Source organism: Mus caroli, unplaced genomic scaffold, assembly GCF_978045245.1.
Source record: "Mus caroli unplaced genomic scaffold, Mus_caroli_1 scaffold_8, whole genome shotgun sequence".
NCBI classification, from domain to species: Eukaryota; Metazoa; Chordata; class Mammalia; order Rodentia; family Muridae; genus Mus; species Mus caroli.
In genome coordinates this window covers 77,065,898-77,210,076 of record NW_028227263.1, presented here as the reverse complement: position 1 = coordinate 77,210,076, position 144,179 = coordinate 77,065,898, and positions in this window count along the sequence as shown.

The window sequence follows — 144,179 nt, the reverse complement described above, 5'->3', positions numbered from 1 at the left end:
ATAGGCAGCTTTTGTTCCCATCATGGTCTATCTAACTGGACAAGGTAATGAAAAATACCTTCCTTTCTGCACCACTCTCTGAACATAAGAACACCTGTTCATGTCTTTGCTTATATAAGCTGTCCCAGCTCCCTGGAACCATCTCATTTCTTTTTATTATTTTTTAAATAAAATATATTTTAACCATGAGGAGTCAATTCTAATAGTGTCATGTTTGAAGGCTTGACCCACATATAGGGAGTGGCACTATTATGAGTTAGGAGGTGTGGCCTTGTTGGGGTAGATGTGGCCTAGTTAGAGGAAGTGTGTCACTGCCAGAGTGGGCTTTGAAGCCTAGGAAGCTCAAGTCTGGTCAATATGTCTCATTCTTCACTACTGTTACTTGTAGGTCAAAATGTAGAACTCTTAGCTCCTACCCCTCCACCATGTCTACCTGCATGCCACCATGCTTCTAGCTATGATAGTAATGGACTAAACCTCTAAAACTGTAAGCTAGTTCCAATTAGATGTTTTCCTTTATAAGAGTTGCCTTGGTCATGGCATCTCTTCCTAACAATGGAAACCCTAAGGCAGATGGGTTTTCATTTTGTTTTTGAATAAAGCTCTTTTTAATGTCTTGCAGTTTCATAAACCATCTTCTGCCATGATCTTCAGAACATGGATGGAGTGGGCCATGTTCCTTCCGGTCATTGTACCTGGAATTGAGCCTGATATACAAATATATCTAGTGATAAATTATGTTAAAATGTCACTGTATAAGCACAGGTGCTTAATTAATCTTCAGTTGACATAGAAGAAATTGGGTTTTTTTTCAAGATTACATACATTTCCAGAGATCTTATTTTTTTTCAACTAGTTTATGCTAGTGTATGAGTGTGTGTGTGTGTGTGTGTGTGTGTGTGTGTGTGTGTGTGTGTTGTCCTGGGGTCAATACTGAGCATCTTTCTCAATCATTCACCATCTTACTTTTTGAAAGAGCATTTCTCACAGACCCTGAAGCTCAACAATTTGTTTAGGCTGGCAAAGGAAAAGGCCCAGGGAGCCTCTTTTCTCTACTTCCCTAGGGATGGGATTACAAGGTTCCACCACTATGCCTAGCTTTTCACCTGGATGCTGGAGATCTGAAACCCATGTCCTCATTCTTGTATGGCAAGCACTTTACTACCATAGCCATTTGGTCATCCCTGTTCTTACTAAGTTTCTTTTTTTTTTTAATTTTTAATATTTTTATTACATATTTTCCTCAATTACATTTCCAATGTTATCCCAAAAGTCCCCCATAGCGCCCCCCACTTCCCTACCCACCCATTCCCATTCTTTTGGCCCTGGCATTTCCCTATATTGGGGCATATAAAGTTTGCAAGTCCAATGGGCCTCTCTTTCCATTGATGGCCGACTAGACCATCTTTTGATACATATGCAGCTAGAGACAAGAGCTCCGGGGTTCTGGTTAGTACATCATGTTGTTCCAACAATAGGGTTGCAGATCCCTTTAGCTCCTTGGGTACTTTCTCTAGCTTCTCCATTGGGAGCCCTGTGATACATCCATTAGCTGACTGTGAACATCCACTCCTGTGTTTGCTAGGCCCCAGCATCATCTCACAAGAGACAGCTATATTTGGGTCCTTTCAGCAAAATCTTGCTAGTGTATGCAATGGTGTCAGCGTTTAGAAGCTGCTTATGGGATGGATCCCTGGATACGGCAGTCTCTAAATGGTCCATCCTTTCATCACAGCTACGAACTTTGTCTCTGTAACTCCTTCCCTGGGTGTTTTGTTCCCAATTCTAAGAAGGGGCACAGTGTCCACACTTTGGTCTTCATTCTTCTTGAGTTTCATGCGTTTAGCAAATTGTATCTCATATCTTGGGTATCCTAAGTTTTGGGCTAATATCCACTTATCAGTGAATACATATTGTGTGAGTTCTTTTGTGATTGTGTTACTTCACTCAAGATGATGCCCTCCAGGTCCATCCATTTGGCTAGGAATTTCATAAATTCATTCTTTTTAATAGCTGAGTAGTACTCCATTGTGTAAATGTACCATAATTTCTGTATCCATTCCTCTGTTGAGGGACATCTGGGTTCTTTCCAGCTTCTGGCTATTATAAATAGGGCTGCTATGAACATAGTGGAGCATGTGTCCTTTTTACCGGTTGGGACATCTTCTGGATATATGCCCAGGAGAGGTATTGCTGGATCCTCCGGTAGTACTATGTCCAATTTTCTGAGGAACCGCCAAACTGATTTCCAGAGTGGTTGTACAAGCTTGCAATCCCACCAACAATGGAGGAGTGTTCCTCTTTCTCCACATCCTCGCCAGCATCTGCTGTCACCTGAATTTTTGATCTTAGCCATTCTGACTGGTGTGAGGTGGAATCTCAGGGTTGTTTTGATTTGCATTTCCCTGATGATTAAGGATGTTGAACATTTTTTCAGGTGCTTCTCTGCCATTCGGTATTCCTCAGGTGAGAATTCTTTGTTCAGTTCTGAGCCCCATTTTTTAATGGGGTTATTTGACTTTCTGGAGTCCACCTTCTTGAGTTCTTTATATATATTGGATATTAGTCCCTTATCTGATTTAGGATAGGTGAAGATCCTTTCCCAATCTGTTGGTGGTTTTTTTGTCTTATTGATGGTGTCTTTAGCCTTGCAGAAGCTTTGCAGTTTCATGAGGTCCCACTTGTCAATTCTCGATCTTACAGCACAAGCCATTACTGTTCTATTCAGGAATTTTTCCCCTGTGCCCATATCTTCAAGGCTTTTCCCCACTTTCTCCTCTATAAGTTTCAGTGTCTCTGGTTTTATGTGAAGTTCCGTGATCCACTTAGACTTGACCTTAGTACAAGGAGATAGGAATGGATCGATTCGCATTCTTCTACATGTTAACAACCAGTTGTGCCAGCACCATTTGTTGAAAATGCGGTCTTTCTTCCACTGGATGTTTTTAGCTCCCTTGTCGAAGATCAAGTGACAGTAGGTGTGTGGGTTCATTTCTGGGTCTTCAATTCTATTCCATTGGTCTATTTGTCTGTCACTATACCAGTACCATGCAGTTTTTATCACAATTGCTCTGTAGTAAAGCTTTAGGTCCGGCATGGTGATTCCACCAGAGGTTCTTTTATCCTTGAGAAGAGTTTTTGCTATCCTAGGTTTTTTGTTATTCCAGATGAATTTGCAGATTGCACTTTCTAATTCGTTGAAGAATTGATTTGGAATTTTGATGGGGATTGCATTGAATCTGTAGATTGCTTTTGGCAAGATAGCCATTTTTACAATGTTGATCCTGCCAATCCATGAGCATGGGAGATCTTTCCATCTTCTGAGATCTTCTATAATTTCTTTCTTCAGAGACTTGAAGTTTTTATTATACAGATCTTTCACTTCCTTAGTTAGAGTCACGCCAAGATATTTTATATTATTTGTGACTATTGAGAAGGGTGTTGTTTCCCTAATTTCTTTCTCAGCCTGTTTATTCTTTGTGTAGAGAAAGGCCATTGATTTGTTTGAGTTAATTTTATATCCAGCTACTTCACCGAAGCTGTTTATCAGGCTTAGGAGTTCTCTGGTGGAATTTTTAGGGTCACTTATATATACTATCATATCATCTGCAAAAAGTGATATTTTGACTTCATCTTTTCCAATTTGTATCCCTTTGATCTCCTTTTGTTGTCGAATTGCTCTGGCTAGGACTTCAAGTACAATGTTGAATAGGTATGGAGAAAGTGGACAGCCTTGTCTAGTCCCTGATTTTAGAGGGATTGCTTCAAGCTTCTGACCATTTACTTTGATGTTGGCTACTGGTTTGCTGTAGATTGCTTTTCTCATGTTTAGGTATGGGCCTTGAATTCCTGATCTTTCCAAGACTTTTATCATGAATGGGTGTTGGATCTTGTCAAATGCTTTTTCCGCATCTAACGAGATGACCATGTGGTTTTTGTCTTTGAGTTTGTTTATATACTGGATTACGTTGATGGATTTCCGTATATTGAACCATCCCTGCATCCCTGGGATGAAACCTACTTGGTCAGGATGGATGATTGTTTTGATGTGTTCTTGGATTCGGTTAGCAAGAACTTTATTGAGGATTTTTGCATCAATATTCATAAGGGATATTGGTCTGAAGTTTTCTATCTTTGTTGGGTCTTTTTGTGGTTTAGGTATCAGAGTAATTGTGGCTTCATAGAATGAGTTGGGTAGAGTACCTTCTGTTTCTATTTTGTGGAATAGTTTGTGAAGAACTGGGATTAGATCTTCTTTGAAGGTCTGATAGAAGTTTCTATGCAAGACCTACCAAAACAAGTGAATAAGCAAAAGCTTAAACACTAAGACAAATTTCAGTATGCAATAATGTGGTTTTTTTATATGAGATTACCTAATTGCATTGATGTACACAGTTCAGAATTGCATACACATACAATTATGCATATATATACACATATGTATACACACATATACATATATACACATGTATACACACATATATACATACACATATATGTTTGTAAAAACATATGTATATGTATGTATATGTATATATATTTATATATATATATATATTTATATATATATATATATATATATATACTTTAAATTACTAGTAAAGGATCTAGTGAACATGGGGCTTGTTTGCTGGGAGTTATTACTAAGTGCAAACTGTGGAAAGCTCTTCCAACTCCCTCTCAAGTCTTATCCGTACCCTCTCTCTGCTTCTACCTCCATCTACTGCTTCCCCCTTTTTTCCCTCCTTTTCTACTTTACACTCTGAAGCTCAGGCTGGCTTCAGACTCTTGCTCATGCAGCTTCCATTCTGGAATCCCAAACTTGGTGTACCACCACTTCTTAGCACTCTCTCAAACTTTCTTGCTGAGCATCTCAACACTTCTGCAAACTGAGAACCGCAGTCTTTTGCTGGGGGAGATGGGCAAGTTGTTAATTCTTTGACAGATTAATTTAGAAAACCATTTGCATATGCAAAATCAACCAGGTGCATCACACTAACAAGCTGCCAGTAGTGGCTCCTTCCTTCTAGCAAACAACAACAAAAATAACCCAGGATCAGTTTTTGCTGCCCTGCTGGGTTAAGGATCTTGGCAATTTGCCTGAGGTTTCTTTCAGAACTTTCTAGGATGGTCCTTCCCAGTGTGCACACTGGTTATATTCTCTGTACTATTAACAACCACTCCTCCCCAAGTTCTCTGAGGTCTCAGTAGATACCATTTATAAATACATGGCCTCTCAAAGGAAAAGCCTGTAAAGGTTCCAACCCCACAGCAGACTGCAGTGGCTTCCTTGTCCTCTGACACCATCTGAGGTGTTCATTACCAACAGACCGTTCATACTTTGTTTTATATTCCACACAATTATGTTCTATGGTTATTTCAGTTGCTTCAGAATTCACATCCAGCACTCCTGGGCCAGCTTCCTATGTCCTGGGATCAAGGACTTCAGTGTGACTATGTAGTCTCTATCTACCATGTCCTTAAAAGAGAGATCTCATATAGGAATGTGAAAGATAACTAAATTCTACATATTTAAGAAGTATATATGGTATTGATCTTTCTACAGTTTATAGATTTATATAATAATTCTTTTCAAAAAACATTTTGTAGACTACAGAAGTAACACTTTATTGTGCATGTTTTTATACAAGGTTTGCTTTATGAGTTAGCTGAACATTTAGATGTAGCAAACAGAACAGTTACACTTGCTGGGTATTCAGATATTTTATCTGTGTTTAGCTGTGTCCAATACCCATGTCCTTACCTGCTTGGAATATGGTTTTGTTATTTTTAATATTTTTGTTTAGTTGCTTGCAAAGTCAGAAAATTGAATTTTCTATTACAACTTTTCATTGATGACACATACTATTTTGCCAGTACAGAAAACATGCCATTTTAAAATTTAAACTATATAGTTATATATGAAAACACGTTATGAGTAACTTGGTTAAATATAAAAAATAATACTCTTTATCTAACTTTGTTTGAAAATATGTAATAATATGAAAATATGAAATAAGTTTACAAATATTCTTTTTGTGACTTTTTATTCTGATTGCATTTTTTATTTTTGTACAATTGTTCTATTTTCTGAAAGTAGAATATATCAAGGTAAATTTTCTCCCTTGGTGAACCTTGTATGTTAACCCAAATTTACCTCCTGAGAAATGGAGCTTCTCTGCTTTTCTCCAGTTTGGCAGAGAACAGAAATGTATCTGGCTATATAAAATTATTTCTTCAAATCAAGAATTTGATATCAAAACAATAGAAATTTTAAATTAAACTCTATACACTATTTAAGGTCATACATGCATAAACACATACAACATAATCTCTGTGAATCTGGGGCCAGCCCGGTCTATAAGTGAATTTGGGGACAGCCAGGGCTACAAAGAAAAACTGTTTCAAATAAACAAAAACAAACAAACAACAAACAAATTTATTGTGCATATTTAAGGCATATACCATACAGATTGTAAAATTGCCTGTTAATATGAATCAAGTTAAAATATTTATCATCTCACACATGTACTGTCTCTCAGTGTGTGTATGATCATGTCTGTGACAAGAAAAGCTAATACATTTGCTTAGATATAGGGTACCTGGACTAAGTAAATTGTTCTGAAATAAGAACAAAACAGATAATCATCTCTGGAGCCTCATTCTAGAATCTTCTGTTTGTAGTAGATGATCACTAACACAAAGACCCATAACTGCCCAACACTGAGCAAACAGAAGACCCAAAATGCTCAGCTATAAAGGGAAAACGTACACTGCACTGCCCTTCCTAGGCTCTGAGATCATTTGGAACATGAGGCAGAAAGAGTGAGAGTCGGAAGCAGCAAACAGACTACAAGGAAACATGGCCATGGCTGTGACAGTGAAAGCAGGAACAACACATGTGCAAATCCAAGCCAGACTAAACCCCAGCTTAGAGAGGGGAGCAGAGCATAGCATTCTAGTCCTAGCCATGGACCTATGAGCAGTTGATAGCTGCTGGCAAACAGAGTTGGTTCTCTGTAAATTAGCATCCCCTGGAAAGTCACACACATTCTAGTAGAAGACTACACATCCAAAAATACTTGGGCAGCACAAACTGGTTTTGAAGGATATTTTGAAGTTTAGAAACAAAGTTGTGTAGGAAAGGAAGGAAGAGTTAGGGATTCAAACGATCAAAACACTTTGAAGGAAACTCAAAACTCTAAAAGAACTCACAACAGTGGAATTGGGGAATAAAATAGTTGTTATCAATAGGACTGGTACTATGAAAACTTTATTTTGTCTTTAATGACTGCTGAATGCAAATGTACATAAAATAATTGTTTGAAATAATTTTTTATGTCTTATTGGTAAATTTTGTTATATCCACTTTTTCTCTCTGTACCTCCAAAGTCATATAAAATTTTCTCAGGCAATAACAAGTCACAATGGAAATCAGTTTAAGATGACCGGAGCTAGAAGGGACACATTAGCAGATATCCAGGATAAACAATTTTGAAGATTGAGTGTGCAACATGGGGATTATAATTAATTACTAAGATAGCAGCTTTATTAATAATCCCTCCTACTCTTGTTGGAGACCATTATGTATGAGGGTAATAATTGGTGGGTGAATAATAATAGGTGAGTAAATAAAGTTTAATAGACAATATATTTCAAGCAATAAGTTATTAGATCATAAAACATGTTTGGAAAATCCTCTATTTGCAGTAGATGATGACTAACACAGAGACCCACTGCTGGCAGAAATGAAGCTAATAAAAGACTGCAGAAAACTCAGCCCATACACTGCTCTGCCCTTCCTAGGCTCTGGGATCATTCTGATAGATAAGGGAGAAAGTTCTCTCCATTGACCTGAAAATTTCATGCTGTCTTTGTGTTTAATAGCTGAGTATTATTATATTGTGTAAACATACCACTTTTTCTTTATTCATTCTTTGATTGAGAGACATCTAGGTTGTTTCCAGTTTTTGGAATGAGCAACGAAATTGAAAACACAACTTACTCAAACTTTTGGGACACAATGAAAACAGTCCTAAGAGGAAGGTTCACAACACTATTCTTCAAAAAGAAATTGGGGAGATCTTATACTAGCAATTTAACAGCCTGCCTGAAAGCTGTAGAAGAAAAAAAAACAAACACACATAAGAGTAATAGATCCCAGATAATCAAACTTAGGGCAGAAATCAACCAAAAAGAACAATATAAAGAATCAACAAAACCAAGAACTCTTTTGTTGTTGAGAAAATCAACAACAAAACCCTTAGCCAAACTAACTAAAAGCCAGAGAGACAGTATACAAATTAAAAAATCAGAAATGAAAAAAGAGAAATAATATGAGACAGACACTGTGGAAATTAAAAAAATCAGTTGGTCTTACTTCAAAAAGCTGTACTCAACAAAATTGGAAAATCTAAATGAAATGGACAATTTTCTTGATAGATTTCACTTGCTAAAGTTAAATCAAGAACAGCTAAACAGTGTAAGTAGTCCTATAACAACAACAACATCAACAACATCAACAACCACCACCACCAGGGCCAGAATTCTACCAGACTTTCAAAGAAGAACTAATACTTTGGTAATTCTCAAACTACTCATAAAATAGAAACAGAAGGAACACTGTCAAATTCATTCTATGAGGTGAAAATCACCTTGACACCTAAACCACACAAAGGCCCCAACAAAGAGAGAATGTCACACCAATTTTCCTTATGAATATTAATGCAAGAATACATCAAAAACATCATCCATCTAGAACTAAAATATATCATCCACAATATGGTAACCAAGAACTAGAAAACATCATCCTGAATATGGTTAACTCAGATCCAAAAGGATGTGCAAGACAGGAGCCTAACCTGGCTGTTCTCCAAGGGACTTTACCAGCTGCTGACTGAGAAAGATTCAGGTACTCACAGTCAAGCATTAGACTAAGGTTGGAGACCACTATGAAAGAGTTAGAGGAAAGATTTAAAGGAGCTGAAGGGGATGGCAACCACATAGGAAAACTAACAGTGTCAACTAACCTGGACCCCTGGGAACTTCCAGGGAATATGGCACCAACCAAAGAACATACAAAAGTGGTCTGAGGCTCCAGGCACATATGTAGCAGAGAACTGCCTCAGTGGGAGAGGATGTGTTTAATCCTGTAGAGACTTGATACCCCAGAGATGGCGGGATGCCCAGGGAGGTAAGCTCTCAGAAGTGAAGAGACGGGAATATGGGAAAAAAATCTCTGTGAGGGGGGACCAGGACAAGGGGCAAAATTTGGATATAAATAAATAAAATAATTAATTTTAAAAAAGTAATAAAGAAAAGTGTTTCCATACTAAAGTAAAACAAAACAAACAAACAAACAAACAAATCATCCCATCATTATCAACTAGGCTTCATCTCAGGTATGCAAGGGTGATTCAATATACAAAAATCTACCATATAAACAAAAGAAAAGAAAAAACCCCACAGGATCATTCCCTTAAGTGATGAAACAAACATTTAACAAAATCCAACACCCCATTCATGTCAAAAGTCTAGGAGAGATCGGGAATACAAGGCACATAACTAAGTACAATAAAGGCAATATACAGCAAGCCAATAGCCAACATTGAATTAATTGAAAAGAAACTTACAACAATTCCATTAAAATCAGATACAAGGCAAGGCTATCCCTTTTTTCCAAATCTCTTCAATATAATACTTGAAGTTCTAGCTAAAGCAATAAGGCAGCTAAAGAGATCAATTGGATACAAATTGGGAAGGAAGAAGTTAAAGTATCACTATTCATAGATAATATGATAGTATACCTAAGTGACCCCAAAAATTTTACCAAAGAATTCATACAGCTGATAAACACTTTCAAAAAATGGTGCCATTAAACATTATAACTAAAAAACATTACTAACAATGGATAAATTGCCTGAGAAAGAAATCAGGGAAACACCACAGTTCACAATACCCACAAAAAATGTAAAAAATCTTGGTATAACTGTAAGCAAGTGAAATACCATTATGACAAAAACTTCAAGTCTCTAAAGAAACAAATGGAAGACTATATCAGAAGATGGAAAGATCTTCCAAGTTCATAGGTCTATAGGAATAACATAACAAAAATAACCATCTTAGCAAAAGCAATCTACAGATTCAATGCAATTCCTAACAAAATTCTGACACAATTCTTTTCAGACCTTGATAGAACAAGTCTCAGTTTCATATGGAAAACCAAAAAAAAAAAAAAAAAAATCCAGGATAGCGAAAAAGGTCCTGTATAATATCGGAATGTCTGAAGGCATCACCATCCATGATTTCACTGATTTCAAGCTATACCACAGAGAAATAGTGATTAAAACCTGCAAGGTATTCGTATAGAAATAGACTGGTTGATCAGTAGAAACTAACTGAAATAGAAATAAGCCCACACACCTATGGATACTTGATTTTTGACAGAAATGCCAAAAGGAGAAAAGAAAGCATCTTCAACAAATGGTGCTGTTCTGCCTGAATGTTTGTATGTAGAAGAATGCAAATAGATCCATATTTATCAACCTGCACAAACACAATTCAAAGTGGATCAAGGACCTCAACATAAACCCAGAGATACTAAATCTGATACAAGAGAAAGTAGAGAATAGACTTGAATGTGTTGTTCAGGAAGACTTCCTAAACAGAACACCAATAGCTCAGACTCTAAGATAAAAAAAATTAATAAATGAGATCTCAAGAAACTGAAAAGATTCTGTAAGACAAAGGACACTGACAATAGGACAAAATGGCACCCTACAGATTGGGGAAAGATTGTCACCAACAGATGCTAATATCCAAAGTATATATAAAAATCAATAAGTTAAATTAAGTCAAAATAACCCAATAATAAGTCCAAATAACCCAATTAAAATATGGGGTACAGAACTAAACAGAGAATTCTCCACAGAGGAATCTCAAATGACCCACAAGCACTTTTGTTATCCTTAGTCATCAGGAAAATGACTCTGAGATTCCACTTTATTCTCATTATTGTGGCTAAGATCAAAAGACCAAGTGATGGCACATGCTGTAGCAAGGGGAACACTCCTCCATTGCTAGTGGGATTGCAAATTTGTATGACTACTCTGGAAATCAATCCAGACATTCCTCAGAAAATTGGGAATAGTTCTACCTCAAGACCCAGCTATACCTCTTCTGGGCTTATACTCAAAAGATGTGTCACCATGTCACAAGGACACACATTCAACTATAGCCAAAAACTGGGAAAAAAAAATCCAGATATCCTTCAACCAAAGAATGGATTAAGAATTATCCCACTTACACAATGGAATATTACTCTGCTATTAAAAACAAGGATACCATGAAATTTGCAGGCAAACTAATGGAACTAAAAATATCACCCTGAGTGAAGGTAACCCAGAACCAAAAGGAAATCCATGGTATGCACTCACTTATAAGTGGATATTAGCCATAAAATACAGAATACCGATGCTACAATCCACACACCCAAAAAAGCTAAGTAACAAGGAAAGCCCAAGGGAGATGCTTGAATATTTCTCACAAGTGGAAATAAAATGCTTATCAGATGCAGATGGAGGGAAGAAATTGGGTGAGACAGGGGGTTGGGAGGGGAACAAGGGGGGATTAAGTGTGGGGAGAGCCAGGAGAGAGAGAAGGAGGAGGGAATGGAAATTGACAGCTAATATGTGTTTGGGGTGGGGGTAAGGCAGCATTTCTAGGATGTACTAGAGACCTGTGATGGGTTGAGGCTCCTGGGAGTTTATGCAGGAGACTGGGAGCAGTGGGGGATATGGAGACTGAAGTGGCCACCTCCTGTTTACAGGCAGAACTACCGGTGGAGGGATAAGGACACTAACACATTTACAAAACCTTCACCACAAAATGTGTCCTGCCTACAAGAATTGTAGGGACAAAGATAGAGCAGGGACTGAGGGAATTGTCAACCAATGATCGGGCCAACTTGAGATCCACTCCACGAGCAAGAACCAATCCCTAACACTATTAGTGGTACACTACTATGCTTACAGACAGGAGCCTAGCATAAATATCAGCTGAGAGACTTTATCTAGCACCTGACTGAAACAGACACAGAGACCCACAGCCACACATTGGACAGAGCTTGGGGAGTCTTGTGGAAGAATTGGGGGAAGAATTGAAGGACCTGATGGGATAAGAATTCCACAGGAAGACCAACCTTGTCAACTAACGTGAACCCTTTGAGGCTCCTAGAGACTGAACCACCGACCAAAGTCCATACACAGGCTGGATCTAGAACCCCAGCAAATATACAGCACATGTGAAGCTCTATACTCCTACAGGTCCCCCAACAACTGGAGCAGGTGCTATGGCATAGTCCGTTGCCTCTTCTTCTACCTGGACTTCCTGTCTGGTCTCAGTAGGAGAAGAGTTGCCAGGTCCAATAGTGACTTGATGTGCCAGGGTGGGTTGGTCTCCCCGGGTCAGGGTCAGGGGAACTCTTCCTTCCTGGAGGAGAAGGGGAGGGGAGGGGAGGAGCTGTGATGGAAAGGCAGGTGAATGGGAGGAGAAGGGAGGTTGCAATCAAGATGTAAAGTGAATATAAATAAATTAATGGAGGAAAACAAAGATATCAGAATAGTGGGTACACACTACAAATCAGTGGGAATTAGGGTCTTATAGGCCATATAATATAATTCATAGAATATTTTGATTCTTCTCAAACTTAGATCCAGATCAAGGTTACCTGGAGAATTTGAAATACATACAAGCCCAGTTTCTATTCTCCCTTTCTGGAATTCAGATCAAATGGATGTGCCCTGAATTCTGGATGGGAGATGGTCACACTTCCAAGGTTATTCTAATGAAGGTGCAAACTTGAAAGGTTCTACTTTAGAACCAAGCAGCAGGAGACAAGTCCTCAGTTTGGCAGTCTTTGACTCTGAAGATCACACCTTTCTTTCTTTCTTTCTTTCTTTCTTTCTTTCTTTCTTTCTTTCTTTCTTTCTTTCTTTCTTTCTTTCTTTCTTTCTCTCTCTTTCTTTCTTCTTTCTTTCTTTCTTTCTCTCTTTCTCTCTCTCTCTCTCTCTCTCTCTCTTTCTTTCTTTCTTTCTGTCTTTTTTTAAAAGACATTTATTTTATGTATATGAGTACACTGTTGCTCTCTTAGACAGGACAGAAGAGGGAAGGAATTGAATCCTATTACAGATGGTTGTGAGCCAACATGTGGTTGCAGGGATCTGAACTCAGGACCTTTGGAAAAGCAGTCAGTGCTCTTAACCCCTGAGCCATCTCTCCAGCTCAGAAGATCACATCTTCAGGACCATAAAATCCACCAGTTATCCCTTATGTGGGCACAGCTGCAGATGTGTCCTTATCTGTCCTCACACCAGTTCCCCTGAGCAGCACTCTGAGGAAGAATCAGTACCTAGTCCAAATAGTTTCTTTTACTTAATGTCAAAGGTTACAGAGTTCTTGTTTGGAGTTACTAGTACAAATGAGAGACCAGAGGCCTAAGAAGATAAAGCTGAACATAAGCATTTTGTGTAAATGAAAACTAGAACGAAGACTATCACATAGTGTTACATTAGGGTGTTTTTTTTTCCCCACTTTAGATGTCACTCCTGTCTATGCTACATTACTTGAAAAATGCAGCAAAGAGTCACTGTTGAACTGGGAAGTAACTAGCAATAAATTGTTAACGTCTTCTCAGTAGCCTTTATTTACATATATTTATCCTAACTTCCTTCTTAAGTATTTTATAATCTTCCACGTTCATTATTTTTACATAGCTGTGATGAAAAATACCTAGAAAGAAAATCAATGAAATGTAAGTGTATTTATTTAATTCCAGGTTTAAAATTCTTTAGCCCATAGGTGTGTGTTGCATTGATTCCTGGTCAAGAATAAGGCAGAACATCAAGGCAGTTGGGATGTGTGGTTCTGTGTAACTTCTTCACTTCATGAGGGACAAGAGGTAACAGGCTAGATAGAAATAGAAGATGTCCCAACCGGTAAGAAGGACACATGCTCCACTATGTTCATAGCAGCCTTATTTATAATAGCCAGAAGCTGAAAAGAACCCAGATGCCCCTCAACAGAGGAATGGATACAAAAAATGTGGTACATTTATACAATGGAGTACTACTCAGTTATTAAAAGGTATGAATTTATGAAATTCCTAGGCAAATGGTTAGACCTAGAGGGCATCATCCTGAGTGAGGTAACACAATCACAAAAGAACTCAAATGATATGTACTCACTGATAAGTGGATATTAGCCCAGAAACTTAGTATACCCGAGATATAAGATACAATTTGCAAAACACATGAAACTGAAGAAGAACAAAGACCAAGGTTTGGACACTTTGCCCCTTCTTAGAATTGGAAACAATTACCCATGGAAGAAGTTACAGAGACAAAGTTTGGAGCTGAGACAAAAGGATGGACCATCTAGAGACTGCCATATCCAGGGATCCATCCCATAATTAGCCTCCAAACGATGACACCATTGCATACACTAGCAAACATTTGCTGAAAGGACCCTGATATAGCTGTCTCTTGTGAGACTAGGCCGGGGCCTAGCAAACACATAAGTAGATGCTCACAGTCAGCTATTGGATGGATCACGGCCCCCAATGGAGGAGCTAGAGAAAGTATCCAAGGAGCTAAAGAGATCTGCAACCCTGTAGGTGCAACAACATTATTAACTAACCAGTACCCCGGAGCTCTTGACTCTAGCTGCATATGTATCAAAAGATGGCCTAGTCAGCCATCACTGGAAAGAGAGGCCCATTGGACTTGCAAACTTTATATGCCCCAGTACAGGGGAACGCCAGGGCCAAAAAGTGGGAGTGGGTTGGTAGGAGAGTGGGTGGGAGGGTATGGGGGACTTTTGGGATAGCATTGGAAATGTAATTGAGGAAAATACATAATAAAAATATCAAAAAAAAAAAGAAATAGAGATAAGGTAGGGTTTACAGGACATGCCCCAGTGACCTACTTCCTTTGGGTACGTTGTGGATAGCCCTGGGACTAGTTATATTTGATGTTAATTCTATTCTCCTGTAAGTGGCTGAGAAAAAGGAATGAGCCAGCACTCAGGTGATTTCTGTAAACCTGCTTTCCACCTTAATTTGTAAAATAAAGGTGAGCTGCTGATTGGGCAGATAAAAGGGATGGTAGAGTGCAGCAGAAGGTAGGAGAGTGAGAGAAGGAGAAAATGGAAGAGGGAGAGGACACAGAAGAGAAGGAAGAAAAAAGCCAGGCAGAAGCACATGGCCTGGAGAAACTGCAAGTTCTAAGGGGTCTCATAGATGGAGAAGATGGTAGTGTCGCAGTAGATCTGCTCAATCTAGGCACACATCATGTATTCATATCAACGGAGTCGTGTTTTCATTGCTGGGGCATATTGGGTGGAGATTTATCACAATACGGGTAGATTCTTTTCCTAAAGATTCTAGAACCTTCTCAAATAATACCTGTAGAATACATTCATCTTCAAATGGTATTTGCTTTTTTTTTCTTTTTTTTTCCTGTAGTGCTATTGATTAAGCATAGGCTTAATGAATGTTACACAAAAGCTCTAGCACTAAGCTATATCCCCAGCTACTTAAAGTACACTTTGGTGAAAGATGATTTCTAGAAATCTGTGGGTAATGACAGTTGGCTTCCAGTTAGAAAGTAGGAGAGGAGAGGCTTTGGTTCTCTCCAAAAGTCCCTGCTGAGGAAGAGTCACTTGCCATTCAGAGCTTGTATTGCCCATACCTGGTTCTTCTCTCACCAGCAGTCTGCCAGTGACAAGGTTAACCAGCAACAGCCCTACAATCTTCAGCTCCCTGAAGGCAGATGCTTGCTGAGTGCTCTTCTAGCTCACTGTTGCATTGCATCTCATCCTAGCCTCTGCCTGAAGGAGGTGGTCAGTACCCAAGGCTTGAAAAGAGCCATCCTTGAAACTTCAGGATCTGCCAGCATTCCAGTAAACATCCAAACAGCAAGGTGCCCTAGGCTGTGCTCCCTTGCAGTCAAATCAATAAGAAAGTGAAAGCAGACTCTGGTAAGAGGAGTGCAAGCGAAGAACCTGCTCACCAGCTCAGGCATTACTTCTGACTTAATTGGACCCATTTTCTCTTTCTAACTACTTAGCTATTCTGTGTAATGGAGTCCTGTGTTCTTTGGTTGAATGTCCTAGTAACTCGTGTGATTCTTTTTACTTGGAGTGAGATGCTTTCTTTCTTATTTTTAATTCATTGATTCCTGTTGCAATGTTTATTTTGTTTTATTTTTAATATTGTGTAAATTAAGAAATAGCTCCATGTATCATCGTCATTAATGAAGATTTGAAATTTAAAATTATATCAGGGTACATAGTTTTCTTAGATTCTGTAAGATTGTCACTGGGCTACATTGTGTTTTTATAGCCTTGGAAAGTTTATTAATAGGAGTTTTTGAGGCCATTTTAAATTTTAAAATCTTCTTATGAGATTATTTTTTAGTCAGTATTTATAATAAAAGTATATTCCATGTCTGTTTCTAATATTTTAATAAATGCTATCAAACCTTAATATTCATAAATATTTTTAATATACTATAAAATATACATTCTTATTTTGTAGATCTAGATTTAGGTAGGAGATGCTGCCTGCTCATCAGACTCCAAAGTAATCCATACTGTTGTTCATGAGATTATATTAAAAATATTTATTTATGTTATTCTTGTGTGTGTATGTGTATGTATGTATGTGTGTTTGTATGTCTGTGTGTGTGTGTATAACTGCCACATATGGGGGTGCTCATAGAAACAAGACTGAGGCATTAGGTTCCTTGAAGCTGGAATTAACAGGGTTGCTAAGCTACCTGATGTTGGTGCTGGGAACCAAACTAGGATCCTTTAGAAGAATAGTCAGTGTCATTTCAGCATTATCCAAGGAGGTTAGCAGAATCCAAATATATACATTTAAGAAATGAATCAAGATTGGTAGAAAGAGAAATATGTATAGCATTTAATTTTGTAAGAGAAGGAGTTCATTTTATATGCAATTTGGTATATTTCAAGAGCAATATTTGAAGGGCATTGTTGTAGTTGATCTGAAATATTCTCAGCAGGATCAGGTTTGAGCATGTGTTCCACAGCTTGCACTATTTTCTGAAGGCTATAGATAGAGCCTTTAGGAAGTCAAGCCTGACATTTGGATAGGAGGGCCAGAAGGGTGGACCTTTTAAACATATAAGAAGGGTTACAGTCATTATCTGCTTCTTGCCCTACAAGCTTGGAAATAGCCACCCCTTCCCCATTCCTGACACCATAGATTGAGTGATTCCAACCTGCCGTACCTGCAGTGATGTCTTGCAACATTTGAAAGCATCATCCATAAGAAACTCTGCTCTCATTAATGGTTTCTGCCAAGGGTTGTAGTACAACAGCCAAAAGTAGAACCAGAGAACGAATGTCATTGCTGAAACTTAACCTGGCTGTAGAAGGTCCTTGGAACTGGCTGGCTGGTAGGAAGAGGTTAGAAAAGTTTGCATACAAGAACTAGAGAAACTCTAGAATGTTATAAGTGGAGTTAAATGAGCTTTTCTAGTGGAAGTTCAAGAGACCAGAATATAAGTGGGAATGTAAAAAGTAAGGACCCTGTGTCTGTGGCATGGTTATTTCTCACCACTTTGAGACAGATTGATAGTGAGAACTCCCTTAAGATCAGGCTATAGGCAAGGCTATGGAGCATTTTCATAATGAGCGATTGATAGGAAAGGCCCAGTCTACTTTGGATGGTGCCACTCCTGGGCTGGTGATCCTAGACCTATAAGAAAGTAGGCTAAGTAAACTAGTAAGCAGCAGTCCACCATGACCTCTGAATAAGCTGCTATATAGTCCATCCCGGTTTGATTTCTTGCCTAATTTCTCTCGATGGACTATAATTTAGAAGTGTAAGCCAAATAAACCTGTCCTCCCCAAAGTTTCTTTTGATCTGAACCTTTGGCCATGTTTTCTTGTGGTAATAAAACTGGAACTCCACCAAAATATTCCAATGCCATGATCCAATGGGATCTGGATGCTTCTTTAAGATGGCAATTGATATCATTAGCTTTTTGCTAGTTTTGAAAATATGGAAAATGCAAGAGTTATGGGCTCATAACTCTTGGAGTTTTCACCAAGTTTCCAGATAAAAGAAGCCTACATTGCAACAGCAATCTCAGGACAGGAGGTATCAAGAAAATAGCCATTTTCCAAGTACAGTTTCAGAATGAGTAGCTTGCCCAGAAATGTGGTTTCATATGATCCAAAATGGCATGCTCTAAGGCAAGAGCTACTCAAGAGAATCTGAGCCCATATTATGATACCACATACCCCAGATGCTAGATATGTTTAAATAAGCTAGGGTTTGTCATGATACTGAGTACAGAAGTTGATGTTTGCCTTTCTGTGTTTCCATATTGCTTTAGTTCAATCATTTGTTAATATCCTCCTTTTTTCTCCCTCCATGATGGAAATGTTTACTTTACATCATTATATACTAGAAACATGTTATCTTCATTTTTTAATTTTGCCAAGTTATACAAATAGAATACAATTTTGAGTCTCCTGATTTTGTGCATATTTTCCATGCTTTATTTAGAATAGTTCTTGTACATATAGTATGTTTGAAAATATGTATCAGTTGTTGGGATTTGTTTATTTAAGATTAAATGCTAAAAACATAAAGCTTGTAGTGTTCTTTGTATTATGATTTTTGGTCAACATTATATTTCTTCCATATTGTTGCTTATACCCATTATTCATTCACTAATACTAGTGAAGATACTCTTTTTACCATGCCACAATTTACCTATTTTCCTATTGATGAGTATTCCTGTTATTTGCTACTGTTAAACAGGGTTTCTATGAAAACTCATATCATGTATTCTGAGGCAAATAAGCTTGGGGTCAGTGTAAATTTAACTTCATGAGATAATTTTCCACTGCTTGCCAAATCAGTTGTAAAAATGGAAACTTTTACCAGCAAAATATTGTATCTATATTCTTCGATTTTTCCCATGGTAGATGTACAATATGACTACCTTCTGGTGGTCCTCATTTACATTTATGTGTTTACTAATACAGCTCTAGATGAACAAATGTTCATACATTTTGTAGAAATTTCCACTTTTTTTTAGTTAGCTTTATTTATATTGTAGTTTTGCTTGTAATAACATTGTGTGTACTAATTAACTTTTGTACTATTATATTCATTTCAGATATATTTTGGTGTGCTTATGTCTCCCATTTTTCTGTCTTTAGTCATTAATTTTTTAATGATTTAAGTAGAAAGAAATTCCTAGTAATTTAATATCTAATATCTTGGGACTCATAGTTTATCTCTCCCAGGAAAGAGTTTCTCCTCTCTCAAGACGATCTCTAGCCCCTCGGTATGTCCTTTTATGTGGCTGTTCCTTCCAAATAGAAACTGCCCTGCCTGGAGGAGAGAGAGACATTTCTCAGATTCAGATTCTCCTGAAACCTGTGTTATTGCAGAAGCTCATGAAACACTATACTCAGGAAGCTCAGAATTTATGAAGTTCACAAAGCCACTCCCCCAAGGTTATATAATAAACTAAACTGCTGGCAAGATGAAAGGGGATTTTTGTTGTTGTTGGTGGTGGTGGTGATGGTGGTGGGTTTTTGTTTGTTTGTTTGTTTGTTTGATTATGGTTTGTTTTTTGATTTGTTTTGTTTTTTTGTTTGGTTTGGTTTGGGGTTTTTTGTTGTTTTTTGGTGAAGCTGCTTGCAAGTTAGTCATGGAATTCAATAATTAAGATTTTGGTTTGGATTGGTTTAGTTTGGTGGTTGGTTTGTAAATGCAGTTGCTTTTGAGTGACCCATAACTCAGGAAGTAATCCCTCATTCATGCTTTGGTAAGTAAACCTCATAGACCCATTGGTTCATAAAGCAGGTCTTGGGCAGAAGCATTTTCTTGGTTATGTCAGTGCCCTATACAGAGTGAAACAATACTTACGTCTTTCCAGGAAAAGTTATACAACAGTGCCTTCAGCCTCATCAAGGAACCATTTGAGTTCCTGCTCAAGTTCCTAACGACTTCCATAATGCTCATTTAATTAAAGGTTTCCTCAACCTCTCTGTGACAATTTTGATGGAACAATTCTCTTATTACTCATCTCTAATACTAGAATAAAAATTGCTCCCTTCTCTTAAGTTTGCCTTGAGGAGTCAGTGACTAATTTTCTATAGACAGATATTCCTAGCTTAGTTTTTAATGTTTATTCATTTCATCCATAATATAACACTCCAGTGGTGACTCCAGATTGGTCTTAGCATGGCAGAGGTAGCCAGAGATTATTGGTCCAAGATTTAGTTAACACATCATGGTCAAGGCACTTAGGCCTGATTTCATTGAACTGTTAAGAATAGCCTATGTTTGGAGGCTGATTATGGGATGGATCCCCGGGTATGGTAGTCTCTAGATGGTCCATCCTTTCTTGTGACGCTATGCCAGGGCCTGGCAAACACAGAAGTGGATGCTCATAGTCAGCTATTGGATGGAACTCAGGGCCCCCAATGGAGGAGCTAGAAAAAGTACCCAAGGAGCTGAAGGGGTCTGCAACCCTATAGGTGGAACAACAGTATGAACTAACCAGTACCCCCCCCCCCCCGGAGCTTGTGTCTCTAACTGCATATGTAGCAGAAGATGGCCTAGTCAGCCATCATTGAGAAGAGAGGCCCCTTGGTCTTGCAAACTTTATATGCCTCAGTACAGGGAAACACTAGGGCCAAGAAGTGGGAGTGGGTGGGTAGGGGAGTGGGGGGGGGAGGTATGGGGGACTTTTGGGATAGCATTTGAAATGTAAATGAAGAAAATACCTAATTAAAAAAATAGAATAGCCTATGTTAGGTGTTGCCTAAGTAATCCAGCTCTAGAGTACTGACATATGCATTTTAAATTTGAGGATAAAGAAAAGTGTCCTGGTCGGTTGAAGAAACCTGTGCATCTGTCTGCAAGCATGCCTTACTGCAGTCATTCTGCCCCTGTATCAGCCCCATCCATACCACTAGTGATCTGTGGCCAGTCCATTACAACTTCATGCTTACAAAATTGGCATTTTCCTTAGTTTCCCTTCTAATCTGAGTTTGATGCGTGAACCTAGTGGTGGGAGCAGGAGACGTCTGTGAACTTGGAACAAAACTCCTCCCTGGAATCTGTGGTAATTGAATTGCAGCTTCCAAGTCATTGGACCAAGAGAGGAAAATTGTTGCTATGGACACATGGAGCAGAGATGACAAGGTTGGGCCAAGTTTGAGGGAGGGGAGGTAGGGCAGGTGATCGAATTCAGATGCTTTCATGGGACTTTGAATAGTGGTGTGAGACTCTCCAGTGAAAATGTCTATTCAGAATTTTAAGTCTACACATCTGTTTCTCTGCTTCCCTTCTCTTTGTCACACATTATTTTATTTCCTTTAAGTTTGATTAAATACCCTGCTCTGTTCCCAGGACAAAATTAATGATTCAAGTGTGCAAGGAACTAAATTAATCTCTCTTGACCTTTCTAATATGACGTGTAATCTTTTGTGGCTATTATAAAAAAAAAAAAACTTTATACAAGCTGAGGTTAAGCATGGTTAAAGAATTCCTGTGTAACATGGAAATATCCCACACATTATTTAACTGGTTAGAGGCTTTAGAGATCTAGGTAATATTGATAGACATTTCTAAAGTCTTCTTAAAGATAGTATCGGTACTGTTGATATTTAGACAAGGAAAAAAAAAGTTAAAACTTTGGATCTAGAATTGAAGTTGATAGCTTCCTTTGAATTTCTTGTTAGGTACACATTTTTACCATAGGATTAATCTGTGAGCTGTGTCAGCTACAGGTTTTACATACTTAGTTAATTAGCAATTCTTACCAAACCGAGTGTATCATTTCTCTTTAGAAGCCTACATGGCCTCGATTAGACATATTTACGGGAAAAGTCAATGGATCAGACATTAGAGGCCAACCTCAAAGTCAGGAGAGAGCGACCATAGACCTCAGAGAAGTGCTGCATTTGCCAAGAACTGGTTGGTTATTGATCCTGGTCTGTGTCTCTGGTCACAGTAGCACTTACCCTAATTTTTCTAGTGTAAATATAAGTAAATTTGAATGGGTGTTGCTGAAAACAATCTGTAAATCTACATTTTGTGGTTTTGATTGTAATTGTAGTTACTGGAAGGTTCAATATCTGGGGCATGTCGAGGAGACAAGGCTGTGGCCTGGCACCCTGCTCTCTGCAAATACCTCCTGAAGCACTTTCTACGGAGCTATTAAGGCGACTCTGGCTCTCTCTGCTCAGAAGCACAGAAACCACACGGGTACTCAGCAGAGAGGAAACTGGAGGCAGGGGATGAGCATTGTCAGAAGATATGTTGTGCATTTAACTTGGACTTCGTTTTCCCCCTGAGGTCAACCAAGCAATTAAGGCGATACGATATGAACCGATTCCCTGCTTTCTGAGAGGTAAACAGCAGTGCATTCACGTTCCTTGCAACATTAGCGTTTTTCTTTCATTCTTTTATTCTTCCTTTGACAGTCCTTCCCCCACCCCACGTTTGATTTTAGAGACGGTCTAACAAACACTGTATTCTCAGCACAACCCAAGTCTTCATCTTACTGGGAAACCCCTCCCCTCGGCAGAAGACGCTTCGGGGTTAATGAGGGTTAATGGGTATTGTATTTCACCTGGATACTGCCAAGAAATTTTGAGCTGAGACAAAGTGGGGGTGGGGAAGGGAAATGGCTTCACTGGTGCTATGGCAAGAAGAAAGGAAGTACAGAAGAAATCTCATCACTGGAGCCCCACCCTGGGACTGTGAATCTCCCATGGTCAGACATCTTGGGGTGTCTCATACTGAGGGCCTCAACACTTTAGTTCTTTCCAAAGGATGCCTAACTACTGCCAGAGTTCGCATAAAGTTGTTTTCAGCCAAAAGGAAAAATAAATAAGGGAAAACAGGAGTGTATTAACATGCCTGACCAACACCTGCTTGCAGTAGCAAATTACAAGTTTTCAGTAGAGGCAAAAGAGCACAGGAGGTCACAGGCACCCGATAGCTGCTTTCTCATTGGAGAATGACTCCATTCTTACTCCTCTGTGTTTACTGTGCCTTGTGTAATGCCCACCATTTTTCCATGCAATGAGCAAGTCTTTTGTTACAGCTGTTGTCTATAACTTCAATTCCTCCCTTCCCATAGCCAGAGACTCATGGATTAATTACAAGCCTCAAACCTTGTGCTTTCAGTTGTGCAGCAATGCCTTTTTTCATCCTATTCCCTCCACCACTGTTCATGCCTTCTCTACCTGACAATTATTTTGTTTTCATCACTCCGATGAATTGTAGCCTCCTCTGGGCCACATGACCACCCCAACTCCCAAGTCAATATTCTTGTAGAGATGCATGTTAAATTCAAAGAGTATAATGTATCTATTGGTTTCTTCTAATTGCTGAACACCCAGGAAATTGTGTGTGTGTGTGTGTGTGAGCGTGTGAGCTCTATGTCTACAGAGAACCATTACCAAAGTGTTTCTTATAACATTATAATGAACAGATAGAAATGATATGTAAGTAAATGAATGAATGTGTGGATAAAGAAATTAATGAATGAATGAACTAATGTACTTTGCTATGACTGCACAAGATCACCTGAGGAGAATAAATTGGAAAATTTAATAATGCATATATTTCTTAATAAAACTGAACTTTATATATCAAAGGGCTTAGAAGAATGACTCTCTACATCCAGTGTCCCTATGTCTTCTTCTTTCCAACATAAATCAGAACTTTGGGTTTTTATTTGAAACTACCCATTCTTTTTACGTCAGAAATCTACCATTTCCCTTTGTGGTTTATACTCTGGCAAGTATAAACCTTGACTAGAAAATTTCATAGTAAGAACAATGTCCAGCTGATTTTATCTATGAAAGTAAAAATTCAAATCTACCTATAGGCAATGACATGGGCAAACCCAAAAGATTTCAAGACTGGAGAACTAAATTGACCTGTGACTTTGCAGGGTTGGTTGTATCCTGTAAATAACTTCTATTTCTTAAAGCAAAACAAAACAAAAAATGTAGAATTAAGAAAGCATATCACCTAATGGAAGTTAAAAGTAAATATTTTATTAGCGAAATCATGATGGGACTGAGAGGCCTAAAGAGACATGGAACCCAGAAACCCACACCATGTAGACCTCCAGGGTGTACCTAGTCCTCATCACTGCTGAGCTGCCTCTTCCATTCCTTACGTATTTTGCCGGTACTTGAGAGATGTGCAATTTCTACAGCTCATCATGAAAACAGAGATTTTTTTTGTAACTCCTCAAATATATGCATGTGAAATGGGTTAATGTGTGGATCAGAGAGACAAAAACTCGTAAACCAATATCAAAGTCCACAATTAAATCAACTACACTGTTCTAGTCCAGTCATTTACCATGAATATTAACACATGAGGCATATCTAATAAGTTTCAATTTCAAATTCTATGTTTATAAAATCAATCTTATTCTTTATTATATCTAGCATATATGCATATATTTAAATATACAGACATATATATACATGCATACAAACACACAGATGATCTTTTTGTTTTATATAAAATTTTCCTTTGCTCTATGTTTTGATCTCAATATCTCTAGCTCCTGGAACTATAAGTGAATTTTACTTCATCATTTTTCCCCTTTAAAGAGGTTCTTATGTAGCCAAGGATGGATGTGAACTCACTGAATAACTGAGGATGAGTTTGAGCTTCTGATATTCCTGTGTTCTACCTCCCTCATGATGGTTTTACAGGCTTGCAACGTACCATATCCAGTTTATGTGGTGCTAGGAGCTGAATCCAGGCTTCACCCATGGCAAACAAGTATTCTACCAGTTATATCTCTTTGTTTGGTCTAACGTACACATTTTTATTTATGAATTCATTGCAAAGAGCAGGAATTACTTTTATAATTATTCTGTCCACTTGGGCAAAAATACACTATTCACATTTTAACTTTGGCCTTGACTGTAAGCCAGAAAGTCTGTACTCAGGATGTGGGGAGAGAGAATGGATCCTTCCTGTATAACTGATAGTTATAGCCCTTGACCCTTTCTTTGATTAACAGTAAGGCTTGCTGACTGATTTAACGTGGTCCATTTCATGCAGATGGTTCCTACAGCCTTTTAAACCATCCTTTCAGGTGATCTATGGAAAGAGGAGCAATCTCCAGAACCAGCCTTTGCTCCACTTGTTAACAACTTGTTTTGCAGACACGATGCAGTTTGAAATAAATGAGTATTTAAAAAGTCATGGAAGGAGCTAGCTTGAATATTTAACAATTAATAATAATAATAATAATAATAATAGTAATAGTAATAGTAATAATAGAATTCTGAATGATGTTAATTTTCCATTTCCTAAGGCTTCCATGTAAAGTACCACAAACTAGATGAATAAAAATAACAAAAGTTTATGAGCACATTTCTGGAGTCTATAAAATACACACACACACATGTGTGAGGGCATGCACACACACTCAGGTAAATGTATGCGTACATGCAAGCATACACACATGCACATAAGTATAAAGACACACATTCAAAAATTGTGCCCATATTCTCACACTGAGTAAAACCAAAGATACATTTTCCTTTAGCACTATACATGCTTAAGGCCTACTTAAAGTTATAAGTCTTTAAAAATTATTTTGATGTGGCCTTCTTCTATCAGTATAGGTTTTGATGTGTGTGTGTGTGTGTGTGTGTGTGCTCGAGTGTGTGTGTGTGTGTGTGTGTGTAAACACACATGTACATATATCTCTATTGTCTTTTGTTTGTTCTGTTTTTCTCTCCCGTTAGAGAATGAACCATACCTGTACATTTTTTATTATTTATTGTGGCAGGCTTAGAACATGCCATGGCAGGCATGGTTGTTGTCAAAACCAGGTTGTAAGAGTCAGGCCTCTAATTTCATCATGTGGCTTCTAGGAATTGAACTTGAGATCAATTGGTGGCAAGCAACTGTACCCATCTCACAATGCTCTGTAGCTTTTTAGTAATTGCAATCTTAAACCATTCTTGACCATTTGTTCAAAGAATTGTGTATAGATGCATCTGGGGAAGGAAGGGCTCTTTTCTGATTCTTGATATCCCCCTAGTGACCATCATAAAATGCCTAGGCTATTGCTAATATTTGGAAATCCAAGGGATGAATAAATAAATTTAAGGTTATTCTTCCTGAAGATAGGCATCTGAAGTGGAAACTTAAGGGTTCTTTGGAAGTCAGTTGTGTTGGACGGTGTTTGGCTGCAGCAAACACATGAAGGAGTGTTTTCCTGAAGCATACACAAGTGAAAGAACATTTTGCTAAAGCAGACATTTAAATAAACGTTTCGCTGAAGCAGATAGAGATGAAAGGATGTTGTGTTAGAGGAAATCCATGACAGGACATTTGATGAAGGGTTCCTAACTAATGACATTTATGGATTGGTCTACCTTACATTGTGTAGTTCAGCTCCATTTGTTGGGACTCCATAGAGAGAAAAAGAACAAATTCTTCTGGTCATGTGTGTGGGTTCTTGTCACTTCTTTGGACTTGGCCTGATTGGCAGAGTAATGTCAGCTGAGATAAACTCATATGCTAAGGCAAGATCCATGGAGTGTATGTGACGTTTGGAGGGAGAGTAAAAAGGACTCCATGAACAGTGAAGAGAGTCAAGTTCGGCTTGTTGGTAGAACTAGCTGTACAATGTTTGTTGGTCTCAAGACTTTGCTGATCTTCACTTCACTGAGAGAAGCACAGCCATGAACTCTTCCTGGCATTCCTGTTGGCCCTGGTCCCTCTTACTGAGATGCTAAGCCTGAGTGAAGCCTGGCTGTCTCTGCAAGATAATGCCACTGGTGCTGATTTGGGTTTGCTATTTCAACTCAACCAAGATGGACTGTATATCTGTGAAGTGTTTGTGAGTGGATCGAGCTGCAGCTGCTGATCTGTGAACTGAATGGCAGATTTCCTCACAGCACAGATAGGAGTTGCTCCAAAGAACCATTTCTAAGCAGGTCCACTTCCCCTGTATCCTTTCTTTTCATCTGGTGGGTGGTGGGTTAGAAGAGAGGATCAAGTGTTTAAGAACCATCATTAAAAGGAGAATTTGAAAAAAAAAAAAACCAACATCACAGCTCAGTTTTAAAAAATCCATTAAATGCACTATAACCTGTAATAAGGAAAGAAGTTCACATCAAAATCATTTTGAGAGACCTCTAAGTTTAAGAATGTATTATTGTCGTGTCCAGTGCAAATGTAAAATAAACTTTCAGATTTGTTCAGTGTGAGCACATTATATGCCTTTTTTTTCTATTTTACAATATTGAAACAAGCAACAGTAACTGAAGTCCTTGCTAATTAGCAACCGTGACCAACAACTAGGTATAGTAACCATGCAGAGTTCTTAGTTTCAGTGTGGGCATGCATGCAAACACACACATGCATGTGTGTACAATTCTGCAGGTTTGTATTTTAAAAGTTGTAACATTAAAGGATAGGGGGCTTAATACCCTTAGAGATTCCTCTAATTAGGATCTGTTTCTCTTCCTAGATGAGTTTAGTACCCAAATAAATGAACTAATTAGTAGTCTGTTGTTGAATGAGGCTATGGTGCTTTATAAAACCTCCGGTCATCTTTGGGAGTTCCTACACAAAGCAGCAATCAAACAGTTCAGAGAGAAAAGTCTCCGAGTGTATTACCTATCCCCTCATCTATCCCATGTCTGACAGACTGCTTCTGCTACTCTCTTCCCAAGTGGACTTGGGCAAGACAGGCATCAGACAACCCAAATCTGGGCCACAATGTGGAGACAAAAAAACAAAGGTGATTCCTGGTAAACCAGTAGTCTCCTGAGTGACCCACAAGGTCTCTCTCTGCAAGCCTTTGAGTTTGCCTTTAAGGTTTAAATGAAGGGACACAGAAAATGTAAGAGCTAATTCTACTGAATGCTTTGGCTTAGAAATCTAGCATCAAAGCCATTTATAATTTAGAGGATATGTGTTCTGGCTAGTTTTATGTCAAGGTGACACATAAACTAGATATATCTGAAAGGAGAGAACCTCAGCTAACAAAATGCTTCCATAAGAGCTGACATTTTCTTAAATTACTGATGGATGGGGGATGACCCAGCCCATCGTGACTTGTTCCATCCCTGGGCTAGTAATTCTAGATTCTATAAGAAAGCAGGCTGAGCAAGCAATGGGAAGCAAGCCAGTAAGCAGCACCCCTCCATGGTCTCTGCATCAGCTCCTGGCTTCAGTTCTCTGCCTTATTTGAGTTCCTATGCTAACTTCTTTCAGTGATGATCAGTGATGTGAAATTGTAACCCAAATAAACCCTTTTCCCTCCAACGTGTTTTTAGTAACACTGTTTCACTGCAGTGATAGTAACCATTGTCATAAGTAAGGTAATATGTGACCTAAAAATACATCCAGTTCCATCTGGCTCAGGTGAGCTTTTTCTAATGTCCCCATAGATTCTTGTAACCCAATATATTGGAATTTAATTTGGGACACATTCATTAATAAACACATAAATCAACACCTATGTGACTCATATTTAGCACCTTCAGAAATGAAAACATGTGAAGAAAAAAATTAACTAACGATTAGGTTTTCCTTTCAGTTTCTTCAACAGGATCTCCAGAGTCATTATACTATAGTCACATTTCATTCTTAACATGAACTCCTGATCCTCACTCTGTCCTCACTCCTTCATGGGGATGGTGGTCTATTACTCTAGACCAATGGTTCCCAATCTTCCTAATGCTGCAACCCTTTAATAAAGTTCCAAATGTTGTGGTGAGCCCCAACCATAAATTTATTTCATTGCTACATTATAAATATAATTTTGTTACTGTTAATGCATTGTAATATAAATATTTTTAGAGATAAATATTTGCCAAAGGAGTTGCAACCCATGGGTTGAGAATGACTACTTTAGGGTTCCATTCACATAACAATAGAAGCTAAATCACCAGGTCCCTCTGTACTTCGGAGTAAATGCCTGGTACTTGTATCAAATGCTGTCATAAATATGAGGTTATGTAGCAATAGCACACAGCATAAGGCTGATGCTTCATACACTTTAAATTAGTTCTTACTGTGATATTTCCTAGAAAACTCCCCTACTGACATATCTTCAACTAACCCACTCTTCCAATCTCAAACTTCCCTATTTCATATCTTCTTTTAGAGTTAACAGTCTCTACTTTCCTATCAACATCTGAGTCCCATACTCTTGAGTTCTGCAATCCACTAGTTCTCAAAGCTTTTCTTCTCTGCTGGCTTTTACAATAAAGCAAAAGAAATGTGGGCCCTGGTGTCAGGGGCTAAGGATTGAACAGTATGGGAACTGGGGCTCAGGAGAGTGCTGTCCCCAATTCTCGGGAGGAGAAAAAGGCAGGGATCCAGAGGACGCTACTTCCATTTCTTAAAACATAAAATGAAGGGTATCTCTTACCACAGAGACATCAATTCCCATCTGTTCCAAGAAAGTCACACCACTCCCATCAGTTTCCATATGACTCCATTTTGAGAACTCACTCCCTGAGTTCCTTGACAAGTCATCTTTAAGTAATGGGACAGGAGGGAGCCTGAGAAACTCTTGCTGCCTCTATCCTGGGAGGAGAAAGATCCTTTCACCTCACTGTTTAGATAAGTTGCAACCCACCCAATCAAATTTTAATTAAAATAGGAATACCTAGTAGAGGTTTCATGTGTCTTCAAAGATATTATGCTAGGAAGTAATATTGAAAGAAGAAATAATTGGTGTACAGAATACTGCCTGTCATAACTAGGACAACACACTGGGAACCACCGGCGTTTGTCAAGTAGAAAGAAACTAGTGAAAATGCTTTATGTCCCCTGCAGCATTATTTCTGTCAGCGGAGCCCAGCCAACCTTAAAATAAAGTCAGAAAACTCCCAAGGACATGAGTTGAGGGAACAGTAAAAAGGATTACTTAAAGTGAATGGGAAATACGTCTGATATCCAGATGTTACTCATTATGCTATGATAGTTCATTTCCAATTTACAATTTTTTTTAAAATAAAGGTCAAGATCACTGAAGCAAGTATGGAAATGCAGCCAGTTACTCAAAGTCCCTATGACTACGATCATTGTCCTGCATGGCATTAGGGCTATATGAACAAGTGCAGAAGTGTCCCTCTCCTTACCTCACATGCCTCAGAGAACAACTGAAGCCTACTACATACTCCTAAAGACTCAGACTTGGTCCCATCACTTTTCACATGTCATCTCTTGTAAGGTGTTCTATAAAGACAGCCTATTATACACATAAAACACCATGACCAGCACACAGTGGGAGCAGAGCTAGGGTTAGGTGTTATCACTGCTAAATGATTTTCACAGTGCTGGCCATCTTCACAGACCTGGCAACCTAGCCTGAAAGATGCACTTCAGATTCTGTCAGTGTTCCAGGTTAGTCCATACTGAGTGTGTGGTCAGAGTAAAACATTTAGAGATGAATTTAATGAACTGCCACCCATCGGTTGACCCATGCTAAGTCTTTTAATAATCTTTTTGGGTGAAGGTCTCCAGAGTGCTGTCCTTGTTTCTTTGGTCTGGCATTCTGACAGAAAATGGTCTCTGGCATCATGTTTACAATTACACTGCAGTGCCCACAGCAGGCCTCATTAATGGCTCTAGTGAGTAGAGCACCTTGTAAATAAGGTAGTGTTGGCGTTTTCGCGTTGGTTTCCATTAAGTAAAAGTCTATGGTTGAAGAAATGGTATCCTGTTTACTTCAGCATTCCAATATCCCACTTATGGAGCACTGCTTTCTCCCTTTCTGGCAGTCATTCACCCATTGGGAAAATACTCAGCTCTTCTGACAGGAATAGTCCTGCACTTATTATGCACTACAAATGGAACACAGTCAGCACTCCTACCCATGTATTTTGCACAGCTATAGGGGTGCACAGTTGATCCCCAAGTAAAGGCAAGACTTTGCACTCCACAACATGAGAGAAATACAGGAGGCAGAAGGTACAGTGCATGGAACATGGATTAGTCTAATGGGAGGAGATTTCCAAGGCACTATTTCTAGATTGCACAAAGTGAGAGATAAGACGGCTTCAGTTAGATAACAGCACACCTGAGAGAGAATTCAGGCCCAGTGGGTATGGAAGCCTAGCAGAAAGAGTTAGAGTGGTTGGTGGGAAGTTAAGAGAGGCAGAGCCCCATCATGCTTCAACTGGTGTCTGTCAATACATGGAACAAGAGATAAGTGACTAACAGTTATAGAGCTATCTATTTGAAGAAGCCAATACTGCATGGGGCATCTGCACAGACAACAACAGAAACTGCGGACACTGTGTTTTCTTTTCTCTTGGGCTCTAGGTAGGTTGTAGCAAAAGTTAAATGGCTTATATACTTGTATTTCTGAAACAAAGAGGTGTATGTGGCCATACTTCTACAAATCTTACTCAATCTCATGGCCCAGCTTAAAACTCACCTTCCTTATCAGACCACCCTTTTATCTTACTTTTTATGCACAAGTATGTACAGCCATTTGTGTGGATAATATATTCCTGTGTGAATGTCTGTGTGTATGGATATGAATACATGTGTGTGGGTGTGCACATGAAGGTCAGAGGTCAACATCAGTGTCCTTCTTGATTGCTTTTCAGCTTATCTTCGAAGAGTCTTGGGGTTGAACTCACTGGTTAACTGCACTGCCTGTCTAAGCAGCTGCAGGGATTCTCTGGCCCCTACTCTTTTCACTGTAACAGTGCTCAGGTTACAGACATGCAAGGTCAATCCCAAGTTTTAGATGGGTCCTAGGGATCTAAACTTGCACCCTCATTACTGCACAGCAAGCACTTTACCAAATGAGCAAATTTCCTCAATCAAACATGCCACCCTGTATATGAGCAATATGATTTCTTCACATTCATGTATTCCACTATTTATATTTTTATTCATTAGTAGTACTGGGTAGCTAAGCGATTGCCTTGTATACCAGGAGCCTAATTCTCACACTGGAAGGTTTATAGAGAACTAAACTAGACTTTGAAAAATGTCTTTTGACTGATTCATACCTAATATTCACATAATTATTCCCTTGTGAAAAGAGTGTGGTTTTATAAATGAGTGACACTCTGGCAAATAAGGTGGATGGGCAAGGAATATTCTGGATTTGTGGGACTTACATTGTGGTATGGGATAGGTAAAATTAATAGAGAATCTTAAAATAGATATTGCACATGTAAGCACAGATAAGTATTCATATATATGCACATATTTATATACTGCATTTGCCCCTAGCTTATAATGGAGTGACTCTCAATAGATCAATCATAAATTGAAGAATCATAAGTTGCAGATGCATTGAATCTTTTTTTTTTTTAGTTTATGGAGCAGTACAGCTTAGATGCACATCACAGTGTATACTTCTGCTGGTTGGCCTTGTTTTCATGTGGTGAGCTAGCAGTTAAGGCTCACTGTTCTTGCTCAGGGATGTTTGGAGCACAGCTTGCCTCCGTAGGACAAGATCCACTTTAAACTTCACAGTGTAACTTCTTCCGAATCTACTGTATCACATTACCACAATTGCAAAGCCAAAAGCCACAGGTTCAAATGTGGCACACTGGAGATTGGCATTATCTACAACTCCTGTAGATATTTATTATCCATGTGAATGTCAAATAATGCTAGGGTCAATGGGGAAATAAATGTTTTTAGGTGATTCACGAGAAAGTGATCGACTGGAGTCAAGCTGCTTTGTGTTATATGGCAGAGAAAACTCAAGAAGCTGGTATTTAAGCTGGAATATGATTAATACAGAATCAGTCATGTGGACAACTGGGCTTGAGTAGTTCAAAGATATAAACACTTCTAAGATAGAAAATTCTCTCTATATCAAAGCAGGAGGAGGGCACAGGCAAAGCAGGAGGGAATGTGGCCAGAAGTAAAAACAGTAGGAAATCTTTGGTCTCATACGGTGGAGTTTGGATAGATTCTGGTATTATTGTTAGAAATCTTTGAAAGGTACTAAGAAGTATTTGAGCTTTAAATAGACTAGCAGCTTTTACAGTAATGGAGATATAGGAATGCTTAAAGGAGTAAAACGTATTCAAAACTATGTTCTAAATTTGAATTAATAAATACTCATCACTTACACTTGCCCTGACAACACTTTTCAGAATGGTCCTCACAGCAGATGTTCTCTGTCAAGCTTTCCTTCTGACATGTAAACTGTAAGTTTGCCTGAAAAAACACTCAGACTCCCATGTGTGTGTATGTGCATGTGTGAGCACACACACTCACCCCCACACCCCCACACACATGAGACTGACTGGAAAGCCTTGCTTTTCTCCTGGAGTGAGTGACACAAAGGACAAACTTCATACTCAAAGTCTTTATTGACAGTTGCTTAATCAGGAAAAAGGGGTAGGGGGAACTGAGTCTTGAAGTACTTTTCAAAGGAAGCCTTGTATATGTAAGCATGCTTAAGAAATGAAGCAGATGAAGTCAGGAACATAGAAGACACAGTTACTTAAACGGTTTACTCTTATTTCTCTCTCCCTCCCCCTCCCCCTCTCCCTCCCCCTACCCTTCCCCCTCCCCCTCTCCCTCTCCCTCCCCCTCCCTCTCTCCCTCTCTCTCCCTCTCCCCCTCCCTCTCTCCCTCTCTCTCCCCCTCCCCCTCTCCCTCCCCCTCTCCCTCTCCCCCTCCCTCTCCCTCCCCTCCTCCTCCCTCTCTCCCTCCCTCTCTCCCTCTCCCTCCCCCTCCCCCTCTGTGTGTGTGTGTGTGTGTGTGTGTGTGTGTACCTTCACTTCTTTCAGTCATTAGACTCAGGTCATCAAACTGGCTAGCAAGCACCTTTACCTGCTGAGCCATTTTCCTGGACTTGAGAAGACATGGATCTTAAGCAAGAGTTATTCAGCATCTCCCAGGAAAAGTGGCAACATCTCCATTTTTTATTGCCTCAGTTGCTTTCATTTGCATATTGCCATGGAATGGCTATGAGTAATATGGCCTTAAGCAATAATAATGAAATACATGCAATGTATCAATATTAATAACACATACAACACTCAATTGTCATAAGAACCTAGGAGATGTCATTAATAGGACTCCCTGCTGTGAAGAGTCATCATGACTTTGCCACCTCTTATAAAAGGAAGCATTGACTTGTGGCTGGCTTACCCTTTCAGAGGTTCAGTCTATTATCGTCATGGTGAGAAACATGGCAGTGTGCAGGCAGAAATGGTCCTGAAGGAGGAGCTGAGTTCCGCACCTTGATCCACAGATGGCAAAAGGAGACTGTGCCGCACTGGGTGGAGCTTGGGCATAGGAGACCTCAAAGCCCACCCCTACAGTGACACACTTCTTCCAACAAGGTCATACCTCTCAATAATGCCAATCCATATGGCCAGGCATTCAAACACATGAGTCTCTGGGGGCCATACCTATTCAAATTACCACAAAAGAGTTATAGTCTGTCGTATTCAACACCTTAATACGAATCAAGCAAGAGACCTTGGAAAGGCATTTTCTTTGCAGTTAAGAGAGATTGTCTGTCTGATAGTCTTCTTCCTATTACCCTAACAAAATACCTGAGAATAACACCCTATCATGAAGAAATATTTACTTTGGATCTCTTCCATAATCACTTGTTCTGTTTGTTTGGGTATGCTTGGTGAAGCAAGCAGGATGGCAGCATATAATAAAATAAAGAAGGTCTGTATATGGGGACAAAGAAGAAAACACAATAAAGAAGAGACTGGCATTCCATAATTCCTCTTCACTTACTTAACCTTCTTCCAATAGACCCATCATATCGTAAAGATCATATCACCTTACATAACACCACAAGGCAAGATTAAGCTTTCAATGCAGTAATCTTTGGGAAGTGTTCATGATAAAAACCTGTAGCATCAATGAATAATAGGCCAACATCACAGAACCTACTGACCCTCAACAAAGTATACATTTGTACAAAACATATTTATTTGATGTAGACTATATAGCAGTAAGTAGACTTATAGCTGGGAAGAAAACTCATTTTGTCATTTCAACAGTTATATTTTAGTTGGCTTTACACATAAGGAAAAGTGGAGGAAAAGAGGAAGTTAGTATAAAATACAGTTCAGTAAGTGTTAGAAAAGGGGAGGTAAGGACAAAGAGCTAGATTGGAGTGTGATGCTGGTTTTTCAGCTCATGTGCTTCTATAAAGCTTCTCATGACCATATTTTGTTTTAATGACATATTAAAAGAATTCAAGTAACACCTGAATGTGGGTCTAAGAGAGAGAGATTTATTGGGCATTAGGGAGAGAGTGGTGCTTACTTTAGGAGAAATCCTTAGGTACAGAGTCTGACATTACAGCTTCCAGGTGTGTAGAAAGTCATTTATGAAACCATGTTTCCCTAAATGTCTAGAGAATGTATCATAGAGCATGGTGTGTCTGTGCTATGTATTAGTGACATGGTGTTGACATCAGTGCAGTGGCTATGAATACTCCAAATGACTTTCAGTCAACTCTCTAATTCCCTTGACTTTATGAGATTAAAAAAAAATAGCACACTGATAAAATTGCCAAGGTAGAAGTTAGTTTTACTAATAGCAGAGCAACGTAGAGTTTCTTTTAAAGTACCAAATCCATTTTGCTATTGTAATTCATTAAAGGTGTCTAATTTTCAATCAATAGTAAATGATTATGGGCTAATTTCAGTTGATAAATCTTTCATTAAAATTAATGCCACCATAAGCTTCTAATTTGTGCCTATTAATAAAACTGTGAATTGATAATTATTCATAGCCAGTGCCCTTCTATAGACACTTCAGTATGGAACAGATGCTGTGCAGTGTTGACTTCTGGTTGCACACGGGAATACCATTTCATCTTCAGGGAAGGTTTATCTGGGTATAAATACCCCAAATCAAACCCCAGGCACAAAGGCGCTTGGCATTCGATTTAGACTTCCGGTGACATTCCTAACATACAGTACGGACCTCAGATGAAGCTGTTAGTGCCTAGGTCCCAAGGGTCACCGGCTATGAAAAGCCAATTGCTGCACTTAAAAGCTGGACCATCAGAAAGCTTGGTGTTCTAGACACCCTGGCTCCAGCTCCATCTATGAAACTTTTAGTGGCATTTGTTAAAAGTATGGGAAAACCATATCCTGTCTTCATCCACAAAGAGTATCATTGCACATCTTACACCATTGCATGAGATGAACAACTGGAACAGGGCAAGCAGCCAGTACTCTCTATTTAAATATTTCTAATTCATCAGAGAAAAGGAAATTACTTGAATCCTAAAAACACCAACCCCCATGCAAAGAGGAGGCCACAGGCTTGTAGTCTTTAGATGCAAAAGAAGAGGCGGATCTCCTAATGGTTGTTTAAAAAACATCCCTGAGGTTCAATGCTGACCTGTGGCTTTATGCATAACATTTCTGAGTGAGTGCATTAACTTAAAAGAATCTCCACATAGAAGAGGAAATATTTGCAAAATAATTCTACTGGGAAACCAAAAGCACCACCCTAAGAGAAATAAAATCCAAAGCAAAACCAAAATGATTCACCAGTTTTTTATTATTATTTTATCCAAACAAAACGCAAGCAAACTTTCCTCTTGCTGATAGATTTCCAAATAAACAAAGACTAGCCTAGTGGCTAAAGAGACCTCTGCATGGGCTGCTGACCTCTTTGCAAAGTTGGGGATGGAAATGGCTGTGATTAAAATCAGTACAAACACATTTCTAGAGGACTAGACTTTAATCTGTGTGGCTAGCAACTCTGGAGCCTGCAGAGGACCTTGGAGGGAATACCAAGAGGGAAGTTTCTCACCCTGTCCCTGTATTTCTATCGGAGCGTGCTAAGATGCAACACTCCAGTCAATTAAGGGAACTTAGGGAGAACTGTTTCAACCTCACTCTGTGTCAAAGGTACCCTGTGAGTGGACTTTGAGAGAAAGAGTCTAGAATTGCAGGGAATGTCCTCTGTCCCTAAAAACAAGGAAGCACCCCCTTCTCTCTCCTCTCTCTCTCTCTCTCTCCCCCCCCTCTCTCCTCTCCTCTGTGTGTGTGTGTGTGTGTGTGTATGTGTGTGTGTGTGTATCTTCCCTGCTTGCTAGATAACTGGACTTCACTCTTCTATTACTCCATCACACATTAGCCAATTGGCAGATGTCTATGGTTAGGGTTTGGGTACAGTCTAAGAAGTACTTTCCAGAAAAACTTGGAAACAGTAAAGTAAGTTTTACTGGGTTGGAAGCCTTGTCAAGGACAGTTCTATACTAACCTTGATTCAAACTTAGATCAATTTTTGTTTATGTAAAAAAAAAGTGTGTATATGTGATGCCCAAGCATGAATATGCACATGTGGATATATACGCATGAATGCAGGTGCCCACAGAGAACAGAAGAGGACATTGAGTATCTGGAGCTAGAGTTTCTACCTACTACTGAGTGATCCAGCTTATATTTGTGCTGGGAACATAATTCAGCTCCTATGAAAGAGCAGTACACACATTTAGCCACTGACACAACTCTCCAGTCTAACACTGTTATCCTATTAAGTTGCTAAAACCAATTCTTGTAGTTCCATTTTCTCTGTCCATGGAAGGTTCAATTTGTATAATGTATCAATTTTTTTTTTATCTTAAAGGTTGCATAGTTCCTTCACATTGTAAAGGCAATATCACATTAAATTAAAAAGAGGAAAATAAGGTTGTTCATAATTGGAGAATACTTTAAAACAAGCAGCTGGAAAGCATTTTTTCCCGCGCTTAGCTGTTTTGCTTCAATTTGAGGAAGCCATGTGTATTTTTCATAAGGCAAAAGATGCCTGCTGTTGAAAGTTTTCTAAGGTTTTCTTTACATAGTCCAACTTTCAGTTGACACCAAATAATTGCACATATTTATGAGGATACTGTGTGGTTTTGAAACCTGAATACAATGTGTCAGGCCAAAGAGCTTAGCATGTACATCAACTTAAATTTTTATTACTTTTCTATGGTGAGAATATTTCAAAATCCTCTTCTAGTTATTTTTAGGTATATAATATATAATTATTAAATATATAAACACATGCAACCCATGTATACACACATATATGTGCTAAACTCAAATAAATTTTGAAAATTTATATGCTGTTCTTTCTAAATCTTTCCCTTATTAATAGAGGAGATTCTGTCTGTCTGTCTGTCTGTCTGTCTGTCTCTCTCTGTCTCTCTGTTTCTCTCTGTCTGTCTCTTTGTCTCTGTCTCTGTCTGTCTCTCTGTCTCTCTCTCTGTCTCTCTGTTTCTCTATGTCTGTCTGTCTCTGTCTCTCTCTCTGTCTCTCTGTCTGTCTGTCTGTCTCTTTCTCTCTCTCTCTCTCTCTGTCTCTCTGTCTCTGTCTCTGTCTCTGTCTCTGTCTCTGTCTCTCTCTCTCTCTCTCTCTCTCTCTCTCTCTCGGCTTTTTATCAATTCTGGGGAGCTTCCACAGGACTTTTGCATTTGCTCCCCTCTCAAGTAGAGTTACTAGGTTCTGTTACTGTCCTTTCTTCACACACACAGAGCCCTGGACTTTAAGGCTTATGTGCTCATAGGCAATAAAAATTTGGACTTGTTGATTAGCTAATGACATAATAATGATTTTCTGGCCGTGACTCAGACTCCAGTTTACAATGTAAACCTATGTCTATAGCATTATGTTGTGGTTCTTGATGTGTCAGAACTGCACTGGTTTCCATACCTGTTGATGTTTACTCCCTTGCTCACTTTATGGGTATTTACCAAGCTTCTTCTGGGTACGAAAGGGTAAACCAAGGGAACCCTTGAATGTAGTAAGAATGATTGTTCATTCTTACTACAAATGAGTGTCCCTTGTCTAGATGTGAAAGAAAAGTGTGACATCAAATATTAGAGGGAAGAAAGTCAGGGGTGAATTTAAGCATTTGGTTTAGTCAGCTGTATCTGGGCCATTTCCTTCTTTCAAAGCATGCAAGATTCATCTAGCTAACACAAAACAGGATGAGAAGTACTTTCCAGACCCTTGCATAACCCAAGGAAGATCAAATAAGACACTGACATTATCTAACCCCCTTGCCAGGCACTGGAAAACTGCCCTGAGCATCCTTCTGTCATGGGCCTTTGTCTCATCTCACCCCTGAATCTGACACATGCTCTTCGATTGGTCCTGTCACACATGCTAGTTACCAGGTTCATGTCGCAGGCTGCCTCTTGACTCTTAGACCTAGCTCATAACTAATGGAGCACTCTAGAAAGAGAATCAGACACAGCACTTCCAACACCCACCACCCATAACGAGAAGAGGACAATTCATACCGCTTGTTCCCAAAAGTGTTGGATGAGAAGATAAATGAACTAGGACTCAGCAGTGTCTTTGAGGGAGGTGACTTAGAAGAGGAGACATAGTCAATGACCATACAGCAGCTATACCCAAAATAAAAGCCTGTTGTGAATATTTGAAAGTCGAATGCTAGCCTTGAAAGATGGATCAATTGGTAAAGTGATTGCCCCCCCCCCAAAAAAAAAATAAGACCCGAGTTTGGATCCCTAGTACCTACATAAGACTGGACTTGGTAGTACAGGTTTACAATCCCAGTACTGGGAAGATGAAGATGAAAGGATCACTGGGGCTTGCAGGCCAATACATATGGCAAAATTGGTGAGTCACGGGTACAATGGACAATTCTTTCTAAAAATATCAAGATGGAGTTCAATTGAAGAAGATACTCAGTATCAAACTCTGGCTCTATATGCACACACACATACACCAAACAGACAAATGTACACAAACTCCTGAGAAGTGGAGAAAGGGAGAGAAAGAAGGAGAAAGTAAAGTCCCATACTTATGTATTTTAAATACAAATACAAGCTTATTAGGGCACATTATATATAGCATAGAGTTCAGAATGGTGGAAACATTGTACATTTTTACCTTTGCTGAAGAGTGGTCAGTTCTGAGCCTCATGTTTTACTAGGTATATCAACTGAGTAGCATGTAAACAAAGACTGATGAAGAGGTAACTTCATACAAGTGCTGTACTAAAGGGGGTGTTAATATTCTCCCCCTTAAAACTTGTGGCTAAAGGAAAGCAAAGCCATAGGGGAAACAAAATGAGAACAATGAAAATATCGCCTAGGAGACAGTGGTTAACACAACCAAATTGGATAATGAATACTGCATAGAATCCTCATGATACAATTACTGCATTTACCTCCAAGTTTCAGTTTAAAAACAAATGAGATCAGAGATGTTTGGTCACTAGACCCAAATCACATTTAGGGAATGTCAGTACCTACACTGAAGCCCAAACTCACTTGTCCAACTATATATGCTATTGCTGTCTCTCATTGGCTTTAGGAAGAGGAGTGAGGATCATTATAGAAATTACAGGATTGCTCAAAACACCAGGAGCATGGTTCAGCAAGATGTCTCAGCAGATAAAAGGGTCTGTTCCCAAACCTAGTGACCTGAGTTCAGTTATCAGGGGAGATTTGGCTCCTGCAAGTTGTCCTGTGACATCATAAATGTTCTATAGCATGTCCACACACACATACAGAGAGAGTCAGAGAGAGACAGAGAGAAAGAGAGACAGAGACAGACAGAGACACAGTGACAGAGAAAGACAAACACACACAGGCATAGACACACAGACACAAAGAAAGAGACATACATTCACACACAGAGATACACATGCAGACACACACAGAGAGGGAGAAAGACACATACACACACAAAGAGAGACACACCACATACACACACAAAGAGAGACACACACAGGCACAGACACATACAGAGAGACATACTCCTTCACACATACAGATACACACAGAGAGAGAGAGAGAGAGAGAGAGAGAGAGAGAGAGAGAGAGAGAGAGAGAGAGAGAGAGATACATGAAAAAGAAACACATTATAACACAGAGACACACAAATACAAAAATACATGCACAGATACACAGAGAGGCACATAGATACACAGACACACAAAGAAACACACACATTCTCTCTCTCTCTCTCTCTCTCTCTCTCTCTCTCTCTCTCTCTCTCTCTCTGTCTCTGTCTCTCTGACTGTCTGTCTCTCTCAATAAATATGGAACACAAAAATAAGCTATGAATGAAGAAGAGTTTTAAGGAAAGGGAAGAGGTTAGGGGCTCGGATAAAGAAAAGAAGGGTGTTATGGACTATGCTTACGGAGGTCTCTTGATCCTCAGGCTAACCTGTATGGTCATCTGGGTATAAATTAAAGAACAGGAAGTAGCGAACACATACACAGCTTCATATTGGAAGATAGATTAGTATGGGAAGAAAAAATAGACCAGTGTATGAAGGCCACATGGCACAGCTTCTTATCAAGACCAAAAGAAAACAGAAGTTGAAACATTAGGGATTATACAACTATTATTTACTACTAATTTTCTATTCCGTTTTCCTTTGTTTTTTAAATTATCTTTATCTATTTTTACAGTCCAGTCGTTATCCCCAGTTGGCCCTCTGACAGTTCCTCATCACATTCCTCCTTCCCTACTTCTCCAAGAGAATGTCCCCATCCCCCACCCCCACCCCCACCCCACCCTGACAGGCCTCCACACTCCCTGGTTCCTCAAGTTCCTTGAGGGTTAGGTGCTTCTTCTCTCTTTGAGGTCAGACTAGTCAGTCCTCTGCTGTATATATGTCAGGGGCCTCATAAGTGCTAGTGAATGCTTCCTGACTGGTGACTCAGTGTCTGAGAGATCTCAGGGGTCCAGGTTAATTGAGACTGATGGTCTTCTTATGGAGTCATCACCCCTCCACACACACACACACACAACTTCTCCATTCTTTCCCTAATTCAACCACGGGGTCCCCATTTTCAGTCCATTGGTTGGCTGTAAGTATATGCATCTATTTCAGTCAGCTGCTTGTTGGGCCTCTCAGAGAGCAGTCATGCTAGGTTCCTGTTTATAAGCACACCATAGCATCTGTAATAGTGTCAAGCCTTGGGACCACTCCATGAGATGGATCCTAATTTGGGACTGTCACTGGACCATCTTTCCCTCAATCTCTTCTCCATTTTTGTCTTTGCAGGTCTTTTAGACAGGTATAATATATTCTAAGTATCTTTTCCTTTTTGTACAGTTTTAATTTTAATTAATTTTCCTACTGCCTGTACTACTTCCTAACCATTGAGAAAACAAATGGATGGGTTTGTAGGCGGATGGATGGATGGATGATGGTTGGGTGGATGGGTGGATTGATGGATGAATGGATAGATAGATAGATAGATAGATAGATGAATTGGTAGATGGATGGATGAATTTGTGGATGGATTGGTGAAAAGAAATCTTACATGAGTTCCTACGAATTTCTTTGGACTATCAACTCTAGTTCTTATTTTTCATGTTGTGTGACATTTGGTAAATTACAGATCTTGAAGCTCTGTCATATACACAGATAACTACTAATAGTCTGTGGTGACAAAGTCAGATAAAGAAAGATAATTTTTATCTTTTAATTATTTCATTTAATTTTTGAGATGATAGTAAAATTACACACTTATCTCTTCTTTTTCCTCCCTCCAAACCTTCCCACATACTCCTCAATGTTCTCTTTCAAAAGCATGGCTTGTATGTCTGTTAATTGTTTTACACACACACACACACAATTCAATACAAACTTCTGAGTCTGGATAATGTTACTTGTGTGTAGATTTTAAGCCTGGCCATTTGGTGTTAGAATTTAGAAATTGAAAAGTCACATGACAAAACAAGTACATGAAAGAGAAAAATGTTCATTATCACTGCCCATGGGAAAAAACACAAGTTAATAACCACATATCAACATCAGAATTTAGTTGTATGTCTCAGAAGGGCTAAAACTAAACTTGGTGAAACTGGTAAGTATTGATGAAGATGAAAACGAATTGTATCAGTGATGACCCCATTTTTCAGCGAATTGTGTCACTCACACATTGCTGGTAGGAATGTAAAGTCAGTTAAGAGAATCCATCCGTATACCTCCAGCATTCAGAAGTAGAGGCAAGAAGATATTGTCTCTATTTGGGATTAAAGATGTGTGGTAAGGGTTGTATTCCAACCAAAGCAATTAGAGGTGTGTCCTAAGGGCTTACTTAGGTTAGTCTAGGCTTCACAGTAAGACCCTGCCTCAAAAACTAAACGCAAAAGAGATGAAAGATGCAAAAATGATACAGCCACTCTGGAAAACATATTGAAAGCTTCCTCTTTAAAGCTAAACAGGAAAATGATTTTAGTACCTTAGACTACTCCTGAGTACTTATCTCAGAGAAATAAAAACATGTTAATATAAGGAACTGTGAAGAGAGCCTACGTTAGACCCATGCAGGCTTCCTGGTTGGTGGATTAGTCTCTGTGGGCTTCTATGAGCCCAGCTTAGCTGCCTCTGTGGGTTTTCTTATGTTGTGGATGCCTCTGATTCCTGTAATCCTTTTGCTCCTCTTTCATAGGGCTTCCTGAGCTCTGCCTAAGTCTATCTGTGGCTCTCTGCATCTATTTCCACTAGCGGTTGCATGAAGCCTCCTTGATGATAATTTTGGTTAGGCAAACAAACTATGAGTAAGGCAGAACATCATTTGGCATAATTTCATTGACATTTTCCCCTGGTCATGTTTGGTTCTTTCCCTAGGTCTCTGGGACATCCAGCCTCTGGGTCCTGGGCCTCCATACAGTGTCAGGGGTCGGCTCCCTTTCATGGCATGGGTCACAAGCTTGGCACCTCAGTAACTTTGTAGGCAGGACAAATTGTACAACAAAGGTTATGTTTGGTAATGTCCCAAGGGTGGCTGTGTTGGTGTCCCAATCCCTTCCCTGGAAATCTGTCTGTTGTGGTTATAGAAAATGACCAGTTAAGGCTCCTATTCCTGTGGAACTCCTAAAAGTAGGAACAGGTACTGTCTCCAACTCTTTTGCCAGCTGTTGGGACTCCTTTTCTCATGCTGAGTTGCCTTATCCTGCCTGAGTATAAGAGGAGATGCCCTGTCTTACTGCAACTTGATATGCCATGTTTGGTTGACATTCATGAAATGCTTACCCTTTTCTGAATAGAAATGGAAGAGCAGTGAATGGGGGGATAGAGGAAAATTGGGGGAGGATTATAATAATATTTAATAATGATAATTGTAAAGAAAAGGGAATTAGCAGGAATAAGAGAGACCAAAGAGAAAGTTACAAGGTATATGTGTGAATATGGTCAAATATGTTTATGTACAAATATAAAAATACCACAATAAAACACCTTATGCGTAATTAATATATGCTAATAAAACCTTTTTTAAATCTGTTATAAGAAGGAAAGAAACTGCAAAATATTTCTAGCATCTTATTCATATCATCTAAGAACCAAAATCACCCAATATCCTATGTGTGTAGCTACTGTAAGTCTAGTGTAAGGCTGTCACAGAATTCTACTCAGCAGTGACAATGAATAAGGATAGATACAAGAACTATATGACTTCAGAGGGAATGTTGCCAAAGGCAAGCATACACACTACATGATTATACTTACATGGCAATCCTGGAATGATAAAATTAAGTAGAAGATGTAGGTATGACTAGAAAATTAAAGGATTTAAATAAGGGATGAAAGCAGGAGAAAGTAGCTATGCTCATGAAAAATAAATATCATCAGGGATCTTTATCTAGATGGCAATGTTCTCACCTCTGGTTTTTAACAAGTTAAACAACTGCAGAAAAATAAAATATGGACATTGTGAACATATGATACACAGTCATAAGTAGGTGTAAATATGAAAGATTGTTTCTAGTTTCTGCATCTGGAATTCTAAAGTGCTGTGAAGGGTAGATAGTATTACCAAGCTTTGTTTCATACAACTACATGTACATTTACAATTTATTTAAAATAAATACTTTAATGAAAAATAAATAAAGTATCTGAAATAACAATGAACCTCCACATAAAAAATATTATAATTTTCTACTCTATTTCTGCTTTCTCATTCTGGACAGAGAACCACACGTGGTTTTGTGGGTGAAAGAAGATGCTCAGTGGGTGACACACAGTAGGACTCAGTGACTGTAAGTCATCAAGGAAAGCAAAGATGTTCTCACGCCTATGCAACATCTCAAATGTGAATGAGACCTTGATTTCTTAGTGCCTCTTCTGGGTTGAACAAATGAGCCTAAGGAGACCCTGCAATTCACAAGCTGCTCCTTGGTTTGGCTTGTTTGTTCGTTTGTTTGCTTTTGCTTGTGTTTTGTTTTAAGACTTCTAGTGTGTTGACTCCTGGAGAAAGATAGAGGTACACAACAGAAAAGCATGGGCTAACTGAGAGCAGGACGAAGAACACGCTCTGGAAGCTTCCAACTTTCCTCTACCCTACTCAGCCCTATGGCTTGACTCCTTGGTTAACTTGCTTGCCTACTTGTTGATTGATAAGAGAGGGAAACATATAAAGAAGAGAAATACTTATTATCGTGCCTTTATGCTTTGTTGATAATGAATGTGTGTTGTCTCACATGCCACATTTTTTAAGCTACATCCTCCGTGGACACATTTACATGGTCAAAGAGAATGAGAGGCCCCTGCTTGAGAGGGGAAGCACAGCTTGTTTGCATATCATTCTCTTCAATGCCTGTGGGCCTATGCAAATGATAAAAGGAGTCCATGCATCCATATGTTTCCAATTTTTTGCCCGTGTTGTCTTAAAAGCACCAAATTAGAGTCATTTCTCCTCTTTTGAAATGGCCCACCCTAAGAAGAATGAGAAAGAACAGAATAGAAAAATCTTAATAATGCAGGAGCAGAGCCAGCGCTTGGGTGCAAGCGAGCTATTGTGGCCAGTCTCTGTGGTACACACCCCACAGAAAGGCCTGCAGCCTGCCAAGCTGCTTCTCTAGGAGCAGATTGGCTAGAGAATGCTGGGGAGCCACTGGCACCAGGAAGGATCTCCGTTTCCTTTCTCTTCCTCTTGAGGTGACCATTTCCCCAAGGCCTGGCAACCAGGGAAATTTGCCATCTTGAAATAAAAAGCACCTAGACCTGGCTGATATTTTTACCAACCTGAATTTCCAAAATGAGTTCTTTGGGAAGATAAAGACCAAATAAAGCAGGCAGTCACCTTCGAAATTGCTTTCTTCGCTATGGTTTGTAAAGTAGGTTACAGAGAGCACCGGTGAAAGAGGCTGAGTTTAGTCTAACAACGCAGACTGCTTTGGGATTGGATCGGGTCCACACTGGAGCATGATATTTGCAACACCTGTCAGTAATTTAATCTCAGATCCTTTCTTTCCTCAGCATTCAGCTCAGGGACTCTGGCCGCTCACATGTCAGCCATGGTGAACACTGTCCTGGGTGCTGAAGTTTCATAGCCTCGGTTCTGTTTTTAAATGAACTGCTTGTCCTGGGGGCAGAAGCTTGGGGTAGAATTTTCTCTCCAAAAACACAGAGTGGGGTGCATACATTTTCCCAACTAAGATTTCCAGAGGAGGTTAAAAATTTCGTAGCTTAGACATGAAGAGTGTGAAGGCATTAGTGACAAGGATTTAAGGAGGGCAGAGGAGGAGATGAGAAGAGACCAACCAGAATAAAAAGAAGGACTTATTCCAGAGCAGTGTTGCTAAACTTAAGGTCACCGTGCATGTGTCCCTCAAATATATGGAAATTTGAGGAATGTTTTGGTTCTTTCAATAGGGGTAAATAGATGGGTTAGATGTTTCCAAAAATCAAACAACACGCAGGACTTTCTCACAACAGAGACTAAGTCTCGAAACTAAATTTTGAGAAGCCCTGGGTTAGAATTACGTCTTCAGGAAGGCTCTATTCACAGCCCTGACCATTTTTTTTTTTTTTTTTTACCAAGCATGTATTCTTAGGTTTTCAAAGGAGTTACAGTGTGACTTCCCTGTGACATGGTTAGGCACAGAGGTATTCATCTCACATTTTTTTTAGAAGCTAAAGAGGTAAAAAAGAGAGGGATATTAAAACAAATATTACTGACATGTCATCAAAATCCCATATGCTGGTGTCTTCACTATCTTGAATTGTTGGTCATTGTATCCTCTTACTTCTTCTCACTCCATGGGCTGCCTTGTTTTCAATCATTGCTTTCTGAGAAATACATCCAAGATATACTGGAGACTTTATAAAAAAAAAAAAAAACACCAACAAAAAATTTCAGATTACTAGAACTTATAAAAGCACAATTATCCAAATAAAGTGAATGGAGATAAAGATCCTTGGATTTTATTTGAAAGCTCTCATCACTTTGGTCATATTATCTGCATTCAGATATTGACAAATGGGTCCAGGTTTATACCTCCACTTATGTCCTATTACTATACAGAGGAAAGTGTGTCATAAGGATTCTGACTGCCATTAAGAACAGTATGTGGGAAGTGCTGATAGTGAAGCCCAGTGACTTGTCAGGTCTGGGTGTTACATGTGATGTAAAATCCTCCTTTCATATATGCTATCTTGACAATCCATACAAGCCTTAAACAAAAGAAAAAAATCAGTTTTGGAAAATCTTCTTACAAAGCGAGTATTTAATATCCTAGGCATATATTTGGTTAATGTAATCTAGTATATGCATAGGCATTTGCTAAATGCTGACAGCATTGGATAGCACTTAATTTAACTAGTGCATATTTATAAAATTAATGACATAACATTTACCATCCCTCCTAACTTTAAGAGTGGATGATGGTATTTGATCCTGTGGGACTGCATGGTTATTAAGCCCAGAATTAAATACAAAACTAATTTCAAATTTTACAGAAGTGACAAAGAGAGATGAATATAGGAGCCCAAACTGTACAGTAAATGTTGGAACTTAATGAGAATAAATTGAAACAAGCAAAAATGATCCAGGTCCTCTTCCTTACATATCAGTTTGGGTTTTATTTTTATATGGCCTCTGATTATTTTTATGACAATAAAAGGTTACAAAATTCTTAATTCTGCCATCTGTATGTGTGTTCCATCTCCAGATTAATATATTTACCAGAGGTGACATGTCTCATTCTAACTGGCTGGCATACAACATATATGGATCTTAGAAAGAGAAAACTGATTTTCTGTGTTTCCAGTGAGGGAGATGAATTTTAATATACCATTATTAAAAACATTATGATGGATTATAGATCACAACTCTTTGTTGTTGGTATTTGTAATGGTGTCAGCAACAATTATGTGTAGCAAGTGACTACCATGGCATTTCCCAAGTTTTATGTGACTTTCTTATTTTTAAAATTTAACCACAATTGCAGGTCAATGTGTTCCTGTCCCAGGACTAAGCCAAACGGTCCTTATATCCTTTGTACTGATTTTTTTTATTATGTATTTTCCTCAATTACATTTCCAATGCTATCCCAAAAGTCCCCCATACTCCCTCCCCCACTTCCCTACCCACCCATTCCCATTCTTTTGGCCCTGGCATTCCCCTGTATTGGGGCATATAAAGTTTGCAAGTCCAATGGGCCTCTCTTTCCAGTGATGGCCGACTAGGCCATCTTTCGATACATATGCAGCTAGAGACAAGAGCTTCGGGGTTCTGGTTAGTTCATCATGTTGTTCCCCCTATAGGGTTGCAGATCCCTTTGTTCTGAATTAATGGAGTTCTGAATATTCTCTAAGTGGACAACTAAATGAAAGTCAGACATGTCTACATCATCAGTTTGAGGCTGATATCCAGCCCTCTCATTATAGAAACAGTTGGAAAGAAATGTTTTATGTTCTAAGAATTGCTAAGAGACAATTTTAATAGTTTAAAATCACACCATAATCCCTGATTTTTGAACATATCAGTGATGGCCATAGAATTTGTCTGATGGAGATTCTTTGGCTTTCTAAGGAAGGGTTTGAGACCCTGTGTGGTCTTACTTTGACAAGTTTTTGTTGCCTTTGTTATGGATATAAGAATGCTGCAGCATCACACTCTAAACTAGCCTGGAACTCATGATGTAACCCAGCATGACCCTGAATTCACAGCACTACTCCTGCCTCAGTTTGCCAAGTGCGGGTGCACACAAGACAATTTCTACTGATTCAGGAGAGGTTGTGAAAAAGAGACTGTGTTTGTTCAGGTTTCTGGACTGGACAGAGGCTGGGCTATTTTTCTTGATGTTGGTAGATCTACAAGTTGTTTGCTCAGAAGGCCCCAAGAATTGTAAAGATTTCAATGGCAACCCTTTTGTTCACAGTTTTTCTTCTTGTTGTTGTTTTGTTTTGCTGTTTTATTTTACAAGTTTCTTTCCTTCCTCTCCAAAACACAGCACCATGTTGGAAATGTCTGGCTAATCACAGTGAAAGGCTTCAGAAGGAACAACATTTGCCACAGATGGGACTTTGCTCTAGATAATTAATGACATTGAAACTTGCCTTGGTCTTTTCTTTCAGGATTGGGCAAACTAAAATGTGTTAATAAAGTGTCTTTAGTAAAAATAAGAAACATTATCAATCCTGCTTTAGAAATATAGATAGGGAAGTCTCAAAGAAAGTACTGTTTTAGAAGAAAGGGGATAGAGGATGCAGGCTTCAAGCACCGAGTGCCACAAAAGAGACTTTGATCAAAATTAACTTGGCTTTTCTTTCCATCAAAATTTCCACTGAAGCCAGTGCCTCCGGCTTTAGCTCCAGCCCCCATGGGAGTTATTCCCATTGCCTGACTTTCAGAGAACTAGATGAAGCAAGAAAACCTGACAGAGGAGGGAGGATGAAGCTGTCTTCTGATCCTATGTGTTTTACAAACGGACAGTAGCCCTGAACCCCGTTAGCTCCGTGTCATTTTGTAGACTTCCTTCACCCATCTGTGCATATCAAGACCTCCAGATTCCATTCCCAGGTATCCATTTGAAAAGTCACCTGTCTTTATGTCTCAGTCTCCACTTTTTGTCATGCTTAAAACAAATACTTTTTAAAAGGTTTGTGTACAGATACTCACAAGCACAGGACTGGATGGGGTAGGGGTGGGGGGTGGCTTATGATATTCAGGCTGAATCTGCCCAGAATTTAGTAGGTAAACTGCCATGCTGAAGAAAGCTATACAATGTTTAAAATTGTTCATATGTTTTCTTATCCTGCTAATGTTTCTTTCGGGAGGTTGTGAAGAAAATGATACAGGAGTGCATTGTTTCTTTGTTTTTCCATACAGCTAGAATAGCAACTTTTTGTTTTGTTTGAAGGACTAATCTGGTTATTAAGGGGAGCTAGACATCCCTGGCTCCTAACAAGAACATAAAGTGAAATGATCAAGGTGGTGCCCGACTGGCTGATGACTTCATACACCGTGTCCCGGCTCACTGACCCACAAATCTCCTTTGATATGCCAGGCAGGAGAAAGAGCTTGAAAGGATCAGGAGGAGAAGGGCCGCGATGAAGCCATCATGTGACAAGAATCCCAAGCACGAGCTGGAGGAGAGCTGGAGCTTGGCAGCTGATAGAGACATCGTCAGAGCCACAGGAGTGACCTGCGCAGGCAGGCGGTGGGGACCACCGAGGATGCGTCCGGCGCGGGCCAGGCAGAGCCGGCAAGCAATCTTCGCTAAATTAAAGAAATCTCCATGGAAATTAGCATGAAACATTTTCTAATCTCCTGCTTTTCACTGTCGACAAGGGTCATTGGTTTACTTTCCCTCTTATTTTATTATTCCCCAGCCACTTCCTGGCATCTTCATACCTGTCACTGGCCTGGGCTAGGCAGCATGTCCACACTGCCGCCCGTCTTGGGTTCTTAACCCTCCTGGATCTTGCCACAGACCACAACAAAGGGTATTGTGATTATTGTCATTGTTCCTGCTGTAATCGAGAGCACTACGTTCTAGTAGAGATTTCCTCTATCACCTTCTTGCATGGTGCAAGCTTCCCTGATTCTCAGAAATGTTGCCATCGCCCTGCCGTTTCTACTCTACCAAATCCTGCGGCGGCCTGTCAGAGTGCTCTTTGTGGCTGAGGTAGTCAAGAGGATGGGGTGCCACCCACCCTGACTGCTGCTAACATGCCATTTACTGTATTGCTCACAACTGGGCAGGGAGGGGGCACAGAATGACACAGAGCTGAGGAGTCAGGGCGGGGGTAGGGGAAGCTAGAGATAGTGTATATGTGATTGCTTGTGTGCAGGCTTTGACTCAGTAGTCAAATGGAAACAGTATGTCTTTATGAGGCTGTGTTGAGTATTACAGTATTTTGAAGAAATGATATTTTATTCACAATAGATGTCCAGAAATAGATTGGCACATACTTTGCAATAATTAAAAACCAACTGATGTAAAATATTAAGATGTGAAAAATACTTATTTAAGTCCCTTTTTCATTAAAATCTCTGTATCATGACTCAATTTTTATAAAGTACACTAAATGCAGGGCAGGGGGTTAAATTAATATATTAAATACAAACACCTGCTAGATAACTGTATAGACACTATCTCAGTTTGTATGACATCTTATCTGTGGAGGATTGTCTGGTTTTTGGCATCTATTCATTTTGTGGCCAGCCTATCAGTTCATTACTTAGGAAAGAAGTCTTCTGTTGCCATCAAATGCCTCTGGGTTAGTTCAATTTTTGTTCTGCAAGCTTGGAATTGATCTTCTGAAGTCTGAGTTAAATACTGCTCTGTTTCATGAAAGGAAAGTTGCAGAGATTAAAGGAGCTTACCACACACTCACTGTACCTTCACTGGGAACTCCTGATGTGACATAGATGATGTTCATTCTGTGAATGAGAAAAAGGGACAGGAAGCATAAATAACTTTGCCAAGGTCCCAAAGATTCTCAAAATTATCATTGTGTTAGTTTGGATATTTATGAGCTGAAGTGTGAGAACTTAATGCATATGTGTGTAATGTGTGCTGAACGAATTAGAGAATGCTTCCGCTTCCTTCTCATTCTTTTGTGTTTCAAGCTTAAAGTTTCTCTCATCTACTTATCTACAGAATACATAATAACTGGTTTTGTTAACACATTGTAGAGCAAAGACCTAGAAGAGGTTAACACACCTTGGCATCTGTGTAGCACTGCCACAATGCTGGGAGGTAACTAACTGCCACTCCAAAGCTGTCAACATTGTCAGGCTGAGCTTGACATATGCAGACCTTGAGAGCATGATTTAGTAATATATATACATATATATATATATATGTATGTATAATTTGTGAAAATTTAAAGATCTTAGAACTCTTATAAGTGACTTGGAAAATATATACAGAAAATATAGTACATGTTGAAACAATATGTAAAATGAGAAATTGTGTGTGGACATGCATGACTTTGTATGTATGTTATGGTTGTAGACCCAGGTCCCCATACTTGCAGGAAATCTTTCCCAGTCCCACACCTAAAATTACCATTTCCCCCTTGAGAAAGGCAAATATTGCTGGTTGGAAGTACAGGTATCAAAGTACTTCCCATAGGAGAATATTTATCAAAACATATCCTTTGCAGTGACAGATCGTATATTTCTGGAGTGTGACCAGTTCACAGCTTGAGTGACATGTGCTTTGTGTTTATTTATTTGTTTCTTGTTACAAACCTGAGTATCAAACCCAAGGCCTTGTGTGCTAAGCAAGCACTGGGCTACATCCCTACATCCTATGTGTCTGTTTTATGTTAAGAATAACAAATAATTTTATCCTACCTTCTTTCAAGCGGAACAAAATTACAACAAAGCAAAAGCTCCAAGGTGAGAGACATTAGCCACAGTTAGCTAAAACCGAAGAAAATGAGTCTTTCAGAACAAACACTCAGAATATGTAAGGGGAATCTCAAGGAAAAATAAACAAACACAAATCTCCACAACACGTATACATTGTTTTAGAAGAGATTTCAAAGCAAAAACAAATCTCGACACCCAACACAGAGTTGCTCTCTGACCATGAGAAGTCATAGTGTTAACTAGTTACAGGCGAATCACTGGGAAATCTAGTGAGGGCATACAGGGGATAAATGCCAATGGGTTGATCTAAACAATCACCTGACTATTCGTTCTGATTATACTGATTTTAGTTCCTAGACAAGGCAATAACTCCATGGTATATGTGTGAATAGCTACTGATAGCAACTATGTATCTTCTAGTGTGCTAAAAAGTTCTGTATACCAGGATACTGCTTCCTGCTGAGATCAGCTGTATTGGCTGTAGTTGATGGTCCAGTCTCTATCACGATAAAAACACTTCGTGGGCACTCAATTGCCTAGATAATATTTTCCTGGTATATTATTTCTGAAGGACTCATATCCATTCCACTTTGGTTCATTTGGATACATAGATGAACCTCATATTTCTGGTTTCCAAGCATCACCTTGAAGGGGGGTTTTAACGAGGAAGCATTTACAAAGATAGATGGGCATTATTGAGTCACTTTCCAGACAGAAAAGGCAGGGATATCAAGAGACCATGAACCTTGACAATTCTGTTTTGCTGCAACCACCATTGTCCCTGTATGGAACAACACAATATTTAAATGTTCTAAGATTATTCAACTGGGAAGGATGAGATAGAAAGGTTAGTTTTACCAATATAATCTGGAAAACATTTGTTTAAACATATGAGTTATTTCTTTATTGAGGTTTTAAGAGAATTTTTAGTGCTCTCTGGGGTGCATGGTAGGGCAGCAACTGGATGATGATCTGGGGAGGGCAAAAGGAACTCTTGTTAAAGGAGAGAATGGAGGAGACTGGTAGATTCAGAGAGAATTCGAAGGGTGATATGGGAGCCTAGTGCACAGGAAACATCAAAAACATATGAAGGTGAACCTAATGAAGTCTTCTGGGCTGTTGCGAAAACAATGGGTTGCTCTCCATAAACAAGGTTTCATTCTGGCTAAAAAGGAAACATAAACACCAAACCAGCCACAAAAACCTTTGTTTTACAATCTGCCCTGCCTGCAAACCATCCTAAGGAGAGTGTGCCACAAAGCCTGAGGGAATGACCAACCGATGTCAGATTTGACTTAAGGACAACTCCATGATATGAAACTGATACCCAACCAAGAACCAGAGACTAGATAACACAGAGACCTAGGATAAACCAGACACTATTGTTATAAATATTTTTTAGAAAGTAAGAAAAAGTAACATAAAATGATTTCTACTGATTAAATGCTATACTCATAGATCAGCAACCGATTCAGCCATTATTAGAAAAGCATCCTTCTGCAGCAAATGGGAGCAAATACAAAGACCCACAGCTAGATACTATAGAGAAAGAGAACATCTTTGGAACACTCAGCTCTAAACTGGATATCTTTGTTAAATCCTCCCACTCAGAGCTCCGGGAACCTTGAAGAAGAGAAAACAAAAGAGTGTAACAGCAAAAAGGGATGGAAGATACAAGGAGAATAAGGTCATCTAAATCAACTGAGGCAAGCTCATATGATCTTATAGAGATTGAATCAGCATTCACTGGGCCTACGTGGGTCTATTCCAGGTCTTCTGCACCTACAATGTGGCTTTCAATTTAGCATTTTTATGGGACTCTAGAATGTGTGAATGAGTGAGTCTCTCATTCTGTGCATTATCCTGGTGTTGCTTTCCTCTGTTGCTTTTCTTATCCAGGCTCAGTGTGATGGCTTTTGTGTTATCTTATCTTGTCATGTTTGGTTACTAGCTCTTAGAGGCCTGTTCTTCTCTCATGAGAGACAGAAATGTAGTGGAATTGGATGAGAGGAGGTGGGGATGGGTTACAAGAAGTTGTAGGGGAAAAACATGAGAAAATCTGATTTTAATAAGAGGGGTGCTAGGATGTTTTCTGACCATAGTTATCTTCAAGTAACTGAGACAATACAAATGAAAACGCAGCACACATAAGTGTGGATGGAAGGAGAGGGTTGGTTGTCATATGACTGATGTACCTCCAAGTGTTGCATCCTCACACAAAAATCTAAACACTGCGAAAAAATAAACAGGGTAAGTGCAAGTTATCAGGAAGGTTCCCAAGTGAGTCCACTTAGGACTCTGCAAAAATAGCTCAGACAGAAGCTTGCTTCTCTTAACTTATTTTGTTTCTGTTTTGAAATAGGATGGTTTCATTATGGAACCCAGGGTAGCCTACCCTGTATGATCCTTCTGCGTCAACCTACAAAGTATATAACATAAAGAATTATATCTTGGATACAAGGGCGTGCCATCATGTCCAGTCCTGCAAGCTTACATCTGAGCCAATCCCAGCAACAGAGTCCCACTCTCTCCAGATCAACCAGTGTTTTCTTCCTTGCCTGGAAGTGGGGGGGGGGGTCCAGTTTCTCTTGAAGTATTTAGATCCAGAAAGAAAGCAAAGATGAGTAGGAATGTGCTCAGAATATGAACACTACTTTATGCAATAGAGATTATTTTTTAAAAACATGAAATGTTTGTCTAACTGAGATCCAACCTGATAAATGTGATATTTTTGTCAAAATTTTCAGAAAGTTTTAATGATTCAGCTTCCCTCAAGGCTGACACAATGCATCCAACTGATGATATTTGTGATGGCAATCATTGTCTAATATTCAGAGTTCAGAATATATCTATTAACTAAGAGCCCTTCCTCACTTCCTCTTTTCCCATACTTCTATTCCATTTTCCACTCATTATGACTTATGCTGACTAGTTTTATGTAAATGTGGGAAAAAAACTATAGTCATCTTCTAAGAAGGAACACACATTGAGGAAGTGTCCTATACTACCAGAATGCTGCTACCCCTGGGTTTCTGGTTTTGGGTTCCTTATGAAAGCAGGCTGATCAGGCCACAAGGATCAAGCCAATAAGCAGCACCCCTCCATGGCCCCTACATCTGTTTCTGCCTTTGAGTTTTTTGGCCTGCTTAAATTCCTGTCCTGATGGCCTTCGGTGACAGAATGCCATCTGAAAGTATAGTCAAAATAAACCCTTTAATCCTCAAGCTTCCTTTGGTTGTAGTGTCTCAGCACAGCAACAGAAATCCTAAGACAGCTACTTTTCACTCTTAAAAAATATAGAACTATTATTATATAGTTGTACAACACAGGTATACAAATCAATGATTTATTAATAATAAACTGTAAAGAAACCTATCTGAAAATTCTATAGAATAATATAACTTTACCACTTTTTAAAAATGGAAGCAAAGTTGCATACTAATGAGATGCATGGGATTGTTTATTTTAACAGAAAGAGTCAAATCTTGGCTGAATATTTACACTGCAAACAAAGAACATCATCAATAATTTTCAGAGTGGACGCATGTGTCATCCTGCAATCGTCAGTGCTGAGAAAGCTGTTTCACATACACCACAGCACAGAGAGCAGAAGTGTGGACATAGATACCTTTGAGAAGTTGAGGGACTCCTTCTTCATCCTTAACCAAAATTCTTTGAATGTTTTTGCTTTCTTATTTGTTTATTATTATGAGATCAAAGTCAGCAACCCAAGTGACCATTTCTTGAAGTCAAACATTGCAACCTAGTGTAATCCAGAGATAAACTCCTTATTTCGGGCTTATGTGCTGAGGAATGGCTCTGGAAGGATAACAACATTCTTGGTTCTCTGTAATTAAAAACACTATGTTGATGTAAGAGCAGAAAACATAATATGTACAGTAAAAGCACTCTAGGGTTGCCACTGAAAATAGCCAGGAATCTGAGCAGAATATGCCAGGTACCTTTGCCCCTGCCTATGTCCCCTGTGGCATGAGTGTGAAAGGAGAGAGTGTAGAGACATGGCTGTCAGGGACTCACACGATGCAGCTTGCCCATCATTCGCAGAAACACCTTAGATCCATTACATATTTAAGTTCAAATTCATTTTTAGTCATATTGTACATTCAGAAAAATCTACCGTTGCCATTTTTTTCCACAAACCACTCCTTCACTTACAATATCCTATAAGGTGTCATAATCCAGTTTGGGAAGCTAGGTATTAAATACTGTGAAAATAAGGACTGACAAAATAGCCCAGCTAATAAAGATGATTGCTAGCAGAAGATGTAAGACTGAAGATCTGAGTCCAATTTCATGTAAACGTGGAAAGAGAGCACTAAGTCCACAAAACTGATTTGTGATCTACACAGATAAAATGTGGCACACGTGTTGCCGCCTCCATCACACATATATGCCTATCAAATGAATAATGATGATAAATAAATGTTTAACGAAAAATGTGAATATGTGTAAAAGCAAATTCATGTGTGTGTGTGTGTGTGTGTGTGTGCTTGTGCAGTGCATGCACACGGTGCACATGCTCATATGCACACAGGACTGCTTGCCCAAGAGCTATTTCTCTGATTTTTTGTCTTAAAAGGAATAAAACAATTTATATGAAAGTGATCAATATGAAAAGACACATCCGGAGAATCAGAGTATAATGTGTCAGAGAGAATTAGTATGCCAGGAACTCAAATGCCATAAAGACAGAAGACCCAACTTCATGAGGGACTCATTAGCAGTCAGACATAGCACATTGTCCAGTCAGACATACGCTGTCTATGCCAGGCATTCTTGATGCTATCTTAATGAATAGAGGAAGAACTCATTTTGAATCTATAAAGTTTAGCACCAAGTTGAATAATTACACTGACAGTTGGAAAAAAAGGCTCTTGAATTTTCCATGTTCCTTTCTCATATAAAAGCATTATTTCTCTCCCAAATCTTCCTGCTGACACCCAACCATTGTACTCTATATCAAATACATAGATAAAAATATTAATTTCCCCCATGTCTGTGCTAGTCTATGAATGCTCATGTTTATTTATAGTTACACTGGTTCTTTTGGGCTGAAATCTGCCTTAGGAGGAGGTTCCAGTGTCTTCATCTTCAGGCTACGACAGACATAACATGGTGTCACATCCAGAAAGGTGCTTTGTGAGCTATATCAGAAATTTAATTATGAAAGGTAAATTCAGAATGAATTTCATATTTCTCTGTGTTAACTAAGAAGTGATGGACCAGTCAGAGAGAAAGACTGTTACAGAAAAAAAAATGGCATCTTATTATTGCTTTCTCATAGATACCAAGAGTAGATTTTAGTTTATAGACAAGAAAGAAAAGAAAAGAATATAAGAAAAATTGCACTATCATGACTAGGAGTACCTTGATGTTTCATTGCATACATGAGTTGTGGTTTTTGTAAGTAATATGCATTGTGCATTGGGTTTCTATTATTCAATTATTCAAAATTAAATTAAGCCCAAAATACATGATAAACAGTTGACAAGCAGTTTTTAATTTTTTGTTTTTTAATTTTTTTTTGCAAGTTTGAGGATCTGAGCTCTGATCTGCAGAATCCATGGAAATGCCAGACATCAAAGTCAGTGTGCCTGTGATTCCATCACTAGGAACAAGGAGTCTGGAGACTCCCAGGTATTCACTGGCCACCCAAGCTAGCTGAAACTGACAATATCAAGATCATTCAAAGAGACTGTCTGAAAAACTAAGGTGGCATGTGATAGAAAAAAAAAAAAAAACAAAATCAACTTTGACCTTCACACAAAAAGGAGAACACTGGTACATACACCACACACACACACACACACACACACACACACACACACACACACATAAACACACTCACACACATGCCAGAGAAAGACAGAGAGAGGAGAGAGGGAAAGAGAGGGAGAGAGAGAAGAGAGATTAAATAGAGATAGAGACAGAGAGACAGATAGCAAGAGCGTTTTGTAAAACAAAACAAAACATAAGATCTGATAGGCTAAATTAAATTGTCTTTGTCAAACTAATCACTATATATAATGGACATAAACCAATAAAGTTAAACTTAAAATATGATTAAGTAGTTGTTAACAAAATGTGCTGTGTTATCTGCATCAAGAAGGCAAACAAACCCATTCTATTTAACAGACCTTTGAGGACGTCTTTGAGCTTGCATCCTTTGCAAGATTGTAGAAAACAGCAAGGGATCAGGAAGCTGTGCCCAGATGATGAGTAAGAAGTAGACAAGGTTTTCAGCATAGAAAAAGTTTGTGTAGGAAATTATTCAGGACTCTTTGCCCAACGGCTCTGTGAGAACAGTTTCTAAAGCTGAGACATCTCAGAAACACTTCTGAAACCACAGTAACTTATTTCCAAAACGCCCCAGGGTCTTGATATCTGTCTGTCAGGTAGTGGAGCCCAGAACCAAACCTCCATTTTGATGGTCAAGAACTGAGAAGAAAGACATGATCCCATCTATTGTTGAAATGAATAAGAAAACAAAACACCACCAGCAGCAGCAGCAACACCAGCACCACCAGCACCACCAGCACCACCAGCACCACCAGCATCAGCAGCAGCACCAGCACCAGCATCAACACCACCACAGCACCACCACCACCAACAACAACACTGGCCTAATGATAAGCTTTCCCCAGGGACAAAGGGACAAACAGGTTTTGAAAACTGAGAAATTAAGACAAGGCCACCACTGCCTGTTATCTATTTAAATACTTTTTCCAACATTGAAAAACTTTGTAAACATTTTTATTAGTTATTTAAGAATTTCAAAAGGTGTATTTTGAAAGTACCCACCCCTGTCTTCCAGCTACTCCAAGATTCAGAACCCCTTCGATACCCACACACTTTTCTGTTTTCTTTAATTTTTGAAGTCCATCAAGTACAGTTCGCACTGCCCATCTACTCTTTACGGAGTGGCCTTCTGCTGTAGTGTGGGTAGTGTGGTCACCGTACGAGGGACAACATCCTTAACTAAAACTGGCTCTGTATCCCAGCAGCTACTAATTGCCAATAGCTATTCATCTAAGGGCAGAAATTCATGTCTAACTCCACCTATATGTTGGGATATTGTCTGGCTGGAGCTTGATCATGTTTTGTGCATGCTGTAATAGTCACTATGAGTTTCTATGTGCAAATGCACTGCTGTGTACATGAGTCATTCATCATCTCTGGCTCTTACAACTTCCTACCATCATCTTCTCTGATGATTTCTAACCCTTGAGATGGGAGGATTATGATATAAATGTCCTAGTTGGTACTGAAAATTTGAATCTTTTCTCTGTTATTTTACTAGTTGCTGCTCTTCATATTAATCACATCTATTAGTGCATTGCTTAATTCTCTAACAAGGATTAAGCAATGCACTAATCTATATAGTAAGATGCCATTAGGAGTCATTTTAATTCTTTTTAGGAGAATAATAGTAATAGGTTCTCCCCTAAGGTCTATGACCTATCAGGGCAAGATTCTTAACCCTAAAAATAGTGTGAGGTATGAGTTTTATCTCGTTTATCTGGCCTTATATCAAACCAGATGGTGGTTTGTTACTCTTATGGTTATTCCTGTCTCTGTTGCACTAGACATTACTCCTGGGTCACAACAAGGGAAGACACAGGACTACCTTTCTCCTGTAGTAGCATGCATCGCACCTTCTAGAACTGTGTAAGTTAATAAGTAGGGATAAAGTTTCCAGTTCTACATCAGTACTACCTTAACTTCTCCATGTTCTATGATTCAAGTATCTTCAACAATATGATCTTATCTACAAAGTCAGATGGCTATCCAAGAGATTTAGGAATAACCTTTAATATTTAGAGGTCTATGTGAGCTTAGTGGCCAAGAGCCCAAAAGGAGGTAATGTCTTTCCAAAGCTGAGCTCTTCATTTGTTAGCCTGTGGTGTTTAATATGGGCATTGTGGTGCACTATTGGATGTGTGTGTGTGTATGTGTGTGTGTGTACATATGGAATACATATATGAAATCTATGACTGTAGTAGACATTTGTATGAATTTTTAAAAGGTACTTAGTATTACTTATCTCTCCTTGTAATCCCTCTTCTACCCTTCAGTCACATTTTCCATATCAATTTAACTTTTCTTTACCACTTAAGCCCATTATGAACGTAGGCTCTCAGGACATAGGGATATTACTTAGCAGGATAGAGTAAACATAGTTGTTCTTCCTCTAAGGGAAGACAAAGCAAAAACTCCTCAATGGTTTCATCTAAAAAAATTGAAAATGATTGGATGCGTTCACGGCTCCTGTGTCACTACTTCCTAGATCTAAATTCTGCTTTAATAATGTTAGCAGCATATCCCAACCATAACATCAATGCAAAAAAAGAGTAAGTTTAAAAATAAGGGACATGAATATATATATATATTTTTTTTCTCCATCAAGCAATAACAAACAATAGAACATCACTACCCTCATGAAAGCTGTGTCCAAAAGCAAAACTGACCTTTCTATGAGAATCTGTCCTTTCTCTCCTCCCTTTATACTCTGTCTGCAGCTAGAAACTCCCAGGTTAGGTGGGAGTTTGTTTATAAGGTTGAGTCATCAAAACTTCTATTGTTGCTGAGTTCAAGGTTTTGGTAGTCTTCCTATGTTACAACTTTCTCCTACTTTATTGTTAAATGGTAGACTTAAGCAGGAATCTCAAGGAACCACAAAGCCTTCAATCATAAGCTTCCTTCTCCATTGTAATTAGCCTTGTAGATCATTGGCCATCCTGGTGGAAATGTTCCTCGTGTGTTATGTCTTCATACCTGTAACACACTTATGGATCACCAACTTAGGGAAATAAGTTGCAAAAACACACAGAAGTAGACTTATAGAACTAATTGAGGGTATGGGGAGATAGCTCAGTGGTTAAGGTCTTTGCTGAGCATGGAGACTGGATTTCAGTTCCCCGGCAATTTCATAAAATCAGGGCATGGCAGCTCATATATATATATATAACCATAGAACAGGGGGAAAGATTTAGACAAAAGGAAATCCCAGGTGCTTGAAGACCAATCAATCTAGCTGGAAAATGGTGAGCCTCAGACTTAGCAAATGACTGTGACTGAGAAAATAAAGCAGAGGTGATGAGGAAGACACCTGTGTTGACCTCTGATTTCTGCCTTCACACAAGAACTCACATGCATGCTTCACACACACACACACACACACACACACACACACACACACACACTCTTATTCATATACCCATGACTTCCATAGGTCATTGCTAACATTTTACAATGACAGATACTGCTTGGATATTGGAAATATGTTGATACTAATTAATCATAGTTCATCAATCCTTTGCTTGCTTGTGTTTTCTCTTTCATGCATGCTATCATAAGGGTAGTTTTATGTGGAAATCTATGCTAATATTTCAGCACATTCCCTCTAATTTTCTTGAGGAGCTCAAAAGGCAAAGACCCCAAATTCAAATCCATATTAAGTACATAAACTAGCTGGGAAGAAGTTGTAGCTTTCATCTTTGAAGATTTTTCACTATTATTATCTGCTAGTAAATGCCTTATTGGGGACCCCCAATGCAAAGTATATCTTAATTTTAATTTTACTTAGGGACGATAAGCTGAATATAAATTATTATGAGCAAACTGATTCAGAAATGAAAGTCCACACTTTCAAGCTGATCCTGACTATCTTAGCACAAAGCTAAGAGACTTCTAGAAATCTACTATCCACTGCAAAGAGCCTCCTCTGATATGGGATGGGATGATCAGAACTAAGCACGCCAACTATCTTTGAGAGAGGGACACGGTTCTCATCTAGTGGCTCCTTGTTACAGTCTTCCACCTTGTCCCTCCAATCTTATGACCACAAGCATAAACCACTACTAGTTGCAAACTGATATCGAGAGAAATCAAAATTCCTTACTGTATGTCACCATTTTATCTAGTTCCACTCTTCCAGGAAGGAGAACAAGATGTAGATCATAGTTTCTTCTCCATTTTCCTTGAAGACTTGTTTGACTGGTGCCAAGGTTTCATACAGACTCACAGAAAACTTTCTCAGAGAGAGATTAACAGAACATTTTTTCCCAGAGGAAAGCCACCTAAAAGTGCCGAGTTCTATTTGTGTGTGGCACACCCTTAGGTCCTTCTTGATTCCAGTTGTGCTTGCATCATTTCTACTTTGTGATAGAACACTGGCATGCTGGCCCCAGTTTGGAGGGGAAATTATATAGACCACTTGCATTATTGGAAGCCTTACTCAAGTGACATAGGCACATGATCAGAAAATCAATCACCATGGAAAAGCATAGCAAACCAAGAAGCATTCTTAAAAGTAGCAAGTTATTAGTTTAAGAGACATGACATTGTTCCATGGGCAATGAGCTCCGTCCTCAATAGGCACAAATGCATGCAGTGTCATAAAGGTAAGACAGTTGAATATATGTCATGAAATCTAGGTCATCAGGAAATATATGTTCATTGTAGAATCTACTCTTATTTGAAACTGCATATCTAAGGGAGAGTAGAATAGTCACTTATACTATATTTTGCCTCAACATTTAAAAAAAATCTTGCTCCACTTATAGGGTTGCAGATCCCTTTAGCTCCTTGGGTACTTTCTCTAGCTCCTCCATTGGGGACCCTGTGTTCCATCTAATAGCTGACTGTGAGCATCCACTTCTGTGTTTGCAAGGCCCAAGAATAGCCTCACAAGAGACAACTATATCAGGGTCCTTTCAGCAAAATCTTGCTAGTGTATGCAATGGTGTCAGCGTTTGGAGGCTGATTATGGGATGGATCCCCAGGTATGACAGTCTCTAGATGGTCCATCCTTTCGTCTCAGCTCCAAACTTTGCCTCTGTAACTCCTTCCATGGGTGTTTTGTTGCCAATTCTAAGAAGGGGCAAATTGTCCACACTTTGGTCTTCCTTCTTCTTGAGTTTCCTGTGTTTTACAAATTGTATCTTATATCTTGGGTATTCTAAGTTTCTGGGCTAATATCCACTTATCAGTGAGTACATAACATGTGAGTTCTTTTGTGATTGGGTTACCTCACTCAGGATGATGCCCTCCAGGTCCATCCATTTGCCTAGGAATTTCATAAATTCATTCTTTTTAATAGCTGAGTAGTATTCCATTGTGTAAATGTACCACATTTCTGTATCCATTCCTCTGTTGAGGGGCATCTGGGTTCTTTCCAGCTTCTGGCTATTTATAAATAAGGCTGCTATGAACATAGTGGAGCATGTGTCCTTCTTAACAACAATATGAACTAACCAGTACCCCCCGGAGCTCGTGTCTATAGCTGCATATAGCTGCATATGTATCAGAAGATGGCCTAGTCGGACATCAGTGGAAATAGAGGCCCATTGTTCTTGCAAACTTTATATGCCTACGTACAGGGGAATGCCAGGGCCAAGAAGTGGGGGGTGGGGGGAGAAGAGGGGGATGAGAGTGGGGGGGAGGGCATGAGGGACTTTTGGGATATCATTGGAAAAAATACCTAATTAAAAAAAAGGAAAAAATAAAAAAGTAAAAAATAAAATATTTATTAAAAAAATCTTGCTTCTGTGTTTATAAACAAAAATGACTTTTTAAAAGGTTGTCCTTTTAAAACAATACCCTTACATTTTTGTTTTCAGATTAATGGATCACTAGAAAATACACTAAGGTTGTAAGCCTTTGAATTTCAATAAAATCTATCTACAAATCTGTAGTCTGCATTTGTCTCACAGGAGTATTTGAAACGGCCCCTAACTCTTTTCCTCCAGACGCTGTCTATGGGATACTATCTACATAGCAGACTAGTAAAATATGCTTTGGTATTATGGGAAACTCAAGGACCCGACAAACTAATTAGTCACAGGTGAAATCATGAGGTGAGATGAAACTGGGTATACTATATCTCCTTTCTATTTTTAAAAGCTTTTTTTGCTAATACTTTTATTTATTGAGAGGGGAGAAGAAGGGAAGAATTCAAGTCCATAGCTGCCTTTCAGGTGCCCCTGAGAGTGATGGATTCGTTCAGCAGTGAAATCAAGTTGGGAGCAGCAGTTACAATTGGAATCAAATCTAGTTCTTTCTAAGGCAATTCACTGTCATTCCTGGGGCCCTAACTCTGCACTTGCACTGGCACAGAATAAGTGTAATTGCATATGGAATTGCGACTCATCATGTCTTTGACAAAAGCACTAATATCTCCCCAGAAAAAAAAATTCTTATATAAGAAGTATTGCTTTTAATTTACTATTTTATTTATGATGAGGAGCTTCACAGAACATATTTTGTTACCATGATAAACTTCAGATGTTTCATGAAAACTGGTAGGAATTTCCTAAGTGTCTATAGTGTGTTTATTTCAAAAATAGAATTTGAAATATTTGATTTATTTACTTTTATTTTTTGTGTAGGAATGTTTTGTATTGATGTGGGTGCCCTTCATATATTCCTGGTACCCATGAAAGTCAGAAGACAATGTCAGATCCCTTGGAAATGGGGTTATGAAGGATTATAAGCACCCATGTGAGTCCTGGGATATGAACCCATGTCCTCTGTAAGAGCAACAAGTGCTTTTGACCACTGAGTAATCTCTACAGGACCATTTAATATAGAGTTGTAAAATCCAAATAAATACTAAATAATTAGGAGGGTAAATAGAATGTATGATCTGTTGAGAAAAATATTTGTTATATGACATGCACAGGCTCCATGTTAACCAATGGTGACACAGTGATGTTCTGGATTTTATGACAATAGGGCAACACTGAGTTTAAATCCTTTGAACCATAAACAAAATGAGAATTCCCTCTTTATTTATGCCATACTATCCTATATATCTTTTAAAAATAGACTTGCATGACATCCTAACCCATGCTTAGCTATTGCCACAAAATCCATTCCCAGTGTCATTTCCTTCCATTTTTCTCTGGGGGATATTGAATCTAAGAACTGACTCAAGCATTGGAAATAAGTCAGAACAACAGTAATATACCATGGCGTTATGCTTTGTTCAAGTTCATGAAACACACGGCTGCCCCTCCTGCAACATACCTAATGCTGACAAGCAACCATACACACATTTTAGAAAAGCAGACCGAGAACATGTCTTGTGATAATTCACCAGGCAGACCAAAGACCTGGAGGTCTGAGTACCATGTTCAGCTTCTGCTTCTGTGGATGGAATGAACCTGTTTTGCTTTGTTTCTCTTCAGTTCTCACTGAAACTACCAAGCATCTTTCTCGTGAGCATCTTGAAAGCTAAGCAGACTCATTGCAGGCCATGCTTCGCAGACAAGGGTACTCATGTTGCATGTGCTCTTCTGAATCTTCGTGAAGTGTGTCTACTGGGACCTCTCAGGGGTGGGAGAAGAGTTAAGAACTGATCTGAAGGAGCTCATGATAAAGGCATCCAGCCTTCTCACCCCAAAGTCTTTGTGGCTTCCTGTATCTATTACCCTGAGAATTCTCTGGCAATTCTAAACTAACTTTCCTTCCTTTTAGTACAGGCCACCTTTGGATTCCAGGTTTAAAATTTTAAGCATCCATCCAAAAAAAAAATGATTATAAGCATTTCCAGGGACTCTTGCCAGCATACAGAAACTATATCAATTAAATCAGCCAAAGCAGAAGGAATGATCACAACTCACTTTACAAGTAAGTTCCGATATTTTCAGATACATAGATCTCAGGTTTGGGTCAAAAAAATTACTAAGACATGTACACATTAATGTTTTAATCATACCTATGTTTTAATTGTAAAATCATCCCCACTATTGTACCACGTATAATTTGCAATATACTGCTAGTTCTGTTCTTTGGGGGAGACTGTAAGGTTTTAGGAAAACTCCCAGGATATGAAAAGAGTGAAGATCACCTTTTAAGGGAAATTCTTCAAAGACCTGCCAAATGAGCTTTCAAACAAATCTGAAGGAATCTGACCTATAATAAAAGACCAGGTACTCCAGTTTGCAAGGGTATCACAAGACCTCCAGATCTCATTCCTAGAGCATCACTTAATTAAATTCTTTCTCCATCTTTGTCCTATTGGTCTACGCTATGGTGAAGCTTTGACATAATTAGTTTTATTATTAGTTGTTCTGAAATTCACATGCCAAGTGTAGACCACAATAAAACTACCTCCATAGTTATCACAGTATTAAATGGGAGAATAGGGTTGCTTCCATCATCCAAAATGTTAAGACTTCTGAAACTACAAATATTTCTTTCTGGAAATTTTATATTTTGCTTTGTTTTTGGAGATTACCGAAAAATCAAGGGCAGAGGTTTCAGACAATGTCGTAATTTTATTCTGATGTTCATCTGGTCTTTGTTTCCATACTGTGGAAGGGAGTGATGATGGCAAAGGAAGTATCTGGATTTCCCTTGACGTTTTGAATGACATTTTCAAAATGTTACTTCCTCATTCTCTTCTCGTATAACAACTGCCACGCTACCTTCTGTTGTGTATGCCAAGACACCATCCAAAACTGTCTGCAGAATTTCACTCAAGCCGAGCACATGCAATCACTGGTGTTTTCTGTTACACCTCACAGGCGGCTAGACTCCAAATATGAATACTATTTTTATGCCTAAGCTGTTAAGACAACCTATCCTAATCAGCAGCAATTGCCATTTTATAGTTATATTGCTTCTACCCCGTCTCTACTTGTCCCCTGCCCTCACTTTCCACCTCATATATTTGAGTGGCTCTTCTGCTGTGCTCTTCTGGTTTTAAGGATGTGTTTGATTACAAAGAACCTGTTCAGATAAAACTCAATGGTTTCCATTCTTTAGGGTCAGGTGATTAAGAACCCTAATGCTTTCTGTAAAATCCTTCACTGAAGTAAAGAGAGAGCGCATGTTTGATTGAAGAACCAATGAATATAAATCTTGGAGGACACTTAAAATTCTGCTGTTCACCCCTCCATATAATGTAAACACCAAACCAGATGTACAAACAAAATAAAATGGCACAGGTTTTACCTCAGTTCCAGCAAAGACAAAGTAAGCAAATCTAGTACTTGAATCTCTAGAGTCTGAGAAGGGTTCTTTTAAAACTATATATTGAATAATAATTATAATGGGATTGTCAATCAAAGGAGAACAGAGATTCTGATACTAAAGGACCCTGTTTCTGTTCACTGTTATAAGCAAAACTCTTGTTTGTGGTTGTATGTGCATGTCCATGAGTACATGCATGTGCCTGTGCATGTGTGTGATTGAGATCATGGGCATACAGAGATCTGAGCAGTACATCTTGTATTGCTTCTTGTATTATTTGTATATATTCTTATATTACTCTCTGTTGATTGCTTTGAGACAAGGTTTCTCTCTATGAAAACTCATTGTTTGGTATAGGTTTGTTGGCCAGTGAGCTTTTGAGAACATCTGTCTCCTTCTTCCAATGCTGAGGTTATAGGCACAGGCAACCACACCTGGCTTATTACATGGGTGCTGAAGACTCACCCTCAGGTCTTTGTGACTGCAATAGCACTCTTGCCTACTGAATTATCTCTTAGCCTCCTCTTTTGTTTTTGTGACTTAACTCATTTATTACTTTGTGAATCATTGTGAAATTAAATTGTTAAATTTATATCATTCAAATCTATTTTTATAAATGACAACCAACTAACCTAGGGGTCTTTAACAAAGAATTTTGATTCTTGTCTAGCTTCCCCAAACCCATCTTAAGCAAACAATGTATTAGTTCAGTGTAATCTAATGATAAATACACTCTAAGTCTAGAGATTTGGTGGTTTTTCAATACTAAACTTGACTTCATGACCATATACATACAATACAGTTGTATGGCTTTCTGGGAAATCAACTAATAATATATTACAAATGAATTACTAAAAATTCACTCACTTAAACAGGTATATTCATAGCATTAAAATAATGTGAAACAAACATGCAATGTTTTATTTAATATATTTGTATGGAGTACTTGATGTCAAATCAAAGTTCTGTAGTTAGTTTATGCTTACTTCTGAAGACTTAGCGGTAAGTTATCTTGAATGCTTCACATAAGTTTTTTATAAGAAGCTTAGCAATGTCTGCTGCTATCGAGATGTGCCTTCAAACTGTTTCAAAAACTGGACAATGTTAGAATAATTTATAACTTACTCAATGTAGGTATTATAATAATACATAATATATAGTAAGAAAAATCTATTTTCCAATACCTACTATAACTATAGATACAAATTTTCCTCAGCAAATACCAATGAAGCAGATCTAATATTTTGTTAAAATGACCTCCACCATAACCACAGACTATTTGCACAATAGTGGCTGGCTATGCTGGAAAAGAATGTAGTAGATGATATCAATAAAACACAGGAAATAGAACATATGATCATTTTACCTGATACATAAAGAATATTTTGTCTGAAACGATAGAAGTAGAAAATGAATAGAACTTCTTCAACTTGCTGATGAGCGTCTAAAAACAGAATTGTAGTTAAGAGTGTACTTATTGCTGAAGTAACTACGTTTTCCCACACAGAATCAGGAACTGAAAATAACTTGCTATTGTTTCTATACTATATGCTGCTACAAGGAAGTGCCTAGAAGTTAGGCTAGAAAAAGAAAAGGCATTCAATGTTTTAAAGAAATCAGACCTATATATTCACATGACATCATCTTTTATAGAGGAAATAGGTAACTGAAATGGACAAATATATTCAGCAATTTAAGGCTGCAAGATCAACACACAAAAACCAGTTGCTATATTTTCATACCATCATTGAAAGTCTGAAACAGAAATTAACAAAACAGTATCATTCATAAATGCATTCAAGAAAATAAAATATATACAAATTTTAGCGAAATGAAGAAAAAGACTTTGAAATTATAATCACACATATTTCTTAAAGAAATTATGACATAAATAAACAACATGACATTTCTCATATACTGAGAGATATAGTATTAACAGGAAGACAACATTCCCCCACAATGTGATACCCAGATTCAATGAAATATCTATCAAGCTTCATACTTTCTTTCTAAAAACAGACACAGTAAACTTAAACTTCAAGTGGCATTTCAAGAGGCCCCAAATTAATTTTCAATAAATATTGGTGTTGGGTGGTTTAGCTCAGCAATTTTGCTTGTTTAATCTATAAGATACCCTGGGTTCAATCGCTATCACTGAGAAATAGTCTTGAATAAGAGGATAATCTGGAAGGAACCACATGTCCTATTTGAAGGCAATATGAAGTCATGGTGATCAGAGCAATATGACATTGTCTTCAGTATGGACACACTGATTGATGGAACAGGACTAATGAAGAAGTGAGCATCTGCTTCCATGCTCAGTTCATCCCCACCGAAACATTCAAGTCTGTTCAGGCAAAAATAATGGACATTTTCAACAAAGTGTTTTTCCAACTAGATATACACACATTAACCTACACTGTATATAAAAAGTAACTCAAAATGATTTGCAGATCTAATTAACAGTGGTTGTGTTTCTAAAAACGACATTGTTTTGCATTCATCAGAATAAACCATGACATATTTGATATGCAAATATTGTAATCACTTTATTAGTTTATTGACAAACTTTAATTTTTGCTATTTTAAATTTTAATAGTGTTTTTGACATGAAAATGTTAAAATTTTAAAGTATAATGAATATTTTTTGGTCACGTGTGCTACCGAGGTCATAGAGAAAAAAAATATTAGTATTAACTAACTCTGTACTTCTCATATTTCTTTCCTAATGCTGAAACTCCTGACTACAGTTCCTCATGTTGTGGTGACTCACTCAACCATAAATTATTTCATTTCTACTTAATAACTGTAATGCTGCTATTGTTGTGAACTGTAATGTAAATACATGCAGGGTACCTGATAAGTAACCCCAAGCAGTTACAACCTAAGGTTGAGAACCACTGCCCTATGCTGTTAATCAGCTATCATGGTTTCCAAGTTCACGTTCAGTTAACGCTGGAGTTTTCTTCTACATTCCAATGTCTAAACTGAACTCAGTTTTCAAGCACCAAATTGCTTTACTCCTGTCATTCAGTCATATAGCTGTGTGTTCTTGAATATCACTTCAGGGTGTATTGCCAGCCTCTTTAGGCTGTTGGAGGTTTTGCTTGTGTCTTCTGTATGCTCCCTGATTTTTTTTTTAAAGTTTAAGATTGTTCCTTTAAATTCTGTCCCCTGATGTTCAGGTAGGTAATTGTCAGCAGAGAACATCTCTATTGGCCTAGGGGTAAGAGAATCATACTCTCTTGGCCTTTTGTTATTTGTGGGTTTTGCAATGTTCTCTGTCTCTATGTCTTAAACACTACATAGTTAGCATTGACTCTTGTTTATCATTACTATAGTGCATGGGAAGGCTTAGTGATCACAAGATTTCACGCCATGCATCAGGTTCTTCCTTGGCCAATCATAGATGAGTTCTAACCACAGAAGAGAAGCTCTTACTCAAAGTCTCACTCATGGTCTTCTTTCTCTTTGATGGGTTGTAGTGAGACCATGGAATACTGTGGTTGGTTAAGGTTGGAATACTGTGAATAGGTCGTCACCCTGAGAAGCAATGCCACAGCTCTCTCTCTCTCTCTCTCTCTCTCTCTCTCTCTCTATATATATATATATATATATATATATATATATATATAAAACAAACCAAAAACTTAATAGATATGAACTAGTTATTCTGAAGATAATATTCACCAACTAACCCTTCATTTTCTCAAGGTTTAAAGGACAATTACGCCTTCTTGTATCTCTGGGCCACAATAAGCTGTGAAGTTGATACAGTTTTCCAGTACTCATTGTCTGCTAGTGGTCTGATCACTCACTGAATGTCATCCAGTTTCTATCAGATGCTAAATAATCAAACAGCTTAACTGATAATAGTACAATTAACTGTTTAAACCTCTTCCATATAAAAATGAAAAATACTGTTATCAATAACTATTGACACTTAAAATCTACTTTGAGTACAGAATTTCATTTCTAATGACTAAAGAAGCATGGATTGAGGACATATTCTCTGGAAATCATTGTCCTAGGCATGCCATGGAATACAGAGATGCTATGGAAATGAATTTTCCTCAGAACATTTATTTTGTGATGAGGAAATCACAAATCAATAACTAGTAAAATAAAAGTTTTTAAAAGTCTGTGTCAAAAAGGCCACTCATCTGTAGCAGAAGTGGAATGAGAACTTTTATTATGCCCACAGCATCTAAAAGGTTCCATGCTCAGCAGCACCTGTATGTGGAGGTCTAGACCTAGACCTGTCCTAGGGAAAAGCTCGTGGAGATGAATGTGTGTATCATGCAATGGGAAGGGTACATACAAAGCCGAGGCTCACAAAACTCTGCAGCTATCTCAGAAATCTTGAATGTCCACCCCTCACCTTTTTTTTTTCTTTTCAATGCAGTTCTCCAGGATGAAGTGAAGGAGTCAAGAAATGTCCTCTGCTATATGTTTCAGATGGCTAACTAGGATAGTCACATGAATGGCAGTTTCAAAGGTCTGACTAATGAGACAAGAGTGAGATACTTACAGAACCCATTTTTATTCATATGATGGACTAGGTAAGAAGTCATCATGAAAAGCCTCTTAAATACCTTTGTCATTTCTTTTCCCAGTTTTCACTTTTGCTCAGATGCTTATTTCTACTACCCTACGACTGAGGTTTTGTCAAATATTATGATGGTATCTTCAGATTCAGAAATACATCTCTACGGGAACTCTGAGAATGATATTAAATGAACGATAGAATCTGGTCCCTTAAAATATGCTTCCCTGTGATGAAAATTCACAATGTAAAAATATTTGATTTTTGAACAGGGGAAGCTGGTTTCAAAGAGCATGAACTACAAGGCTGTGGTGAAAAATATCGAAAGAAACACGGTGAAGGGGGGCTCTTTGGGGGTAGAGGGAATATGCATATTTTAGATATTAGGCTTTGTTGTTTTTACAATGAATTTAGTAGATTTGAAAGATCTTCTTTAGAAATTACGTGCATGGAGCATAAGCAGTCATAACAAAGCCTTTTGATATCCAAAGGCAGAGTTAATTAAATGTGACTTTGAGAAGTCTTTTAAAGCATAGGTGAGATGAAGAGCAATGCAGGTGCTGAGCTCCTGAAGAGCAACCTACAGCCCACCTCAGCAGGGGAAGCCTCCCCCCTAGAGACTCGTTACTTGATGATTGAAAAAGAATGTCTAGACATCAAATGGATTTGGGGCAGTTTAAGGTACTAAAGTATTTTCCTGGGGAAAAAAATTTATGTTAGAGACAGATCATAGATACACTATACAATAATGGAGCAGATTGGAAGTTGGGGGATTTTCAGCTCATAAGATATTATATGTCTCCGTAGTGATGTATATTTGTGTTTCCAGTCATGACCTCGTGAATGAAGTATGGCAGTATGTTTATTGAAGATATTTTTTCTTGGTAGTGCAATTGTGCCTCTGAGCTTTCTTTATTACCTATGCAAGGTGTGATTCTCTACAGTCAAAACTCAATGAAAGGGTAAGAAAATGACTCCATGATCCCTCTCTGTCGCACTGTTCTGCACTTTTTGTTATTGATCACAAAATTTTCTAAGAGAAGGGACCATTTCCAAACCTGTGAACTGGAAAAAGCAAACATCAGTAGATATCTGAGTGACAATTGTTGGAATAATTTAAAAAGAAATATGTTGAGAAATTGAGCCTGATGTGGAGTCTGGTGAGATATGATGTAATACGATGTTGGGTCATCATCTCTCTTGACTAAGCTTCTTCCTTTAAAAAAATGTAATATTTCCTCTGATTTTTTCAGGAGAAAATATACCCCATTGATGAAACTACAGTACTAAGTAGTTGGAGACTCTGGTGTGATTCAGGAAATTCCACCATTTTTTTCTAACTTAACCAGTAATAGTCTTCTTTGGGGAAAAATATGTAACATATGTGTGGTTCATACTATAAGCAAAAACTAAAACTTGATACCCTTTTGAGAGTCTAGGGAAGGTTAGTGTTTGTTAAAAGAGAAACACAAAATCTTGTGTTGTACATATTTATACGGTCAAGCAGGGAGACAAGGAAAGAGCTAGCTGTAGAGGTTGTCATGAAGGTTTGCTTACTGAGTTATCTTCAAAGCATGCCTCTAGGTAGACCACACAGGACAATCTGGCTTTGTGTAAGTGGGTCAATTTTAACTCCTCAATGATAGCTGTCCAATGCCTGTTGTCCTTCAGTCTAAACCACTATGCTAGTCCATAAGAATTGATAAACTCTCTGGTGCAGGCAAAAATCGTCCCATAACATTGTTTTGGCTTTGAGTAAGGTTGACAGACAAACTATAGAATGTCCACTGGGGTCCAAATTGCGAGTTTTCAGCACTAAATTGTTAGTAGAAGCAGGTCACAGATAATTCTGTCACATGCTTAAATTTTGTGTGTGCATATATATGTGTATGTGTATATGTAGGTGGCTACACATACATATGTGTGTATAGGTATGTGTGAGTCAGAATTTACATTGAGTGTCCTTCTCAATTATTTACCACCTTATCCATATTATTTTGAAGAAAGAGCTTCTAACTGAACCTGGAACCCACTGACTTGGACAATCTAGAATCTGTGCTTCCCCAGAGCTATGGCTATAGGTACACATCATTGTGCTTAGCTGTTGTTTGTTTTTTGTTTGACTGGTTTATTGGTTTGTTTAACATGGTTTTGGCTTGGGAGATAAGAACTTCATTGACTGAACCATTACTTCAAGTTCCATATTTACATTTTTACTGATTTAATTGAGCATCTATAATTCAACTTTACTTGAGCACATCTTTTTTTAAAGTGTGTGTGTGTGTGTGTGTGCGCGCGCGCGCGCGCGCGCCGGCAGGCAAAGATTTCCTCCTTATCTTCATGAGATAGGTACTAGGATATGCTGAATTCTACATTCAGTGTGCTACTATTTATTCTTATTGCTGATCTTAGTTACTTCAACATATATACTTTTTTATTTATTTAAATAAAGAACGTTCACTTTTCACTAAAAAGAAGCACTTGTAAACTATCAGTTTCGTATCTGAAATAGCAGCATTATCACCCTTGTTCTATGGGGGAAGCATTAAGAAAATCAAAGGTTATCAACACATACACACATACCAAGCTGACACCTGAGACAACCTTCAATTGACTGACTGGAGGTTAGTGCATACAATGCAGATACTCTGATCCCTTATGTGGGGACTGAGTGTGACAGCACAAAATTTTACCCAAGTGAGGAAAGGATGCAATTTAAAGCATGGATTTTTTTATTTAGAGTTATTCTAAAATATCTTAGGTTGTAGCTTCTTAAAGGTTTACTGGAATTCTAGGAAGCAAAGCTAGGGAACCACTCTATATAAATAAGCTTACAATAAATAAGTTATACAACATATATATTGATGTAGATAGATTAAGAGCAATTGGTTCTAGATTATTAAATTAGGATTCACTTACTTGTAATTCCATAGACTGTTAAATATTTTACAAGGAATATTCTTGATACTTCTATAACTGCCATGGCTTTAAGAGCCTCAACAAATGGGATATTCAGCAAATATTTTTTGAGTTGGTTTACTGGTCCAATGTTGAGTGAATTCCTGGTTCATAAGGTATTTCTTCTATTAAATTATACAGCAGTATAATTAAAGCTGAGATGTGTTCTATTATGCTTGCAAACACTTGAACTTTTTCTCCCCTGCTTAGGATGTTACTTGTTATACTGCACTTTTTGTTTATAATTCCCAACTAAGTCACTTTTCCATGCATATATACGTCCATAAAGTATATTTGCTGCTTGATTACATGTTCATTTTTATGTTGTGGAAGTCATAATCAGATGTACATAGTTATTTATCTTTAATGTCATAGTTTATTTTTAATGCACATTCAAAGGGTCACTTGTGGTTACTGGGTATTATCCCTTCTTATAGTCTGAGTACATTTAATCTGCAAGTCATTGATCAACATTTCATGGACTTTCCAGAGTTTCTTTGCAAAATTCTTCGGGCAAAAATGTAAGTGTTTCAGTATGATTGAAGCACTGAATGGAGGTTTATGGGAATTTCTAATTTCAACGGCTATGATTATATTATTCGTAAAAGTGGCAGGGCCAATGTAGAGATCCACCAGAAGTCTATGACCTTATTTTTTCTACTTCTTTACTTTACCAACTCCGGTTAGGAGGACCAGAGTTTAGTGACTTTTTGTTCTACGATGATGCTTCCTAGTAAGCTCAGATACATAGAAATCTAATAGCTATTACTGTATTGTATAATGTGAATTCTATGCTGGGGCAGAGAACCTTTGCAAGACCAAGGGCCTCTCTTCCCACTGATGGCCGAGTAGGCTATCCTCTGCTACATATGGGAATTCTATGCTGAAATCATCTGTTGCTGTGTTTCTTTGGCTGCCTGAGTCGTGTGACTGGTGTTTGTTATACTGCTCATGACATACACCTGGGGTAAATGAATGTGTATGTTGCTTTGAACCATAGATTTTGCTCCTTAACTCAGATCAGTAATGTTGTAGAAAAGTCATCATTTTCATATTTTATTATGCAGAGCTGCTATTATTGCATGCATTATTTTAAATCATAGAAAGTACCATTATATTCTAATATAATGTTTGACTTCTAAAGTTATCGAGATAAAGCAGATGGACGTTAGTGGACAGACAGATGGATTGGTGACTGTTGGACACACATTTGCATATGATACAGAGGACTTACTTATACTGGAATCCATTTAAAATGGTCACTCATACTCAAGTAGGCAACTACTTATAATTTTACCCTCTGCTTAATTTTATTTTATCCTGACCCATAAAATCATTATTGTATCATCTCACTTTAATCTCCTCAGAAGTTTATGTAGGCAAGAAATTCCCCATAGCTTGATCACTTCATAAATTGCACCTACAAAATAATTCCAGACTGGAGATTTGGGTTACCAACATGCTTTCTTCAATGGATAATAGTTTCCTTAAGTTAATTTTATATATTAACACATAACTGAAAAATGTGACAAACCAGAGATATAAAGCAAAACTCCACACACTGGAGGGTTCAGTCAGACAGGATAACTTAGAGATAGCAAAGGGATCCATTTCTGGAGAGGACTCTTCCAGCCAGAGAAAACCCCAACGCAAAGTTCTGAAGGGAAAAAACTGGCTATTGAGACAGTTGAGACATCCAATCATCAGCACAGATGAAGGAGCAAATCTGTGCGGGAGGAGTTAGAGATATTATCATCAGAAATGATGCCGGAGCAAAACTACAGGCACAGGAGGTGCTTAGACCTCGGTAAATACAATGAGGAAGTGTTCAAAGACTTTCTGCCTCTGAGCCCCCCAAACTTGCTTCTATTGTGACTATTTCCCTTCACCTATGTGGAGAGTAAGGCTATAGACAGGTAAGTGCAAGAACACAGTTCAAGTGGTAGGAACTTCTGATAGTCCAGAGGAACATCACCTATAATTCTGGGAAGACGGAATTATAGGGCCATACTGGTAGGACCAAGATGCAATATGAAGGAAATCTAGGCAGAGCGAATTTACAAACACATTATATTAGAACACAATGAAAATTAGCATACTTATTGTGCTCAGAAATTCAGGTAAAAGTATCTTTAGAAGAAGAAACCTTGATTTAGTGTAGATGATCTTACTGTTTAATACAGTATTTTTCAACCTGTGGGCTATTGAAACCGTGGGGTGTCAAAAAAACCTTTTATGGGATTCATCTAGCCCTATCAGAAAACACAGGTATGTGCATTAGCAGTCACAACAATAGCAAAATCACAGCTACAGAGTAGTGACAAAAGTAATTTTATGGCATGAGAAACTGTATTAACAGCGTCAGCATGGTTGAGGACCATTGATTTAATAGAGTAGTTGTGTCTTCTTGTTGTGAAACAGAAATCTAGCCTAGGATTTAAGACCTTAGAAGTTTCTCATTTTTCTATCCCATGAGGTCTAAAGTATGCTATAGACAGCCCAGGCTCCCAGCAGTAAGTGAGCTCACAGGAGGCTCCAGCTCATTGCTTTCCAGGATGTGTCTATGCATAGAATTTGGGAGCCATCACAGCAGATGGGGACAAGAACTTGTGCCTTACTCATCATATCCTGTCTGACTTGGACTTTACTTGGTGTCTCAGTAACAAACAAACAAAAAGTATCTACAGGGAAACAGGCATTAATATTGTCAAATTTCAAAGTTGGACATAGCAGCTATCACCAGAACACTATGACAAAAGAGACACATTAGGGCGCAAAGAATATTGTAACCATGGCTACCTTTCCAAACAGGCTCATATAGGCACATATGCTATTCCACCCAATGTCTTTCTATAGTTCTGAAAACTCTAAGAACTGATATAAATATATCTAATCTCTGATAATTACTCTAAGAAGCAAAGAACAAAAGAGATAGATGCTTGAGACCACACATTATGTAATGGCAGGAGAGGGGATCTGCCACAAGGTCAATGGCATTGAAGGCGGTGTACAGAGTTTCACACCAAACACCACAATCCCTTTAATAGGGCACCTTTGCACTGGCAGCTACAGACTCTGAGATTGTTCTGGGATACAACAATGAAACAGGATTAAATTAGTTACCCATAGCAATAGCTATACGTTATTATTTTTTTTAATAAAATACAGATCCTGCAAGTCCACAAAGTGAGTGCCCTCAAACTTGCCAGAAGTTACTTCTTATTTTTACTTTTGTTGTCTTGATTTAGAAAACTCTTACCTTGCAGTGGAGGTGGATGGAGTCATAATAGGTTCATCAGGCAAACACAGCTTTGCAGCACTCAGGTCAGGATTCTCCTCTGAGATTGGCTGTATCGGCCTGACTCCAATCCCCTGCCCGCAAATAATCAGAGATGATTTTCTGCCACAGCAAACAGTTGCTAAACCTCCCCTTGTGCTTCAGCTCAAGAAAAAGCGCACGCTACCGTCAGGCACTTGCCCTCCATTCCTTCTCTGCTCATCAATTTTCCCTTGCAATCTCAAATTTGTTGCCCCAGAGCTAGTCCACGTGCAATATTTTCCTGATTCAATATTTCGATTGTGTATGTCTGTCTCTTTCTCGGACATGTTTTTTCCTGCCCATATGAAACCTGAGAAAATTACAACTAGCTTTGAATAGAACGATCAAAAATGGTCCTGCCAATTTCTACCTCCCACAGCTATCTCGGGCAGCCAGGGACAGGAGACTGCCTGCCACCCACCTTCTACTGCCTGCCATTATTAAATATCACATTGCAAAGAGAGAGTACCAAGAAGGACAATGCCAGAAGTCTTGAACACTTCCAAGTATTTTTTTTTCCCAAATAGACGGAGCATCCAACTAAGGAGCTTCTGTCCGTCATCAGCCCCATCAAAGCATCACACTGATGACTCAGGAAATGGCATGTTTAAAGTGAAAGCCTGTGGACCTGCATGCAATCCCCAGAAGTTAATAAAAATATAATAATAAAGGCTTAGCATGGAACCATAATCCTACATCTATGATGAGGAAGAAAGTCAGATAGACTCACTGGCCAACCAGCCTAACTTCCCTGACAAGACTCTAGGGTCTCAGTGAGAGATCATGTCCTCAATACAAGGTGGGTAGCTACTGAAAAAAAGGCCCAGAAGAATGGAGCTCTGGCCTTTACACATATTAGCCCACATGAACACACACACCCCACATTTTTAATTCATTGGCTCTAAATAATTATCAAGCTAGCATCACGAACTAGCATGAATAGCAAGCTCCTACGTGAACACTAGTGGCACTACTCAGAATCCAGCAGAAGTGTCTGCTTTGGATCTCGGAGATTTTTAATAAAATCTATTCTAAAATGTCAAGATGACAATTAAATAATTAAATTTAAGTCTGTGAATAGAACCCTCTGTTGCAGACATCCCTATGTCTACACCGACCTTGAAATATAACATCACCTCTGCATTGTATCCTGGGGGAGTGTTCTCTGTCTTTACTACTGAGTTTCCAGTTTTTATTGGGTGCTTGTTTAAGGAAAGAGTGCTAAATCTCAGGACACTTGGCACTCTTTGTTGTTTCTCCTTGACAATGCTTCTTAATCTCTCTGACCCTGCTCATCCCCCCAAATTAGAAGGTTACAAAAGATCAGGCAGTTTTAAAACTGTTAGCTGCAAAACTACACAGTCTTATCCCTATTTCTCTGGGGTTGACAAAGGGAAAAAGGACAGGTCAACACAGAGGCTGAACAGGAATGGATTGAGATGTCTCACATCAACTTGTCCTGGAACTGAGAATGTGGGTGAGTGTCAGAGTCTGGCTTAACACTGGCTTTCTGCCCTAAAGTTATATTTGTCACTCTGAATTGAATGACATATAAGGACTGAAAGGGTCTCATGCAAATATTATCAGGGCATACATCCAATGTTGTGTGCATTCCAGTAGACACATACTCATGGTCCTAGGGAGCAACACATCAAGCTGTTGTTCAGAACAAAGCCACTTAACTGGAAAGGTCTGTGAACCCTGAGACCATGTGAATGAACACATGGCACCTGGAGCTTATTTACATGTTGACAGTTTCTATGCTAAAAGGAAAAGATACTAATTAGGATACAGTGTGCCATGGGTGTCCCTTGAAGATCCATGCTGGAACAATGTATAAAATGCACTCAGCAGGTTTGTACTTATCCCTGTGAAAGGCAGCCATTGTAGCATTCCAAAGTTTTCTTAAAATGGTCTTTGTCAGCTCAATATGAAGGTTTCCACTTTGTGCTTCTTAGCTGTTAATCAGGCAGATGCAAGCAGTCTGAGGGAATACATTCTGTGTTCCAAATGTTCTTACCAGTCATCTTATCTTAATTCTGAATTTGACCCAATTTGTCCTTTGTGAAATTTCTGTGATGGTACTGACTTCAAGTCAAATTTGTCTTTACCTGGCTAGCACTGAAGTAATCCTTTCAAACCATTATCCCCATTTAGAAACTTCCAAATCAAATATGATTAACAGTTTAAAAGACAGAGGAAATTGAGCTTGGCATGGGAAGACAAAGTGCTGTAATTCTCTGTGACCTAAGAAACTATTGAAAGAGACCATAGCGTAAGTAAGCAACTTCCTAGAAAAAAGGGGAGGCTGATAGGACCAGTGAGTCTTAACTTCGTTAATTGAAAATAAAACAACTCAAAGTTTCTCCCATCCCAGTATTTAAAACTGGATTCCCAGTAGGGTCAAATAACTTTAATGGGATGGAGGCAAGCTACTGTCACTTTGTAGGGAGATGTCCTGCTGAGACTGAGAAGAGAGAACATTTGGAAATAAGATTTCTGAACTGATGGCCGGGAGCAGAGGAGGGGGCCAGGGTCAGAGTGCTATTCACCTGAACAAATGGCTTCTCCCCACTTTAACAGCTCTAACAGTCTTTGTCTTCTAGAGTCCCATGAAATCTGGGTGAGGGGACAGGGGGACAGTGAAATGGAGTTCTTGACTCCAGAGTGGGAGTAACCAGCTGAGGAGGAATTTGGAAGACCAAGCTTGAAATTGTTGATACCATTTTCTTAAAGAGATGCATGTTCCACATTGAAGATACACTCAGATTTTCTGAGAAAGAGAAATAATCTCCACACAGTCATCCAGGAATGTAATTACATATGGGGCTTCCTGCAAAATTCCATGGATTATAGTGCTCCATGTAAATAGACATTTACAGGCACAGTATGAACTCTTACTTATGGGAGACCTGCAGATGTAAATGAAGTAGGACTTCTGTGAGAATCTTCGAAAACAATTGAGAGAAAACATAACGAGATGAATAGCAATTGAAATTGTGATGTGATTAAAAACCTAGTGTAAGAGTAGTGTTATATGACTCTAAATTAGCCTGAATGAAGACTATGCACACATGCATACATACATGTACATGAATATACATATACACACATATACATACACATATATATGTAGATTAAAGTCCAATTAGATGCCAATTAATTAAGAATATTCATGTCAACTATGGTTATATCTGTGGGGTGAGTTTTTAATCATTTATATCTTAATTGTAATTATAAGATATAACTTATCATTTGTTTTTTTACTCATTCATTCACCTAACTCTTTCTTAGAAAGAAATGGCCTAAATATGTAAGTCAGTTTTGTAACTGATTTCTTCAACAATTTTATGGATAATTTGAGGTTTGCTTATTTAAATATGTCTTCATTGATATCACTTCTTTCCATAGATAAAGAGATAAAAAAGTCAAAGTCCTCCAATCAAACAGTATAATTAATCAAGTGCTCTTTGAGGAAAAGAATATATAGAGCAAATAGTCCCAGAGCATGATCATGAATTTCTGATCACTCTCTAATGTTGAACTTTTGAACTCTTACTGGCCAAGAGGCACATGGTTAAGGAATGGGCATTGTTTCCTGATCTGACTTTATTGTGAACCAGGACAAGGGGGAGTGCCCCCTGTCCAAGACTATAAGTCAATGTTGTTGAAAAATGTGGGGTACAGAAAGGAGAGAGGACATCAGGTGAGCCATTTGGATATCAGCTATGTGAACTAAGTATGTGTCAATTCAGAACAGAGAATTCCAGGCAGTCTACTAAAGGCACCATTCTTTCTGATGGTCTTATATCATAATTCGCCATGGCTTCTCAGAGTGAAGGAGGTTGAGAGGGGAGGGGGAGTTAGTGGGAGTTAAAAAGAGATGGAAGGAATGAGGAAGAGATAGAGGGGGAGAGAGGGAGCAATGAAGGGAAAGAGGGAGGAAGGGAGAGAGAGAGAGAGAGAGAGAACTGTATATTGTTCAAACAACTTTCTTTAGACCAACCCCCCTGGGATGGAATCCCACCATCACTTCCATCAGTGACTGGACATCTTGTCCTATTCAATAGTTTTCTGTCCTCATTTATGAAATGCCAACATTTGTAAGACAGAGTAGCTATTGCTGCACAGTTGCAATCACCCTATCTGTCACCGCCATTATCATCATCTACATCTTAGGTATCACTGTCACCAAGCAGAGCTACAGAGAAGCACCATAAAGAAAACCGATGTGCCATGACTGAAATTCACTGAGATTTTAGTGAAATCCATCTCTTTCCTGTACCAGAGGCCAGCCTGTTCCTGACACGGTGGCCTAAGCCTGCACAAATGTTTTCATCTTCCATCTGTGTTTGAGTGACAACTTCCCAGGTACTTTGACCATGTTGTTTAAGAACAACTTTGGGTCAGTTCACCAAGTTTTTAAGAAAGTTATGTGAAAATGGTTTTCTCTCATTGTTTTTCTTCTCAATTCTGACTAATTTGCCCAATGAGCATGCTCCCACTGTCCAAGACTATAAGTCAATGTATCCCAGCAGATACATACAAACACACATGTACACACACTTACACACAAACACACACATACTCAAATGCACACACACACACAAACACGCTTACACACACATATACAGATACACACACAAACACACACATACACCAACACACAAACACACACATACACACTAGGCAAATACATACAACCACACAAAACTATTGTCACTGGAATTAACAGATTCAGAGTGAAAATACAGATTTTAATTTTCTCCTGGAAGATTAAAACTTCTGTCCCCAAACTACAGTCATACTTAATGAAATTAGCAATATTTGTATGTCTGACAGTTTATTTGCATGTGTGTGTGTGTTTCTCCACATACCATAGGCCAAAATTATCAATTAACCTACTGCTTTCTACAGATCTATGGAGAAATAGTCACTGCACCCGTGTCCAGCTTGTATTTCTTCTTGTCTTCTGTATTGATAAGTCAAAAAAAAAAAAAAAGGACAGTTATCATAAACACTGCAGCTCTGGTCTCCCCTTCTATTTTTTATTCTTCCTTAGCATTAAGCTAAAAATTAAAATGCTTTCAAGGCTTAGAGAAGACAGAGCAATCATTCCCATTTTTGTGACATGGAAACTGAGGCTTTGTGTCTAGCTGACTTTCTGTATTCTCTGTAACCCCTGTAATTGTACAGCCATAAGAACTGTCATCAGATGCTTGTGTGCCACCCAAGCCAAACTTAAGGCCGGAGAGCTTGAGTCTTGGTTATGGTGCAACTGGAGGACTGTGAGACCTCATGGACTGACATTAATCTATATTTTAAATAATATTCATTTTTAAAATTTACTTTCTGATTTATAATTTTAACCTCAAACCCCATTTTCACAAATGCTTATTTGTTATTTAGTGATTAACATTTCCCTATTGTAATTTATTTAAATCCATTTCTCAAATAACATAACTAAGAGAAGCAAAATTCATTTATGCTAAAAATATCATGTGAATAAACAATTACCACAGTGTAATACACCACTGCCCAAAATCGTCCACAAAATTACCTAGACATATTTTTATAGAAAAAAAATAGGCTGTGAGGAGGAATTTGAGTTTAAAATCACTGGGTATTCAGCCAAGTTTAAAAGATAAACCCCTTTGTTGTTGTTTTTCCTGAGTGATCCCACACGGGAGGCCTGCAGATGCCATATTTCAAATCATAGGAAATTACAGCCTAGCAAACTCTCTCTCCCTGTGGGTGCAAATAAAATTTCCTAAAGGCTCTGGAGAGTCCCCAGGCAGAGAAGGAACCATATCTGCTCTAGAGAGGAAATCTCTGTCTGTCGCCAAGGGTGTGGACGCCACGCCCTGCATGCTCGTCCAGAGTGGCTGCACGGTTTCCTAAATGAGGGCACTGCAGCCTACTGTAGGGCTGCTGTGGAGCCTTGACCTCAGCCTGCTCCACAAACAGGCAAAAAGCCCAAATTCCAAATCCGAACCCACTTCCTCCTCCCACTCCACTTGCGACCTCCTTATCTGTGGCAGATGGGAACAAACCACTTTATTTTCATTGTTCATAAATATTTTCAGTTTGAATCATCTTACTTCGTATCTGCCATACTTACTGATTGTTTTTAACTATGGCTATCTACATTTTTCTTGTACAGACCAAATGCCTAAACAGTAATATTTTTCTTCCTTTTCTTTTTCTTTTGAATGTTGTTTATTTCTGTTCTGAAAGTCCTCTGTACAAATGTCTCTAATTTATTGAGACTGAAGGACCACAGTGATATTTTCTATTTGACACGAGATAAAGTCAGTTTTATTTCCGTCAAATATAATTTAGACTCCACCAGCATTCCGTATCTATGTCACCAATTAAGTCATAGAACACTTTACAATGTGGAGGGAAAAAAGATATTTTACAAGGACAGATAGACACAACATGGAAAGAACCTTTGAGACAAAAGAAATATAATAGACACTCCAGTCTTGAGCATTGATTTCTGTTTATTATTACAACTCATCAAGGCACAAAGGCTGGATGCAGACACATTACCCTAGAAGTATATGATTGAAAAAATGTTGCCTACATCAGTTCCTCTATAAAAATACGTTTAAACTTTCTTTACTGAAATTAAACTTGATATTCATTTTAAAAGGACTTTGAAGCGTGTGGGGGTGGGGCGGGAGGAGGCGATTGGAGCTTGGGTTTTTGTATCTGTCTTTTGTTTTGTGGGGTTTGTTATCGTACTCCCCCCCTCCATTCTTAATTCGTCCGTTTTAATATGTACCAGACTTCAGTTTGTAGCTGCCTCTTTGACAACCCAGAATCCCAGTAAAGTGATGAAGTTGAGTTTGCCTAAACTTCCCCGTGGGCAGAGGAGAGCTGTGCGCAGGACCACTTTTATCAACCAAAGCTAGGCTGACTTTGAAAATTCCTCCTGAGGAACAGCCATCAGCGGACCCCTCTCACATTCATCTAATTTCCAAGCCTTGATGTGACATATGAAATAGGGAGAAAAGTGACAACAAAAATCAATGTGTCTAAATAGTCTTGCTTCGAAGCATACCTGCCACTGGCTTAACTCAGAAATTGGGTGGGATATTAGATCTGATATCTCTTTTGTTGCTTTTTCTTTTCCTTTTTTTTTTCCTTTTTTTTCCTTTTTTTTCCTTAAGAATTACTTTTAGTACCCTCAGAGAGAAAAAGACCAAGAGCCTCTTCTTAGCTTGCATAGAGGATAAGAATGCTTTATTAAAAAGAATTTAAAATTATAAATGTATCATATGGTCTGTGCCTGTCCATCCTTGTATTGAGCCTTTATTGCCTTTTTATCAATGTGCTTCTGATTAAAATAAGTCCCGGCGTATTTCAGGGAAATCTGAGGCTTTGAAAAATGGTAAAGAAAGATTAATGTCTAAGAATTTAGCTTATGTATTTTAAGTTAGGAAAGTATAATGTGCTATAAATTATGCTTCTGTAATGCTAATAGTTTTTAAGCATTGGAATTTGTAGAGTAAAGATTAATATTCAAGTGAATTTTCAACCTATTCTTGCTCTGTTAGATTCCCTATAGAAATATGCCATAAAAGCATACATATCTATAAACTATCTACCAATTATTTTTCTTTTTACACAACCTTTTGCCAGCCACTAAGCCTTTAACTAGAAAGATAATATATAAATAAAAGTTTAAAAACCCTCAGACGTGGAAATGTGCTGTTTTACAAACTGAAGAAAGAATTCCATTTGACTACATAGATTATAAAGTTGAAAAACCACTGGTTCACTTTTCTTAGTCAAAGGTATCCTTTTAATAAAATAGTAGTCGCATGAAGAAAAATTAGCAATTTAAAACATATTGTGATCTTTTTATACTTTTTTCTAAAACATACAATTTGCCAAAATAAAAAAAAAAATTACAAAGGTAATTGTCTGTGTTTAAACAAAGCAGAAAAAGCCATTCAGCCTTCCATTCACACATAAATGAATTTTCTTTTCAAAGGATATTTACCCTTTAAGGGGACATTTTTAACCTTGTGACACCATAAAATTCCATGAAGGCAAAGTTATTTGGTTTTGCTCTACAGTCATTTTTAAACTATTTTTCAGGAACTTTTCATGTTATGCAGCTCCAGATAATTTTAGTAGTTTAATACCTGACTCGAGAGAGACAGTCTGTTGGAAGATAACATTAGTGTTGGTGCTCTGCAACAAGTTACAGAAGCCAGACAGACTCACTCGCTTTTGTGCCCTTTTCAAATTCTTGTGAAAATACACTAAACTCCCATTTGGTTCAGATCTACCAAGTTTTCACATTAGCTGTGTATTAAATGAACTTTTGAAACACAGCATTTGTCTACAATGTAGCCTGGATCTGGGGTTGGGGAAGATTCCTGTTAGAACCTGATTATTAGAAGTGCTGGCAAGTGAGAAGCAGAGCCTGTGACCAGGAGGCACACGGGGCAGGGCCAGTCCTTTTAACAGTCTCCAAGCAGCTAATGTTAAAAGATCAAAGCTCTTTCTGAAGTTGTAATAGCTACAGTATTTCTAACACTGTCATTGGTCCAATGAAGAGGCATGACCTAACAACCCACCCCTCAACATTTCCATTGCATTAAAAAAAGTGAGATATATATATATATATATATATATATATATATATATATATATATACACACACACACACACACACACATACTTGACATTTAGTGTTCTTTTAAAATTAGTATCATAAACAGTTGACCTGGGAAATTAAATGTATCTTTGATTAAGAAAACAAAGCAATGTACTTTTCTATTTTTGAAAGTATTTTGTCAACTTATTCTTAATTCTCAAAGTATTCATATTTTCAAAGGTAAAAGGCAAGAGGGCAATTGGTACAAGTGTGTATTATAAAGTTGAAACATTTGTTCCATGCTGCCTTGGATACATGGAAGCTAGCAGCAGAATAGTAAAAATCAAAGAAAGTTAAAAAAAAAAAAAGGAAAGAAAGAAAGAAAGAGAGAAAGAGAGAAAGACAGAGAGAGAGGAGAGAAAGGGGGAGGTAGGGAGGAAGGGAGGGAGAGAGAGAAAGAAAGAGAGAGAGAGAAAGAAAGAAAGAAAGAAAGAAAGAAAGAAAGAAAGAAAGAAAGAAAGAAAGAAAGAGAGAGAGGAGTCTGTCTTCAGGGTGACACTAATGAATATCCTAAAAACAAATATGTACCACAGACTTCAGAAACTTAAAAGAATGCATTCCAACTGTCAACAAATGGCAATGATTTGTGTGTGTGTGAAATAGTCTTGAAAAAAGAATTTTATTCATTGTTTAGTTTGTGGAACTGACCATGTAACTTACTCCAAATCATATTCTAAGTGGCACTTTTAAAAAGTACTGAGATGGGAGATTGTTTGTGACCTACTGAAGGTCAACCCCGTGAAGAAGCAAGACAACAGAACCATCAAGCAGCAGTAAACGGAGGCCTTTGTCTCTAAGTTATGAAGAGTGGATGCCGTGGATCCTGCCAGGCAGTGTCCTGCAGATTTCTGGGCATAAGACAGATGGCAGTGCAACCAAGCTAGAACCCAGATCTTCCTTCTTTCCCTCTGGGTCTAACTCCTATTATCCACTTGTAAATTAACCTGTCAATTTATCAATCAACACCATCTTGATTCTCCCCTGTTCCACAGCCCAGCCTTGCGGTGAATTTGCCTCGTAAATAACTGGGAGCCCCGTGTTTGTTAGTATTGTGAATGAGTTTATTATCACTTTGATGGCTGCTATGAATCACAAATGCTGCCGAGAGGCTGATAAGAAGGAAGTACATGCACACATTAACAGGGTTGAAACTATTTTAGAGATAAAAGATGGAGTAACTGTGATAGCAAATCATTTAAATTGAAAAAAATGACGAAAAATGGTATTTGTGTGCTTGTGTGTATTCACTCATGCATGTGTGTGTGTGTGTGTGTGTGTGTGTGTGTGTGTGTGTGTGTGTGTTGGACAATCCTCTGCTTAAAGTACAAGAGAGAGAAATGCACTGAATTACTGTTTATGAAAGTAGCTGTGAGATTATACCAGCCGACAACAGTGGCTCCTGGTCCAGCAAGGCAATGCTTTATTAGATGGGTTACTCGAAAAAAATAAAATAAAAACAGCAGCCTTTATTCTAAGACTACATGGACACATTTAGATTTTAGGCAAGAGAACTCCCTAATGATGATGTAGAAGGGATTCTGAGGTGTATACATGTATGTAGACACTCTGCTCTCCATAGGAAACACAGAACTATATGACAGTATCCATTAAGTAAATGAGGTAGTTTGGTAAATTTAACACATTAATAAAAAATGGCATTACATTGGTAATTATTTAGTTTTTCCTTACTGTCCTTTTAAGCTGCTTACTTGACATGTACAATAAAATTTAAGTGACTTTAATTTAAAAATTCTTCAACAAATGTTAACATATTAAAATATGCAAAAGCAGTTATGTATCTGCAAGTCCATATAAGATTTTTTTCAACGTGATTATTATTCTGTTTAGATTTGAAAATACAGTCTTACTATAAAGTTATGTTTTAAAGACAGAGTTACACCCTGGACTTCTGTACCTGTTATCATCTCCTAGGTACAGGAAGATTACATTAAATACATGCATGTAGGATTTTATAACAGTATTCAGTTTGTGAATAACTTTCCTTTAAAGCAAGTTTGATGCTTTACAGAATCATTATACACTGGAAAGAAAGCCTTCTACATTTGGAAAGACAGGCATTCTCTTTGCGATTATGTTTTGCTTATTTGAAAAAGTGCTTATCACAACTCCAGAATTCCTTTGAGTATTTTGAAGTGGTTTTGTAGTTTTAGTTAAAGTGTATGTCTGCAGGCATCCTAAACACAGTCAGGTTAGTTAGTAAAGAGAATAGTTCAAAATATTATAGTAAATAGTAAAGAGAATATACAAAACCCTGTTTTGGGTTATATCGAGTAGCTGTCATTTGTAGGTGACTTGGGTGATTTCCTGAAGTATTATTTATGTACAACATGATGCAACTATGAGGTATGGACTGTAGTTAAAATTCTTGGACTCACAAGTCAGGATAAACTGTCAGTCATCTCTTGGGAAATACTTCAGCACAATTAAAACACTACATAAAAAGGGAGTAGTCCACGAACATTATTATACCCAATATGTCATCAGTAGAAATGTGATAAAAAATGAAACTATTCGTTAGAATGCAATTTAGAGAACCCGATAGGTTGTCCATTTTGTTCAGTTCATAATTAAGATAGTGTTTAAATCTGAAATGAATTCTATATATGCATGCTCAATAGACTATAGCCGAACAATAAGAACAGAATCACATCTCATTTTATCGTAAATTGTGTAATAAGCGATAAGGTAAAAATGAGGGCTAAAATCCTGGCAGCAAAAATGAAACAGAGCGACCTCAATTGCCCTAATTCCTTCTCCTTTTTTTCCTCTTTTTTCCCCCCTAAAGTCTCTTCATTTTGCCTCTGTTCACATTATTAGCTTACACATGAGTGCGTTATTAGAAAAATAACAAAGCCAAACAGGGGAACTTGGAAGGAGGGAGACAGGTTCCTTCTACAGCTGAAAGGTATTCCTATTTCGTTTGTTAGGAGGTGCAAAAAATTAGTTTTATAGTCAGGGAGGGACAATGACCTTTCTCTTTCAACAAGCTTGGCGGTTGGTCTTTTGATGGAAAAACTAGGGGATACAACATCTGGTAATTTGTGTTGGCGAGCTTAGCTGAGGTCTTAACGATGTAAGCAGATTATTCTTGAAGTAGAACAAAAAAAATTCCGGAAGACTCAATGGACTATTTAAAGTTATTAGGCAGTGAATTCTACCACTTCAGATCTCTTTTCTGATTCATTTTCCCTTGAAAGCTCAGCTTTGGAAGAGATTTTTTTTTCCCTTAAAGATCTGCCTCTTTCCATTCCAGTTGACTTTTTTGGTGGTCCACAGCTGTTTTGTCGTTCACTCTGGCCTCCTTTCTCTTCCCCATCACAGCAGAAATGATTGCTCTGCTGATTAAATTTTCTTCTTCAAAACTTTCAGAAGCTGTTCTCTACCCTCGGGAGTCACTGGCTGGAGCAGAGGGGTCGAGCCACACCAAAATAGCACGGCCAAGCTCTGGCAGTTCTGCAGAATGGAAAAATGAACAGGAGCAAGGGGTGAGAAAAAAAAAAAACAACCAAAACAAAACATAAGCACCTGGTCCAGAATTCCAGGCAAGAAGATAAACAGGAGTCAGGAATAACCAGTCCCGTGGGAGTCGGTTTCCATAAGCCTGCTGTTACACTCACATTGGACATTTGGGTTGCTTACCCTAATATATAAAAGTGGTTTGAGGCTAGCTATATTTGTTTTATCCTTGTTTAAAAAAATACAAATGAAGCAATTTATGCAAGGATTAGAAAGATCCTTAGTGTTTGTTATAAAGGAAGAAAGAGATGTCCTAAGTGAAATAAGTCCGTGAATAAACAAGCTAAACCTGCTGGATATTCCAGTTTACATGACTTGGATTGGGAATGCTGTTGTAATTTTTGTTTTGTCTTAACTTCTAACCAGATAAAAGTTCAGAGGTGTCAGACGCAGCCCACCTGGAGAGCAGAGTGTCCCTCATCCTGGACAGGGGATATTGCGTTCACACATCCTTGTTCTTCGATTAGTACATTGTATCCCAGCTATGTAAGCGGGGAAAACTAAGATGTGCACACCAGCTTCAATCTCTTCAGTGGTCCCAATCCTGTTGGTTGTCAGGATATAGTCTTAGATCAGCCACAGTGTCCAAGGGTTCCACAGAGAGTGAACTATGGTATACCTAAGAGAGGAATAGGAAAGGAAGGGAAGAAGAAAACCTCAAAAATTACATTGGAAAATAGCACTTTATGACTCCTAACCTTAGCATCACTGCACAGTAAAAACCACGGTTAACACCATTTGCCAGTACTTGGGAAAATCATTCTTTGTAACATTCCTTTACTAATGTTAAATGTTATTCTCCATGCTACTAGGAGTTTCTAATTATCTTCTACACTTTCTGGAATTACAGGGAACAACATTCATGTTCACACAGAACATAATTCCAGCTCTGACTATTTTAAAAGATTGTGATTGACTAGAGAGACTAGCAACTTTTTAGAAAATTAATTATTTTATGTACTTATATCCCAAATGTTGCCCTCCTCCCAGGCCCATCCTGAAAAAGGTCTGCCATCCCCTCTCTCTTTTGCCTCCAAGAGGGTGACCCCCATTCTCTCACCCTGGGTTGTCAAGTCTCTACAGAATTAGGCACTGCCTCTCCCACTGAGGCCAGCCAAGGTAACCCTCTGCTATATACCTGTGCAGAGCCTCAGAGCAGCCTGGGTATGCTCTTGGGTTGGTGGCTCCAGTCTTGGAGAGCTCTCAGAGATCCAGGAGAGTTGACAGTGTTTTGTCACAGACACACAGCACTTGCAGGCTTGCTTTTCTTCACCCCAATTGTATCTTATATCAACTATGTTTAATTAAAACTCTTAACAAGCAAGAAAGCCAAAGTCACATTTGCATCGTTTATGAGGCTTCCTCTTCTACCAAGATTGGCATTTGAAGGAAAGTTTATCAAATTGAGCTAAATCTAGACTGATCTTTCCAATTTTATCAATATTTGCCAGACATGGTGTTCATAAGGATACTATCTGAAGTTAGCTCACATATCTGGGTACTTTTATCCTCTCAATTTACTTTTATGTTTGATAAATTTTAAAAAAGAAAAAAATTAGAACTGTATTATTCTTCCTAAGCATTTGAATGCCTCAAATTGCCCATGCCAACCAATACACCTTGAGTGTCAGGTACTTACTCGTCCTTCCATTTGCTCTCTTAGTTCCACATTGGTAGCAACATTTTTGAGATTTTACTAAAAAAAGAAAAAAAATATGTGCACTTGTGGTTATATGGGCAACTGTATAATCAGGATTTCAGCAAACAAGCAACTGCAAAAGAGAGAACACTCAAACAGAGGGACTTTTGAGACTGATACACAGTTTCTCTGTTTTGTTTTGTTTTGTTTTGTTTTTTAAGACAGGGTTTCTCTGTGTAGTCCTGGCTGTCCTGGAACTCACTCTGTAGACCAGGCTGGCCTCGAACTCAGAAATCTGCCTGCCTCTGCTTCCTGAGTGCTGGGATCACAGTTTCTTCTCTGAAAAAAGTTATTTCTGACAAGTTTTAATCATACTTAGATTGATTTCATCTTTTTTCTTTTTCTTTCCCCCCCCCAAAACTTACAACCCCACCCAGTTGCAATGGTAGCTACAGTGCTAAGTCAGCTCTTCCTTCAGTGAAGGAGACCAAGTGGAAAGGTTCAGTAGTTGGTGCGTGATGTGGTGAACTGTGCTGCACAAATGTACATCCCTTGGCTGCACTGTATTCTTCCCCCCAAATCACTACCATGCTTTAGTTATTTCCTTTAGCTCTGCCTTTGTACAGGATGGGGAAGGAGGACAAGAAAGTCCATCCTACCTAGACAGGACTTTATGTTCTTCCATGAATCTTTTTCCTGGGTCCCACAAACATCCACTAGCGTCCTCTTTCATACCCAGTCCCTACTTTGGTTCATACTAAGTTGCTTGTTACCATGTCCATTGTTAGATCTCTAGCCTGGCAATACTGAATAGAGACTGTCCATCAAGACCAGGCATATGTGGACTTTGCTGCCACATACATTTCTCAGCTGCTGGGCCATCCAGTATCAATAATAACAACCAATAATAACAACAGTAGGAGACCACAACAAAGCCAATGGAAGACATGAAGACTTGCAAACCAACCTCCTCACTTACATGAGGGGAAATAAAAGGCCAAGAATAACTTACCTACAGCCAGAAAAGGAACCAGGACCTAGAACTTCAATCTGGCTCTGCTCATTCTCACAGTTTCTTCTCCTTCCCCACCTCTGCCTACATTTTAATTGACCATATACAGTTTTTCATAGAATAATATAATTGTATTAAGTACATAATTTATCTTTCTTCACTAAGTTATAAGCCCTAAAATGTGGGCACATTCCCTTCTCTCTCTCTCTCTCTCTCTCTCTCTCTCTCTCTCTCTCTCTCTCTCTCTCTCTCTCTCACACACACACACACACACACACACACACACACACAATTTGTCCTTCTAAAATCTTACTCAGCAACTATATGCTTTGAATAGAGACCAAATGTGATTCCCATTTCCCTGCAAGGTATCTAAGCATTACTACTTTGTCCCTATTCTTATAGAATTTCCAAATTGCATGAAAATCCATTATGTGAGGATCTCTAGGCCACCATCACTGACATTAACTGCTTCCAGTGATTGCCTTAACCTTCACAGCATTTCAGGGTACTCACCTTTATCATTATCCACATTGTGAAATTAGTAAATTGTCTGAGGAATCTAAAGGTAATTATCTTCAAACACAGTTACACAGCATTATAGTCAGAAGGTTGTTTGTCATAGTCCATATCTGTGATGCATAGGGGTAAAGCAGCAAGATGGACCTCTTTGAAAGTACCACAACTGCACCCTACTTGCACCTGAGATGTTTTATGTTAAACTCCCACCTGTTGCCATCACCTAGGCTTGATGTGTATTTTAACGTATATCCTAGCAATGTTCTTACATTATTTCTTGTTAGCTTTGAGCCTTTCTTTTGCTTGACTTCACTTTTTTTTTTTTTTTTTTTTTTTTTTTTTTTTTTTTTTTTGGTTTTTCGAGACAGGGTTTCTCTGTATAGCCCTGGCTGACCTGGAACTCACTTTGTAGACCAGGCTGGCCTCGAACTCAGAAATCCACCTGCCTCTGCCTCCCGAGTGCTGGGATTAAAGGCGTGTGCCACCACGCCCGGCTTTGACTTCACTATTTTAACTGTCTTGCTTCTCTCTCTCTCTCTCTTTCTCTCTCTTCCTCTCTCTCTCTCAAGTTTAACTTCAGCTAGCTAATACAATCAATATTTCATTTATTTATGTATCTTATTTTAGATTCCTCATTTTTCATTAAATCATTGAACCATTATAAATTATTTCATGTTGCCATATGATGGTCTTTTCCTATAGGGCAAAACGAAGAGTGCAAAGTAGACATCAAGACCAGTTGCTTCAGTTAACCACTGGATGAGTTATGAGAGACATCATTGTAGGATACAAGAGGATACACACAAGGGAGGATGTGTTCACTTCAACTACTAATAGACGAGTTGTAGAACAGATCACTTGATCTGGCTGAGAAAGAAATAAGCAAGTATTGTGAATCTCAGCAGTGATACAAGTTATCTCCCTCAGAAGTGGCCTCAGGAGAAGTGGGTCTCCACTGTCACACTATAGCATCGCCGACCATTATTGTGGAATAATAATAGCCCCTTGAAAAGAATGTCTGGACCATAAGTATAGGAAGCATCAAACTCAAGGATACAGAATGAAGATACCTAGAGTTGAAGTATTATATTCAGTTCCTTTTTTTTCCTATCAGTATATCTCCTAGTGCTTTGGGCATAACAAAGATGAAATAAAATTTAAATATATAATTCAATGTAGAGTTCACAGTCTTGTATAACTCAAGAAACTGTGGCTTTACATCAAATATTTAAATATTAAAATGGTTTAGAAATAAATAGATCAAACACAGGTAAGAAAACTGAGAACCAGAATAATGATGATAATAATGATGATGATGATGGTGATGTAGATGATGATGATGGTGATGATAATGCTGGGGATCAGGAAGGTGACTGTGCTGGATCCAGCTGTTATAGCTATAATAATCAGAGTGCCATGGAAAAAAAGTAGAGAAGTGAAATTCAACACATTTTTATTATTACATGAGGCTCATCTTATACTTTGCATTTCTATAGCACTTTATATTTTTCTAGTGTTCATTTGTTCCCAATTGTCATGATTACTTGATGTGTTGAGATGATCAAAAGTAATATCAAACTTGACAAGAATTTCTTCACAAAGTTTCATTGTACAAGTCAAAAGTTGGGGGAAATGAGGCCATAGATCAGAGAGTAAAGTGCTTGTTACACAAGCATAGGCATCTGAGCTAGCATCACCAGCACCAGCACGCTATGCATGTATGGCAGTGCACACCTATAATCACAGTAATGAGAGCAGAAACAGGCAGATCCCAGGGATTGCTGGCCAGGCAAAATAGCTGAACCTGCAAGTGAGAAAGCTTGTCACAAAACCAAAAACATGAACTATAATAGAGGAAGACAGTCAACATGGAGTCAGAGGAGGAAGGAGGAATGGGGAGGGAGAGGGAGAGAGTTGGAGACGGGGAGAGGATGCATTCTGCAAATTATCATTGGATCTTTGTAAGACAGAAACTGTGTTAGACTGAGAACCAACCAAAGCACAGCAATGTGGCCAGTTCCATTCCCTCATAAAGGCTTCAGTCTCATGATGAGTTTTGCAAAGTATTGATGTCAGTGTCCATAGGTAAAGCTACAAGTCTACAGTATTTAGGTTATGAAAAACAATAATTTCTGTGCAAGAAATACCACAAATTGAATTTAGTTAGTCCCTAACTGCGAAGCTGAAAGGCCATAGTTGCCTTTTACTTAGCAAATGGGTGTAAATTCTAGGAGTTTCTACACAACACAGAATATTAGAAATCTAAATCTATTAGCCCAAGAAATTTCAGGCTATTAGGTGCAAAATGTAAGGTGGTCCCTCTCTCAAGAGAACAATTTGGTTTTAGATACCACCCACGGTGAACCAAGGTAATTATCCAAATCCCTGGCCTGGGGAAAAAATAGTAGAGAGTGCCAAAGTAAGGAAGAATGGTATACTAAGGAAGGAGTGGTATACTAGTCTTCACATGCCTTTATTCTACCCAGGGACCGTGATCTTGAGTCACAGGGTGTGAAAAGCTAAAAATGAGAGCTATGTCTACTCAGGGGTGAATCTCGGCACTCCTCGCTCAGAATAGAATGATAGTCCCACATTGAAACTAGGCAAGAACATAGAAGTGGAGTACCCAAGATTTGTTTCTGAGGTTATGTTGGATTTTTATATGCAATCGAATGGAAATCTTACCTTTTCCAAAATTCATTACAAAACATTGCTTTGTTTCTTTTATTTTTCATTTTTATTTTTTTATTTTTATTTTTTCTAGACAGGGTTTCTCTGTGTAGCCCTGGCTGTCCTAGAACTCACTCTGTAGACCAGGTTGGACTTGAACTCAGAAATCCACTTGCCTCTGTCTCCCAAGTGCTGTGATTAAAGGCGTGTGCCACCACTGCCTGGCTCAAACCACTGCTTTGTAAATAGTGAATGGCTATAAAATGCTTATGAAAACATATGATTATACATTTCATGTATCTTTAAATAATCAAGATTAAGTTATAAAAACTAACTTTAGTACTGTATATTTGATACAGGACGATACCCACACTATCTGTCTTTCCTAATACTATACCATTATCCCCGTGTTTAAAGACCAAGAGCCTATGAGAGCTATTATATTGAAATTTTGTTGACTGATTTTCATTTTTTAATCTAATTTGTTTCATTCCCCCCCCCCTTTAATGATGCAATCAAGTTAGGTGTGAATCATCAGCTCATGGTATGAGTAATACAAGATGTTTTAAATTATTACAAAAAACTGTAAAAGTTAAAATCTACTTTTATGATATGAAAATGCATGATTGTCTTTCTGCCTTTATAAGTGTATTCATTCACTCAGTTCCTGGCTTCTGGGTTTTCAAAACAAGAAAAGCCTTCTGACATTTGAATCATATTCCAGATCTCTCTTGGGTAGTTAAGTTTACACCTACACTCTAAATTTTCCTATAAATACCACATGCCTAAACACACAGTTAAATTAGATTTTTCTACTAAGAGAGCTGAGGTGTAGAATATGCACACCAGAGAAAAACAAGGCTTGTCACAAGATGTATAGCTATCCTGGGGCTTCTTCAGTAGGTGGAGAACTCAGGATTCTTTGCCTCATAAATTGTCTGTCTCACTAATAGCTCTTCATTCATCAAATCCTCTATTTGACTTAGAAAACAGAATTGTTAATTTCTAATCTGATAGTAGAATTTAACTTTCATCAAGGAATTTAGGTTCCTGGGTTGAGCTAGGTAGATTTGTTTTGGTGAACCTCAATGATTTTCCTTCAACTCCAGCCTGTGTGGTCTTAGATTGGACAATACACGTTACTGGAACAATACAGACACAGGGCAGAAAATCCAAATCCAAAGCTATTCCTCCCTAGTTCCTGCAGAATTCTTCCTTGTGTGTTAAAATAGCCAGCCATTCTGGCATGCTTGATATTTACTTCTAAAGAGTCCTAGCATTTCAAGCTCTCAGGTAAAGATGAAGTGACTGGTCATGAGATTATCTTCAGTCAAAGTCCTACCTGGTAAAAACCCCAGTCTAGTCAGTTGTGCTAAGATGGAAAGAACATTTGGGAAAAGAACAGGACAGAGCCTTGAGGGAATGTTTCCAGGGTGTTTCCCAGATTACAGCCGGGTGAGGAAAGTCCATGTAAGACTGCAGCATGGAAGTACAGCTTTCCATGGGTTCTTCACAAGGCTCCCAGGCAGATGTTTCTCATCAGCAAATCCTTTGACTACAAAATTTGTGAGGCCTGTTAAGAGCAACCCTGGGAATTTCTGTGCATGGGGGTGGCCAATGCAATAGTTCAAATCACTAACAAGAAATTGGCCAAAGCTCCTATTTCTCAACTGCCAAATCTTCCCCCTGAACATGCAACTCTGACTTTGTATTCATAGAACAGGCATAATGTGTAGCTGCTTTCAACAAACACCAACAGCAGCAAACGAAAACACACAAAAAGCTTAGCTTTTATTTAAATAATTTAAAAAAGATAACTTCTTTTACCAAGCAGCTATGTACCTTCAAATTAATTTCAGTCAATGTTTGAGGAGACCAACTCAGTGAGATCTAAACAATGATATGAATATCTGTGATAATAGCTTAATTGCTAACTTGCAAATAATTTTGGAAATTAATAGACTGCCAAATATTCAATTTGGACCCAACACAAAAAATAGCTCATTTTTTGAATTGTAGACCTTAAATATGAAGTTATAATCAATTTTGATAGAATCTTTGACTAATTAACATATGAATCTATTCAACAGCCATTTATTGAGTATCATCTGTGTGCCAGACAACAGTCCTGGTGCTAAGGATGCCTGCCTATTGATGTTGTGTGCTTGTGTCCAGCTCAAGGGAGAGGGGAGACAATTTATTCAGTAAAAAGGATCCAGGGCATGAAGGTCTTTATGCATTGGTTTAAGATAATGGCAAATGTGGTTTATAGAAAATATTTCAGTGCCAGAGAATTTAGTCAGAATATATTTAGACAAATCACTCCACTTCCATATCTTACAATGGCTTTCTAGACATGGGGCTAGTGGCAAAAATAATACTTTAGATTGGAGCACTAGCTCAGCAGTTAGAAGCACTGGCTATTCTTCCGGAGGACACATGTTCAATTCCCAATATCCTGACTGCAGTTAACAGCCCTCTCTATCTCTAGTCCCAGAGAATTTGATAATTGTCTTCTTTTGGATTCCAAGGGCCCCAGTCATGCACGTGGTATACAACCAAACATGTAGGAAGAGAACCCATTCACATGATATCAAAAAGTAAAAGAAAGGTTGAAGGGAAGAGACCTAACTTCCGGTATTGATGAGAAGAAAGGAGGAAGTAGATTTGAGACAAGTTACAGAATAAAGGTTGTTGATATGGTTACAAACCATTCTGAATGTCAGAGAAGGTGGGGAAGATGGGATTGGAATAATTTTTTGAGGCCCCATCTTTAAAAAAAAGACAAATGAAAGGTGTCACTTATTCAAAGATGACACAGAAAACAAAGCAGATTTAGGGAGACATGTGTGAGTTGTGATCTTAAAATAAACCAAGAAATCTGAAGAATGTGCACACATTTGTCCATAGCCAAGCACTATTAATTACTAACATGGCAGGGACATCATCTGTATATTTAGGAACGACTACAGCCATGGGTGTGGATGAGTTCCAAAAGGATCCTGTATTGACTGTCCTACTGTGCACAGTGTCAGAGTGAAGACTCAATAGCCAACTGCTGAAGTTAAATGACCATTCTGACATGTCCCGCTTATATTACTATATACAGTTACTGAACTAGGTCAAGCTTAAGTTTTCCTGCCCAGTCAAATATATGTCTACTGTCATGGGTTTAAGAGGAAAAGGTAACATAGTTTACTATGTTTTAGTGCATAACATGTACTTGAGGGATGCTAGCCATTAGTGTTACCTGTTGTCTTTGTTAAACGCTGACCTAGAGCAAAGAATGAACTTCTGTGTGATGCCCATGGTTTAAAGCCCAAACAGTCCACACACATGAGGCTCAATATCAAGGTAGATTTTTTTCTGAGTGAGAAGTGAAAACAGCACATGCCATCAACCCTTCCACATAGATTCCATTTCAGCTCCAATCTTGCTGCTCACCTCACTCAAGAGACCCTAGTCTTAAGCAGATTGATTGGATGGTCATTTGTAAACACTCTAGGTTATTCTACTGATGACAGTGAACGTGCCACAAATGGCCTGTTTCAGAAAAAGTAGCTTGTGTGGAGTTTCACTGTTTCGAAGTGATGTCACTTCCCATCATCCACTATCTCCCAGGCCCCTCAGTGAAGGGAGAGGAGGGGCTCAAGGTAATAGCAGGACAGTTTTTAATCCTTTCAACACAGTCAGCATGGCCTTTTTTTTTTCATGCCAGTGTCTCCATCAATGGTAAACTTTAGATCAAACCTCCATCCTACCAGAGCAATCACTGCTAGGAAACTGAACAATACAGATAATATCGAATTAAATAATACATATTAAGATCTAGACTTCAAATGGACACTCAAAATGATTGGGGCACTTTTCGCCAATAATTAAATCTTAAGGGTTTGTTATAAACAGCATAGCATTAGGGCATGCCACAACCCAGGCATATTCAAACAGGTTCCTTTGGCTGCCAAAGAGGGTCAGAGAGTTTGAGATAAATTTTAAGGCTCTGGGTTTAAACTGCTCAGAGATATGATCCCCATTCACAGAACAGGATTTAATTCAACTGCTTTCTTTCTTGTAGTGGAGAAGTGTACTTTTTAGAAGAAAGAAAACCAGTTTATTCTTCCCCTTTGGAAACGGCTACAGAGGCTCCTGATAAATGCAAGGTTACACACCTGGCACCAGAGAGGCTTTGGCAAGACTTTGATTAAATCTGCCACTATTTGTGTCAACAAATGTTGCCAGGTAAGTGGCAAAGGAGTTTGGCTTACTTGTGCCAAGGGGCATTGAGGACAGCAGCTGTTACATTGAACACATTCACTAAGAGGGAGCCAGACTCCACCAAGGGAAATGAACTGTTTCTAGAATAATAGAAGGCAGGGTTTTTTTTTTTGTTTGTTTGTTTTGGTTTGGTTTTTTTTTTTCTTCTTTTTTTGCTTTCCCTGAAACAAGTATACCAAATCTACTTCTCGAGAAAGATGAACTTCTTTTCAAAAGTGCATGAGACTTGGAGTAAGCAGAATAAAGAGAAGACAAAAAAAAATCAAAGAAAATCTTTTTGAAATGCATTTGGTTGCATGTACACTGAGAAATCAAACCCTGTCTTCAAAGTCCAGAAGAAGTGTAATAAATAAGGACTGAAAATAGCTAGCAGCACATTATCCAAGTGCTTCAAGTTCCCCACTTCTAAAGAACTGGCCTCAAGAATTAGGGATTTATTGGATGTTTTTCTTCTCTCCAGAAAGCATAAGTTCAGCGAGTACTTACTGAATAAAACTAATAAGTAACAAGTGTTTGACATGCATGTACCCAATCAGGCTCCAACAAAACAAGCAAACAAAAAAACAAAACAACAAACAAACAACCAAAAAAAGGTAGTGTCCTTGTCTTCATGGGTCACATACCTGGAATGCATGGGAACAGTCATTACTTAAATAACATGCAATTATATAAAGTTCACATTCACCTGAAAATATGGTACACCTAAGTATACAATGACTAGTCTCCCAGAGAAATTTGCCGTCTCATATTCTGCACACTCCCATTACTCCTGTGCAAAGGGATATCATAGCAATTCCTTTTCTGCAGTCTAAAAGTTAAGAAATACTTTCTATTATAAGGCCCTGTAGTGCATCCTTTATGACCGTTGTCCTTAGGAGTTCTTATGAGTGGTTGTAACCACTACAACCCCGTGAATGCAGTTACAGGTCACATGCAAACTTAGAGATGTGATCATATTCCTCTACAGTTCTATGACTAGAAAAAGGTGACAGGTAGTCCAAGTCTGGCTTACTAACCATTGCTTTTTGGTCATTGCTGCACTCATGCAGATTTTCTTGAGGTATTTATGCTAAAATCTATCTTGGAGCTTGACATACAGCTGCATCCACTACTGATCCATCTCAATATTCATTAGCCACACTCTCGTCTTCATGACCCAATAAAGAGCTCACGAGGCTTTTACTTTCCTTTCATTCTCTAGCTCAGCACAGAGGCAATCTATCCACCCATTAGAATTGTCATGGGGTCCAATGAAAATGCATCAAATACTGTACAGCATAACTAAGCCTGCCTGGTGGCTAGTAGAACAAATAAATCTGCTTTCAACTTTTCTATAGAATACCCAGCTAAAGGGATGGAGACAAGAAGCCTTCTAAGTAAGTAGAAGGAAAAGAAACTAACTAGAAGAGCAAAGGAAGGGAAAGGAAAGGAAAGGAAAGGAAAGGAAAGGAAAGGAAAGGAAAGGAAAGGAAAGGAAAGGAAAGGAAAGGAAAAGAAAAGAAAAGAAAAGAAAAGAAAAGAAAAGAAAAGAAAAGAAAAGAAAAGAAAAGAAAAGAAAAGAAAAGAGAAAAGAAAAGAAGAGAAAAGAAAAGAAAAGAGAAAAGAAAGGGGAGAGGAGGGGAGGGGAGGGAGATGGGGAAGAAGGGGAAGGGGAAGAAGGGGAAGGGGAAGGGAAGGGAAGTAAAAGGAAAGGAAAGGAAAGGGAAAAGGGAGAAAATGAAATATTTACTGAAAAATTATTCTTGATCAGTTAAAGGAGTACTTGGAGAAACCTTATCTGTACACCTCTTGACAAAATACAATAAGGGGGTGCTTTCCTGAAATATTAGGTGAAGATGCTGGAGGTATAGGGTGGCATCCTTTGGATATAGACACACTAACACAAGTACATCTTTTCTTGCTCCAGATTCTGAGTCACTGTGAGTGTGATATGCACCACAGTTGCTGTACATTACAGGCCCCCGGGTGGCATAATTAAAGGCTTATCTTAGCAAGAAGGGGAGAAAGCCTGGCGAGTTTGCCTCAGAAGTCAGAAGAGCTGAGGCTTGAAAAGCAGCAGCAGGTGGGAGTCACAGAGTGACCCCAACAAAGAGGTGGGGACTGATAAAGAAAAGGAGATAATTCCAGTCTCCAAAGAAGAGTTATTTATGAGAAACGGAAGTGTATACAGACGAGGAAGGCAACCCCTGCCATGGTACAGTTGAAGGAGAGAGGAGTGGCTTGGCTCAGATTAGAAGCCTCTTTTTATATTTTCTTAGAAATAAAAATTTTTAAAAAATGAAAAAAATTTAAAACCCTCTCATTTCAGCCTTTTTTTCTCCTCTCCTATTCTAATTGCTACTTACATGAAGGAAGGCACCCATTTCAACAATTAATCTTAGCTCTCAAACCTCTGAGAAACAAGCAATGCATGTGAGACGGGAATACTGTTATACCTGCAAAGTGCAAAATATGCTTGCTGCTTATCCAGACTCCTCCAGCTCTAATTCAAGGTTTGCAAAGTCATGGAAGAGGAGCAATGGAGTTCAGGGATCTAAAATGTTCACGGGTAAGGACATACATTTTGCCTTTGTCATCAAGCATGGTGGTCCTCTGGTCAAACCATACTTCACTACACAATGTCTCCATCCTCTGGAGAGCCCTGTTTTCTTAAGTGCTAAGTAGAATCAGTCCCATAAAGAAATAGAGACTTTGAATCTTCTTGACTCAGTTATCTGCCTAGTGTGGTTACTCTTCAGATTGAGTATCTGTGTCAAAGATTGAGGCTCGGTGTATTAGAGAAGGATCCTTCCAAAACAAACAAACAAACAAACAAACAAACAAAAATCCCAGATATATTCCACATCTGCAACTTTGAAACAATTCTCCAGTAATTAAACATTATGCACTGTGTTTAATTGTATTCAGGTCCAGCCTTCTCTCTTTGTAGAGTATCTTATTGTGGGTGTCTATGGATTTCAAGGATAGAGCCTTTTAACTGTGATTTCATTTATTTCAGTGGGATAAAAAAAATCCAGATGGTGAACCTATTTGGGTAAGGTATGTTGTTGTTCTGCCCAGTCTCTTGCCCCAGCTCTCACTGGGGCAAACGTCTGTGTGAAGATTCTTTCTTGACAATGTCTGCTATCTCTTTATTTGTGTGTTATTTTGACACGGAACACAGAAAATTGCAACTCTCATTTCCCAAATACTGCGGGAAGGTTTCTGTACACACCTCCAACAGGAGCCAATCACATCCTTGTTAACAACAAGAAAAACCAGTGATCTGAGGATGTTTCATGCTGCATCGGCCCTGGAAGAAGAACTCTTTCATTTCGAATACTTTGTCTCCACCATGGAGCTGGCTGGCATAATGGACTTTTACAAGGGGCTCTGAAGCAATTGGCAATTAAGTGGTTTGAAGGGGTGCTTCTGGGTTGCTGTGAAAGGCTTCAGGTGTGAAACGCTTGTTTTCAAGAGCACTGAACAAAATGTATGGTTGCTTTCAGCACCCCCCTTGTCCTTCCAGAGGAAAGGGAGGGGGGGTTCGGGGGAAGCAAGGACACTCAAGAGCAATTTGCTATTCAGCATCTGAATGCCGGGCGCTTTCTTCCCCCCAATCCTTGTGTGGCTGGTGAGGGGGGCAGATTGAGATGGCACAAACAGCGCCTTGCACAATGGTGGATCAAGAGCGAGGCAGGGAAAATGAGGCCCGGAAGAATGGACGCCTGAATGAAGGGAAGACGGCTTGATTGTTAATTGTGGGTAAATGTGTTCCAGGAGTGAAAAGGGTTCATGGGCTACTTTAAAGCTATACCCAAGCAATAAGTACAGAGAGTAGGGAAATAAGGAGATGGTCCTGACCCTTTTAAGGGCTATAGTAGTACATCTGGCCCACTTGAAAAAGTAAATTGAGAACTGTTCAAAAAGGTAGACAAATGCATATGTGTGTTCGAATCCAATCCTATTGCTTGCAAGAAGAAGAAGAAAAAAAAAAAAACCTGGCAATTCCATTTCACAGGCGGCATGCACTTTAAAGTATACACTTTTCTTTTTGAGTATTAGTCAATAGGGCAAAAGATAATATGCAATACGGATGCTGTGGAATAGATAAATATTTAAAATATGACTTTTTCTCAAGAATACAGCCTTCTATTCTAGGATGAAATGTATCTGCACTGAAGCCAGCACAGGGGTAAAGGAAACTTCAAACAGTCTTCATGAAGGATATTGTTCCCTTAGTTCTGTTTCATGTCACTTTCCCTCCTCTGACCTTTACTTCCAACATATTGATTTTCTCCTAACCCAGCCTTGCTTTGCAGAAAAAAGGGGTATTGAGTCTTTGAGCTGCTTACATATCACTATTGTACATGCATCCTTAAAGGTGAAGGTGCTGTTTTCAGGAGATGGCTATCTGACTGACAATGTGATTAGGATTGTCTGAGGAGTTTTCGTTTGAGATGGAGGAGGTCACACATATCAATCTGGGAAAAGAGACATAAGGGGACTGGAATCGCGTTGTCTTTTAAACGTTTCTCAAAGAGTTCTGGTTTTGCTCTAAGCAACAGCTCCTTGGATAAAGTACATAGAAACTTATATTTGTTAATGGAGACCAGGAGTTTTTATCACTTTTTTTTTTTTTTAAATCAAATGGGCCACATAGTTTTCTAGGAGAGTCTTTTTTGTTTGTTTTTTGTTTTGGTCAGAATTCTGGCTATCCATGTGTAAACATAATTAAGCCAACCATCAGACACTTGGGGATGCTTTCTGGACATATCTCATGACATCACAGAAGCATAAATGCCAAAGTAAGGTAGGCAGTTAAAATTGTGCATTGGCAATAAGGCCACTGAATTTTTTTTTTTTTTTGATGCTTTGGAATTCTGTCCTCTCTGCAGCCACATGAGAGCCCTAAAAGGAAGAAAAAAAAATACCTCACCATCAAGTCCCACCTCATTCCAAAGTGTTCTCACGCTCCTGTCAGTAGGAAGATCACCTGGTCCAGTCGTCCTGTTTGTTGCCCTGAGGGTTCGACAGTAACCATTTCTGCCTGTGGCTTTGAAGCCAAGCCAAGGCAGGGTTTTTAACAACACATCACCCTGTAGCACACATTAGGATGTTTGTACCCACTTGTTCACCGCAGCAGCATAGGGTCGATTTCTGCTAGTAAGATGTGACCTGCCCCATCACCACAGAGAAGAGGGAAACTAAAACCCTCCATGAAAATTGGAACTACAACATGTAACAAGGTCCATTCTAATAAAAAAGGCTGTTAGTTTCTGTCTACCTAGACCTGGAATCAAATGTGTCATGGGATTTGGGAAAACCTGGTGTATCTAAACTCTATACTTTCCTCACTCCCATACTGAAAGCTAACCCAGGCCAGCTTTTCTCGAATGTGGCTTTCCCAGTGGGAGATGAGCCTGCTTTACATTTCTTTCTGAAACATTTAGAGTATCAATACTCCAAGATCTCTAATCAATTCCCAAGCTGTGTCCTTTGAGCTCTTTGCTCTCCCACTTCAGGACTTCTGCAAAGGTGCCGCAGAGCATTCTGAAGTCCATCATTAAGACCTGCTACTAAGTCCACGAGTCAGTTTTGGATTAGAGTAAAAGTTAGCCTGACTTTTCCCGTCAAGGACAAAAAAACCTGCAGCTTGAACTCGGGCTTAAAGGAGAGCACCACCACATGGAAAGTGCTGTGAGATGACTGAGCAAAACCCACAATGACACTGCTCAAATTTCCTGAGCTGATTCCTAACTCAGAGGCCATGCTTTTAAATTGTGGCTCTCTCATCAACTACATGGGATCTTAGGCATTTCAGTCTAAGCATGAGAAAACTGCTTCAGCCACAGGTTCCTCCTCTATCACATGGAGACAGTTGCACTGATTTCATGGAAGGATAAAGATCCCCATGGTCTATGAACAAAATAACTCTATTCCACTTTCTATGTATGCAAACAAGGCTATCTGTCAATATATTACATCACATTATAAGTATTCACTTGGCAACCTCTATGTAATTGGAGCTCAAAGTTATCAGCTACCTCTGCTGCTCCAGGAGTACAGACTCTCCCCATGCTTAGACTCATAAAGAAGTCTAACAACAAACAGTGAGGAATCATGGACATGCCAAGGTCTAGCCATAATATCTCAAAGTCCTACACACCATTGTTTAGCCTAGTTGATTGATCAGGATCCTCCTGATTTTTCTTTGTGTTGCTGGTTCAAAGCAGATAGGCCTTTGTGCATCTGCCTGGTCTTTTCAGCTGTAAGAAGTAGCTAACAGATCAAGAAGCGTCTCCAGGCTCTAAGGTCACAGGCAGCTCTTACTAACTAAGCATAGACCACGCTGTCATTTTTCAATCAATGAACCTTCTCACTAAAGCTTACCTACCTTCTGTTGGTACTCTAGGAGAATATAACATTTTATAATATTTCATTCTACCCTCTCCTCTGGAAGGAAAACATCAATTTCTCTGCATTGTTTATCTGCATTTTTTCCTTCATTTTGTTTCTTAACTAGATGTTCTCTCAATTAATCATTTCTCTTAATTTAGAAGTTAAGATTCTAAATTAAATTGTCCTAGATCCCCTCTGTCAGAGATCATTTCTGAATATACCAAATCATTTGAAATCCTGAAAAAAATTAAAATAATTTTAAATACAATATGGTGAGTACCTCATGCCATCTTAGAATTTAACAGTTCTTTAATGGTTGACAATGAATGGACCTAAGCATTTTGTGATTTTTTTTTTCTTGAAACTGTAGAAGAAAAAAAAAAAAACTGTGTGCAGATGTCTGAGCTTTGTAAGTATTACTGATTAGTAGACTGTAAATGTTAAAATATTGTCTTCAAATCTCTTATTCTTACAAATGAGGAAGATGAACACAACAAATAACTTACTTGAGCTCCTATAAACCAAGTTTGAATCATTATTTCCCCTGATTAGGCCCCTTGTATTGCAAGGAAGGAAACTGCCCATTGCAGGGAGAGTATAAGTTTACTGAAACACTGGGAGTGCCTTGTGTTATGGAGGAAACTCCAGTCCCTTTGAAGCCATCAGCACTGAAGCAAACAAAAGGTTTTGAAGCTGTTTTTCCTCTTTTCCTTCTTATTTTATTACTTTCCCCCCTCTTCTCTGAATTTTGTATAGCAATGTCTTGATTCATACGAAGAGGGTGACAGACCCTACAGAGGAGTTCGCAATGAGGTTTAGTCATCAATAAGTATGTCCTTTGCTATGCTCCAGAGGAGAACCCATAGAGGCTGAGGAATCATTACATGTTTTGTAGAAAATGCAGGAAAATCATGTTTAACGAAAGGAAATACATGCCAATGGGGAAATACATTTGTAAAATGTGCTGTTTTTGTAATAATCTCTTTTTAATCATTACATTCTACTTTATTAGATGTTTTCTTAATTTACATTTCAAATGCTATCCCCTTTCCTAGTTTCCTCTCCTAAAATCCCCTATACCCTCCCCCCTCCTCATGCTCCCCAACCAGTCACAGTATGTTCTACACAGGGCACATAAATGGGTATAATGTGGATCATTGATGCTGAATGAAAGAAGATGACCATTGACAATGTCTGAGTTCAGCCTCCTCTCCACACTTGTGTGTGGAAGTCCTCACTTAAATGTTATCTGGACCAAGAAGAGGGAGTATCCATCTGCGGCAATAAAATGTGAACCTCTGGGCTTTGTGGCTTACTGCACACCACCAGTGGAAAGAATGCAGACACAAAGACACCAGCTTCTACCAGCTCCGGTGATTCCTCTCTTCCTCTCAATACTTTCACTTTAAAGAAGGTTTAAGAAAGTTTTCAGGGAGAGTCAAAGTTTACAGGAACAAGCAAAGTGTCTTGTATTATGGAGGAAACTCCAGTCCCCTGGAACCCTTCAACACTGGGGCAAACAAAAAGGTCTAAGGCTACTTTCCCTTCAACACTGGGGCAAACAAAAAGGTCTAAGGCTACTTTTTTCTCTTTCTCTTATTATTTTTCTTCCCTCTCTTCTCCAAATTTTAAATAGCAATATCTTGAGGCATACAAGGAGGTTGACAGATCCTGCAAAAAAGTCTGTAATGAGACCTAGACATCAACAAATATTGCTTATATCCCTTGCTATGTTCTACAGGAGTAGCCATAGAATCTGAGAGAATTTGAACTGTGGAGCCAGAAAACTTGGGGAAAGACTGGAAACTTAGAAGTGACAGACAGAAAGGAATTTTTTTCAGAGTATTTGGGAACAAAATCTTTGGAAACATACTAAGGAGTGGTGAGAACTTACCAGAAGAACATAGTTTGATCCACTACTAATATTCCTTAAACCATCTAAAAGGCTGCCATCTTCCCAGACAAGGGAAAGGGAGCTTGTCTTCCTATTATTTTGCTACCTCCATTTATCCTTGTCTTCTGTTTACTTCCCATTATTCATTTCCCAGCACTGCCTTGTCCAGGGCCAGCATACAGTAAGAGCTCCATGATGGGTGGAGAAACCCAATAAACTCAGGCCCCTGAACTTTGTAAAGGCTATTTTATGTTTTTCTTCATTCTCAACCATTAAACGAAACTCAAATCCCTACCATACACAGCTGAAACCCAGCCAGATGTTCATAACGGCTCCACCATTCTGCCTGAATGGGTTTTAAAGCATTTTTTTTAAAGGCAAACACTGAAGAAAAGGAACAAAGCTTTTCTTCCCTTTTCTTTCTTCTTTATTTTTGTGTACTGCGTACTCCTCCACACCTTCACCCCCTCCAGCTTGCCCTGGGAGGGACCAAGATTACAAATCCATTCTGGAAACCCAATTTGTTTAGAAAAGTTGCATAAAACAATGCAGTAACTCCTGCACTGCCCCGAGTCAAGGCAGAGTCTGTGTGCGAGAACTCCTCTGAGGAGTGGAGACACTTTGCAGACACTTTCCTTATTTCAATGGCACACCTGCTTGGCTATCATAATATAGCTCACATTCTTTGGCTGGTCTTTGTTTAGGTAATTACTAGAGTTTACAAATACGCCTTCAAATATAATTACCGTAGATTTGCCTAGGAAGTTCAACAAGCTTTACGCAGGAGTTTTCGAATTGTGTTTCATACACAGAAATAGACTGCTTTGCAATATTATTACTTGGTCCCACAGGAACTGGGTAACCAGATTGGAATTGTTGGAGATTATGTAAATTTTGCTCTTAATTTACATTTTTTTAAAAAAATATATTTGGTTTTTGCTTTCATTATGGAACACTAAACCTGGACAGTCACAGCTCATACTGGGAATGTGACCCAGACACTGACATCTGAACTGTTGATCTCCATGTCTGTGTGTCATGTTGGGGCTCCACCCTTTCTGCTCTTTAGCATTGCACTTCTGTAGGATGCTTGGAAGCTCTTAGGTGCGTTCTCTACCAAACCAAAGTAGATGGCTTGTCACTTGAGCACTACATGCTCAAGTTTGTATTTATCAGTTTATCTGAGAATCAATTTTTGTTTGTTTGTTCTGTTTTGTTTTTTCTTTTCCAATCCGTTCAGCAAGTATAAGAGTATGTGCCATAGCCAGCGTCTACTGGGGTTGCAAGAGAAGACTTGAGGAAGGCACTCAGCATAAAAGTAAGTGCTTAATACCTGTTGGCTGTTTATATTATTACAGTCTTATCATAGCTGACCATTTCAACATTGCCTCAACAGAAAATCCTCTGCCTTAACAGTCATGTAAATAGCATTTCCCATTTATATTCTAAATACTAAGCTATAAAATGAGAAGTTCATTCAGAAGACTGTATTACAGATCCAACATTTTAAAACACCAACTCAACTATCAAAGGCCTCACACACTAGATTTTCAGTAAAGAGAGGGAAGATGCCACCACTCCCACAGGCCTTTGAGCTCCCTGGTTGTGACTTTGAAGCCCAGTACAAAGGCTCGGCAGAGGGCACCAGCATGCACCTTCACATGAGGCCACACAGGAAGAGGCACTTTACATATCATGCTCCCTGCTGCATATTCTTATCCCTTAAGGCAGCTCAATGTAGTGAGGATTTTTTTTACTGTCCTTTTATTTAAATGCATAATCAGAATAGTTGCTAGGGAAGAAAGAGAGAGAGAGAGAGAGAGAGAGAGAGAGAGAGAGAGAGAGAGAGAGAGAGAGAGAGAGAGAGAGAGAGAGAGAACAGCCCCAGAGTGGAGTCCTTTATTGATCTAAGAATTGCTTTATAAGCTCAAAAAGTTTTATCCTCGGTGCAGAAGTGCCTAGAGTCTACTATTTGTGAATTAATAAGCTGTACAAAACAGGGAATGTGGAAGATGTAGCAGAGCAGTTTCAGGTTTGTTCCCAAGTTTTGACAATTTAATCTGACAAGTGTGAACGGTGCAAAAAAATTTTTCCAAGGCTTTCTTTATATCTTATCATTGACCTTGTGGCCTTTTTAAAAACCACACCCCTAACCCAGCTATCACTTACTATCTGTCCTGACTGCTCGAAAACTGTCTGCTCTTTTTCCCAAAATATCTCTCCGAACCTCAGATCTATATTTATAATTTTCTCACATGTGAAAGACCTGGAATTAATCAAGAATGGGTCACGGTACCTATCAACCTATTATTTTTTCCTCTCTTGTTTCCTTAATGATTCAAATGCAACTCATCTTTAGTGCTGGGTATGTGTGTTTCAAACAAACACGTCCTAATCACCAGAGGAGACAGAGAACGAGGGTCGTTGGAAAGCTCGGCGAGGAAAGGAAGCAGAGAAGGGATAGAAGGAGAAGATGCAGTTGGTCATAGCTTTGGGAAAGGAACTGAGGGGCCTCTGCTTTGTTGAGCTTAATGTCTTTGGCTTCGAGTCTAAACTTCAGACACTTGGTTTTTCTAGCACTCTTGGTTAAAGGACTAGGATGAGAGAGCACAGAGAAGTGATTTGCACACAAATACCATGTCAGTTTTAAATATTTTAAAAAGAGAACACATATATGATGTTAAGGTTGTGGGCAGATAGTAGCAAAGAAAGACGTACAGTAAGTTCAATGATCAGAATGTCCATCTGGGAGTCTCACAGGTAAAGACAACTCTAGCCACCCCTTCTCTGTCACTTCCTTCAACTACTTGTCCATTTTAATAATGTATTACTGAGGCTATGGAATGCTCGCATAAAAGGCCTATCATGACTGCCCTCCAAAAGACCCAACAAGCAGCAGAAAGAGTCAGATGCAGATATTTGCACCCAACCAACGGACAGAAGCAGTTGACCCTTGTTGTTGAATTGGGAAAGGCTGAAAGAAGCTGAGAAGAAGGGCAATGCTGGAGGAGGACCCCTAAGGGGAACCCCTGAGATCTCTCAAACACTGGGCCACCAAACAGATAGCATACATCAGCTGCTATGAGGCCCCCAACACACATACAGTAGAGGACTTCTGGGTCTGAGTTCATTCAGAGATGATGCACCTAACCCTCAAAAGACTTGAGGCCCCAGGAAGTTTAGAGGTCAGGGTGGGGTGGAGGGCATCCACGTGGACATTGGGGGGATGGGGAGGAGGTGTATGATGTGGAGCAGTTGGAGGGTGGATTGTGGGAGGTGGGGAATGGAATATGGAGTGTAAAAAATAATTAAAAAATAATGCACTCTCTCTCTCTCATACAGACACACACACACGAATTCTAAAATACAAAAAAAAAATAGAAAATAATGCACTGGGTGACTAATTGAAATAAAGGATCAAGGAAGTTGGTCAAGAGATAATAGAATGAAACAGGTTAAAAAACAGAACACTGACAGAAATTGTCAGTCATTGCTTCAACCCCTACTATATTCTGTGCACTGTCCTGTTTTTCCTCCTAGTCCCAGCATCCATTGTTCCAATGGAAGCCATTCCATGTGCCACACTAATGGGTTATTATTTAAGAACTGGACCAAAGAAATACAGAGACAGCAGCAACTGGCTAAAAACGGGTGTTTGCAATAACAATTGACCTTCAAGCATTTTCTATGTACAGTATATATTGTAGTGATTACGTAATTTAATTCTAGGTAGCAGATGTTTTCATTAGCCCAATTTTGCAGTGAGACTTAGAGAAATTAGGTACAATTTCCCCTGGAAATCAACGGTTAGCAACCTTCAGAACTCAGGCAAGTAGCTGCCAGAGCCTAAGAATTAACATACATGTCTATGGCAGACATAGCCATTACTGGGGTTGGAAAAATGGCTATGGCTCTGGTCTCTTGTATGCCTTTCCCATAGAGTTTGAAACACCTCTCAAAATCACAAGAGTGGAGCACACTTGTACTACACAGCAGTGTCTGAGATACTTACATGGAGCTGGAGTCTCTGATCCTCAGAGATCTCAGAAATCAACTAAATGAATGTTGTCATCTGCCGTGGCTTAGCTAATCTAGCACAGCTGAGGATGATGCTAACTCAGAAAGCGACCAATCTTAGAAAATGAACTTTATCCAAGGTCTACAGAAGCCACCACTACCGAATGTCCACTGAGGACTCATCTTAGCTAGGGGTCTTCCTGTGCTTCTGGTGCTTCCTTGAAACCTGACAGGACGCCATCTTTCACAGATGGCTTGAAACAAGAAAGAGAAATCAAATGGAGAGAGGGAGGGGGAAAGGGATAGGTGTGGGGGACAGAAAAGGAATGAAGAAGGCAAGCAGGAATCAAAAGTGCTCTATGTACCCGGAATGTGGGATATAAAATGAAAACAAAAACCAGTGTGACAAAGACGCTTTCAGAGCTTGGAGCCTTCTGGGGTTTGTTCCTAGGGAGGCCACAAGCTGCTGCTTTACAGCAGTGTCCCTTGCTTAATTAGCATTTTTGGATCCACCACAATTCAGCTGGATAGCCATTTCCTTACAATTGATAGTCGCCTGGAAATGGCTTTCACAGCTGGGCCACAGATCCCTCGCCCAGGGAGCCTATAATGGAGCCGCTCAACAGCCTTGTTCAACTATAATTAATATTTCTAGAACTGCTGCTCAGAGGCCCCCATAACTGTGTCACACCAGTGGGGAGCCAGTTGGAAGAGGATTTACTGCTGGACTAGGGTGACCCAGCTGTGCAGCCACCAGGCCTAGGTGGGATGACAGCTCCCAGGCAGTCACCGTTTACCACCTAAAATAGAGAAGGCAGAGTAGAGTCTTATGTTCCATTCCTGGTTCTGAGGCTGCCAAGGTTCTCAGTGTAGATGGCCATTGACAGTAGAAGACTGGGCTTCTACTCATTTTCTCTCAGGCCATATGTACATGCCTTTGATTGAACTAACCTTTCCCCTTGAAGGCCAGAGCTTCCAAAGACAGCTTGGGGAGCAAGAGTCTTTTTGCAGTCCTTGTTTCTGACTTTTGATTGGCAAAGGGAGATAGACTGTGAACCAGAGATGTTAGCTGGGTTGGATCTCAGGGTAAGGAGTGGTCACCCAAACAGATGTCAAGGAGGAGACTTGCAATGTCTAATCTGTCTTTCATTCTTCCACCACTATAGTTTGTTTTTTTACAGTGGGTGAATGTGCCAACTGAGCAATGTAATGCAGGGCTAGGTTGGAGTCTTTTCTGTATGACAGATTGAACTTGGTGGGATGGATAGGAAGTGTAAGTTATCCAACATCAGTTTTCTTAAGCAGGAACACACACACACACACACACACAAGAGAGAGAGAGAGAGAGAGAGAGAGAGAGAGAGAGAGAGAGAGAGAGAGAGAGAGAGAGAGGGAGGGAGGGAGGGAGGGAGGGAGAGAGAGAGAGAGAGAGAGAGAGAGAGAGAGAGAGAGAGAGAGAGATCATATCTTTTGCTAGTGCTTCAGTGCTTGTGAGTACATAAGTTAGTATCATATGAAAACTCTTGGAGCTTCAAAACTATGACAGAATACCAAAGTGTTACCTTCCAGAAAATATTGTGGAAGAGATCTGGTTTTCTATTCAAAATATCTATTATAGTGCCCAGCAAAGTGAACTTGGTGCCTGACTCAGTAATAAAATTTCCACATTTTCCTGAAATACTAACCTTATTATTTTTAGATGTAAATGTATTTTTGAGCTGGGTACTATGGTGCATACCAGTATCTCCAATAATTAGAAGGTTGAGCCAGGAAAACCCAGAATTGTGGGTGAGTTTGGGCTAAAATGCTTATAGTCCCATAAATAAACTAGTGGACTCAAAGCTTCATTTAGATTTAAACATTATTTCTTTAAAAACAAACAAGCAAACAAACAAACAAACAAAAAACACCTTTGAATCCACTTAAAAATCCCAATCTCCTTTGCAACTTTTTGACTTGCTACTCTTTTAAGGATCTAGCTTCCCTACCCACCTCTTGCTCTGTTCCATCTTATTACTTTGCCCATTTGTGTGTTTTCTCTAAAATTCTCCTTTCTCTGGTTAAAACTTACTATCCTATTGAGCCTCTGCTTGTTGCAGACTTCACAACCATGAATGTCCCTGTACTCTTCCCAGTCTGTGTCTCCAAAATGTGGTTGTTTTAGTACTTATCCACCAAAGTAAAACTTGGCCTACTTGCATGTCACCTACCTAATGAAAGTCCTTTTAGGGTATAAACTGGTATTTGTCTTTGGCTACTGGTCCCCAGTTTATCTTAGTTTAGTTAAAAAAAATACCTAGAGATAGGGTAACTCAAAGCTAGTGAGTAACAAAAGTATTTTGCACTAATTCTGGCCTACTTCAAGGCCTTGGCAAAAATTTGCTAAAGTAATAAATGATGAGTGAATTAATCTGAGAGTATTTTATAACAATGGAATATTTTCATACTATGAGACCAGCACTTAAAACTGAAAGGTAAAAAACTCAAAAGCAAAATTAAACTTATAGTAATGTTTTTAAAACATCACTCTTATCTTAGCAATGTTATAAGGATGTTTGATGAAGCTCTCGGCTTCCAAACAAGAGTTGCACTCATTTCTTTAATGAATAAGAAATCTTAACTAGTCCCATGGCTAGAAGGAGCTTTCTAGAAAGCTGTTTTTCTCTTCTTGAGCCTGCAATTGAAAATACATTTCTCAGACTCTTTTGTGAGTTGAGACCCCATGACAGTGGTGGCCAATGAAACGATAACAAAGGTGATGTTTTGTACTTCTAGACTGGTGGTCAGCCTACTGGAGATCCTCTGTGATGGATGGTCCTCTTCCACAGCATCCTTGGAAGTCATGAATTGAAAGCGTGGAGACTAAGGATAGTAGCTCATTCCTCTAGTTCCAGCCTCCCAAGTAAGGAGGTAGGAGAATTCTTAGTTTCAAGGCTAGGCTTGATTACATAGTGAATTCCTAGAGAGCCTGGGCTGCAAAATAAGACATAGTCTCAAAAATAAATTAAAAAGAAATTGACTTGAGGACCCCCCCTTCAGCACCAAATCAACTTGTTTTATAGCAAATCAGCAAGCAATCAGTATTTGTTATATTCATCTTTTGAACCTCATATTTGCGGTATGTTTCCTTGGTACACTCTATGCCAATTTAAACTAAAGTATTGTCAAATAAAAATATTTCATTTAACTTGATTCTATCAATTTGGAAGTACACTGGTGAAAATGGGGATATAGCCAACTGGAAATCCATGGTAGGCAGTGGAGAAAATATTTGTAAAATCACTAGCTGCTATAAATTGGAAGATAGATGACTAAGTTTGGGACAGGTGAGAAAGAAACTTCAGAGCAAGTGCCAGTGCTTTGTGTTCCTGCTGTGCTTGGTGGGATAATTAGTAAAGCAGGTGCAGTGTGGGAGCAATGACAATGTTACAAACAGACCGAGACAAAATGGCGCACACATGTTAAGACTGGCTTCCAGGAACAGACAAGGAAAAGTACACGATTGAACAGGGTATCAGCCTGGTAGATCAGAAGTCAGGTAGTATGTGACCTTCTGATTCAAGGTTGTCATCGGCTGAGTGAAAAGAGATGTCTAAGAGCTAAGTTCAAGAAACAAAGATGATCTAAAAAGAACTTTGATATGATTACCAATGGACAAACAGAGCAGGCTGTTCTGTTTCCAGAAGTTTGCTGCAGAAGGAGCTACAAGTGTGTTTGAAAAGACTGAAGTCATTGGACAAAGTCTTAGGGCAGCCCTGAGTTGAAAAGGAGATAAAACATGCTGCCTTCACAAAGGTCAAATTCCCCTACCTCCTGATTGACCCTAGGAAGAATATAGGTTCAAAGATGTTCCTAGATGACTGAGCAGTCACAGTGGAGTGAGAGAAAGAACCTTCTCTTTCAGACATCAACATCAGGAATAAGCAAGGATCTCCTGTGCCCAGGGCAGGGGCTCCAGCAATGAAATGTCTGTCTAAATGGACTTCAAAAAACCCCATGAACTAGTGACTGCCTTAGTAGACTTTAGCTCTTCTGTGTTTTATGGTGATGTTTTGGAGAAGCAAGCTGCTTTCCTTTCTAGCTCTGCATCTCCTGGGCATTTCTAAATGTGAGCATGGTATGGATCTTTTTTTTTTTTTTTTTTTTTTAAGATTTATTTATTTATTATTATATGTAAGTACACTGTAGCTGTCTTCAGACACACCAGAAGAGGGCGTCAGATCTCATTACGGATGGTTGTGAGCCACCATGTGGTCGCTGGGATTTGAACTCTGGACCTTCGGAAGAGCAGTCGGGTGCTCTTACCCACTGAGCCATCTCACCAGCCCCCGGTATGGATCTTCATAAGATGGTAGGCACCATTCTCAGGGCAAGGTCAAGTATGATCTTCATAGTGGAAAAAGTATTGACCAGAAGATGAATGTACATAGAGATTGGACAAATGCCTACCAAAAAAATAAATAAATAAATAAATAAATAAAATAAAAAAATAGAAAAGCAAGAGGGAAGAGTGGGGAATTGGAGACAGCTTCCATGTTTTCTAATATTAATATCCCATTCCTGAGAGCATTTCTCAGTGGTCCAAACCTTAGAATAGCTGAACTAAAGAGAATCTGCATTATCTTTGTGGTCCATCATAGAGCCATTTAATTATTCCATGGTACCTCATCAAAGATAACTGATCTAGGAGGGCTTTCATAAATCATCTAATTAATAATTTCATTTGGCTTTCTATTCATTTGTCTGGCAATCATTTACTGGGCACCTTCTACTTATAAGAGTCAGAGGTAGCTGCTGTTATGCAGAACTTACTCAGACCCAGTCACAGCCATCTACTCTCTTAGCAACCCATACCAGTATACCATATTGTGGCCATTTCTACACAAAAGAGCCACTATGAAAAAAACAGCCTTCTCCTTGAGGGTCCTAGAGAATCCCATGGAGGTCAATGCTTTCCAATTGTACGAGAAATAGAAAAGGTCAAAACAAAGTTATTAGTAGAAAATAATTGATGCCTATGACATTTAAAGAATAAAATTAATTATCATAGCATTTTCATATTTCTGTGCAGATTTCTCCCCATTTGTATCTATGAATGCATGGCTTGTATAAACTCAGAGACCATACCCCCAAACATACAGGCTGATACTTTACGCTTCTCATGTTTACTTATATCAGTTTTACTTGTTGTACCAAAATGTAAGTGCTATTGTTCCTAGACTTGAAATTTAATGCAAAACTTTTATTTATTTTATTGGATATTTTATTTATTTACATTTCAAATGTTATCCCCTTTCCTGGTTTACCCCCCTCCCAGAAACCCCATATAACATTCCCCCTCCCCCTGCTTCTATGAGGGTACTCACCCACCCACTCCTACCTCCCTACCCTGGCATTCCCCTACATTGGGGCATTGAGCCTTCACAGTAACAAGGGCCTCTCCTCCCACTGATGCTCAACAAGACCATCCTCTTCTACCTATGCAGCTGGAGCCATGGGTCACTCTTTGATTAATGGTTTAGTTCCTGAGAGCTCTGGGAGTCTGGTTGGTTGATATTGATGTTCGTCCTATGGGGTTGCAAATCCCTTCAGCTCCTTCCATCCTTTCTCTAACTCCTCCATTTATGCTTTGATTTCTAAAAAAGAAAAAGAAAGAAAAAAAGAAAGAAAAAAACAAATCTGGGAGTAAGCTCTCATAGAAATGTTTGCAATGTTTAGTAAACAATATACTGCCTCTTTGAAAGCACTTAAACATACTATTCCCTTCAATGTTGCATACAGTTTGGCTTTAGTTTCTTTCTTGTCAGCATCCCATGATGGCCACAAAAATTATTCTTTTACCAGATTTATTATTAATTTAGATCTCTAGCTTTACTTCAAGTCCCAGGCTAACTGCCAGTGTAGACCACCTTAATTCTCCTTCATTCTATAGCTTCATGGGGCATATTCCTACAGTTCTTGGGGCAACCAGTTAGCCTATCTCAGACCTGCCCATCAAATGTTGAGCTTTTACCAATTGCTGATTGGTTACTATCCTTTTCCCCGTACTGACCACTCTAAATTTTTCCTGAACTCACAGTAAACAATCTTATTTCCTTGGTCAATGATCACATTACTCTTTATCTCCCTTTGTTCTATCTCATAATCACCAACAGAGCACCAATATCTTCAAAACCATCTGGCCAGGCTAGCTCTGTGACCTCAACATTTTTCTTTCTTACCTTGGGGAGTTAAATCCAATAGAAATCACTGCCTAGTTCTCTTTGACTTTGAGTCTTTATTAAGCTTTTGGCTTAATACAAAAGAAATAAATATTGGAAAACTCCTTTGACCCCCCTTACCTTCCCAGCTGCTATGAGTGCTCTTCTTTCTTTCTCAGTGAATTTCTTTGAAGTTCTCTGCTTGCCCTTCTCCAGTGACCCATCCATGACTTGTCTTGTGATGCCTGTTGATCTTGCCAAATTCAGCAAACTTACCTTGCTTAGCATCTGAGCAAACCTCCTAGCCACTCTTCATATTACTAGTCAGCTGCACTAGAGGGTGGGAATCTTAGACCCTTTTCTTGAACAATGCTCTTCCTTTTTCATGTCTTGTGACTCTCTAACACCTGACAGCCTGGCATGTTCTTATTTTTCAGTAAAGGCCCACAGGCTGCACAATGAAGTGTTCTGCTACCAATTGACTTTACTAAGCATCTTCTGTCCTTGGCCATTTCAAGTTCAGTACAGCAGAAGCTGAAACTGCCCTCCTTTCCCCTGCCAGGACCTACTTAGCCTCTCTGTTAACCAATACAAACATATTCTTGAAGATCACTTTTATGAATGGCTGAGTTCTCCTGATCTAGCTTCCTCTTACATCTTGAAGTTTATCCACTTCCTCATGATGCCTCCCCTGAATGTTTCCAGAGATTTGCTAGTTTGAATCTGTACAGTTCAAATTCATCCGTCATATATTTCTGTCAGATTTAAATGGAAATCAAGTATTTATGTATTTATGATCCATTAATAATTTCTATTATGCTACAGGACCAAAGGCTCAGTTTTTCCCAGTGAACTCATAACTCCCTATAAGGTACACTTTGCTTTGATTTCTGTTTGGTCTTCCTACTCCATGCTGTTTCTCTCTCTCTCTCTCTCTCTCTCTCTCTCTCTCTCTCTCTCTCTCTCTCTCTCTCTCTCTCTCCTTCCCTCCTCCCATTTGCCCCCTGCCATCTCTCAATTATCTCCCTTGTCTGTATAATAATAGACAAGAAATTCATGTGATGGGCCTTTCATTCCTTTGCTTAAGTATAACTTCCAGTACAAAACCCCATACATCTCACCACCTTTCTAAGCTTCACTTCCAGAAAATGTGGTAGTTTGTCTTCTGGTACCATAATGCCCCATACATTACTATTTAAAGTACCACACTTTGTTTGTAGCATCATAAGAGCGGAGCTATTTTGTTTTGCTGTGTACCAATGACATCCAGTGTGATATCTACTCACCAAGTGTCAGGAGAATGAGATACTTGTAAAATTCTTAGACTTTGGTGGCAGTATGAGGTGACATGAAGATGGTAATCTATGTAGTCTGCTCAGAAAGGCTTGCCTCTGAGACAGTTCTTTCTGTTTGGAGGGTTTTCAGTGAAATCAACCTCCCTCATCATCTGTAACATCCCATCACAATCAGAAGCATCTATATTTCCAGTGTTCCTTAAACATATGTGTTTAGTAGCTACTATGCTAGTAAAAAGAATGGCTTGAGGATCAGCACTTATTATAGTTAAGACTATAATGTACACAGATATAGAAGAAAAATCCAACATAGACAGTGACAAAAATAAAAGCACCACTATTCTTACTGCTCATGGTATTTATGTTAAGAGCAATCTCCCTTAAAAAACAAGCCATCCATCTGGGGAAACGGGAAGGTTTTATAGACTGGCTAAACCAGAGAATGATAAAATATAAGGCCGGAATGTTTATCTCTGCAATGTTTGTCAAGTCGAGGAACGACACTGTAAGAACAGGACGAAAAGAAATGCAGATAACCACTGTTGCCTCCATGTCCCTGGTGCCTGTTGAGTCGAGGCCAAGAGGGATGTTCAGGACAAGGAGAGGCACACACAGTGTTTCTGATCCTGCAGCATGCTGGCATACTCTAAGTCTTTAGCTGCATGGACGGCATCCAAGACTCACTTCTCTTTATGCTAAAGGCATAGGGACAGAAAAGCCTGCAAGTAAAAATTAAGCCACATAACAAATGTTTTCTTCCCACAAATCTTGTTTTCCTTGTAGTGAGGAAACGAGGGTTTTAACTCTAACCACAAATTGTAACCCAAGGTGAAGAAAATGTCCAGGGAGAGAAGTGGAAGATCAGAAATAGGTTGGAACAAAGATGGGCTGGAGGGGTGGGTGGAGATTAATCTTATTAGGATCATATATCATGAGGGTGTCAGGTGTGAAGGCAAACGAATGGCCTGTGTTTATCTGTGCTAAACCGTGTGGCTCACCCAAACATCCACTCTATGGAGCGTTTTTTTTCTCCAGTAATAAATTGGCCGAGTCTCAGGGCGTTGATAATAAAGTACATTTACTGCAGTTAGAGATCTCTCTCACAGGGTTTTAGATGCAACCATCCTCGCCCACTCTCTTTTTCTCTCTTTCTCCCTCTCCCTCTCCTTTTTATCACTGCTGATTCGAAAAGCCCTTTGGAAAGATGAAGTAGGTAGAAATCAAAATAAATGGATTCTATTAAAACCGGCAATGCATCAACCGCTTGATAAAGTGATTAATAAACAGATTCGGATGGTGATTGATTAAACTCTTTAATCAAAGTGCTAAACTGACTTAATATGGAGAGTTTCAACATGTTCAGAGTGTACATTTTCCCTGCCTACGGTTCACATTTGTTTATGTAACTTTTCTGAAGTGTATCCCTTAGGTCGAACCTTCAGAGGGCTGGGGCTTTGGAACGTGTGAGATTATGAAGTATGGCATACCGTGTTAGCTGCTGAATGCTCATGAATTATAGGTGCTTCCCATAAGGCAGCAAGTCATTTTTCAGAATTTTAAGCCCCTTCAACACAAGAGCCTTTGCTCCCATTGCTTTATAGCTCCTTATGCCTTAGTCTGTCTCATGCAAGAAATCGCAACTTGAGAAATTTCTATTCCCTCATATTTGTGCCCTGTAAGCATCGATGGCTTTACTTCAGGAGGTCAAGATTTTGATGGTGAAGACACGGTCTCAATTTTACCATTATGAGGTCATGGTCTTTAGGAGTGGGTATATTTCATCTGGTGCATTGAAGTCTCAATATCAGGCATTGTTTTTGATCTAATTAATTACCCACTTATCAAGTAACTAAGCCATTTGATGGCTTAAGTTCTGTGACTGTAATGTGTTTGTTCAACTCACATTCCCCAGAAGCAAAATGTACATATATTTGGGATCAGAGATGTGAAGTAGGACAGGGTGGAGGGTATGGTGTACTGAGCCTGTGAACTAGGGAGTACCTCTGCGGCTCACACTGTAATGAATGAAATTCAGAAAAGTCTTCCAATTCTATGCATAGTTCTTAGGGTAAAGTACAGTGCTGCGAGTCATAGTGCATGCAAAAGGAGAAATCCACACCCAAATTGAAGGGTCTTATTATGCAGCAAGGCACATCACACAGGGATGAAGGCGGCCTTTCTTTCAATGAGTTAGTGAAGAAACACTAGTCACTAGGGCTTCCTACGTCCACTGACCATGCAAAGAACTGAGTGTGCTTCTGGGTGCCCAGGGCAATCAATTTGGTGTTAAAGGCAGTAGAGGCTACTTGTTGTGGTACAAACCTATAATCCCAGTTCTGGGGAAGAAGAAGCAGGAAGGTTAAAACTTCAAGGCCGAAGTATTGTGAGTGTGAGGTCAACTGATGTTGCGACACTCTATGTAAACAATGAAACGGAATACAATAAAATAAATAAAATAAAGTAGAAGGTGAGACAGGGCTTAAAATTTATTAGTCAGACACAGCAAGGAATCAAAGAAACACACTGAGTAATACCATTTTTTGACACTATGCTGGATGCTAGGGTGGTTGGAATTATCTTGGAAAATAGAGAACTACCAGGGACATGGAATGAAAAGCAGGCAGTCTCCAGAGCAGATGCTAAAGCAGGGTGCTAGGGCCAGGATCCTTAGGCTCAGATTTTAACTCTTCTGGTTAGAGACAGAATGACCTTGATGGAGAACTGAAACTCTGTATGTACTGACTCTCTCATGCTCAACTGCAGGAAATAAGGGTGGGTGGGCTTGTTGCCACAGTGACTGCAGTCATAGAAAGGCCTAAGATCAATGGGAAATGTAAGCATTCCCTGATGCTAGCAAGGATTCTTAGCAGGGTTTCCAAAAACTGTCTACAGAGAGGTGGACTCACACTTCAGGAAACAAACTAGAAGGCGATTTAAAAACAACAACAAAATAAAACAAAACAAACAACCTCATTTGTAGTGTAAAGTACAGGAAACAGGCAAATCTGTTCAGACACAAACTTAGAAACCACTCTGGATAAGTAAATGGAGTTTTCTTACGATGTGTCAAAATATAAAATTGTTCTTTTGTGATTCTAGAACTGGACAGAAATTCAGACCACCACGAATGGGTTTATACGTCCTGACTTACTGTATGTATGGAGAGTTTCTATAAGAATCTAGAGTAAAATGCATACCATGGGACACATTGAGGTATCTAGAGGTAGCCTGATTGGTCCTGGCTTCTGTGTATCTTATTCCAATGTACTTTTGAATGACTGAGCACCTGTGGCTAGCTGTGGCTTGTTACAACAGCTGGGTTCGCTGTATATGAAATATATTGAGAAACTTTTAGAACATCTAAACTATGTGTGGGGACTGGTTTTGAGCTGAATAATTTAACTTAGCAGGTAACACTGAAAACCAAAGAGGTAGAAATAGATGTGTGAAGAGAGAGGGAGGAAAGAGAAAGGGAAGGAGGAAGGGAGGGAGAATCACACACACACACACATACAGTAAAGGGGTGGACCTTATTTATTACTTTTTTCTGTTGCATATACATCTGGATGTGGTGCTGTGAGAAAGGTCTTGTCTGCTGGAGCTTACAGAAGAGGCACCCCATGGAAACATGCCTGGCCTCAGTAAACAAAATACTCAGAGGTCACTCAGTTATTTAAGGAAAGCACTCCAAAATCTGAGTGTAGAATAGAAGAGATGTCTAAAGAGAAATCTCTGGAAATGGTGAATGTAGATCCAGGATGTAAGTGGGGACTCTATGGTCAGATGCAAAAGAGTGAAGTGGGGGAGGGGAGGGGAAATTTGAAATGAGTGGTCAAGTGTCAAATGCCAAAGTGAGTTCTTAAATGAAGAACTTTGTGTCTGCCCTTTACTGACTATGCTCTACACAGTAGCTAGGTTCTGTAGGCAACTGTGACAGATTTGAGAAAATGACTTGATTCCTCAAGGTATCATCAAGTTCACCATTCACATCTACCACCACGGTGCTGGATAGCAGGGATCTAAGCATCCTTTCCTTTGATAAGCTGGGCTTTTGATCAGATGAAACGAAACATAAAAAGGTCGATCACCATGAAACATCCACTAGAAGTGGTATTAGAATCCATACTTACAAGGAAGGACTCACTCATGTGAAAGTGATCACTGAGTATTCATCAAGGGCCTTCCTTGAATACTACTCTATAGTAGGCAGTCTGAAGTACAAACACAGAGCTAACGATGAAAATGGTCCCTTGCCCCAGTGTGCTCACAGTGTTGCAGAGGGTCATCTTAGGTCTCACATAAGACTGGACATGTGTTACCCAGTGATCTACAACTCTGACGGGATCTAAGCGGATGCAGGGCAGACTGGTGAGTGAGTCCAGGGCATGGGTGAGTCCCTTTGAGATGACAAGGAAGAGTGATATGCACTGGTCTTTGCAAAATAAAATGCATTGGAAAATCAGAGAAGAGAGTTGAGACAATCATAAAGAGTTTTTTCTTCTAAAGCAGAAATAGTGGGTATAGCTCAATGGGTAGCATTCTTGCCTAACATGCATGAAGGAGTAGGTTAACTGTCCAACACTGTGCAAACTAGGATGGCTGTAAACCTGACACCGAGGAGGTAGAGGCTGAAGGTAAAAAAGCACAAGGGTCACCCATCCTTGGCTATATAGTGTGTTTGAGGCCAGCCATGGCTACAAGAGAAAACTGTCTCAGAAAACAAAACCAAAAAAGACAGGAGTAAAGTAAATGGGGCTGAAACACAGAGGAAACATACAGAAGAAAAGAAACTGCAACTGGGCCTGGGACCTAATATCTTGTGAGAACTTGAAAGCATATTGTCACACCACCCCTCCCCCCAGCAGCCCCAAACAAATGGAGAAGGCTCTGTGGATGAGAGGAGCAGCAAGGCCAGGTTTATAGTTTCAGGCTGCTAATGCCTGCAGAATTTACATCTCCTTTGAACTCCAGGGAGCTTTGGTAAAGTTTTAAAAAGTGCAGATAGCTGGACATTTGAATTCTTCAGGGGATACAAGTCTCACTGGTAGGTCGTGGCCTCATAGAAGAAATACTCAATAGCTCAATCAAAGCCAAACAGTGATGAGCACAGGGACCAATGGCTTACAGGAAGAGCTTACAGGTAGCCTCCAACTGTCTTAACGGTGTCAATAAAACTTTAAAATCAATAGACTGATGGAGTGTCAACTGAAACACATCCCAGAAGAGGCCTATGATGTCACTGGGACATGGGAATAAGCCTGCAATAGAATCCCTGTCTCTCTCCTTGCCACAGGCCACGAGTACCTGAGTAGTGTAGAAATCTTTGGAAATTCATTCAGTTGCTCTTTAGAGAAGGACAGTAAATGCTGTGTTCACATAGATTTCACTTAACTGAGATGGTAGATGAGTATGCTGAATATTCAGGAAACACAAAAGGATTCCTAAAACTCTCAGAAACCATCTGAAGATGACAAGAAGGAACACTTAGTTGGGTGAGACCGCCTTGTTTTCTATAGCTCTTGGAATCATTGAGACAACCCACAGATATTTTGATACATTTTTACACATGGATGCCGACAGGCCCCTGTAAACATTTGAAAAGCAATATGAATTGATATCTATTTTAGCTTGCTAAACTTTTCCATTGTTGGACACTTATATGATTTCCAATATTGCATTCCAATATGAACATCATGTTCATAGCATTATATAGCATTTGCGTTATTTAAGTAATGTGAAAGCAAGCACTTTAATTGCCCACTCACTGCTGTTTGGACATGTGGATTTGAGACATGTGAGAAAAAATATACTCTATACATTAAGGCATCATGACATCTAAGGTAAGCAGCATAATTTTGATTTACAATGGCAGAATAATATAAAACTTAAACCAGGGTTGAAATGGAAGGCTCCAGTCCTGCTACAGCAGCATAATCCCACTAAATTGTCCAGGTTAAGATTGATCACAAACAGTTTTGGATTCTGTTCTTAAGACCATATGGCTATCAGCTCAATAATTATTTGAAATATAAGCTGTACACATGTATCTAAACTATCCTGCCAATCTGTTAATGTAAATATTAGTTAATGTAAATAGTCACCACACAAATAAACATGTAACAAATGATTTGAAGGAATATCCCAGGTAGCAATCAGCTACAGGATACCTATGGGAAGAAGAAATCTTATATGGTTGAAAAAGAGCATCATTTATACCAATATGTTTTGATAATTTGCCAAAACTGATAACACTTGCTTATTAAGTCCCAGCACTTTGAAAAATGGATCTACCAGGGTCATGGTTTCTTCAAGGGATTTTGGATTACTTACCTAATTGCAAGTAGTGAGACTATACGTAAGATAAATACTTTGATAACTCAGTTTTAATATATTTAGTTCATTCTCTTTAAATCATTAATCTGTATGAGTTGTTTTTATTTTAAAAAATTGGTTTTTTTAATGTCCTCCTATGAGTTTCGACATATCTTCCAATAAGGTTTCATTCCGAGAAACTTCAAGATATCTATTAATGGCTTAGCAAGCCTCCATTGTTAACTTCTTCAGCTCTTGAGTATTTAAGTCACCAGTGTTTCTCTCGGCATTATACCGTGGATGCAGCATGGCCACTTCCTTCCACGATATCTCATCCAGGGAGCATTTCTGCTTCCCTCTGTGGTACCTCAGTGTGTGGTGCACCCTCTGTGTGTGATGCACTCTCTGTGGTACATCACTCATATAGAACATGGAAGTGCCTCATGAACAATTATCATAACAGCGGCAGAGAAATTTCTAGCTGCCAAAATTAATGTCTGCTTAATTAAAATTTAACAGTAAGTAAAAAAAAAAAATGCAAAGAGATCCAAGTGGACCCTTAAAATTCACTCCACTGCCCAGTGTGCAGAGGCAAGTTTTACTTCTGAGAGTCATTCAGGAATTTTTTAGCTTAAAGAAAGTGCAGTAAGATAATTCGGCTTTTCTGTTAGGGTTGTCAGAAGAGGAATTACCTTCACTGAAAGTAAACCACCTTGTTTTCTTCACAGGTGACTCAATTTAGCTGTTTAATTTTAGAAAAATGACAGATTCAGAATCAGAGGAAAAACTCTTGCTTCATTAGGTTCGGAAGAGTGCGAGAGATAGTGTATGTCTGTGTCTGTGCTTCCGTCTGAGGATCAGGTGGGTGCACTGTAATTTTAGAGTAATTTGAAGCATAGAAAATAGAATGTCTCACAAATAGGTGTGTCTTGCAGTGGCATGTGGATGGCAGCAGACTAAGATATTTCTTTTGAAATAATATTTTGGTTTTACTGTCAGGTTTAATAACTTCCCCAAAATATGTGTGTGTGCATTTGCTCAGACAGTTTTTGCAACGGAAAAGGCCATGCAGTTTTCATGACTCACCACATAACCTGCTCCATTTGGTCAGGAGGGGGAAACTAGTTGACGTAGGAAAATAGCTTAGAAAACCACATGTGCTTTAAGCTAGGGATGCCGAGAATAAAGCAGATGTGTGTCCTTATTCTGCTGAACTCTATTGCAGTTCCATAAACTGTAAATGGAAATGAGATACACACACAAAGCAGAAGGAAATGTAAGAACTCAAGTTTGTGGGATTTAATACAGAAGTAATCACAGGGCTTAATAGAGAACAGAGAATCCATGACTACGAGCAGAAAATAAAATGGCATATTTAGAAAACACCCGTAATACCAGAAATTATTATCACTCCCATAATGATACATTTTGCTTGCAGTAATGTGATATGACCTAGCAAAATACCAAAAACTATGTTGTTTTTAATTGGTGCCTCTAATTCTGCTGTACGTAGGAAGACCCTAGCAGGGTAAAATTCACATAGCAAAGAGACACGTAACCTGCAGAAGCCTTGTACTCGAGAAACTATTTCTAAAATAAATAACTAGACTAGCTAAAAACTTAAAATGCTCTCCATTGACACATGTTGCTTAAACATGTGCCATTAGGTGATTACTACTGTGGGAGCTAGAATTGGAAGTCCAGGCTGAATGTGTGCAAATACATGGATATATATATATATTTCACTTTGATTTAAGCATAAAAATAATAACTACATTTTAGAGGGAGTATCTGGAGGTGGGGAAGGGTTGGTTGGATCGAGGAAAGGGGAAAGGGAAAGTGGTAAAATTGATTAAAATTATTTTAAAAACAGTACATCTGAGCACTCATCCACTTGGAGGGCTGTCTATCCATTGTAGAGCCCTTTACCAGGGGTCAGTGGTCACAGGCCTAGATTTGGGCATTCTCCTAGAGGTCCCACAGCCCAGGAAATGAGCCTCTGGCCATGCTTTGCACAAAAGCTGATTTTTTTCCATGGGTATCTCAGCACAGGAGTGATGGAATAAGTCTGGAAGTTATAATGTCATTCTTTACACAGAGACAGAGCAAGAAAGGCCAAGATGGATTGTGGGAATGCTGCAGAAGAGGGATGCTGGCCAAAAGGAAGCAATAATTGGGACTGTCTTCTGCATGTCTCAGGAAGAAGCTACCTGTCAGCACGGGATTAGGCATTTGGAGATACAGTAGAAAGAGGAGAATTGGCAGGGCTTGTGCAGGTGTTGGTCCATAGAGGGAGGCAGAAAACCCAGCACACATAGAAACTAGTAATTCACTAGAAGAGTAGTAGAGAGATTAGGACATGCACTGGGTCAGTTTGCAGTCCAAGTATCCAGTGAAGAAGAAGGAGGTTTTAAGAATAACAAAGATGAAAGTCATGTTGCCATCCTGTGTGTGCAACAGTGTGTGAGAAGGAGTAGTAGTTCCTAGATGGCTACATTATCACCTAAGTGCTCTCACCATAAAAGTAAGGATTGCAGACTGAGGAGATGGTTCACTGAATAAAGTGCTTACTGTGCAAGCACTAGGGCCTATGTTCAATGCCCAGAACCTACATAATAGCCAGATATTGTACTATAGTCCTGCATTCCTAGGAGCACTGTAGATGCAGAGCTAGCATTTGTCTTGTGAATTGTGACTAGACAACCTATAACCAGAAAGGAGCATCTCAACTTCATTGACAGACTCTGAATAAATGTAGAGAGCACTCGAGGAAGACACCTATTACTAACATTTGTCAACCTGTTATTGACCTTGAGTACACACACACATGCACACACACGCACACAGGCACACACACATACAGGCACACACACATACAGGCACACACATATACACACATATGCATACATACATGCACAGATACACACATGCATGCATACACATACATGCACAGATTCATGTGCACATAAACCTACATGCAAACACAAATGCACAGACATGTGCTCATTCACATGCACACAAACACACATTCACACATAAACACATACACGTATGCATAATACACATACAACCATGCATTGCAATCATATACACACACATTCACACAAAAAAACACAGAGACATGAACATACAGACATACACACAAATGAACACTTACACACTCATAGGTAGAACAGACATGCAAATATGCATACACATGCACAAACACACATATGCATGCATACATACACAGACACACACAAGTACAACCATATACACACAACCATACACATGAACATATGCACATGCATGCATATACATACACCCACATACACACATGCACACACATATGCACATAAACACACATACAAGTTTGCAAGTTCAAACACACAAGAATTACAGTCCTAGCAAAAGCTAGCTTTTGGGTTGTGTTTTGTTTGTTTGTTTGGCAAAAGTCATCTAAGTTGTTTTGGCTAAAGATCACCTCTATCACTTAAGTAGTTGAAAATCAAGAAAGGTAACAGCCTCTCCTGTACATAGGACAGTAGAATAAGAAAGACCTGGACAGTTACAGGGTGAATATGCAACTTACCCATTTGTGACAAACTGTGAAAGCAGACATGAAGGTCTGGTTTGAACAAACCACAAAGGGTGTAGCCCCAGATAGATGGCTGCGGAAAGCCATCACAGAAAAATGTGGGAGGCACAGCAAATATAAAAGATAGATATGCTCAAGTGTAGTCAATGACATCCACAAATATCAGAAAATGTTTGTACTAGATAGAGGCTAATGGTATTGTGAGGACTTGTGTGGCAGGATTGAGGGAAGCAAGTGGCAGGGATGTTGTCCCATCTCACAATCCCTTTCCTTCTTTTAGTTATTTCATTATTAGGAATAATAGAGCATATTAGCAGTAAATTCATTTCTTATCTACTCTTTAAATCTTATCAATGTACACAGGATTTACTTTCAACAGCATTGGAAAAGTAGTGAAAATTTCAACAATACTTCTGCTGTCGTGCTGATTTCATATTGTGTGAGAAAGGAGCTCCTAGTAAGAGAGAATGGTACATACCTGAACAACATTCCAAATGATACAATGTATCAGGGACTGGGGAGATAGTTCCATTGATTAAATGCTTAATGCATAGAAGTTGTAGACATATTGAAGCAGAGACAGGGCAAATCCCTGGGGCTCATTGACCAACCTAACTGCCCTAAGCAATGAGCTCAGGTCCTAGGAGAAACTTCAAAGACAAGGCCATCAGCTCCTAAACGTTGATGCTTGAAGTTGACAATGGAGCAACATGTATACATGCCCCTGTATACACACCTTGTCCTGTGTAGATAGGAACATGCACACATATACGTACAAATAAGTTCACAGAATGTAATTACGAAATTGATACATATTTGTAAAGGAAAATAATAGCTTCTTTCCTTTACCTTGGGATCATAGGAATCGTCACCAGATAAAATTTTAATGGCACTTTTAATTTTTCTAATTCAAATAGAGCACTCTGAAAAACATAAGCTTTAATTTGAGGGTTAAGAAAATTAATAGATTCTGATTACAACTCCCTACATGTCTCATAAATTCCTTTCTTTGTCTACTTATTTTGACTTTTTATTTATTAAATTGATGACTATAGCTTACACTTTTAAGAAGTTGAAATAAATTAGTTAATTTATATTTACTGAAAGTAGATTTCTAATATAACATAATCTGCTTCTGGTTTTCTCTCTCCATGTCGTTCCAGATATCTCCATTTCTCTCACCACCCAAATTCATGCTTTTGCTCCACCTTTTTATTAGGATATAAACAGGCATCTAAAATGAGACTAATAAAATATACTTAGATAAAATAAAAGCAAGGAAATCATAATAGGGCAAAAACAAATATAACAAATGAAGAAAAAGAGCCAAAGAAAAAGCTCGAGAAACACACAGACATAGAGACACACACAGAAACACTCAGACAGAGGCACACACAGAAACACACAGACACAGAGGCACACATAGAAACACACAGAAACGGAAGCACACACGTTCATACACATAGAAATCCAACACACATACAAAACAAGAAACCATAATATATATGAAAATAATGTACAAGGAGAAAAATAATTAAAGCCTTGACAAAGCATTTTGAGATAAAGAACCTCAAAAAAATGCTATTAAGTTTGTTTTGTGTTGGCTATCTGAGATTCCACTGGAACTTCTAGAATATGTCCCTTCCCCATCTCAGAGTTACAACCCCATCAGCCCCAGACCTGTGCATGCAGTTTTTGCATGCTGCCATACTCTCTATGATGTCATATATGCATCAGTCTTGCTATGTTCAGAAGGTCTTTTTCCTTGGCGTTCTCCATCTCCTCAGGCTCTTACATTCTTTCTGCTTGTTTTCCCACAGAATTCCAAGAGCCTTGAAGGTAGGGAATTGATGGAGATATCCCATTTGGATTCTATTATGCCAAGGTCTCTAAGTCTCTGCACATTGTTCAGATGGGTCTCTGTATTAGTTCTCTTTTTCTGCAGTAGAAAGCTGAGTAGGGCACTGATCCATAAGTATAACAGAGTGTTGTCAGGAGTCCTTTTATTGCTAAGTTCCTTTAGTAGAACAGTAGTACTTGGTTTTCCCCTAGGTCCCTGGCGTACGTATTCTCAGGTTCTTGGGCACCTGAGCAGTGGAGGAGATGAGTTCCATCTCAAGGAATAGCTAACATTCGATCTGATAGTGGTTGGTTACTCCCACAAGCTTTGTGCCACTAGTGCACTAGTGCAATTTGCAGGTAGCTCACCATTGTGTAGCAAAGAGTTTGTAGCTGGGTTGGTGTTGACCTTTCTCCTTTGAGAGCATGCAGAAAGCATCTTCCAGTACTTATGAATACTAGTCCTCTATTCAGTTGAGGTGAAAAGTCTACGTAGGCACCAGCTAGACCTCTCCATGTTCAATGAGTTTATAGATGTTATCTTTAGCAATAGGATTTACCATAAATTTATGGAAAGCAACAGATAGCTGTTGCATAGCCTAGGTTGTTTGAGGGTTCCCATGGGGCCCTGTTGGCCAATAACTCAATTAGATGTAATGTATTACTAGAACTGGAGCATATATTTGGTGATGTGAGAAATCCTCCTGGGGTTCCATCTCCCTCAGTACTTGGAAATTCCATTTAGATTATCTTCATAAATGTATGTATTTTTGGATTCTACTGTACTAGGTTTCCATATGATCCCTCAAGTGGCCCTTGGTCTTACCTCTCCCTCCACATATTTTCACCTCCATTCCTCCTTGATTCCTCTCTGATTTGACCCGCTTGCTCCTGTACCCTCTCTGTGTCCATAACTATGTATTCAACTTCCCAGTCCTAAAGTAATCCAATCTTCCTCCCTAGTCACTTTTTCTATACCTCATCTCTCTTGTTATGTGAATTATAGCTTGATTATAGAAAACCTAGTAGCACATCCACATATAAGGCAATATATACTATATTTATCATTTGAGGTCTGGGATACCTCTGTCAAGATGATATTTTTTCTAGACCCATTCATTTACCAGTAACTTTCATGATTTTATTTTAACAATTGAGTTATCTTCCATTGTGTAAATGTACCACATTTTCTTTATTCATTATTTTATTGTTTTGAAATTTTCACATATGATTACTGTGTTTCCACTATTTATCCCTTCCTCCCTTTTCCTCCAGCTCCTCCTGTGTTCCTACCGCTGCCCGTCCAAGCCAAGTAAGTTATTTTGGTCCCTAGTTTAATACACATGCCTTGCTTGATCTTGAAAGATGAAAGCTTATAGCACTGGAAATGACTTAAGAAGAGAAAATAGAGTAACTCACACCAACTTCCTGGAAGGTGTCAGTCATACAAAAGAAACTGTAGGGAAATGTGTTTGTTAATAACCCACCTGTGAGCCCTTGCCATGAACCTGTCTGAGCAGTAACCACATTCTACTCACTTACACCAATCATTAGAGCTAGCCGTCAAGGTTACTACAAAAGTTTCCCTTTTATACAAGCTCATTAAAGCTAAATTACTTAGGTTTGTATAATGAGAGAGAAAGAGACGTGAATGCAACCCCGAAGCTTCCACGGAAGAACAATGACTCAAATGAACCAGCCTACCAAGCACGAGGAGATGATGAGTTTGTGGGGCTTCCAAAGGAAATCGCTTAGCTCATATAATCTGTAATGTGGAGATCGAGACTTCTGAAAACTACATTTCCCAGAATCCTTCACCAAAGACCTTCCTTTTCAGTGAGAAAAACTGAAATAGGAGATTTCCCCTAACCAAACCCTATTGTGGGTCAGCTGTATAGCAGTAGTCCTGTCTTCGGCTTCTCTTGGTGTTTTGAACTCGAGTGTATCAGAACCACCGAGTCAGACATTTGTGGATATGGCTATTTGTTCTCCTGGTATTTGTTTTTTTAATCTAACACATCTCCGTTATCCCTAGCTATAGAACTGGGAGCTGCTTCTGTTAGAAAGAGTAATATTCTCTGAAGTAACCCGGAAACGTGTTCTCAACTCCAAAAACAAAAACAAAAACAAAAACAAAAACAAAAACAAAAACAAAAACAAACCATGGGCGGTGAATGGCACTGGGCTAGCAAGATCACTGAGCTAAGGAAATTCACTTACTTTTTATTCTAAGGCAGGTGATACCTGTCAAGCATCCCATTGGTGGGAGCTGAACTTCATAAACATTCTCAATCGGCTATATACAACTGCAAAGAGTGAAGGAAACAGGGAAGGAGTCAGTTGCCCCAGGCCATCATTTTCTAGGACGTCCCTTGCATAAATGGAAGTTTTTATCATGTTGGGGAGTTGAAAATATTTGCATAAAAATGTACAAACTGTGGAACATTTGTGTTGGAATAACCACTTTTGATAGAAACAAACAAAATGGAAAACTTATCTTACACTTCTAGGAATCATCTTCGTTGGTTTTGTATTCATTTTCTAGCTTTTTAATTTTTTTTCTTTTTTTCCCTATTTATGATGTTTCCTGTATAACCAGCCTACCTCAGTTTTGCTGAAATCACTGCTATTCGTTCTTTTTTTTTTCCTGACCAGACTTTGGCTTGCATAATACTTAGTGCCATAAATGAAACTCCACAGAGGTGTTCTAGGATTGATTGGCTTTGTCTGTGGCCTGGAGAGCAAAACACGATTTCTTATTCATTCAAGGTTTGATGTTGTCATGGACTACTGCCATGTGAAAGTACCAAATGTAGAATTCCAGAAAGAAATAATTCACAAGTCTTAACTCATGTGCCTCTCCAAATATTGTAGTAAAAGCATTTGCCCTCCTGCCCTGGTCTAGCCAGCGCATGCATCATCCTCTGAGTCAATGTTTCCACAGAGCATACACTACCCACTCAGTGGACACCCAGCAAGCATCTTGGTTACTAGATCATTTGTTTTGCTATCACAGTGTTTAGTTCAAACACCCTTTATTGTACTAATGGCCATAAAAATGCATGAGTATTGGTGCTTGCAATTCAGATACACCAGGAAAGCAAAGCCATAAGTTGTTCACTTCCAGTAAAAGGGAAAAGGATTCTACTTGATAAGGAAAAAAAATTAAATGTATACTGTAGCCAATAGGAGTTATAATAAAGATCTTTATTTCTTCCATGAAAGTTTTCCAAAGGGAAAAGAAAGAGGGCCCAACGCTGCTGTTATAACTCAAGCTGTAAAAGGGATACCCATAGTAAATGAATGTCTAACTGCTCCCCTTACTTCACATTATGGAGGCCTTGCACTGTGTCATATCTGCATATACTTCCTGGAAGGAAGAGCATAGGTTTCTTTTGAGAGAGGGAAAGCATATTTATGTAAGTTCTATTTCAGTATCTTTGAATAACTCTTTGATTACACTACTAGTGATTGCTTATGTCTTATAGTACCTATTCATAAACCTTATGGTAGGCATCATGCATTTACTGGGACGAGGCCATGCTGAAATCTGCAGTACAGTACTGTTCACATTTTCGGGTCTTGAATCATATCCCCACCAGGTACTGATGCACTGAACTGTCAGTGGGAAATGGGATACTAGTGATCCATGTCATGCAGTGGCACCATGGGGAGTCGAATGATCCCCTTTAGTGGTTTGATGTTCCATTTGAAGCAAGCACTCTGGAAAACCAGGAAGCTGATTCACTCCTTCTTGCCATAGTGATAAGGACCACAAGAGATTCGTGTTGAGTAGGCAAGCTTCAAACACAGGAAAAAGTTTAAGGAAGATATGCTAATGGCCTGCTCTCCAAGCTTCTTGCCTACGTTAAGTTAGACAACCAGTGGGACTATATATTTAAATCACTTTTAACACCCTGTTGGATCTCCTTTCCCTGTCACCATGATGAAACAAAACATAATTGTCACAATTCCCACAGCACTGTCGTCCCCTTTGGCCTTACTGGCAATGCAGGACACATGTGAATAGGTAAGCATAGACTAAGTGAACTGAAAAGTGTCTGGTCCTTAGTGCAGCTGGAGCTAAAACAGAAAGCACTGCAGGATTGAGTTCAGAGGCTCAGAGTACATGCTGTTCCTCCACAGGACCTGAGTTCCGTACCTAGCATCAATGCCATGGGCTCACCAAGGTCTCAAACTCCAGATCCAGGACCTAACACCCTCTTCTGCCTTTGCAGGTGCAACACATACACACACACACACACACACACACACACACACACACACACACACACACTTCTTTTTTTAATTAATTCTTTTCTTATTTATTCACTTTACATCCAACTCACTACCCACCTCCTGTTCCCCTCTCCCACTTTCCTTCCCCCATCCCCCTTGCCTTATCCTCCGAGTGCGTGGGGCTCCCTGGGTATCCTCCCCACACTAACATTTCAAGTCTCTGCCTGGCTAGGGGCTTATTCTCCCACTGAGGCCAGACAAGGCAGCCCAGCTAGAAGAGCATATCCCACACATAATTATTTTTTATGGAGTATTTTCTTTAATTCTTAATATTAAAAACAGCAATTCATTAATCAGTCCTCAGAACCAACTGTCAATTTACCCTGCAATTCAGATGATCCTTGAACACCCTCCTTTCTGAAGCAATAGACACTGCTAACAGAGAGGCCATTACACCATAATGTTGGAGATACACAGGGGCAATTTCTACAACAAGTAAGAATCACTGATGCCAGCCTTGACCAGATCTCAAAGTCTCATTTCAGCAGATCTGTTTCATTGGCTTATTTTACTCAATTAACACTTATGACTTCATGAAAACAATCCATTGCTATTAAGGAAAAGTAAGCTATCTCACTGGATTCATAGATGTTCTTTTCTAGTATGTTTGCACCAGAAGTGGCACAAGCAAGGAAAAACTCTTTGGAAAGAAGATTGTGAAAGAAAATTCTCTGAAAAGCTCATTGTTTTGCCTTTATCCTTAATGATGGGCTTTGTTTGTCTAAACTGGAAAATGGGATATAGTTATACAGTATGCGTTTCTGTGTATCTAAATGATATTGATCAGGAAGATAGTAGGGAAAGATTGATACAGAGGTGTGGGAAGCTTCTTTTAGTCAGCACAGAGTTTGGGGATGTTTCTGTCTCATGTGAATGTTCACCAAATGGATTCCTTTAGGGAAGAGACTGACTCATCAGAAAGGATTACTATCACTCTCGTTAGTGGGCGAGAGACAGCTCTTCTTTCTGGAGAACTTAACTATCAGAGAAGCCCACACGATATAGCTTCTTAGCATCACCATAAGAGTAGCTTGTGTGTGTACAAGGATGTAGAATTAATAATCTTCCATGTATCATTCCCACTGCTCGGGATCAGCTGGCCCAATGAAATGGTTGAGTACTCTACAGAAATTTGTGTATGTTGCCAAGATGTTCAGAAGGATATACAAGTTTCACAGAACTTCTAAATTACAGTATGTAGTACTTTTTTTACTTTTAAATTGTTAACATTTATTATACAGATTTGAATGCTAGGCCCACTGGGACTGATACTATTATTAGGTTTGTCCTTGTTGAAATATGTGTGGCCTTGTTGGGGGAAATGCATCAATACGGGAGTAGGCTTTGCCAGTCTTTTCCTGTTTGGCTTCGGAAAGAACTGTATAACTCAGCAACTCCAGCACCAGGCTTGCCTTGATACCATCAAGCTTCCCACCACGATGATGAGGGACCGAATGTCAAAGATATATAAGCCAGTCCCATTTAATATTGTCTTTTATAAGAGTTGCCTTGGTCATGGCAGCGAAAACCCTAAGACAATACATGATGATGGATCTCCTTCTATTTTCACCCACCTGTCTCACATGCCTTGCCCACATCTGACCATCCAGTGGCTTTCCTCAGTTTCTTCAATGGTCTCCGTCCTCCTCTCAGTTCTTCTTCTACATTCATTTTCATTTATATGGACTTATTCTCACATAGTAGGCTTGTAATTCAAAGGAGAAAGAAACAACATGTGATATTCCTCTTTGTGAGTCTGAGTTAATTTATTCAACACCGTGATCTCTTGTTTTATCCATTTTCCTGCAAATGACTTTTTAATTCCTTGAGGTTGAACAATGCTCGTGTGTGTGTGTGTGTGTGTGTGTGTGTGTGTGTGTTTGTGTGTGTGTGTGTGTGTGTGTACATGCACATATGTATGTATATTATATATTTTTAATTAACTGAACTGCCATAGATGTCTGGGCTGATGCCATGAATGGCTATTATAAATGTACATATAGGTATTTCTGTGGTATACTCATTTAGAGTCCAGTGGTGTATCCGGATCATAAGTTATTTTTGGTGTTTAGCGGAATGTCCTGATTTCCACAGTGACCATACTAGGTTGAACTACAACTAACAGTATATTATGGCTTGCCTACATACTGTCCTTGTATTTGCTGTCTTGATGATAGCTATCCTGACTGGAGCAAGAATGAGTCTGTGCAGTTTCTTGTTTTGTTTTACAGTCATGGGGCAATGCACATGCTAGGCAGCTGCTCTACCATTGAGTATCCTCAGAACCTCTCCATGTAGCTCTGACTTTGGCAGAAAGTTATATGAACAGTAACCAATGTAATTTAGTTTCTTCCTCTAACTGAAATACAGAAGTAACAAAATCTTGGTATAGAAAAACTCAGTATCTCCATTACTGCTAAAAATCTCCCAGTCACAGACACTTAGCTTTGACTTGAACTTGGCTGATTTGAAGGCTGTTTGTTCCAAGAGAATTGTGCTTTCTGTGACATCAGAATTCTAGATGGCCACCTGGCCAATTTGGGTTTCTCATGTCAGTGAACACACAGGCAAAAAAGGGCAAATGTATGGGATGAAGTGATTCATCTAATTGTCAAGGAAAAAATTATGTTTTCACAACACAGTGCAGGGGAAGAACATTAGCCTGAAATCAGGAAATTCTCTAGTATATATTATGATACTTCTAAGTCCAGTCATATATGCAAATGTAAAATTCCAGCACACCAGTATCACCCATAAAGGCTCAGTGTTGCCTGGCAAAATTGTGCATGAAATAAATTGTAAAAGAAGAATATAAATACAGCTGTGTATGAACACAAAGCCAGAGGACAACTACAGCCTGGGAGGTAGATGTGTGTGTGTGTGTGTGTGTGTGTGTGTGTGTGTGTGTGTGTGTGTGCGCGCACGTGCACACACGCACATTTGTGCACAATTTTATATTTTTGTACACAACTAAATTTACCATCCTCTTACTATTTCAAATGTGTTTTTGTTTGCAAGATTATATTAAAATTACAAAGTATTCAGTTGAGGAGTTGATATGATGCTGACAAGCATCATTAATATGGAAGCTCAGTCAACATTTCCAAGAACTGAGACTTGTGCTTTTTTAGTATATGCTTTCATGGGAGTGTGTGGGGGCATCTCTGAATGTGTAAAGAAAGGATTATCTTTCTCTAAGATCAAAGTTACCAGCATAACTTTGTGAGCCAGTAATGACCAATGACTAATGCATGCTAATGCAAAAAAAATTTTACCTGGGTAAATTCCCACCCAATGGTACATCAGATAAATATGAAGTAACTGGGCTTACTAATATTTAAAGTCCCATTAAACAGTCTTTTAAAACACAACACTTATCAGATTTCAATGTAATATCAAAAACAATATACCTAATTATCTTAAGCACTAAAAAAAAGTTTCTTCTTCCAACTAAATGCCTATAAAGTTTAAAGCCCATGACCTATAATCAATGATTTTATCAAAGAAATTAATCACAAAAGCATATGTGAAATCCCAGTAATCAATCTAAATCACACATTACAAAAGTTTGCAAACCACATAAATGTTACTCCGTTGTTTTATTTCATCAAAACCACACTTGCTAACATGTAGTAAGATTCTTAATTTTAAATTACTTCAACACTTCAAGAAACTGATTGAATTTCTATGTTGACAACTACAGTCATTTAAAAAAAAAGTCCAATGAGATCCAGTAGAATCTTCCACTGCTTCTAAGAGTAAATTGGACAGGAAAAACAGAAGTTGAAAGTGTCCTGAGTTTTCTATAAAAATATATTCATGTAAATTGGACAACTCTTCTATTCAGTAATCAATATGATTCATTTATAACTAATCTTTTGTCATGTTTAGAAGTTAATATTCAACATGGAGATTGAATGGTATTGATACCTTATGGGTATTTGAGTGCTGGGGACCCTAAAGTCTCCTGACATCATTTATTTGTCCAGTAGTTCTCATTTTTACACATGAGTGTACTTTCTAATATTCTTTTCAGTAGCTCCTTTTTGTTTTGCTGAAGCTATTCTGTCTTCATAGATATAGATATAGATGATATATATAGATAGATAGACAGACAGACAGATGCATAGATGAGAGAGAGAGATAGATGATAGATAGATAGATAGATAGATAGATAGATAGATAGATAGATAGATAGAATCTCCTTCTCTACGTACGATACTACCAGAAATGAAATGTGAGGGCTCAGCGGCATTGCAGCATTGCTTTTGGAGCACTAGACTTGTTTTCTGAGTTATTTAGACATTGCTGACAGGAGCAATGCTGTCCCCTGAGAGGCTCTGTCAGAGCCTGACCAATACAGATGCGGATGCATGCAGCCAAACATCAGACTGAGCATGGTGGACCCCAATGGAGAAGTTAGGACAAGGACTGAAAGAAATTAAAGTGTTTGCAACCCCATAGGAAGAACAATATCAACCAATAAGACTCCATAATGCTCCCAGGGACTAAACCACCAACCAAAGAGTACATGTGGCAGTGGGTGGGTGGGGGTAACCCATGACTCCAGCTGGGCATGTTACAGAGGATTGCCTTAGTGGGCATTACTGGGTGGGGAGCTCCATGTTCCTGTGGAGGCTCCCAGGGTAGGGGAATGCTATAGTGCCCAAAGGCAGGAATGGGTGAGCGGGTGGGGAGCACCCTCATAGAGTCAGGAGAGGTGGACAGGGGAGGATATAGGGGATTGTGGAGGGAAACTGTAAAGAGGGATAACATTTGAAATGTAAATAAATAAAATAACTAATAATAATTAAAAACAAGAAATCAAAACAATCGTATTACAGACAGGCAACCTACTATTAAAATGAAACAAATGAAAATTTCCTCGTCTGGATCATGAAGTCATTTTGTGTCTACTAGCTCAAGCATGTACTTTAACTCATTAGTTCAGGTGATGTCTATAGTTCAACCAAACTGTGATGTCATCTCTAAAACTAGCCTTTTGCATGGCTGTGCTAGCTAAAGCAATCCCTGCCCATGTGTATGTTCAAAGCTACCGAGAAGAGCCATCTGTAGACTCAGGATATGTTCATACTGCTCTCTATTATACAAGAGGACAAACCCTCCCCAGCTGATTTTTTCATTGTGAAATGAAAATTTTACATAAAAGTCCTTGGTATGTGAAAAGACACTTATCAGATGTTACATGTGTACTCACAGGAGCAAGGCAGACTCAGCCTCAAATTTAAATGCATCAAGGACAAGAAGAGATAGGTATGAACCTGTTCAGTGTGGCCTAAAGTAGCTCTGCTGGTTAAGATGTGTAGACCACTAACTCGATCCAACTTTTGATCTTCTGCTCACCTGCTTCTGCACAGGGTATCCAATGTTCGAGATGCAGAGTGCTAAAAAGACAAAACAGTTTATATTGCAAAGACTACTTTAAATTATTAATATGCCATGTACTGGTAAGCTAAATTTTAAATGTGACATGTTCAATATTACTCCCCTTGTACTTTACTCCTCTCTGGAGACTGGCTCATTTCCCTGTGTGATAAATGTATTGCTGGTAGCAGGGCATGAAATGTTCCATGTGGTTTATGAACTTGGAGAATTCTCAGAGATGTTCACCCAGAAAAATAATCCTGCTCATGTTACACAAATAGCCAAACAGACAAAATAAATAAATAATAATAATAGTAATAAATAACATAAATCCCCCCCCCCTGCCACACACACACAGATATCAACCTCTGATTTTTTTACAGAAACCAGAAAAAAACCTGGAATAAAGACAGAGTCTTCAACAAATGCTGCTGGTTAATCTGGCAAGCTGCAAGCTGCATGTAGAAGAGTCCAAGTAGACTTGGACTTAATTAATCACCCTACAAAAAACTCAACTCCAAATGGATCAAATACCTCAACATAAAACCAGATACACTGAACGTAATAGAAGAGAAAGTAGGGAACAGCATGGGACTCACTGGTACAGGGAAAACAAAAACAAAAACAAAAACAAAAACCAACAAACAGACTAAGCAGAACACCATTAGTACAGGCAGGCACTAAGACCAACAAATAATCAATGCAACCTCGGGAAATTGAGATCCTTCTGCATGATAAAGGCAAAGGACATCATCATTCAGACAAAGTGGAAGCCTACTGAATGGGTAAAGATCTTTCCCAATGCCATGAGCAATAAAAGGCTAATATCAAAAATATATAAAGAACTCAAAATTGAGTTATCAAGAGAGCAATTAAGTCAATTAAAATTGAGACATAGAACTAAACAGAGAATTATCAAAAGAGGGAACTCAAATGGCTGAGAGCACTTAAAGAAATGTGCAACATCTTAGCCATCAAAGAAATACAAATCAAAATTACTGTGAGATTTGATATTACACCTGCTAGAATGGTTATCAACAATAAAACAAGGGACAACTCAGGCTGGCAAGAATGTGGAGTAGGGGAGCACTCATCCATTGCTGGTGGGACTGCAAACTTGTATAGTCACCATGAAAATCAGTATGTAAGTTCCTCTGAAAGATGTGGTCAGTCTACCTTAAGATCTATCTATACCATTTGTGGAGATTCGAATAAGAATGGCTCATAGTTATGAATACCTTGTCAGCAAGGGAATGGCACTATTTGAAAGGATTAGGAGGTGTTGTCTTGTTGGAGGAAGTGTGTGCTGGAGGGTGGGTTTTGAGGTTTCAAAAGCCCATGCCAAGCTCAGTGTCTTCATAAGCCAGAATATCAGGTTGCAGCTCTCAGCTAACTCTCCAGCACTATGTCTGCCTGCATGTTGCCATGCTTCCTGACACTGAGAATAAACTAAACTTCTGAAACTGTACACAAGCTCAAATTAAATCCTTTCTTTTATCATGGTTGCTGTGGTCATGATATCTCTCCACAGCAATAGGACAGTTAACTAGGATATTACTCTTGGTCATACACCCAAAGACACTTCATCCTATCCCAGGGACCCTTGCTTAACCATGGTCACTGCTGCTCTATTTATAAGTGCCAGAAATTCCAAACAACCTTGATGTCCCTAACTGGAAGAATGGATTATGATAATAAGGCACATTTACACAATGGAGTATTACTTAGGCATTAAAATAATGAAATCATGAAATTTGCAGATAAATCAGTGGAACGAGAAGAAATCATCCTGAGTGAGATAACACAGACCCAGAAGAGAAATATGGTATTTATTCAAGTATGTGTGGATATTCTCTATTCAGTTAATGATAATGAAGCTACAGTATATATAGCAACAGAGATTAGGTGTAGAGTAAAGGACTGGGGGGGGGGGGGACATATCCCATTAGGAAAAAGAAGTAGAAAAGAGTTATGGATGGATAGATGGATGAATGGGTGGATGGGTGGATGCATAGGTGGATGGGTGGGTGGATAGATGGGTAGATAGATAGATAGATAGATAGATAGATAGATAGATAGATAGATAGATGAATAAGAGAACCTGGAAAAGGAGTATCATATGGGGAGGGAAGAGAGGCAGAATGTGTGTGTGTGTATATATACACACACACACATATATGCATAT